This window comes from Antechinus flavipes, chromosome 1 (genome assembly GCF_016432865.1).
Source record: "Antechinus flavipes isolate AdamAnt ecotype Samford, QLD, Australia chromosome 1, AdamAnt_v2, whole genome shotgun sequence".
NCBI lineage: Eukaryota > Metazoa > Chordata > Mammalia > Dasyuromorphia > Dasyuridae > Antechinus > Antechinus flavipes.
In genome coordinates this window covers 252094494-252216389 of record NC_067398.1, presented here as the reverse complement: position 1 = coordinate 252216389, position 121896 = coordinate 252094494, and the positions used below count along the sequence as shown (strand labels likewise).

General features: G+C 35.6%; 2 protein-coding genes across 3 annotated transcripts; both read left to right on the top strand.

Annotated features, from left to right (window-relative positions):
* Positions 1-5577: 5577 nt before the first annotated feature.
* Positions 5578-46699, top strand: LOC127563871 (kinesin-like protein KIF19). The gene is made up of 8 exons (XM_052000095.1): positions 5578-5962; positions 12333-12454; positions 21030-21166; positions 23632-23740; positions 28257-28679; positions 40872-41025; positions 44865-44972; positions 45414-46699. Exons 1-8 carry the CDS (start codon positions 5653-5655, stop codon positions 45512-45514), a joined length of 1464 nt encoding a protein of 487 aa, XP_051856055.1. The 5' UTR covers positions 5578-5652; the 3' UTR covers positions 45515-46699.
* Positions 46700-67555: 20856 nt separating this feature from the next.
* On the top strand, positions 67556-91383 carry CHST12 (carbohydrate sulfotransferase 12). Of its 2 annotated transcripts, none has more exons than XM_052000092.1 (3): positions 67556-67797; positions 68508-68626; positions 88591-91383. In XM_052000092.1, the coding sequence occupies exon 3, from the start codon at positions 88683-88685 to the stop codon at positions 89940-89942; it is 1260 nt and encodes a 419-aa protein (XP_051856052.1). In that variant the 5' UTR covers positions 67556-67797; positions 68508-68626; positions 88591-88682; the 3' UTR covers positions 89943-91383. The 2 variants fall into 2 exon arrangements, with proteins under 2 accessions (XP_051856052.1, XP_051856053.1); XM_052000093.1 differs by having other exon boundaries at positions 67792-67890.
* Positions 91384-121896: the final 30513 nt, after the last annotated feature.

The window sequence follows — 121896 nt, the reverse complement described above, 5'->3', positions numbered from 1 at the left end:
AGAAATATTATAAGGACTGTAGTGGCCTGGATGGAACAGGATCCTCACAGATATTCCTGTCATCAAATGCATTGTCTTTATGATCCTGAGAGATATATAGACTGTGTCATCTCAAGACCTATATTTTAGACTCCTGTCGGAGTCATTTTTAGCCATAAGGTGATCAGAGAGGGAGACCAGAAAAAGGCTTGGGGTGATGTGGAATGGCAATGATGTGGAGTCTTTTACTATAGCTAAAACATGTTTTATAGCATAGCAAGAGTCCAAATCTCTGGAAGTTAGTGGTCAAAGTGAGACCTCTTTTATAGGAGAAATATGATCACTGTTCTTCAAGTAAAGAAGCAGGAGCAGTATATGGGAACAGACAGAGAAAGGGTTAGTTTCTCTTAGCTCAGGTCTCTATTTGCTTCCTAGATCTCTGTTTCCTTTTAAAGACCACATTTAAAGATTCTGCTCAGATCTACACTTGCCATGACTTCATCATATTTTTCCGAATAACATGACTCAAACAGCCATCTTCAATGTGTATTAATGATGGATCAAATCTCCAAGGTGAGGGCACTTTAATGCTCATCAAAGATATCTCAGAACCTCAAAATGTGGTATCAATAGTGATATTTGTACCTTTTATGGGAAGATACTTTCAAAAAGCCATATTCTTTAACTTTGTTAGATTGACCATTCCTTTGATGGTTCAAACCCAATCCATTTCATCCCTTCCTATCACTTTCTTCATTTGTTCTTCATCCTCATTTTTTCTCACTAATCCCTGCACTTTCCATCATACTGTGAATGAAAGGAAATAAGAGCAGGTCTCTACAAGTATGGGCTATTTAGTATAGCTTTCCAGAGAGCACTTTAGGGGAAGTATTAGTGTTCTAATGAAGCATCCAATTGAGCCTTTTCTGGTCTCCAAGGCAAAGAGAAGGTCCCTTTTTGAATGGTTTTAAAGGAGGATTCAGAAATAAATGAGAGGGTTATTGGTTATAAGGGATGGATCTCGGAGAAGGGGATAAGGAGGCAAACATTGAGATACACAAGTGGTGTAGCAGCAAAAGATAACACTTTTTTAAAAATAAATTTTTCAAAAGAAAGCTGATGCTGTCTTCCTTCCCTTCTTTGTAGAGGTGGAGAACTATGGTATGGAACACTTCATTTACTCTAAGATTCAGTTGGTGTGTTGATGAGTTTCACTAAACTGCTTAATTTTCTTTTTTTATTCTTTCTTCTCTTTCCTTCTTTCACTTTCTCATTCACAGTAATATGAGATCTGCTTCTCTTCCCTCCTGTTACTGTCTGTTATCTTATCCCCATCTACCTATACTATATTCCCAGTCTTCCTTTCCCCATTCTCCAAACTCATTAAAATCTTTGCTCCTTCTACCATGTCTTTTGAAAATCCTCTTCTGATCTTACACCTCTTCCTTTCATGCTTTTTCCGTATTTTGGCAGTCATGCTAAGACCTGGCCCCATCTTGGATGGCACTGCATCCCTGAGCATCTTTTCCAGCACTGGGTGCATTTTTTTATCCTCTCAGATTTACTGGCTCCAGAGAGGGGGTTAGAATATTCCTTGTTCCTCATCGTCACTTCCAAACTCTTATTTTATCACCACCACTCAGCAAACTCCCTTTTGAGATTTACTCTTTCCAAATTTATTATGCAGTCCTTCTTTTCTCACTAAGTCCAGTGACTAATTTACATTCTTCCTCTTCTCAACTCTTGCCTTCATATTCAGGAACATACATGCTGATGTTCCTTAAAATACTCTAACGTCTACTATCTACTCAATTTTGTTTGCAACCTACTCAATCTACTCAATTTCCATGACTTATTCTTTTTCTCTACTACAGGTATTTTTATCAGATACTATCAGATAGTGTTCTATATCCATAGTGAAAAACTTTGAAATTCCTTTATTAGATCTTAATCTATCATCTCAGGTCTTTCCTGCCAATCTTCTAAGTTGTCTTGGTCTGGAAAATTATTTCACTCTGTCTTTTTGTGGGTTCTGCCATTCTAAAAATTGTTTAGAGTCATTATTTTAAAGTATTTATTAAGAAGGGTTTCAAGGAGAGCTTAAGTGAGTGCCTGTCTTTATTCTACCTTCTTGGCTCTGCCTTTTCCATAATCTATTATTTCATCTCTGCCCATTTTTTACTTCTAAATTTGTTTTTTATTTTTACCCTACCTAGTTCTCACCATGTTCCCAGGCCGTCATCACCTCTGTTTCTCATCCCTGACAATACACTCCTTCTTTCCCAGTCTTGATCCCATAGTGAATCAATTCAGTTCTACACTATCCTCTAATAATCTTAGCATCTTTGTCACATGGCTGCTCACATTTTGCCAAAATCCAACACTGATTATTTCAACCATCTGCCACCTCTACTCCTGCTCATTTGCTAGTCCTAGAACTACTCTTTCCAAGAAGTTTGGTCCAGAAACTCCTTTACAAGAATTGATTTCTCCTCCAGGAACTCCTTAGTCACTATGTCACTACCACTATGCATCTATTATCCATGGAGCCAAGAGGTTCTTTTTGGGAACATTTTGAGAATAGTTAAATCAAAGTGGGCTGGTTTCTCAACAAATGATCTTAACTGCAGCGCTCACTACAGCAAGGCAAAATTTTTACTTTTCTGAAATTAGTCATTCTATTTAGTGACTGTTTTGAGCCTTTTTTCTTTTTCTCAAGTTTTTCATAGTACGTCCTTTTCCTACCTTCTCAACTAATGACCTCAAATTATGTTTTTCCAAGAAAATCAAGACCATTCTCAGTAGCTTCCTTTTCTCCCCTTCTTTTCATCTCATAACCCTTTGACATCATCTTGCATGATTTCCTTTTTTATTCCAGTCTCTGATAAGGCTGCTCATCTTTTCAACAAAGTCGACCCCTCTCTCTATATTCATGATCCCATCTTTTCCACTCTTTTCTAGAAGATTGCCTCATTCCCCCTTGGCTAATCTTCAATCTTTATTCTTTCCCTATCAGATCCTTTTTTTGGGTACATGTAAGTCTCCTTCATAAAAAATGAAAAATTATATTTACATTGGTTATCTCCCTTATCTGAAATGTCCTTTCTCATCTCTTGGAATCTCTGACTTTTTTAAAGACTCAAATCAAATGTTATTTTCTAAGGAAGCCTTTACTAGTTCCATATACATGCTGGGACCTTTCCATGCAAGGTTATATTGAGTCTGCTTTGTATTGGCCTTGTATACATATGTGTTTTATTTCCTCAAATAAAATGTAAGCTTCTTGAAGGCAGGAACTATTTTATTTTTGTTTTCTCAGTAATTAGCATTGTTCCTGGCACAAAGTAGATGTTCAAGTAATGTTTGTTGATTGATTGGTGAGGAAGGGAAAAGAGTAGGGATATATTCAGAAATAAAAGTAATATAAAATAAAAATGTATAAATAAAAACTACAAATAAAAAGAAGGACTTGGTGTTATGCTGAAAAAATATTTTTAGGAGAATTTAGTAAGAATTTTTGCACCTGTTGCTGAATATTGAGCTGTTTTTAGATTATTCAGAAGGATATGATATATTTGTAAATTTCAGTTAAGCCTGGCAGTTACAACAAACCATAGCTTTTAATAATCTCTATATGACCCCCTTTGTAAAGAATATGATCCTCTTCCACTTAATTCCTTGGGAAGATGAGCCATTTCTCTGATAGCTGTTCTCCATTTAACTATTGGAACTTAAAGACAAAAAAAAGTAAAGGTGAAGCAAGATGAGACACTTCAGTCTGCTATTTAAAGTGCTTACTTCCTGTTGTTAAAATGATCAGCTTTTATCTCACATAGCCGTTATATGTATAAATAAAAAAAATGCCTTGAAATTTATTGTATTCAATTTCAAAGATTTGCAAGTCACAGATTTGTTTTTGCCACAAAAGCTCTCCCAATATCTTAGTTTCATTTAATGATAATGATAAAATACCATTTATATAATGCTTTAAGGTTTGCAAAGCATTTTACAAATATTTATCTCATTTTAAATTCATAACAACAAGGTGGGCAGAGATGTTATTATACCCACTTTATAGATAAGGAAACCAAGGCAAACAGAAATTAAGTGACTGGCTCAGAGTCATGTAACTAGTGAGTATCTGAGGGTGGATTTGAATTCAGGGCTTCCTGACTCCAGGTCCAGCAGTCTATCCATTAGTAACTCCCAATCTTTAGGTAATGACTCTATTATAGGTGTGTAGGAGAAAGGGAAAATGTATCTGGGAGTTATTTCAAGGAGTATTTCTGTACGTTTATATGTGAAGCCATACATAAACAAATAGATCTTTTCTATACAGAACAAATAAGGTGTCTCATATATATGACTATTTTTCAAATTTAGGTTAATGTTTTGAGAGTCATAAAATATTAATTTATTTAAAAGCATTACTGAAGTCATGACAACTTTTTTTCCCAATTTGTTTTTTTTTCAGTCACAGGACCATGACATCATAGATTTATTTTATTTTTAATTAATTTTTTAAATGAATGAAATCCATCCTTTCTCCCTACCACTCCACCCCATGGGGGGAAAAGAAAAGAAAAACAAAACTCTTGCCACAAATATGCAGTTAAGCAACACAAATTCCCTCACTAGCCTTGTCATAATATATATATATACATATATATATATGTCTCAATCTGCTGAGTCCAAGCAGTTGGTAATTTTTGTGGCTAACTTTAAATATATAGGCTAATCTAAATAGATTTAGAGATGGAAACAGACTTAAAGACCACCAAATCCAGTCTTTTTATTTTTTGCAGATGAAGAAATTAATGGATAGACAGGTTAAATTACTTGCTCAGGGTCACATAGGTAGCAAGTGTCTGAATCCTGTTTCCTAGCCATTATACCAATCATCCTGCCTTTCAAAATAATATTAACTTCTTTGAAAGCTCATTTCTAACAATAAAACTATTATTGGGGGAGGGAGAGAGAGGGATAATTTGTGAAATATTATTTGACATACCTGAAGAGGTTGGCAACTACTGTTGTAGTCATTATGTCAAACAAAATTGAGGTTCTCTAATTCTTAAGCAGCCCAGATAACAAAGTTGTATTATATTGTAACAATTGCTGTTTGTTTGTTTTTTTTTTTTTTGCTAGACTTTTGGTTTCATCAGTATGAAGAACTCCAGATCTTTCTTCTCTAGCAATGCTAATCAGCACTTGTTCTGCAATTTCTTAACTTTTTATTGTGTCATGGACTGCATTGGCAATGTGGTAAAGACTACTGATACCTTCTCAGAAAAATATTTAATGAAAATAATGATTTTTTCCCCCTCATCCAAGTTCATGAACTTTTGAAATCCATCTATTGTCCCAACCTAAGAACCTTGTCTCTCCTAGAGTTGCTTAGGGTTCAGAGATTAATAATCTGCCAAGAGTCACATGGCTAGTGTATACCAGAGGTGGGACGGCTCAGGTCTCCCTGAGTCTGAAGTCATCTCTCTACTCATTCTTCCCTCACCACCCTATCTCTCATTGAGAAAATAGCATAACATATTAAATACCCCAAAATGCCATGATAGACAGATGATACATCTAAGCGTCCCAGCCAGATATATAAATCAGTTAAAGTTGTAGATGTAAATTACTGCCATTTACCCAAACTCTTCCCTCAGAGTTGCTATGATTCATCTCCCTCCAAACTTTTGCTTTCTTCCACAGGCTGGGCTGGAGCAACGCTTAGCCAATACCAAGAAGAAAGCCTCCCAGATGGAGAAATTGTTACCCAAACAAATCATTAACAAGGACCAGAGGGAGGTGCTGAGGCTTCTCTGTAAAGCTCATGAGCTGGAGGTGGAGAACACAGAACTTCAAGCAAACAACTTGTACCAGAAGAACCTCTTGTGCCAGAAGGATTTTGTGATTCAGCGCTACCATCAGCACAGGCTTCTCTGTGAGGAAATCATCCAGCAGCAGAGAGCGCTGATAAAGGGTAAAGCTCAGATTGTTTGCTCAATAGCCATTTTTTAATACCAATTAAACACTCTGGCTTTCATTGTGCACAGCGCAGGCAGCCTGTATGCAAGTCACATTCTGAGTATTTCCCTTTCTTCATGTTTTAGTCTTCACTTGCTTGGGCTGGGCATTTTTTCTGTGTCTTAATCCTTCCATTAGTGACCTAACATTGGTAGTCATGACAACCATTTGGAAAAGATGCAGCAAACCAAGGTTAATGACTTCATTCTGAGAAAATGAATACTTTGGGGAAAACAAGAGGTGGTGCTATATGGGAGGATGAAGGGCAAGGAAGGAAAACTTCCACTGTCTTTCCCCTTAAAATCATAATAAGCTTTGCAAAAGTACATTTTCAAACTTTTCAAAGAATGTAAATAGATTACTTAAGAACTCTTAAGTCCTTTCCTTTTTTGTGCATGCTCAATTCAATCCAATAATCCAATGAAAATTTACTAAACACTTACAAGATGAACGCTGTATTAGAGTTCTTAGATGCAAAGACAGAATGAAAAAATAGACTGCCCTTGAGGTGCTTACATTTGATTTGTCCTATGTTTTAGTAAAAAGTTGTTTTTATTGAATGGCAGGGTCAACTCTAGGCAAACTTGTTTTTAAAATATTATTATTGTACCACTTTCATTCCTGAATATATTCTTCCATTCCTTGTCCATTGAACTATCCCTTTTAACACAAAATTAAAAAAGAAAAAGGGGTAGAGTAAATCTAACCTACATATCAACATGACACCCTCAGTTCCACACCTCTTCAAAAAAGGGAGAGAGATGCATTTTCTCATATCTTCCTCATACGTATTTCTAAACCATACAAAGTTGTTCTTTAGTAGCACTGGTTACAACTTTCTGCAGCTCATTTCTAACTTTGTTAATGTTTTTTTTTTATCCCTGCCTACTCCCCACAAACCCAGTGCTTGTTCCTTCTTCTGCCACTATTATAGAACTATAAAATCTTAGAGTTGATAGAGACCTAAGAGAGCATTTGGAAATGGCTTCTGCAGTACCTCTGATGGAGGGTGATCCATGTGTTTGAACATTTCCTGAAATGAGTTAATTACAGTTTTGCTAAAAAAACCTATTCTATTTTCAGGTAGTTATTTTTTTGACATTTTTTAAAATTTTAATTTTATTTATTTCAGTCATGAAAATCTATTTTCTCTCCTTCCCACATTCTCCCCACCTCAAATTGAGAAAGAAAAACAAAATTCTTGTTGCAAACATATATCATCAAGGAAAACAATTTCTTGAGTTGACCTTGTTTTTAAAAATAAATAAATGTCACAGTATTCCATCACCTTTCTGTCACAAAATGGGTAGAATATTTCATCATAGTTTTCTGGAATTGTGGTTGATCATTGTATTGATCAGAATTCCTAAATCTTTCAAAGTTTTTCTTTACACTGTTATAATTTTATAGTTTTCCTGGTTCTGCTCACTTATCTCCTCTTCAGTTCATACAAGTTTCCCCACATTTTTCTGAAACCATCCCCTTATCCTTCAGCAAAATAATATTCTATCACATTCATATACCATAACTTTTTCAGTCATTTCCAAATTGATGGGTACCACTCTCCCTTCAGTTTTCAGTCTTTGCCACTTCAAAAGAAGCTATAAGTATTTTTTGTACATTTGAGTACTTTTCTTCTTTCTTTGATCTCTTTAATATATAGATCTAGGAGTGGTATTGCTGAGTATATGCACAGTTTAATAACTTTGGGAGAAATAGTTCAAAATTGCTTTTCAGAATTGCTGGACAGGGCCCATAGTTCCTCTAACAGAACATTTTCCCACAGTCTCTCCAGTATTTGTCACTCTCCTTTTTTTGTCAACATTGACAACTATCACTGTTAGAAAGTTCATAGGATAATAGATCTAGAATTGGAAAGAAACTCGAAGACCATCTAGATCCTCTTCCTCATTTTACAAGCAATTTTAAATAACTTGTCTAAGATCACACCAGAAGTAAGCACTAGAGGAGGGGAACTAAAGCTGGGTCCTCCAACCTTAGAGCCAGTATTTTCTCTATTATACTAATACTATTGAGGCAAAATCTGCTTCCCTCTCATTTGTGCTTGTTTCCAATTTTTTTCATGTGGAGAAAATCAGAATGAGTATATTCCTCTTCCAAATGACAGTTTTTCAAATATTTAAAGATAAATATGATATTTTCCTTAATTTTTTTTCATGTTAAATCTTGCCAGTTTCTTCAAATACTGGTCCTATAATTCTAGATTATCACTAGGTCCCTGCCACCCCAATCATTCTTATTACCCTCCTCTGAGTATACTTTAGCTGGTAAACCTGCTAAAAATGTCTCATTTAAGTTTGGTGTATGTTGGCACTGCCAATGGGGACTGAAGCTAGTGGATCATTTGAATTCAGGAGTTCTGAGCTACAGCAGAGCTGTCAAGTGTCTGCACTAATTCTGACACTAATACAAAACTCCTGGGGGAACTCCCAGGATCACGTTGAGGGACTTCCTAAGGGGGAGTGAACTAGCTTGTTGGAAACAGTGAACATTTCTATGATTTTCAGGAGTGGGATTATACGGGTGGGTGACTGATGCCTGGTTGAGATAATATATCTTTTGAGGTAATATATATTTGAGATACTCAGCCTCAAAAACAAACAGAAAGGTATGAAACTGAACATGACTATTCCATTTGTTGTTTGACCAATGTAGAGAATAGTTGTATGATTCCTTTATCTGTACATAATACTTCCTCTTAAGAGCAGTCCAAGAAAAAACATAAAACAAACCTGAAAAAAATAAAACAAACCTATGTAATTATAATGAGATGATAATATAATCAGATATAAATTCTCTTTTTAGTATTTTCTTTTCCAACTGAAATTTCCCTGGTTTCTTCAAATATTGCTTCTACAATCAATCAAGAAAGTTTATTAAGCATCTACTATGTGTCAGGCATTAGCCAAGCATAGATAATATAAAGAAAGGCAAAGGATACTCACTACTCTCAGAGAGCTTTCATTTTAACAGAGGAGAAAATGTGCAAGCAACAATATATAAATGATATATAGGTTAAATTGGAAATAACTAACAGAAGACATAATTAACTGAATAATAAAGGAGATAAATTGGAGAAAATTACAAGACATTAAAAAGAATCAGGAAAGGCTTCTTGTCTTCAATTACCTTTAGTTTCTAGATTATTCTCTACTCCTTCTCCCTAGATATCCCACTGCCTTCTTCTAGATCAGGGCTTCTTAAACTTTTTCCACTTGCAAACCCTTTTTGCCCAAGAAATTTTTGCATAATCCCAGGTGTTTAAGTATATGATTTACTGATAATACATTTACTGATAATAAATCATAATTTTGTGATCCCTCCATATTCAGTTATGAGATCCCATATGGATTACAACCCATAGTTTTAGTAGCTGGACTCCAGCTGTACTTTAGTTTGTCAGTGTTTCTCTTAAAACATGTCTAGGATTGAATCCAGTTTTCCTGTTGTTTGACAAATGCAAAGTATGGCACCTACTCCTAAAAGAAAACAAAATAAAACCATTATAATGACTGAGTCTTGGTCCTGAAAAAGAAAAGAGAAAACATACCTCCTTTCTTCTTTGCAATAATAGGGTATTAGAAGTGTGTACTGCTCCTTATATTCTCGGTCTTGATGGGTGTGTAGGATAAGATTTGCCAGACCACTTAGTTTTTCTTTCATTTTTAATTCTTTGTCATAAGAGGTAGGTCACTGGGTAGGGAAAAGGGAGGGGAAGGACACATTTAGAAAGGAAGTTGATATAAAAATGAAAATTATCAATAGAAACAAAAAATTAAAAATTAAAACACAATATATGAAGTTGTCCAAGATCGCATTAGCTTTTTTAGTAGCCATATCACACTTCTGGTTTATTAAGCTTGTGGTCAGTTAATATAATGGATGTGTTAATTGTGGGGAATAATCTAGAAATTAAAGAAGCAAAAGTTGAAGAAATTGGAGAAGTTTAATAAAAAATTAGTATAATATTATTGATACAATTTATCCTTAGTAAATACTACTAAATGTAGTGTTAGTAATACTACTACTATTAATTACAAAGGATATGTTTTATCTGACTATCTGTCATAATTGCATGAACTTTTTTCCCTGTTGTTAATATGGTGAGGGAGCATATTATATAAAATAGAACTTTAAATTAGTAGGAGCCTGAAGAACAGTTTCATGTGACCTTAGTCAAGTCATATAATTTCTCTATGAATTAAGTTTTCTAGGGCCTACTTTGAGGATAAGGAAGAATGTCATAACAGCTAGAGAGAGAGCATTGGAGTCAGAAGATCTGAATTCGAACCTTGCCTCAGATATATACAGATTGTATTATTCTGGGCAAATCATTTACTTTCATAGTGTCCTAAAAGTTGCTAATCTGCATTGGAAGAGGGATTTTTTATATGTATTGCTTCCTACACCGATGAAATCAGAGATCTGCTTCTTCTCCAAAAAAGGAGGATAAGAACATTTCTCTTACAACACAGGATTGTTGAGAGATTTGATAACCAATATGAAATAACTTTGTAAACTGTAAGGTGCTACATAAAATACAAAATATTATTATTGGATGATTTTTAAATGAAGCTACATGAAGGACTTTATCATTATCTCAGTTAAATTTAATTTTTTAGATAACAATGGTTACTTGATCACATCTGTAAGCTCTTTCAAATCAGGAAGATGTGACTTCACTTCTAACCTCAGACACTTTGTGATCCTGGAAAAATCACTTTTAATTTTTGTCTGCATCAGTTTCTTCATCTGTAAAATGGAGATAATAATAGTTCTTACCTCCCAGCATTGTGAGAATAAAATGAGATAATATTAGAAAGGGCTCTGCAGAATATACAGCACAATATAAATTTATTATGATTATAAATCATTTTAGTACTCTGGGGTACATTTTTTCCTGAACTATATAATTTTAAAGCAATTAGATACTTCCCTATTATCTGCTTAATTTTCTTAGAATTCAATTTCCTCTTTCTAACATTTGTTCTTTGTTCTCACTAAAGAAGAGTTTGATTTAATTTAAAAAAAATAGGAATTGAGTTTGTTGTTGTTATTATTCATCTGTCAACACAGCATCTTCTCCTAGTGGTAGTCTCATTCCTTTTTTGTCCTTTTTGTTTTCAATATGACGTTTTGAAAGCTTATTTTTAGAGAAGAATATGGTAAAGATACAAATACATGATACTCAAAAATCTTAGTGCAATAAATACTCTGTATAATTGTCTCACTCCCTCCTAACTTCGTTCCAGGCATTGTGCTAAGCACTAGTGGTTCAGATACAGACTAAAACAATTCCTACTCTCAATGAGCTTCCGTTTTATTTGAATATCCTGTCTTTCAATTGAACTTTGTTTTCATTTTTTTAAAAGATGGATGCATTCATTTGGAGTTATACTCAACACTTATTCAATGATATTGGTCAATGTTTCCTGCTCCCTTTATCTCCATCCCAGAATCTCATTGCCTTTCAGGCAGGGGATATCCTATACTATGGAAAACTCTGATTTAATGAGAAAACAACTACATGTAAGCATTGTGCCTAAAGGATGTGCTTATCCTACAAGTCATAGGATAGTTTCATGGGCATAATGTTTGTGAAATAAACATGTAATGGTGGCCAAGTTCAGTTTTATTTAAAGCTACAGGATGATTAGCTTTTAGCAAGAGGTTTATGGGCATAGAAATTGGGCAGTAACTCACAGTCCTTTATCCTGTTTGTCTGTATGTTGTTGTTACTTAGCAAAGTCCTATTTTACAAAAATTGGTTGAATTTTTTGAAGTCCTATAATGGTGCAGATGTGGAATCTCTATAATAGATTTTTTCCCTTAAATAGTGTTTTATTTTCCTAATTACATGTAAAGATAATATTCAGCATTCATTTTTATAATATTTGAGTTTCAATTTTTTTTCTTCTTCCTTTACTCCCTCCCAAGATAGCAAGCAATCTGATATAGGTTATACATATACAATTATCTTAAACCCATTTCCATATTAGTCTTGTCATGAAAGAAAAATCAGAACAAAAGAGAAAAGCCACAAGAGACAAAAAGCAACCCCTCCCAAAAAGTGAAAATAATATGTTTCAATCTGCATTCGGTCTCCATTGTTCTCTCTCTGGATATGCATATAATTTTCTATCCCAAGTCTCAGTAGACTTTTAAACAAGTTCCATGTAAGGACATGTCCTCTATCCTCAAATAGCTTATAATCTCATTAGAGAGACACCAATATAGGATGGATACCTCACTTGGTTTTTAAATTTTTATTTCATCTCTCTTTGCTTTTCTGGGATGTGATGAAGGTAACTGGATTCCTGTAGCAGAACCACTGGAAAAGAGATATCGACTTTACTCACAAGAATTAGAGGAGGGGACCTTAAATCGTCTACTTTTGCTCCACTCTGTGATGTTTAACTCCCTTAGGGTAAGACTGGATTATTTTCTTGTCTATCTCGCTCACTCTTATTTTAGAAATTTCTAGGGCTACAGATGCTTATGGTTCTAGTGGCTTAAAGGAGGGAGAATTCAATATGAGCCAGAGAGCTTGGAGAAGACTTTGCAGAGGAAGAACTTGAGAGAGGGGTCCTGCTCAGGTAAGAGTTGTTATATCCTTCCAAGATGAGGTGAGCTCCTTGAGAAGAGACTGCCAAAACCTAGTACTAGCACTCTCTTCTACAAGATCATTCAGAGTTCCAGCAGAAGATTGGATTGAAACTTAGAATATAATGATAACAGACACACATGTATGAAACACTGTAATAAAGGAGTAACACAACTCTGAGTGCTGAAAATCCTTTTCCTCCTTCATAGAATGCTATTGGAAGTTCTTCTAAAGTACAGCTCTTTTCTGGACTCTGAGAATTGATGCCTTTCTAGAGTCTACAACCAATCCTTCTCTCTGTTGTAAGGAAGTCATACTTGTTAAAATGGCTTCTTCTCTAGAGCAGCTATGTTTCTGTGTTCATGTTTGTTCTAGATGAATTGGTAGCTTAATGATCCAGTCTCTCTATTAATATGGTTACTGGATGGGGTAAAGAGAGGAGAAACAGAGAGAGAGAGAAAGAGAGACAGAGACACACACACACATACACATACACACACACACACACACAGAGAGAGAGAGAGAAAGAGAAGGAAAGAAAGACAGAAGAAGGGAGGGAGAGGGAGAGAAGGAGGGAGAGAGAGAAAGAGAGAGAGAGAGAGAGAGAGAGAGAGAGAGAGAGAGAGAGAGAGAGAGAGACAGGGAGACAGAGAGACAGGGAGACAGAGACAGACACAGACACAGACACACACACACACACACACACACCCAGAGAGAGAGACAGACAGACAGACAGACAGAGAGGAAGAGAAGAAGGGAGAAAGAGAGAGGGGAAGGGAAGGAGGGAGGGAGGGAGGGAGAAAGAAAGGGAGAGAGAAAGAGAAGGAAAGAAAGACAGAAGAAGGGAGGGAGAGGGAGAGAAGGAGGGAGAGAGAGAAAGAGAGCCAGCAACAGACAGAGACAGGGATAGAAACAGAGACACAGAGAGACATACCCAGAGAGAGAGACACACACACACACAGAGACAAACAGAGACAGAGAGAGACAAAGAGACATATACAGAGAGACAGAGAGACAGAAACAGAGAATAACAGAGACAGAGAGAGAAAAAGAGATAGAGACAACGAGAAAGAGACAGAGAAGGAGAGACAGAAAGAAGAGAGACATAGAAAAGAGAGAGAGAGGGAGAGAGAAGAAAGAGAGGAGACAGAAAAGAGAGAAAGAGAAAGAAAAGAGAAAGAGGAGATTTAAGAGAGAGAGGCAGAGAGAGACAGAGGGAAAGAAAGAGACAAACAAAGAGAGAGAGAAGAGAAAGAGGAGAGAGAAGAGAGAAAGAGAGAAAAAAGAGAAGAGAGAAAGAGGCAGAGACAGAAGAGAAAAAGAGAGAGAGAGACAGAGATAGAGAAAGAGAGGGAGACAGAGAGACACAGAGACAGAGACAGAGACAGAGAAAGACAGAGATCTAGCTTTCTTTTCCCCAAGTTAAGCAATTTCCTCCCAGAGACTTGACTGTAATTCTACCATTAGACTAGCCTGCTACTTCACCATTGGACAAAGTGCTCCTTCTGCCCAAAGTCTTACAAGCCTTTTAATTTGATTAAGAGTGTGTCTTTGCATTGTAATGAGATTATAGGAAAATTCTTTTATACCTAATTTATTCTCCTTATTAACTGATATCAATTAAGGTTCTATGCTTTCTGTGATTTCATTAATTGAGATATCTCTAGGAACATCCACTCTTACAAATATACACAGAATAAATACAAAATAAATATGAGAGGTAGATAAGAGGTACCTAAGGGAAGAAAGATACTAGCCATTAGAGAATCAGAAAAATTTTCATATAGAGAAAATAATGATTGAGCTTTGTTTTTTTTCCAATTTCAAAAATATTTTATTTTTTCAAATACATGTAAAGATAGTTTTCAATATTCTTTTTTGTAAAACTTTGTGTTCCAAAATTTTCTTCCTTATTTCCTCCCTCCTCATGACAGCAAGTAATCTGATATAGGTTGAATATGTGCAATTCTTTTAAACATACTTTTATATTTATCATGCTGTGCAAGAAAAATCAGACCAAGAGAAAGAAAACCACGAGAAAGGAAAAAAGCAAACAAACAAAAGGTGAAAAATATTATGCTTTCATCCTCATGCAGTCTTCACAGTTCTCTTTCTGGATGTAAATGGCATTTTCCATACCAACTCTATTGAAATTGCCTTAATAACATTGTTGAGAAGAATCAAGTCTATCACAGTTAATCTTCACATAATCCTGTTGTTACTGTGTACAATGCTCTCTTGGTTCTGTTTACTTCACTCAGCATCAGTTCATATAGATTTCCTAGACTTTTTTTGAAATTAGCCTACTCATCATTTCTTATAGAATAATATTCAATTACATTCATATACCATAACTCATTCAGCCATTCCCCAATTGATGGGTATTCATTCAATTTGCAGTTCCTTACCACTACAAAAAGGTGGAGGATTCTAAAAAAAAGGAGATATCAGGCATGGAAAATGGCTAATGAAAAGGCAAAGAGACAGAAGATGGAATTATAAGTGTAAGAAAAAAAAAAGGCCAGTTTGATTAATCCATAGAGTATAGGAAGTAGTGTAAAACAAGTTTAAAAGATAGTTTGGGGCCAGGTTGTGAAAGTAATATAGATATCTACCTCCTCTCAATTTGTAGTTCTTCTACACTCACTTTATAATGAATTATTTATATGTTGTTAAGTAGCATAATATGTTATTATTTAACCCTTATACCATTATTAATTTTAAAAAGTATTTCTATTGATTTCCACCTGGGTCCTCAATTAACACCTTGCAGCCAAGGGTTGTGTTGTATGTCTTAAATTTTTTTGTTTCACTCGCAGAATCTAGTCTATTGGTAAGTTTGGATAGAATTGCTTATTCTATCCAATTTTAATGATTGGAAGGAGTCTTGTGGATCAGGTAGCCCAATCTTATAATTTTAACTTATAGGGAAATTAAGTCTCAGAGAAATTAAGTAATTTGCCCAAAATGGCACAATTAATAGTGATAGAGCTGTCAATAGAACCCAAGTTTTCTGATTCCTAGATGATTTTCCATTGCACCAAGATAAAGATAGTAGATAAAAATATGAAGATTCTTGAATTCCTGGAGTATTATAACAAAGAAGGGTACTTATAAAGTTGGATGACAAAGTCATATTCCAAAAAAATCTCAACAGAGCAAATATAATGTAATTTAATAGAGATAAACTTAAGTCCTAATAAATCAAATTTATAAATTCAAGATTAGATAAACACAGCTAGATAACCATTAAAAAAAATCAGAACTGGGAATTTTGGTGAACTATTTATTGACAAAATCAATTCATCATAGCAACTAAAAAAGCTGATGAAGTTTTAGTACTGTTTAAGAGAGGCATCTAAAACATAGGGGATGATGGTTTTGCTCTGCAGTGCCTTGTCCACATCTAGAACACCGTGTTCAGTTCCAGATAGATACTGACAAGTTGACAAAAATTTGAAGGGTTATCTAGTAGGAGAAGAGTGTGATTTTGCCTGATTTTAGGGAGCAAAAGGAAGAGTGGAGGGAAGATGCAGATAGAATCTATCTACAGAAAAGCTTCTTTCTAATTAATGCTGTTCCTAAGTGGATTAGAAGGGGACAAATTAAAAGGTGCAATGGATGGAGCACTAGCTCTGCAGTCAGGAGGGCTTGAGTTCAAATCCATTGCCAGAGATTTACTAGCTGTGTGACCCTGGACAACCCAGACAATCTTCAACAACAAAAAATGGATTAGGCAATTTCAGGAGAAAATGGGTTCCTTTTCATTGGAGTTTTTAAGGGAAAACTTGGTTACCACTTATTGGAGATATATTAGAGGGGATTCGTGTTCTATGCTGAATAGTAATTTTTTTTATGGAGAGTGGTTTATCTGATCACTGTGGTTTTTTATAAATGACAGTAGAATTTAGTTGTCCAAGTAAATTGTCTAGTAGTGAATTACTTCTAAATCTTGACAAAATAGGTAACTCTTGAATTTTCTGAGATTGTTTTCTTTCTCCCTAAGCCTTAGGTTTACGAGGACTTTATGTTCTAATGTTATTGAGGGATTCATGAATTTCTCTGAAAAGTTTGCTTTTGGAAAAAAACACAGTAATAGACTTATTTTTGGTCTTTGCTGGTACAGAAGACTAATAGTTTCTGCTGAAGAAAAAATATCAATGCTTTATTATTCATTTTAGACATGAGCCTACTAGAAATATTTTAAATTAACATTTATCTAATATTCATTAATTTTCTAGCTTAGAAAAAGATGTACAAATTGACATAGCTCTCATCAAGCTTACAGATATGGTCCTCTAACCAAGAAGGTCTGAGTAATATTTGTAGGAATCTTGAACAAGGAAAACATCATAATATAAATAAAATAAAATTTGGAGTCAATATTTCAGAGTAATACTCATTATTCAGGTCTTCTCTTGACTATACCCTTTAAATATTCTCTAGGAACAATGGCTGAGAAAGAAGAAATTACTTTTAGATATGTCAATGACCCATTTACTTCATAACATAGGGAAGGCAATGATTTTAACTAAACTGGAGATATTCTATATTAATTTCCCCCCTTTGGGAATATAAATAGTTTATAGAAAATTTTTATTTCACTTATAGAACAATGAATATTTTCCTAAAAAAAAACCCTTTTGTTCTTCATCTATTACCTATATATTTTTTCATATTTTCTTTTTTTAACCATTAAATATTTTATTTTTCCCTAGTTACCTGTGTAAATAACTTTTAACCTTTATTTTTAAAACTTTAAGTTCCAGATTTTCTCCCTTCTCCCCTTCCTTTCCCCCTTATTGAGAAGGCACATGTGAAGTCATGCAAAATATTTCCATAAAAGTCATGTTGTGAAAGAAAACATAGATCCCTCTGCCCCTCCAAAAAAAAGCAACCTCAAGAAAAATAAAGTTTAAAAAAGTATGTTTCAATCTGTATACAGACACAATCAGTTCCTTCTTTGGAATGGATAGCATTTTTCCTCCTAAGTCCTTCAGAATTATCTTGGATCATTGCACTGTTGAGAATACCCAAGTCATTCACAGTGGACCATTTCATAATATTGCTGTTATTTAGAACTTAGTACATTTCACTTTGTATGAACTCATGGAAGTCTTTCCAGGTTTTTCTGAGAGTATTCTGCTCATCATTTCTTAAAGCCTAATAGTATTCCATTCTTAAAGCATAATGGTATAATCACATACCATAGTTTGTTTAGTCATGCCTCAATTTTCTTTCTTTGTTTTCTTCTTCTTTTTTTTTTCACTTAATAGTATTTCCTGTTCAATTACATGTAAAGATAGTTTTCAATATTCACTGTTGAAAGATTTTGAATTCCAATTTTTTCCCCTCCTTTCCTTTCCTCTCCCCTCCTCAAGAAAACAAACACTCTGATATAGATTATATATGTACAATCTTTTCAAACATATTTCCATATTAATCGTTATAAAAGAAAAATCAAAACAAAAAGGAAAAAAGAGAAACAAAGAACAAAAAAAGGTGAACATAGTATGCTTCAATCCATCTTCAGACTCCATAGTTCTTTCTCAGCATGTGGATGGCATTTTCCAATCCAAGTCTATTGGAATTGTCTTGGATCACTCTATTGTTGAGAAGCGCTAAGTCTGTCATAGTTGATCATCATATATCTTGCTATTACTGTATTCAATGTTCTCCTGATTCTGTTCACTTCACTTAGTATTGATTCATGTTAGTCTTTCTAAGGTTTTTCTGAAAACAGCCTATTATCATTTCTTATAGAACACTAATATTCCCTTACATTCATATACCATAACTTATTTAGCCATTTGCTAACTGATGGGTATTTACTCAATTTCCAGTTCCTTGCCATTCCAAAAAGAACTGCTACAAACATATTTGCATATGTGTGTCCTTTTCCCTTTTTTTAATGATCTCTTTGAGATAAAGACGCAGTATTGAAACTGTTGGATCAAAAAGTATACACAGTTTTATAGCCCTTTGCTCATAGTTCCAAATTGCTCTCCAGAATGGCTAGAACATTTTACAACTCCACAAAAAAATATACCAGTGTTCTAGTTTTCCCACATCCCCTACAACATTTATCATTATCTTTTCCTGTCATCTTAGCCAACCTGAGAGCTGTGAAGTGGTAGTATAGAGTTGTCTTAATTTTCATTTCTCTAATAAATCTACTCATAATTTCTTATAGAACAATAATATTCCATTACATTCAAATACCACAACTTATTCAGTCATTCTCCATTTGATGGGCATCATCTCAATTTCTAGTTCCTTGCCACCACAAAAAGAGCTGCTACAAACATTTTTGCACATGTGGGTTCTTTCCCCTCTTTTATGATTTCCTTTTTTTCCAATAGTATTTTATTTTCTAAATACATGCAAAGATAGTTTACCTATACTTTTAAGGGAAAATCTGGCAAGGAGTTTTAGGCTAAAGAAATAATTAAATTTTAGTATTTCTACTTGAACTAAAGAAGTTTTGAATATAATTCTATACTTAAATGTCTTTTAATAATAGCTTAGAATCCCTAGTGAAAGTAGCTGTTACTTTCTGTGATAAGTGTCTACTAAAATTGAAACAAAATGGATTTCAAGTATTAATATTATATTTTTGGGTCATCCTTAACACAAATGGAGCCTAGATTTATTACAATCATTCACTTATTTTTCATTTTTAACTTGTAGTATAGTGGAAAGATCCCTGAATTTGGTGTGAGAAAAGGTGGGGGAAGGAGAAGGAAGGAAACAAGCATTTATATTCCTCACAAAAACCGTGGGCGATAGGTCCTATTATTATCCCCATTTTACAGTGAAGAAAACTGATGAAAATAAAAACTAAATGACTTGCCCACGGTCACACAGATAGTAAGTGTCTGCAGCAAAATCTCAATTTAGAACTTCCAGATTTCATGTCCAGCACTCTTTGTACTGCATCTTAGATATGTCAATACTCACTTCAGAAAGTAGGATAGGCAATTATTTTAACCAAATTGAAATGTTTTTTATCACCCTTCATATATTTTCCTAAGAAAGGCATTCTCTCTAGTTATTATCTAACCTTCTAACTGGATTTAATCTGCTTTCTACATATGTGCCTGGCAAATCACTTCTGCTCTCTGGGTTTAATTTTCTTTATCTGTAAAATGAGGGAGTTGAATCATTTGCCTTCTCAGGGTCCTTCCAGCTTTAAAAACCTTTACACTATGGAATTTCCATGATATTATATGACATTTAAAAGTCTTTTCATCTCTTAATCTTATAATCCTGTGATGCTGATAGAGGCAAATAGAAAATTTCTATCTCAATTAAGAACATATCAGTCACTTCGATGAATAGTGACTTCTACTAAGTGATGAATTCATGAGTTTATCTTTATGTAGACTTAGGAAGATTCAGGTAGGTGCCAGAGGGGATAGAGTGCCAGATTTGGAGTCAGGAATTTGAGTTTAAAATAGGACTTCAAATACTTATTAGGTGACCCTAGCCTAGTCACTCACCCCTGTTTGCCTCAATTTACTCATTTGTAAAAGGAATTGGAGAAAAAATGTCAAAACACCATAATACCTTTGCTAAAAAACTTCAAAGGAGGTCACAAAAAGTTGGACACAACTGAAAAACAACTGGTTCAGCATACTAAAGGCCTGCAGCAGGAAGTTGGAATATAATAAAAGAACACCAAACAATAAGATAGTGAAGCAAGTCAGTTTTATTGAAAGGACATCATTCCAATATGAAGGGCAGTTAGAGAGGAAGGTGGAAACAGGCCAGTTACATGTGGAATTGCAAACACTCTGGATCTCTAAAGGGAATGAGTGGGCCACCCAATGGGTTTTTATAAGGTTCTTATCTGAGTCAAGCAGGACCAGGCATTGAGGGAAAAGAACAACTGACTCTTGACTAGGGTATTGGGGCTGATTCTTGCTAGTGGAGGAGGGAAGACTCTTGGGGAACTGTTAGCTAGTTGACATTCAAACTCTCCATTTGTGACTTTTGGGCTATTTTTGCTGGTGATCCCAAGGACATACTTTATGAAAAGCTCCACATCTAGGCAAGACTTAAAAAGCCTCTTTCAACAAAGAGCACTCAATAAGCAAGTGCTGCCTTATGTGACAGGCAGAATGGAGAAGCTGGGGAAATGGATAATCTGTGTAAATCCCTGCTGATTTAGCCCCTTCTGCTGAGCTTCTCTTCTTTCCCTCAGTGGCCAGACAAAGCTCAACTGAAAACAAGCTGTAAACCTTAATGAGGGAGCTGTTCAGTGGGTTGATTTCCAAAGGTGCTTCATTAGGATTATAGGACTTCCCCTAAAGGTCGCTAGGGAGTTATTTGAACTAAATAGTCCATGCTGTGTCCGTACCTGATCTTACTCATCTTTCTTTCTTTGTGGTCCCAGGATGGTTCTGTTCTGAATATAGCTCAGCAGATGGAGCTGCATAAGGAGGATACCAGCAGAGACCAGCTTGACAATAGGAAAGACCTTCCTTGGGGAGCAAAATTTGAACTTCCACCTATCGTCATAGAACCGGACAGGTAATGGAGAAATTTCTATCATTGCCCCAGAAGACGAGACTAAGATTAATTCCTTTCTTGGGTTCTCTTTTTAATATTAAGGGATTTCTCTTAAACCTAGATTTTTTTTCTTTTAAATGTGAATTGTACTCACAGATGCCAATCTTGAGTTACTTTTACTAGTCTTAAAGATATTCAGTTTCTGAGTCCTTTATCTAGGGCAGGAGTTCACAACCTGGGGTCCATGAACTCGCTTAAAAATTGTTTTTTTGTAATCTTATGTTAATATAATTGATTTCCTTTGTAATTCTATATATTTTATGGCTTTAAAAATACTATTCTGAGGAAGTTTCAGTAGACTGATAAAGGAACTCATGATATCAAAAAAAAAAAAAATTAGGAATTCCTGATTTAGATGGCCAGCAAAACATCTATTTTAGTTTCACTTTTTAAAAGGTTAGCTGCAAGTTATTTTGACCAGTGGCTAAATCATAGATTCACCCATAGATTAGACTGTCAGTAAACGATAGCCAAAATACTGATTATCATGTTTGAAGCATTAAGGATGTGATTCTCACTTATAACCAGAACTGTAACTAGGAAGCAGAGATTCTAAGACAAACTGAGGCCAGTGAGCACTATTTTTCTTGCTGATCCAAGAAATACTTCATGGTGTTGGTTCCCAGATCAGACAGTACAAAAGCAGTACAAAATCTGACGTGACCAGATCTAAGCTTTCCTGGATAGATCCATTAACATTCTTTAGGAGGACATTATGTTACCATTATTTACTCCAAGAGAGTCAATTACCAGGAAAAGATGAAGGAATCATTACTTTATTCTGTTTGTTAGGTTTCTATAATTTTTGTTAGTTCAAATTGAGTTGAGTGGGAACAGAGGCAGCTAGGTGGATAGAATGTCCAGCTTGAAGTCAGAAAGCCTAATCTTCCTGAGTTAAAATCCAGTCTCTGTACTTTGTAGCTGAATGACCCTAAGTAGTCACATAATCTTGGTTGTCTTAGTTTCTTCATCTGTAAAATGAACTGGAGAAGGAAACAGCTATCTACTCTAGTATCTTTGCCAAGAAAATTCCAAATGAGGTCATGAAGAGTTGGACATGACTAAACAACAACAAGAATGGGAACAGATAATGTAGAGGAAAATGTTGTCAGGAGCTACAGCAGAATTAAGAATAATGATAGATTGTATTTGTGAATAGCTATTGCATTTTGTATGTATTTTTTTTTCATTTTATATTACTCATGAGTTTATACTCTAAGACTAATGTGAACAATTATATCATTGACTGTCAGGAGTGATCTTCAGTTACCATCTTTAAATTCTTTCTATAGTTGAGTTTGTTATTCTAGGTGAATGGGTCTGCCTAGACAATTGTAGTGGTTTCCTAATTGTCGTGCAACTCTCTCATCTCTGATTCATTTTTTTACGATGATGCTAAGTAATTTTCCTAAATCACAAATCTGAACAAGTCAATCCCCCTACCAGAAAAACATCTTGTTACTTCTAAGAGCTAATCTTAATACAAAATGCTCTGTTTCACATTTAAAGTTTTTTTTTTACAACGTGGCTTTAACTTATTTTTCATCTTTGTTTTTACAGTATTCCCTTTCCCACATTCTACATTTCAGCCAAACTAGCCTTTTTGATACTCATATTCATATATTATATCTATTGCTTGTCTCTATTATGTTGAACCAACTTTCTCTCTGTCTCTTTGTCTGTCTTTCTCTCTCTCCCTCATTCGGTCTCCCACATTCTCTCTCTTTCTCTCTCTTCTATTCTTTCTCTCATTCTCTCTCTCACACATTCTCTCTTTCTTTCTCATTCTTTCTCATTTTTTTTCTCTCTCATATTCTCTTTCTTTCCCATTCTTTTTCTCATCCTTTCTCCCTCTTTCCTTTTCATTCTCTCTTTTTCACTTTCCCTCTTTCTCTCACATTCTTTCTTTCTCATTCTCCCTCTTTCTTTCCCTCTATTTCCTTCCATCCTTTCATTCCTTACTCCTTTTCTCTCTGTCTCTGTCTTTGTCTTTCTGTCTCTGTCTCTCTCTCTCTCCTCTCTCTCTCTGTCTGTCTCTTTCTCTGTCTTCCCCCCCTTTCTGAGAAGGCACTTTTTTTTTAAATCACCTTTGTATGAATGCTTATTTTCCTTCAAAATTTAGCTCAAGCTAAACTTTTTACATAAAGCCTTCCCTGATCCAATGTCCCTCACTTGCTTATCTCTCTCCCCATTACTTTGTATATATTTTGTAAATATGTGATATATCCTTTGATAGAATGTAAATTCTTTGAAGGCAGGTGCTATTTCTTTTCTATTTTTGTATTCCATGGCTAGCATAGTGCCCAGTACTAGTAAGTGCTTAATAAATGCCTATTGATTGATATCTATTTCTTCCCTCCCTTTTCCTTTGACAATGTGTCATATGTAGTGTGACTTCTGTTTAATGTAGGTTTTTGTATTTCCAGTGAAGGGTACAAGTCATCAAAAGCTACTCCATCTAAAAAACCAGGAAAGCGAGATTCTCTTCTCACTCCAACTTCCTTTCGCCTCCTGATAACTCCACCAGTACATGAGGTTGGTATATCTACCACAGCCTCTTTATGTGTCTCTATATAGTATAGAAGTATACTTCCAAATCCTTGGAAGTATAGGCAGGGTTATATTTAGAACAAGTAAAATAGATAGTAGACAAAGAATTTTTTGAAGGGAGATTCTCACTACCCTTTGATAAATAGCAGCCAGAAATGCATGGAAGAGGTATATTGGTGGTTTGGTGCTATCCTGCTCCCAGAAAAAAATGAAGCAATATTTTAATATTTAATAATTCACTTAATCATATAGTAATAGTTTCCTATAAAATAGAATAGGATCAAACTACCAAATCTGTATCTCAGAGATCATAAAAAGGGAAAAGGACCTATAAGTGCAAAAAATGTGTGTTGCAGCCTTTTTGTAGTGGCAAGGAACTGAAAACTGAATGGATGCCATCAGTTGGGAAATAGTTGAATAAGTTATGGCCAAATAGAATAGTATGGTGTCATAGACAAAGGGAGAATAGAAAGCTGTTATGACATCAGTGGCTGTAGGAAGATGCTGATCTTTCAAATGATTTTTTCCCAATGACAAAACCCTTTTTATTTTTTATTTTTATTTATTATAATAATACCTTTTTGTTTTTCAAAATATATGCAAAGATAGTTTTCAACATTCACCCTTCCAAAATCTTGTGTTCCAAATTTTTCTCCCTCCCTTCCCCACTCTCCTGCCCTGGACAGCAAGCAATCCAACATGGGTTAAACATGTGCAATTCTTCTAATCATATTTCTACATTTATCATGCTGCATAGGAAAAATCAAATCAAAAGGGAAAAAATGAGAAAGGAAAAAACAAGCAAACATTAAGAAAAAAGGTGAAAATACTATGCTTTGATGCACATTCAATCTTCATAGATGCAAATGACTTTCTCTAGATGCAGATGGCTCTTTCCATCACAAGTCTATTGAAATCGCCTTGTATCATTTCATTATTGAAAAGAACCAAATATATCACAGTTGATCATCACATAATCTTGTTACTTTGTGCAATGTTCTCTTGGTTCTGCTTACTTCACTTAGCATCATTTCATGTAAGTCTTTCCAGGTTTTTCTGAAATCAACCTGCTTATCATTTCATATAGAACAATAATATTCCATCACATTCATATACCACAACTTATTCAGCCATTTCCCAACTGATGGCATCCATTCAGTTTCCAGTTTCTTGCCACTACAAAAAGGCTGCAGCACACATTTTTTGCACTTGTGGTTCTTTTCCCTTTTTTATGATCTCTTTGAGATAAAGATGTAATAGAGATACTGTTGGATCAAAGGGTATGCACAATTTAATAGGAGTTTGGGCATAGTTCCAAATTGCTCTCCAGAATGGTTGGATCTATTCAAAACTCCACCAACAATGTATTAGAGTCCCATTTTTCCCAAATCTCCTCCAACATTTATCATTATCTTTTTCTGTCATCTTGACACATATGAAGTGGTACCTCAGAGTTGTCTTAATTTGCATTTTTCTAATCAATAGTGATTTAGAGCACTTTTTCATATGACTAAAAATGGCTTTAATTTCTTCATCTGAAAATTGTCTGTTTATATCCTTTGACCATTTATTAATTAGAGAATGGTGTTTTTTTAAAAAAATTGAATCAGTTCTCTATATATTTTAGAAATGAGGGGGCAGCTAGGTGGTGCAGTGGATAAAGGACCAGCCCTGAAGTCAGGAGGACCTGAGTTCAAATCTGGCCTCAGACATTTAACATTTCCTAGCTGTGTGACCCCAATTGCCTTAGCAACCCTTACCCCCAAACCCAAAAAACAAAAACAAACAAAAAGAAATGAGGCCTTTCTCAGAAAGATTAGATGTAAAAGAGTTTTTCCCCATTTTCTGCTTCTCTTCTAATTTTGACTGCATTTGTTTTATTTATACATTGCTTTAATTTAATAAAATTGAAATTATCTACTTTGCATTTCATAATGTCCTCTAGTTCTTCTTTGGCCACAAACTCCTTCCTTTTTAGACTATTCCTTGTTCTCCTAATTTGTCCAAAATAAGGTCAAAATGGGTATCATCTAAATGGTCAAAGGATATGAACAGACAATTTTCAGAGGATGAAATTGAAACTATTACCACTCATATGAAAGAGTGTTCCAAATCATTATTGATCAGAGAAATGCAAATTAAGACAACTCTGAGATACCACTACACACCTGTCAGATTGGCTAAGATGAAAGGAAAAAATAATGATGAATGTTGGAGGGGATGCGGGAAAACTGGGACACTAATGCATTGTTGGTGGAGTTGTGAACGAATCCAACCATTCTGGAGAGCAATCTGGAATTATGCCCAAAAAGTTATCAAATTGCGCATACCCTTTGATCCAGCAGTGTTTCTATTGGGCTTATATCCCAAAGAAATACTAAAGAAGGGAAAGGGACTTGTATGTGCCAAAATGTTTGTAGCAGCCCTGTTTGTAGTGGCTAGAAACTGGAAAATGAATGGATGCCCATCAATTGGAGAATGGCTGGATAAATTGTGGTATATGAATATTATGGAATATTATTGTTCTTTAAGAAATGACCAGCAGGATGAATACAGAGAGGACTGGCGAGATTTACATGAACTGATGCTAAGTGAAATGAGCAGAACCAGGAGATCATTATACACTTCGACAACGATATTATATGAGGACATATTTTGATGGAAGTGGATTTCTTTGACAAAGAGACCTAATTGAGTTTCAATTGATAAATGACGGACAGAAGCAGCTATACACAAAGAAAGAACACTGGGAAACAAATGTGAACTATCTGCATTTTTGTTTTTCTTCCCGGGTTATTTTTACCTTCTGAATCCAATTCTCCCTATGCAACAAGAGAACTGTTCGGTTCTGCAAACATATATTGTATCTAGGATATACTGCAACATATCCAACATGTTAGGACTGCTTGCCATCTAGGGGAGGGGGTGGAGGGAGGGAGGGGAAAAAATCGGAACAGAAACGAGTGCAAGGGATAATGTTGTAAAAAAATTACCCTGGCATGGATTCTGTCAATATAAAGTAATTATTAAAAAAAATTAAATAAATAAATAAATACAGAGGGAAAAAAAATTGGGTATCATCCTTTATGTTTAAATCATGAACCCATTTTGACCATATTTTGGTATAAGGTATTATGGCTAATTTCTGCCACACTATTTTCCAGTTTTCCCATCAATTTTTGTCAGATAGTGAGTTCTTATTTCAGAAGCTGGAGTCTTTGGGTTTATCAAACACTAAATTACTATGGTCATTGACTATTGTGTCTTGTGAACCTAGCCTATTCCACTGATTCACTGCTCTGTTTCTTAACCAGTACCAAATGGTTTTGAGAACTGCTGGACAAAGCTCTTTTTATAGGATCATAGATTCAGAGTTGGGAAGGCCTCATTTCTAAAATATATGAAGAACTGAGTCATATTTATAAGAATCCAAGTCATTCCCCAATTGATAAATGGTCAAAGCATATGAACAGACCATTTTTAGATGAAGAAATTAAAGTCATTTATGGATATATAAAAATGTTCTAAATCACTATTAATTAAAGAAATGCAAATTAAAATAACTCTGAGATACCACTTCTCATCTCTCAGATTGATTAAGATGATAGGAAAAAAATTATAATAAATGTTAGAGGGGATGTGAGAAAATTGGGACACTAGTACATTATTGGTGGAGTTGTGAACTGATGCAACCATTCTGGAGAGCAGTTTGGAACTATGCCCAAATTGCTGTCAAACTGTGCATACCCTTTGATCTAGCAGCATCTTTCCTATGTACATTGTATCCCAAAGAGATCATAAAAAAAGGGAAAAGGACACACATATACAAAAATGTAGCAGCTTTTTTTTATAGTATCAAGGAGCTAAAAAATGAGTGGATGCCCATCAATTGGGGAATGGCTGAATAAGTTATGGTATATGAGAGTAATGGAATATTGTTCTATAAGAAGTGGTAAACAGATTGATTTCAGAAAAGCCTGGAAAGACTTACATGAATTGATGCTGAGTGAAATGGGCAAAACCTGGAAAACATTGTACATAGCAACAGCAAAATTGCCAGTGATCCAAGGCAATTCCAATCAACTTTGGATGGAAAATGCCAATTACATCCAAAGAAAGAGCTATGCAAACTGAATTTGGATCTAAACGTATTGTTTTACCTTTTTAAAAATTTCTCATGATTTTCCCCTTTAGTTCTTATTTTTCTCTTCCAACATGACTAATATGGAAATATATAAAAAATGAATGTACATGTATCACCTAAAAGAAATCTTTAAAAAATATTATTTAGTGGAAAAAATTGAAAAAAATCCCGGTTTCAGAATCACAGACTTGTAATACATTAGAGCTAGAACCTTAGACATCATGTAGTCCAACTACATCATGCTACAATGAGGAAATCGGGGCCTCTTCAGGGGTGGGAAATGACTTGTCCAAAGTTACTTATTAGTCCAAACAATGCAGAATTGTTTGGTAATTCTCCTGTGGTGATTTTTTCCAGAAATCCAATTCTCTCAGCATGAAAAAGATGGTCTCCAAGTTGTGTTCTCCCACCAGTTTGGATTTAAACATGAAAAAATTGGGTGAGGATGTGCCTGCTACCTCACTGAGTGCAGAGGCCTTGAAGGAGATAGCAGTGAGTACCAAGAGCATCTCTCTCATCGCGGCCAGCAGGCGCTCCAAGACCCATGATCAAGAAAGTGGAAGCAGCCTTTCTGTGATGCAGTCCCTTGATGAGGGGGCATCAGAACCAAAGTACTGGAAGCCCAATCTCACTCCTGACCTGACAGAGTCACAGAGGAAAGCTCAGGCTGACAGGAAGCAATTGCACTCTAGTCCTAGGAGGGGAAGACAGAGAAACAGCTCGCTGGAACGGAGAGCCAGGAGGAAAAGATCTCCCTCTGGTATTAGAAATGCTCAAATGGTAAGTAAGCATTGAATGAATGGATTTTTAGGACCTAAGTGAATCATAGTTATAAGTCCTTATTCAGAGGGAGAAACTGAGGTCTAAAGAGTGAGGAGATAGAGTGGGCCCAGAATTTAGGCTCTTTACTCCCATACCAGTGATCTAGAAAATCTGGATTCAAGAGGATTATCTTCTTGAACTCAATCTGGCTCAGACACTTACTAGCTCTGTGATCTTGGGCAAGTCACTTCATCCTGTTTACCTCAGTTTCCTCACTTGTGAAATGAGCTGGAGAAAGAATTGGCAAATCATCCCAGGATCTTTGCCAAAAGAATCCTAAATAGGTCATGAAGAGAATAACATGTATGTACATATATAAACATGTAACAACAATAACAACAATATAGCTATAAAAGAGAGCTAGATGACTCACTGGATAGAGCAGATTCCCATTTCTATAGCACTTTAAAGTTTATAATATTTGCAAATTCATCACAATAAACCTAGTAGTAGGCCATGATAGAGTGGGAAGTAGCTATAAGAACAGTGAAGATAGTGCTGAATGTGGGGTCCAAGAACCCGAGTTCAAATTCTGACTCTTCCACTGACCATATGTCAGCCTGGACATATCACTTAAACTCTTCTTTCTCTATGAAGGATGAACAATAAATAAAATTGCCCTAAATTTTTTGGGACATTCTGTTGTTCAGTCATTCAATTGTGTCTGACTCTTTGTGACCCTATATGGGATTTTTTTGGAAAATATATTGAAGTGGTTTGCCCTTTCCTTCTCCAGTAGATTAACACAAATTGCAGGTAAGTGACTTGTCGAGATAACATAGCTAGTAAATGTCTGAGATTAATTTGAACTCAGGTCATCTTGAGATCCAGACCAGTGACCTACCTAGTAGTCTCAAAAAAGCAGGGATTAGATAACTAGCCTAAAGTCAATTAGTAACTGTCTGAGGCTAGATTTAAACTCAGATCATAATATTTTCAGGTCCAGAACTCTATCCACTGAGTTATCTAACTACCTTTAATAGTTACCTTGTTTTTTGTTCTTTTCATGACCCCATTTGGGGTTTTCTTGGCAAAGATACTGGAGTAATTTGCCATTTACTTTTCCAGCTCATTTTACAGATGAGGAAACTGAGGCAAAAAGGGTAAAGTGAGTTGCCTAGGGTCACACAGTTGATAAATATCTGAGGCTAGATTTGGCTTGGGAAAGATGAGTCTTCCTGACTCTAGTACCAGTGCGCTAACCAGTGTCACCTAGCTTGCACATAGACTCATGATTTAGGATGCGAATTTTATAATTACATTGCTTTGTTTTTCAAGAGTCACTTTTTTTTTTAAACCAGAAAGTAAACCTTTGTAATGAAAGGATTTCCTATTAATACAGATTTTGTAAACAGGACATGATTCAATTGTATATATCCTGCCATGTGTTCTGATTTGTGACCAAGAAGCATGAGAAAAGAGGTGGTACTTAGTACAACCCATTGAAATTTGAATGTTTCTCTTTTAAAGAACATTTCTAAAACTTCAGTCATCACTCATCATCATCTTTTAACCCAATGCACTTCAATTTTGCATTCCTTGAACTATAATACTTACAGGTCACAAAATGGTCCTTCAGAATGCTTTTGGAGAATAATACCATGGCCTGGGACAGCTGGGTGTCACAGTGGATAGAATATCCATCTTGGAGTCAGGATGACTCATATTCTGAGTTCAGTACTTACTTTCTGTGTAACCTTGGATAATTTACTTAATCCTATTTGCCTCAGTTTCTTCATCTGTAAAAATAAACTGGAGAAGTAAGTGGCAAAACATTCCAGTATTTTTGCCAGGAAAACCCTGAATGGGATCATGAAGAGTTAGAAATGACTGAAAAATGACTGAACAACCATAGACTTATTATTTAGAATAAAATGTTAAGTGTTAAAAACACGGAATTGGGGCAAAATATTAAATTTCTTTAAACTCGAAAAAAAAGTTATGGATACTACAATCTCTTTGAGTGTTTTCACTTGAGTTTCTTCATTGAAAAGATAGAGCTGATTCATGCTGACTAACATTTAGTAAATCTTGGTATGAGATCATTTGAAAGCCTTTTGTCTTCTTAAAGAACATTGGATTTTGGAGCCATTAATCTTGATTGAAATCTGGATCTGCCACTAAGTAGCTTTATGAATTCATGGGCAAGTCACTTAATCTGAGTATCAGTTTTCTTTTCTGCAGGTAAGTCGGTAGAATGTGAAGTTGTGTAAATACAGATATGGCTTGTAGTTGATATGGTTAGATATGGATAGATATGACTTATGATCCAGTCTGGATCTCTGTTTTTCTAAGGAGGCATTATATATAAGATGAAATACATGACCTTTAAGGTTCCTTTCAGCTTTAAATATTGTAAATCTTGTGCTGGCATTATGATCCCTCGTTAGAGATAAGAAAACTGAATCTCAGTGACTTGTCTACGGTCACACATATTTTGTCTTTAGTTCTTGAACAGAACCATGACATCAGGGAGGTGACGCCATGACATGCAAGTGAATTGGATTTAAGTGAGGGAGACAGGGCAAGATCACCTGCCTCATCCACCTTCTTTTCTAGAGCCATCTGATCCAGTGGCAACACATAGATCAGGATGACTGGAGATGCCCCTGGAGGCAGTGGGAGATCTCCGCCTTTTTAGGCTAAGGTCTTCAACAGATCTCAGTTTGACTGAAATGACAAACATTCAGAGATTAGGCTGGATAAGAAATGAGGTAAAGAATGGCCTCTTTCACCTAGTCAAAAACAAACAAGTAGACAGACAAACAAACAAACCCAAAAGACATTTTTTGGAGAAAGACCCTTAGGATTTCTCAACAAAATGGAAACAATTACTATTTACCTTCACTCTGAGCCAATTGGGGCCCAGCCAATGATCAAATGGGGTTTGGCCCATAATCTATTGTGAGCCAATCAATGAGATCCAGAATAATTTGGATTTAAGGCATAGAATTTAAGGAAGAAATCTAGTCCAAAAACTCCAACATACCTTGTGAAGTTTCAGTGATCAAAATTCACATTCCTTTGGGTAGGTTACCTCAGATATGGGTATGATATCTTACGTGGACAGAGGAAAGGGAAGGGAAAGAAGAAAGAAAAAAAGGGAAGTGCTTCTGCTTCTGCAAGTACTTCTGCACATGCAAGCAAATATTAAAGATGGGAATGAATTTGGGTTTCCAGACCCCAAGTCTAGTTTACACCAAGCTGCTCATAGATCTATCATTGATAAACATCTTGGATATATTGCAGGAAAGTCACTTTACCCCAATGTATAAAACAGAAAAAAAACCATAAACTATTAGACATATAAGCTGATATGGTTGGTAAGGATCTTACAAAGGACCAAAGATCTTTATAGATAGGGAAACTGAGTCACTGCATTTTAAAAATTTAATTTTATTCATTATGAACTTAAATATAAAATGACAAAAAATAATTTCCACTCAGTGCAACATAAAAAGATTTAATATAAAACTATGAATTTCCATTTCATAATGTTCACTGTTTTTTGAAAAATTACAGAATAACCAATACATTTTTTAAATGTTATATATCATTAAGTATATCATAACATATTTGCACAAAAGGCATAAAATCACTTAACAACAATATATAACCAGGCAGATGATATATCTGCAAAACATCTAATTTTGCAAAATGCCCCCTTCCCATTTCAATTTTGCCAAATGTTAGCTTTAACTTAAAAAGACAAACAGGACATTCTTTTATAAATTTCAGCAATTGGTTTCCATTGTTATTGTAGGAAGGAAGAAAATAAGCATTTATTCAATAGCTACCATATGTCAAGCACTTTACAAATATTAATTCATTTGATCCTCATAACAATCCTGGGGCATAGGTGCTATTATTATCTCCCATTTTACAGTTAAGGAAAAAGGCAAAAGATATATGATTTGCCAATGATCATCATTAGTAAGTGTCTGAGTCTGGATTTGAACTCAGCTCTTTCTGACTTCAAGGCTTGTGCTCTAGCTTCCATGCTATAATTACGACCCTATTTGAATTGTGGGAGTCAAAAGTAGGTTTAAAAAGCTTGAATTAAGGAGAAAAGTCTTGGCCATATATATTATAATGAACTTGGATGTGATATAGTGATTCTAGTAGTCCCATAAAAACTTCTTAAATGGAATCCATTTGTACTGTAAGAGTCAGGAAAAGACTTTAAAATGCTAATATTTTCATGCTGATAAAGGTAGCCTCCTTTGCGCAGGGATGGTTTCATTTTTGTTTATATAACCCCAGCACTCACACCAGTACTGGACATGTAATAACAATTTAATACATTCTTATGTATTAGAGAGACCAGACTAAGTAGGGAGGAAATAGAAATACTTAGTATTTCTTCATAAAATACTTCAGAAATATTCAGAAAATACTTTTTCATTGTTATGGGCCAGAACTTGAAATAAGGTGTTGATTCACTGGAATTGATGGAAGCAATGCTTGTGTGCTTGGGTTTGCACCTTTAAGAGTTTACACATTAGAGCTCACACATTGGAGTTCACAAGTTGGGAGATTCACAAGTCAGAAACCTACAATCCCACTCCCTCAGAGGAGGAGGTTCACACCTTTAAGAGATCATATATCAGAAACTCTTAGAGCTTCAGTTAGTCAGTCAGTCAGTTCAGGAGTTTGACAAGCTGAGACTGCAGTCTGGGAGAATGAAGGATTTGGAGGAGAAGAACCAAGATTCAGAGAGAACTGGAGGCTGAAGCTGGCAGACAAGCTGCAAGAGCTGTTGGAACTAAGGAAGGAGATAGGCCTCTAAGAAAACTAACTAACCAGGCTATTTTGGAAGAGACAATAAAAGATTGGATTTTAACTTCTGGCTGTATTTGAGATGATTATTACTCTGAACCAAAACTAAGGCTGCCTCCAAAAAACCTGCACCCAGAGAACCATTATATTTTAGAAAAAGAAGAGAATACCACACTTCATTATTTCAGAAATACTGAAAGAAAAAAATGATGGTGGCCCAGAAGTTAACCAGGAAGAAAAGCTGAGGAAATTGAATAGATGGACAAGAGAGATTATTTAGTAGTAACTGACATGGTACATGCATGATTTTTCCCCTCCCTCCTTCCACCCCCTCCCCCAGATAGCAAGCAGTCCTTTACATGTTAAATAGGTTACAGTATATCCTAGATACAATATATGTGTGCAGAACCGAACAGTTCTCTTGTTGCACAGGGAGAATTGGATTCAGAAAGTATAAATAACCTGGGAAGAAAAACAAAAACACAAGCAGTTTATATTTATTTCCCAGTGTTCTTTCTCTGGGTGTAGCTGCTTCTGTCCATCCTTGATCAATTGAAACTGAATTAGCTCTCTTTATTGAAGAGATCCACTTCCATCAGAATACATCCTCATATAGTATCGTTGTTGAGGTATATAATGATCTCCTGGTTCTGCTCATTTCACTTAGCATAGCTTAGTGATTTTTGTATTTGAAAGATTAGACATTTTTGTATTTGTCCTAACTGATATTCTGAGTTTTTTTTAAATTTATTTTTACCAAACTCACCTCACAACCAGTTGCTGTTCAGTTATTTCAGCATGTCTAACTCTTCATGACCCCATTTGGGGTTTTCTAGAATGGTTTATTATCTCCTTCTCATTTTACAGATGAGAAAACTGAGGCACACAGGATTTAAATGACTTGTGCAGGGTCTGAGTCCAAATATGAATGCAGTTCTTCCTGACTTCAGCCCAGTGCTCTATCCACTGTACCACCTAGCTCCCCCCAAATAGAAATAAGTAAATTCTTTTCTCCCTAACATAGTAGATAAAATCCAGTCTCCTTTGCTATCTCTCTTATTTTTCTATCCCCAAAAGATGAGCTTTCCTTAAGGTTCTATTCTCTTCTGTCTGCTCTTATCTATCTTATATTCTTTTTTTCAGAGAGTTGATATTCTTTTTTTAAAATTTTGTAATAATTTTTTATTGGCAGAATCCATGCCAGGGTAATTTTTTTTACAACATTATCCCTTGTACTCACTTCTGTTCTGATTTTTTCCTTCCCTCCCTCCACCCTCTCCCCTAGATGGCAAGCAGTCCTATATATGTTAGATATGTTGCAGTATATCCTAGATACAATATATGTTTGCAGAACTGAACAGTTCTCTGTTGCACAGGGAGAATTGGATTCAGAAGATATAAATAACCCGGGAAGAAAAACAAAAATGCAAATAGTTCACATTCATTTCTCAGTGTTCTTTCTTTGGATGTAGCTGCTTCTGTCCATCATTTATCTTTTTTTTTTAAATTTATTTAATAATTACTTTATATTGACAGAATCCACGCCAGGGTAATTTTTTTTACAACATTATCCCTTGTACTCACTTCTGTTCTGATTTTTCCCTTCCCTCCCTCCACCCCCTCCCCTAGATGGCAAGCAGTCCTTTATATGTTGGATATGTTGCAGTATATCCTAGATACAATATATGTTTGCAGAACCGAACAGTTCTCTTGTTGCACAGGGAGAATTGGATTCAGAAGGTAAAAATAACCCGGGAAGAAAAACAAAAATGCAGATAGTTCACATTCGTTTCCCAGTGTTCTTTCTTTGGGTGTAGCTGCTTCTGTCCATCATTTATCAATTGAAACTCAGTTAGGTCTCTTTGTCAAGGAAATCCACTTCCATCAAAATACATCCTCATACAATACTGTTGTTGAAGTGTATAATGATCTCCTGGTTCTGCTCATTTCACTTAGCATCAGTTCATGTAAGTCTCTCCAAGCCTCTCTGTATTCATCCTGCTGGTCATTTCTTACAGAACAATAATATTCCATAACATTCATATACCACAATTTACCCAGCCATTCTCCAATTGATGGGCATCCATTCATTTTCCAGTTTCTAGCCACTACAAACAGGGCTGCTACAAACATTTTGGCACATACAGGTCCCTTTCCCTTCTTTAGTATTTCTTTGGGATATAAGCCCAATAGAAACACTGCTGGATCAAAGGGTATGCGCAGTTTGATAACTTTTTGGGCATAATTCCAGATTGCTCTCCAGAATGGTTGGATTCGTTCACAACTCCACCAACAATGCATCAGTGTCCCCGTTTTCCCACATCCCCTCCAACATTCATCATTATTTTTTCCTGTCATCTTAGGCAATCTGACAGGTATTTTAGGTATTTTCCACTTCCCTCTCCAACTTCTCAACTCTAAATCCTTCAGGTTTTTTCTTCACAACCATTCTTGTAGCCATTCTAATTAGTTCATGTGTAACAAGTCTGTCCCCCAACATGCAGCACAGATTTACCGTATGTGGGAGGCCAGAGATATTAGAGAGAGGCTAGAATAGATATCATTTGGACTGAACTGGCCTCTAGACTGTGGATGACTGGAGCCTAACAGAGCAGACTGGAGACAAAAGAACCAGGAATCAAACAGAAGTTTAATTTCAAAGTGAAGGAAAAAGTTTGCAAGCAAGAAGGAAATCTAGACACATATGCCAGGGCCCCACCTTTTATAAAAGGATCTGAGGCTGTGTGGGGAGATCTCAATACTTATACAGTGAGCTGTAGCCCAACAATAAGGAGTAGCAACAATGATGAGACAAGCTTGATTCATAGCAGGGCTTCGTGACTAGAACATGAACTTGTCCGGTGCTTGGCCAAGCTCAGGGAACAACTAGTGCTGGTCAAAGCAAAAGGATAATTACGTGATTTTGCCAAAGGGTAAAATCATCCAGAATGAGTGCACAGGACTGTTGTTATGCCAAGTTTAGGAAATAGCTTGCTTGTTGGGTCTTAGCTCTGGAAAACAGGGTGTCTCCTAATATCTTGACAGGTTCATATCCTCTTCCTACCCTTCTTCAAAGGAGACTTTTATTCCTGCCAGGAAGGGACGCACGAGATTGGGAGCCAGAGGGCAGCAACTCAGCTTTCTTCAGAAAGGAGTACTGGGCTAGAATTTCAGCTGTTCCCAACACATGTCAAATTGCTCATCTTCTTAGGGAGGGCGAAGGTGAGAGGGAGAAAGAACATTTGGAACCCAAAATTTAAAATTTATCTTTACATGTAATTGGAAAAATAAAATACTATTAAAATATGTATGTAAATGTATTGTTAGTTTAGGGGAAGTAACTTTTAGGTTCAAGCTAAATAAATTGCAGTTTCATAATGGGGATAGGAAGTTTGACTGTCTTTCTATCAATATTAACACTCAACACACATAGCAAATAGCAAAGAAACAAGTTTATTAAAGTTAATAGCACACAAAAAAAAAACAGGGAAAGCATACATAGGAGAATATAAACAGATAATATAGAGTAAACAAGCACTCTCATTTGGAACAAGGTAATGCAACCAAAAAAGAGAGTCCTAAATCTCACCCAAGAAAAAGTACTTGGCTCTTTTCAACAATGAGGTGATTCGGGCCAATTCCAATAGACTTGTGATGGAGAGAGACATCTATACATCCAGAGAGAGGACTATGGGGACTGAATGTCAATCACAACATAGTATTTTCACCTTTTTTTGTTGTTGCTGTTTGCTTGCTTTTTTTTTCTATTTCATTTTTTCCCCTTTTTGATCTGATGTTTCTTATGCACCATGATAATTGTAGATATATATTTAGAAGAATTGCATGTGTTTAACCTATATTAGATTGCTTATTATTTGGGGGGGAGAGGAAGGAGAAGGAGAGAGAAAAATCTGGAATACAAAGTTTTGCAAGGGTGAATGTATTTTGAAAATAAAAATTTGCTATTATTAAAAACTTTTTTAAAAAAGAAAGTCCCCAAAGTCTCTAAAGGTGCAAGCTGGGAATGGGGACACTATTATATTACTACATGTTGGCTTTTTCCCGGAGTATTTTTTTTCTCTTTATTGACCTGAAGGGAGTTGTCACTGTCCATCCTCTCTCTTTAAGGTAGTAGCTGGAAAAAGAGCTCAAAGAAACTCAAAAGCTCCCAGAGACCAAAGGGATTCTGTTTTTTCCCCTGATCATACCAATTCTGTCCTGTTGTTTCTCATGAAGCTTCTGGGTATGGATCTCCACCAATGAGGAAAGAGTCTAATACCATTGGCCTTTTGAGCCAGAATTACATATATAATAAAAAACAATCTGATATGGTGAATGTGTTGGACTTGAGTCAGAAAAATCCGGATTCAGATCCTCCTTCTGACATTTACTAGTTGTTTATCCTTGAATAAATTACTTAATCAATTAAAATAGCCAAAAGCAATTCTTTAAAAAAAAATTATTAAAGCTTTTTATTTACAAAACATATGCATGAGTAATTTTTCAATAATGAGCCTTGCAAAACTTTCTGTTCCAAATTCAAAAGTAATTTTTGAAAAAAATTAATGTTTTTTTATTTTCAAAATATATACGAAGATAGTTTTCAACATTCATCCTTGCAAAACTTTGTGTTTCAAGTTTTTCTCCTTCTCTTCCCACCTTTCTTTTCCTCAGACTGTAAGTAATCCAATACAGATTAAACATGTGCAATTCTTCTAAACATATTTCCACAGTTATCATGCTGCACAAGAAAAATCAGATCAAAAAAGAAAAAAAAGAGAAAGAAAACAAAAAGTAAACAAACAGCAATAACAAAAAAGGTGAAAATACTGTGTTGTGATTCACATTTAGTCCCCTTTATGGAGGCAGATGGCTCTCTATATCACAAATCTATTGAAATTGATTTGAATCACCTCATTGTTGAAAAGAGCCATGTCCATCAGAGGTTAACATCACATGATCTTGTTATTGTTTGTACATTGTTCTCTTAGTTCTGCTCACTTCACTTAGCATCAGTTCATATAAGTCTCTCCAGGCCTCTCTGAAATCATTCTGCTAATTGTTTATTATAGAATAATACTATTCCATTACATCCATGTACCATAACTTATTCAGCCATTCCTAAACTGATGGGCATCCACTCAGTTTCCAGTTCCTTGTTACTACAAAAAGGGCTGCTACAAACATTATTGCACATGTGGGTTCAAAGGCAATTCCTTAAGACCAAAATTTATAGACAGGTTGAAAGGTTGTAATCTGCATTTGTGGAGAGAGTTCCTACACCAACAAAATCAAAAGTACTTGACACATAAGTATAGATTATACATGAAGAAAACAAAAATGTAATACTTAAATATAGGTAATTTGGGAAGGAGTTAGGAGGTTTAGGAAAGGCTTTGTATAAGAGTGGGTCCTTGAACTGTATATTTAAGAAAGAGAGAGTTCTATGAGTGGAGTTAGGATAGAGTCCATTGCATGTAGGGATGACAGACTTGTGCAAAGTCTTAGACAGAGACAGGACACATATTTTTTTTTGTGAGGAATAGAGAGACCATTTTGGCCACTATGGTCACACACCATGATAGGGGAATAATGTCAAATGAGGCTGGAAAGATATATTGGGGTCAAGTTCTAAAGGACTCTAAAACTCATCAGAAGAGTGTTTAAGGTTTTTTGTTTGTTTTTAATCTTAAAGGCAATAGGAATCTACTGGAGTTAGTTGAATAGGAGAATGAAGGGTCAAATCAGTATGTAAGGAAAATCACTTTCAGTATGACTCAATGATCTTGTGAAATGCCATCTTTTCTGTGAAGCTCCATAATTATCTTAGTTGGAAATGATCTGTCCATTTTAGGAATTCTCATAGTGGTTATGTACTCTTTATACACTTTATAGTGATGCAGCAAAGGAAAAGTACTTTCATAGTACTCATTCATTGTCTGAATAGCTTTTATGGTATTTTTATGGTTTTATGGTGATTTGTTTATCTTCTTTCCCTATTAGATTGTAAAGCTCTCCAAATCATGGACCAGGTCTTATTAATCTTGGTATCTCTAACAGGGCCAATGACAGTGCCTTATATGTGTAGGAACTGAATATACTTTTTGCATCAATAGATGGCCTACATTGTGGAGAGCTCCATTTCCAGCCTTGTCCATCACTAAGCCAAATTGCTGAGTGTAGACAGCTGAGTATAAATAATAGCAGATTTAAAAATACTCACTGTATAAAGAGATTAGTGGGTTGGTTGTTTTCCAGATTTCAAGAGCCATTTTGTAGGACTGATGCCAAAGATAAGGACCATAGTTAGCTTCGAGGATCAAATATGAAATCCTCTGTTTGGCTTTCAAAGTCTTTCACTGCCAGGTCCCTTCCTACCTTTCTAATCTTATTTCTGTCAACATACTACGAAATCTAGTAACACTGGCCTCCTTGCTGCTCCTCAAACAAGATATTCCATCTCCTGACTATTTTCACTAACTGTCCCTCATGTGTGGGATTTTCTCCTTCCCTATCTTCTCCTCCTGGCTTCCATGACTTTCTTTAAATTTTAGCTAGAAATACCTTCTTTAAGAAGTTTTTCCCATACCCCTTAATGTTCATAGCTTCCCCCTATGACCTCTGATTTATCTTGCATATATCTTGTTTGTACCTACTTTTTGTATGTTGCCCCCTCCATTCAGTTGTGTGCTCCCAGAAGACAGAACCATGTGTTTATCTTTTTCAGAGGTAATGCCTGGCAAATGCTATGTGTTTAATAAATTTTTGCTGTCACTATTTATTCACTTGAAAAATGTGTCTTTATATAGACTAAGTTGAAGAGTAAATGAGACAAAATTCTCTGGGAAAGCAGAAAATTGTCTTTCAATGTGATTTGATCTTGAGACAATTTAACTATCGAAGAATTTCAACAAAGGATCAGAGAACAGATCTAGAAGGGATCTTAGAAATCATTTAAGCCAAACTTTCCAACCTCCCACCACCCACCATTAACTTTTTTTTTTCTTCACAACCCAGAAAAAATTATTACATCCTTATGTCACAATTTGTTGGTTAATCTTCTAATTTATATTTAATTCATTGCTTTTACAAAAAAATTCTCATAAATTTTGCTGCACATGGAGATTTTTTGTCATTAATCTTATCGGGATAAATGTCTAACAGGGTAATTTTTCCACCATTAACTTTTTCAGGAGAAAGTTGAGATTGACAGAGGGGAATTATTTGCCTAAAGTTAAAATGGCAGTAAATAACCTTGAATTTAGTTCTTTTGATTCCAGATGTAGTCTTCTTTCTACTGTATTGTGCTGCATTTTTATGAGATGTTCAGATTCTTCATTGTATTTTCTTTCTTTTTTTCATTTCATTTAGGGAAATGGGAAGTTCTCAATTCCCATGATAGACCACCCTTCTGAAAATCAGTCACCACAAAGTCACTCCATGCAACATTCTAAGGCCACTAAGACCCTGTTTCCTGCAGTTCCTGTGGCCACCAAGACCAAATTCCCCACCAATCACCACACAGGTATAGTATTAAAAAGATAGTTCTTAATTCTATGGTGAATATTGCCTACAAATTGAAGGCTTCTTCATAACATCTAAGGAGAATAAAGGTCCCTGCAGGATTATTATTCATGGAATAATATTAACTGGGACTTTGGGTGTCATAGGACTCTGGGAGAATTATTACCTAAAATAGACATTTCTGAGTACAGGCATTACTTTTTTTCAGAACAAGCCTGAGGGTGCATATTTCTGTCTATTTAAAAATGATAAGTTTATATTTTATTGTAGGAATGCAATAACAAACTGGGACTAGCAGACAGTAATGGGTGTCTCTTTTCTCAGAACTAAGATTGTATCACTTGATGCTGAAAACAATCCCTTCCTAGGAACCATAGTGTCATGAACTAATGTTTCTTGAGGATTGACATCCTCAGGAGATTGGTCATGGGATCTAAAATCTTTCACATTGGGATTGCTAGCTATAAAGTATTGGAGTAACAATGTGAATGCCGTTTCATAACTTGAACAAAATTAATTGCTCTTAATTCATTCCCTGGTGTATATTTCTTTGGGAAGTTACTTCTCCTTGATTTGCTCCTATTTACACAGATAGTTGGCCCCTCCAGAAATCAGGACAAAAATGAATATAGTTGCAATCATCTTAATTCTCTTCATCATCTTTGCTAACTTTCTAGTTGCTGTTAAAGGAAAGCTTATTCTGTTGAATTAATTGGCCTCCATAAAATAATAGACACTTCCCTTCGATCTGAGTAGGGGGAAATGGGACTAGGGGAAAGAAATACTCTTTTCTATTATGAGTTACAGAAAAGTGAAAAACAACTTAGAATCAAATAATTTTTGAGCAATATGGGACCTTAGAGAAGATTGAGTCCATTCTCCTTTTATAGTTGAGAAAACTGAGAATAGAAAAGTAATACAACTTATAGAAGTGGTTTAGTAGCGGAACTGAGAATAATTCCTAAGAGTCTTGATTCCATGGTTTTTGGAATGGTATTGTAGAATAAGGGAAAAAAGACTGGATTTCAAATCTTAAGATTGGAGTTTGAGTTTCTGCTCTGAAGCTTAGTAGTATGGGTTCTAAGGCAAGTCATTGAATCTGTTTTACACTCAGTTTTCTTATTTGTAAAATAGGTATAGTATTAGTTGCACTGCTTACCTCACAAGTTTGTAGTAAGTTGTGTTGTAAACTAAAATACTGCATGAGTGTAAGGCATTATTAACAATATACAATGTTCTTTTTCACTTAATTTACTATTTTTTCTTGTAAGGAAAACACATAAAGACTAAACTCACCTTATTTTTAATTTTTTTTCCTTAGGCAATTGGGGTTACGTGACTTGCTAGGAAGCATTAAGTACCTGAGGTCACAGTTGAACTCAGGTCCTCCTGACTTCAAGGCTGGTACTCTATCCACTGCATCATCTAACTGTCCCTTATTTTTTTTTTAAACAATAGCTTTTTATTTTTAAAACACATGCAAAATTTCTCTTCTTCCCTTCCCTCCCCTAGACAGCAAGCAATGCAATATGTTATATATATGCAATTCTTCTTTCCACAATTATAATGCTGCCCAAGAAAAATCAGATCAAAAAGGGAAAAAATGAGGAAGAAAAAAACCTAGCAAAACAACAACATAAAAAAAGATGAAAATACTATGTTGTGAGCCACATTTAGTTCCCATAGTCGTCTCTCTCCATCACAAGTCTATTGAAATTGGTCTGAATCACTTCATTGTTGAAAAGAGTCAAGTCTTCTTGTTGCTATGTACAATGCTCTTTTGATTCTACTCACTTCACTTAGCATCAGTTCATCCAGATCTTTTCCAAAATCACTGGGCTGATTGTTTCTTATAGAACAATACTATTCCATTATATTCATATACCTAAGTTATTCAGTCCTTCAACTATGGGCATCCACTCATTTTCCAGTTCCTTGCCACTACAAAAAGGGCTGCTACAAACATTTTTGTATATGGTGGGTCCTTTTCCTTTTTTTAGGATCTCTTTAGGTACAGATTCAGGAGAGTCACTGCTGGATAAAAAGGTGTGCACAGTTTTACAGTAGTTTAGGCATGGTTCTAAATTGCTCTCCAGAATGGTTGGATCAGCCGCCAACAATGTATTAGTGTCCCAGTTTCCCCCCATCTCCTCCAACATTTATCATTATCTTTTCCTGTCATCTTAGCCAATTTGAGAGGTGTGAAGTGGTACCTCAGAGTTGTCTTAATTTGCATTTCTTTTCAATGATGATTTAGAGCATTTTTTCATGTGACTAGAAATGGCTTTAATTTCTTGGCCTGAAAATTGTCTGTTCATATCCTATGACCATTTATCAATTGAGGAATAATTTGTATTCTTAAAAATTAAATCAATTCTCTATATATTTTAGAAACGAGACCTTTATCAGAACATTTGGATATAAAAGTTTTCCCCCAATTTTCTTTTTCCCTTCTGATTTTCACTGCATTGATTTTGTTGGTACAAAAACATTTTAATTTAATATAATCAAAAACTATCCATTTTGCATTACATAATTTTCTTTAGTTCTTCTTTGGCCATAAATTCCTTTCTTCTCCATCTGAGAAGCAAACTATTCCTTGTTCTCCTAGTTGGCTTATAGTATCTCCTTTTCTTTCTAAATCATAAAGCCATTTCAACCTTATCTGATATAGGCTCTTATGTGTTGGACAGTGCCTACTTTTTGCCACACTCTTTTCAAATTTTCTCAGCAATTTTTGTCAGGTAGTGAGTTCTTATCCCAGAAACTGGTGTCTTTGGGTTTATCACACAATAGATTACAATAGTCATTGGACTATTGTGTCTTGAACTAATTTTATTTTAAAATTCAACTTTATTCAATGAATTTTTTATGTCGATATATTTTAAGATTTCTTTAATTTAATATGAAGAGTAAAAGAAGGGACAGGTAGGTGGCACAGTGGATAGAGCACAGGCCCTGGAGTCAGGAGAACCTGAGTTCAAATCTGGCCTCATGTACTTGACGCTTACTAGTTGTGTGACATTTAGCCCCAAGTATTTTACCCTGCCACCTCTCCCTCCCCACCAAAAAAAGTGAAAGAAGAAAGAGAAACAAGATAAATTCATGTTGGGAGTAAGCAGCTTGGAGTAGTAGATAGAATGCTGGACTTGGAGTCAGAAAGACTCAGATTCAAATCCTGCCTCAGAATCTTATAAACTGTGTAATCCTAGTGAAGTCATTTAACCTCTATGTCTCAGTTTTCTTATCTGTTAAATGATGACCCTGGACTTCATGGCCTCTAAATGTCCCTTCCAGTTCTAAATCTAAAGTTGTATGAAGATTACATAATGAGGTAGTGGGGTGTGGTGGTCAAGGCCTATAATCTCTGCTGATGCTGAGGGGGGAGGGCTAAAGCTGATAAAGGTGTCTGAACTCAGTACTACAGCAGTATGATAAACCCTCAGGTAGGGAAGTATACTTAAGATGGATTAAACTAGCTAAAGTAGGAAACCGAGCAAGTCAGAGTTCTTGAGCTGATCAGTAATTGAATGGCACCAATGAGTGGCCCTGAATAAGACAGGGAAAATATTCTCAAGAAATAAAAGAAAAAAGAGGGGAAATAAGAAGAGAGAGGTTAAGACACAGAGAAAAATAGACAAACTAAAAAGGGAAAAAAGAAAAATAAAGAACCAGAGATTGGGGCAGGGTTTGGAGGAGTTGAGAACCAAATCAAGGGAAAGCTTTCAAAGAGGAATAGGACTTTTGCCTTGACTCATCCTTTATTCAATACTATCTCTTCTATTGACTTGTTTGATAAATGTAAAATATAAAACCTCTTGTTTACTTTTTAATGTTAAGATGAAAACACACTGCAGGTACCTGAAATCAGCTTCACTTTTCCCAGTGCCATCTGGCAATCCAATCCAGGACAGAACCGAGGATCAGTTCTCCCCAGAGAAGTCAAAGGTCAGTGCTTCCCCTCCCCCCCACCCTCTTTCTCTCCTATTATAGTTTTGGGCTGTCCACTTTAATGAGAGAAGGGTAGGGAAATGCGTGATTGATTTTTCAAAAGTTTCATCTCACAGAATATTTTCTTGCCAGTCATAGAAATATCTTATGTTTGTAGAGATGAATTTTGTCTGGCACATAATATAACAGAAGAAAGGCAACAGGGTTTGGAGATGGGAATTTGGCTGATATGAGTGTGGTTACTGGGCACAGCTGTAGCAAGGCTTGTTGATTGCCTTAGTGCTTTGATCTTGGGCCTCAATAGTCAGCATTTAATTTAACAAGCATTTAACAAGGTCCTACTATGTGCCAGCTGCAGGGAGAATGGTATAGAGAAGAATGGGAAGACAGAATGAAATTGTCTTTGAGAAAGAATAAAACTTCTTCTCCTGAAACCAGGGTCTGCAGAGAGTAGCAGCAGCCATCATAACTCCTTGCATCCTGGAATCACTCGAAAGCAACTGGGAGGCAGTGCAAAGAAACAGGGGAGACCAAAATAAAATGCCCATTCTGAAGAAGGACAGCAGCTCCAAGGAGAAACTAGTATAAACAAAGCTTCTCTTTTTTTTGCTTAAATGGATTTGGGGAAAAGAGGGAGGAGACAGTGAAACTTGGAAGGCCCATCAAATTTTCATTTCTGTCAATCCTCTCCATAAAAGAAAAAACAAAAAACAAAAACCACTTTTTTTTTTGCCTTTTAAAGACCAAGTTAGTGATTGTCCATTGACAAGTTTTTAAAGAAAGATGTAATCTTTGATACCTTTCCTCTCCTCCTCCCCTCCCCCCAGGCTTCCAAGCAGCAATATTCAGAGTTTTGTTTAGGGTCTGGTCAATTGACCCCATAAGCTAAAACATTCCTGTCAGCAGGTAGGAAGAAGAGGCCAAGGTACTTGTATTTTCTAGGTGCTTGAGTGAGAATAGCTGTTTACTTAGTCACAATACTTTTCTTCTTCTTCCTTGTCCCACATATGCCCCTCCTTCATTTTTATTTAATATCGTAGATAGAGAGTTGGACTTAAAATCTGCCTCAAAAATTTACTAGCTATGAAACTCTGGGCAGGTCACTTAATGTCTTCTGTGTCTTTGTTTTTTTAATCTATAAAATGAAGGAGCTGGACATGATGAGCTCTAAGATTCTTTCGAACTCTCAAGCTATGATTCTGTTCTCTTATAATGTCTGTTTCCCTTCCCTTTTTCCCCTTTACACAAAAACTCTCCAAGATTTGGGGAGAAGAAATCAAGAGGAGTCCTCCCACAGGAATTTTCTCCAATCCTTGAATAATTGTACCCCTACCCTTCCTTCCATATATTACCCTAACTCCCAAAGACCTTTTCTTCTAGGAAAAAGAAGGCAGTGAAGTTCTCCATTTTAGGGATATGGAAGCCTTCTCTCTTTTCTGTGTAGGAAATTAGCTTTTCTCATGGGAAATGTAAGTAAAAATGACTTGGGCAGAGATCTGGTACTTTTACATGAAAAAGTATATCAGAGCTCTGGATGAAACTTCAGAAAACAATTTATACCATGTCTGTCTGATAAATTATACATTTTTCTTTTTAAGGGTAAGATTTCCAATCATATAGAGGGAGACATATTTTGTAAATCAATATGGGGGAGGGAGATGACTACAGGCTTTTGTGTTTTATAACACCAAATGTAAATAAAATATCAGTTGTTTTCACTGAAAGTCACCTCTCTCATTTTCTCATTGTCATTTTCCTCTCCCCTTTTATCTTTTGTCAATGAAATAGAGATCTTTGGACACAGATTCTGATCCTAGTTATACTACTCACTTTATGACCTTGGTTAAAACATTTTACAACTTGGTACTTCAGTTTCCTTCATAAGAAAATCAACAAAGAAATTGGGCTCCAGGTTCTATGAAGAATCTTATTTTGCCTTGGGAATTGACTAAATTGACAAACTTCTGTGGAAAGACTTGTGTCCCTTTTCAAGTTAGGTTAGTATTTCCTTAAAAGGTATCAATATTCCTGGAGACTTGGTTGGCTCAGAGGACTAAAAGCTGAGGCTCAGGCTGTAAACAACACATTTAGATAGACCCAGGTGGACACACAAAGCATACATGGGCAAAACACAACAGCCAGAGCACATAACACTTCCCCTCCCATTACACATGTCTCCTTTGATCTTGAAAACAATCCTGGGAGCGAAGTGCTATTATTATCCCCCTTTTCCATATGTAGAAACTGAAGCTGAGAGGTTAAGTGACTCTCCTAGTCATACAACTAGTAAATGTCTCAAGAAAGATGAGAACTCAAATTTTCTTGACTCTATCCTCTATTTACAACCTAGCAAGACCAGCTTCCCCAAAGCAGCTTCTGACTATTGAGCTCTAGCCTCTTGGCATTTGAGGAAAGCTAAAGATCAACGGTTTGCTGCAAATTTCTCAAATACATCACCACTATATTTTCAGGGACAAGGTTCTCCTAACCTTAAGTTCTTCAGCAGTACCATTTTCTTAAATCAACAAATGGGCATGAACTCAGCACTGAGAGAGTGCTGAAGTATTTCATGGATCATGGATTTAAAATCAGAAGGTTTCTCAGAAGTCATCTACTCTAGCCTCCTTTATTTTACACACGAAAGAGCTTAGGTGCAGAAAAGTAGATATGTGCCCCAGCTCAGGCCAGTAATAAGTCTAGGGCTGGGATAGAGCCCTTATCTAAGTGGTACAATGGAATGCCATTTGGAATGGTTTGGAATACCAAACCTGGGGTCAGGGAGACTCAACTTTTCCTGAGTTCAAATATGGCTTCAGACACTTATTAGCTGTGTGACCCTGGACAAGTCTCTTTACCCTGTTTTCCTCAGACATGACTGAAATGACCAAACAATCTTTGTATGGCAAAAATAAAAGGCATTGACCGGATCTGGAGTTAGGAGACCCTGAATTTAAATCCTCCTTCAGACTTCTACTAGTTGAGTGACTCTAGGCAGACTGGATCATTTTCTGTTGTAAAATGAGAAGGTTAAACTTAATAGCTTCTAACTTCTTTCTTCCCCTAGATCTATGACCTGATGATGTCAAGTAGCACTCTTTCCATTGTATTTCACTGTCTCTTTTATCAGCAGTGGATAGGGAGATAGTATGCTGTATGATCCCTTTGAAATTACATGAGGATTAATTTACATCTGCGCCCCCCCCTTTTGAACTTCTAAAAGCAATTTACTTTCTTGCTTTTCTGTGTGACCTGTCTTTCCCCTTTTCCTAAGCAGTCACACTGCTGTCCTCTTGACACCTCAAAAATGATCATATCTTTGATTTCCTGATTACTCAGCTAGTTTTTATTTAGGGGCTGTATTTGGTAGCTTAGATCTTCTAAGACATGATGAATGACTGATGGGAATTGCGCTTCAAACCATATAAAGAGTTTTTGTCTGACCAGGATAAAACATGTTAGGCATATGTATGGGGTGTCTTACTGACTTTCATTTCCTGACACCTGAAGGGAAGACACAGAAATCTAAACAGAAATGTCTGAAGCTTTTGTTGAACACACAGATACTGTCTTTTTCTCTTTCTTCCTCTCTTGTCTGTTTCCATCTCTATCCCTATTTCTCTATCTCTGTGTCTCTCTTTCTCTCATTTGAACTTACCAGTTCAGACGTAAAAAATGAATGTGAGCGAGTGAAACATATCTGAAAAATGAGAAATGAATAGATGGAATACTGCTGTGCTGTAAGAAATGAGCTAGTTAATTTTTAGAAAAACATGGAAAGACTTACATGAAATAATGAAAAATGAAAAGAGCAAAACCAAGTGAATGTTGCATACAGTAAGGTAATATTAGAAGAATAATTGTGAATGACTAAGCTCTTTTGAATATTATAAATTTGCAAATCAACTATAAAAAGCTTAAGGAAGATACCATCCACCTCCAGAAAAGAATTAAATGCATGTGTAGTATGGTTATACATTCACACATACATACATACTTCTCTCTCTCTCTCTCTCTCTCTCTTAAATGGTGGCCTTTTCTAGTTGGAAGGGGGGAGAGACAAGTTGAAACTCAAAATGTAACAAAAAAAATTAATTTTTTAAAAAAGAACTAAATCAATAGGAATTAAGAGAGAAAATAGCAGAAAATAAAAGTCCCTTAATTACATGGGGAATTTAGACTTAAATAGCTGTTGTTTGTAAGACTGTCCAGCAAAAAAGAGAACAAATGATTCCCAGTCTTTGAGCTAATGTATCTAGGATTCTATTTAAGGATTTTGTCTAGGAGGAACAAAAAGGTCCTTAATAAAGTCCTTGGGATTATTTTTGTTACATAAAAATCTATCTCATATATAATCCTTATATATATATATATAATCCTTATTAGTAACTTATTTATTATTTAGGAAATCATGTATACTCTCTGGTAGTCTATAGTCATTGTCACATTAAACAACAGCTGTTAGAGTAGAAATAAAATAGATTTAATGTCAGAGAATCTGAGTTCAAGTCACTTGTAACTGCTGTGACCTTGTCTATTTAATGAATTTCTCTGGGCTTCAATTTCTTCAACTTTAAAACAGAGGGGTAGGACTAGATGAACTTTATGGTTCCTTTCAGCCCTATTCATGAGATAAATATTGATTGAGGCTCTAAGATGTGATTGTCATAAAAAAAAAAAAAAGATGTGATTGTCATGTGTTAAGAGCTATTGAAATCTGAAAAAAAAGTCCCTTCTTGTCTAGGAGTTTAATTTAATTAATGTTACAAAATTAACACATGCAAAATGATCAAAGAACAATTAAGTACTGGACAAAATAAGTGCAATGGCAATGCAGAAAGATCACTCTGGATCTGAATCTGGTATTCACATTGGTAGTAGGATTTGACCTGGGGCTTCAAGGATGAGGAGGATTTAGATAAACGAAAGGGAGTAATAATTCAAGGTAGGGGAGGGAGGAGACAATGTGGATATTATCCCACTCAACTCTGGAATCATACCATTATTTGGCTTCAATATTGGTAAAGTATTCATCTTGATCCATCATTTAGCACATTATCTGCCTCCAGACCAGGCAGGCATTATAAAGCAGATAGTGAACTATTTAGTTAGGATAAAACAGCAAATTAAGTAAAAAGGGATCACAAGATTATAGATGCAGATAGAACATTAGTGTCTATCTGCACTAATGGTTTTCAAAGTATAATCCAGAGACTTCTGGAGGGCCAGAAGATCAGAACTAGTTTCATAATAATACTAAGATGTTTTAAATTCTAATATAGTAAATACTACTAAATATATAACTCACATGAACAAAAGCTTTTGGGGGTCCTCAGTAATTTCTAAGACGTAAAAAGGTCCTGAGACCAAAAAGTTTGAGAGCTGCTCATTTTAAACCAAGCTCTTTATTTAACAAAGTTAAACAATCAAAATAATTCAATTATTCTGACCCTTTTCTTCATAGATAAATAGGTATTTATTCCTACAGAATTATTATTATTATTATTCCTACAGATTAACACTGCAATAGATACAGTAAAGAATTTAAAAGTTGGATTTGATTTACTAGGTGCTTTTGGAACTATTATAACTTCTTAAGTAGGGAAATGGAATAATAGAATCCATATTTTAGAAACATTTTTTCCCTCCTAAATAGTTACCGAACTATTTCTGTTAGTCTTCCCTACCTAAGAGAGATTTATCACAAATAGGCCTGTCTCTAGGTGATGAACTATTTTGCTATAATGAAACCCATGAAACCAAGAAAAAAAAATACAAAGTATCCCTCAGGTGTTTAATGATACTTTCCTTTCTTTCACCCTCAGTCTAAAGTCAACTCCTCCTATGACAGGGGAACAAAAGCATTAAGAATCACACAAATTATATATTATGTGTAAATATTAATTTATTGATACTTTAAACATACTCTTTATCTGTTGACCAAGGAGTTGAGATAATGTTAGAAGAATATCAATTTTGTGTAACTTGTTTTCAATCATTCCAAACTTCACTCTGTAATCTTATCTCTATGGAAGCAATTTCCTACCCTCTCCCCCATAGGGATGTTATCTAATTGTAAATCATGGAATACCACAAACTCCGTAGAATCAAAAAACAATTTTGAGGGAATACACATTGGTAATAATAATTCACAAAGAAGATATGGTATAAAAATATAACCCCGAACATGTAGGATTGGGGTCTGCCATACAGTCTTTTCCTGGATTGAATGATAGATGTAGTGGATAGAGAGAGACCAAGACCTAGTTAAGGCCCAAAGAGTGCATTTAGGAAAACATCAGGAGAAAAGGCTAGAAAATAGGTCAAAGCCATATATTGTAGAGGGATTTGAATACCAGTCTGAGGAGTTAGGACTTTTTTTGGTATCAGTAGGAATCCATTGAAAATCTTTGAGTAGGGGAGTGACATAATTGAAACTGTGTTTTGAGGTGCTAGAAAGATTAATTAGCAGGAGAACATATGTCAAACCTTGCAAGATAGGTGCTATTATACTCATTTTAGAGTTGTGGAAACTGAGGCAGACACCAAGTAAGTGAGTTGCTCAGGATCATACAACCAATAAATATCTGGGGCTGTGATTTGAACTCAGGTCTTTCTGACTTCAGGCCAAGCACTCTTTCCACTGCTCCACTTGACCTATCTCTAATTGGTATTCAATATTTACTGAATTGAGGGAATAGATGCAAAACAAATTTGGGAAGTAGAATCTAATGAGATCTGAATGTAGCAGTTCTCAAAATATTAGAAGACACCCTGTTTTCCAGAGCCCAACAAACAAGCTGTGTCCTGAGTTGAATCCTTTGTACTAACTCCCTCGATGATCTCACCCTTTGGCAAAATCACATAATTACTGTACTGCTTTGAGCAGCACTAGGTGTTCCCTGAGTTCGGACCAGTTCTGATCATGAAGGCTTGCTATGAATCAAAATTGTCTCATTACTGCTATTATCCCTCACTGTCAGGGTTACAGCTTATTGTGCAGCCATTGTCTGAGTATTGGGATCTCCCCACACTGACTGAGTCTCCTCCACCAGGGTTAGGACTCTACCACACATTTCCTTGCTTGCAAATCATTTCTGTCACTTTGAAATTAAACTTCTGTTTGATTCCTGACTCTTCTTTCTCTAGTCTGCTCTGCTCTGCCATGCAAGGTTAGAGGCTAGTTCCTTTGTGGTTGACACAACTAAATGGTTTTGGGAGGACTCTGAAAGAGGTAAAGGTGAATCTGAGATTTTGAATCTGAGGGACTAGGGATACTTTTTATCAGAAACACAGAAATTAGGGGCGAAATGTGGGTAAAAAATTGTGAGTTTGGTTTTGGACATATGAGAGGTCTTATAAACCTTGAAATAACCCAGGCAATAGAATTCAAGATGGCCATAGTAATTCATAATTTAGAAATGATTTATTTGTAAGTGGCCTAGATGGTGTGCATGGCCAGGACGGATCTCCAGTAAGATTCTGGCATGGTTCTGTCCCCAACTGAAGTAGGGCCAGCCTTATAAGCATTCTTTTTCATCCTTGTCACATTTTGACATAAAACAGTGACTCGAGTTTTACAACAGGAGAATGGGGGTTTTACAGGAATGAAAGGAGAATCCACTGGGGCAAATGTTTTAACATAGATAGGGATCAGGGTTACACGACCACCCTCAGGGAACATACCCTTAGGAGCATTGTTGATCTGGCCCTTTGAAGTGCAAAAGAAGTCCCCTAATCTAGCTGAGCCGACCCTTCTCTGGGCCCTTTGCTAAGACTGAGGGAGGGGAGGAGAGGCCAGTACTTTGTCCATTTCACTTCCCCCTTTTTAGGCTCATAGTTGTGACTCATCTGAGGCCAACCAGGAATAAGCCACCTTAAGAGTGAAAAAGTTCCAGGGTCTGTATGCGATCCTGAACATAAGAGATGAGGCATTTTCTTATGCCAGGAGCTATGAGGAGGAGGAAAAGGAACAAGAGGACTGGGACTGTACCTCCTGAGAAGGGTGGTCAGCCAGTCATAGAGTGACTGATTGAAGCCTCACGGCTGGCCTCCCGATCATCTAACTACTTACACAGGATAGCAAGAGATTCCCTAATGACACCCAACAATTTGCATAGAAGCAGCAAGATGCTCCCAGTGCCACGCACAGACCCCTTGCTTCATGATAGCGGATCTAACCCACCGTGGGTCTGTAACACAACTTCTGCCAGGGAGCCCACTGACCTTCCCAGATGAGTAAGGAGACCCTCTAGGGTCCTAATGTCTGCATCGACCTGAGATCTAACAAGGCAAATGTAAGGCCAGAGAGACTGAGGCAAGACAGAGACCAGAGAGCTCCCAACATTCTATCAATGGGAGAGTCTGATTGACTGGACAGGACTCTATTCTCAAAGTATCCAATGGTTAATATGAGTTCTCAATGACACATATACACACATTGCACAACCACAGGGGTAAACCAAGGCAGGGACAGGGTCAGAACACAGAGAGTGGGAACAGACTATGGATCTGGTTCTGACAGGTGGTGGGAGACACTGGACATCCTGATAGGAGCCAGGAAGTCTGGACTCCCCCTTGAGTCTCACATTAACATTTTATAACCTTAGAGCAAGTGGCCCTCAGTCCTTAATGAACCAGAAGCAGGTTTGCAACTAAGGGGATCAGTTACAGATCAGTTAAGATCAGTTAAGATCAGTTAAGCAAAACAGTTAAGGAAACTTGAGACAGAACAATTTAGGGAAACTGAGGCAGAACCAATTAGGGAAACTGAGTCAGGACAATTAAAGAGAACTGTGGCCCAGCATTAAATAAAACTAGAAAAATGCAAGGACAAGTCTCTTCCTGATAACCCCAGAGTTAACAGCAGTACAAAGGCTCCCTGTTGCAACATGTCAGGTCCTCTATAGTTCTGGGGCACCATCTCAGCCAGAGAATCCAGTTTGAGATGGACAGTTCACTGTGAGTTAGCTCTGTGGTCATTTGTGCACTTAACTCAATCGCTGCTTACAGAGCAGCAGGGCCAAGGGTTCAAACCCATTCAGAGTGGCAGATCTCTCCAGGGGAGAAGGGCAAGGTTTGGAGTAGCTTCACCTGTCCCTGCCCAGAGAAACAGACAGGACTTGCAGAAAGGATCAGATTGCAGAGCAGATTATGCACAGTTAGACCATCACGGCAGGCAAATCCCAAACTTTCAGATGCCTGATATCAAACAAGGTCCTTTGAAATGCTGAAGTTCTAATTAATGAACTGGGGTTACAGGACTGAAGAAAAACAGATCAGAGAGACTGCCAGTCCCAGAACAGGTGTCTGATTTCTAAAACTTTTCTAACCAAAATAATCCCCAAAACTGAGTCTGCCAGGGCAATTTTTAACAAAATAAGGGATTCTAAAGCTAAAGCATCCAAATTCAATCTGAACCAATGAGATAGGGTGTGGGGCAGAAATGCCTAAGGCAAAGTGAATAGGAGCTAGGGGTTCCCATTCTTTCAAGTATTTTGAAAAAAATATACCAGTTTCCCCAATGTTCTATCTCTTGCTACCCTTTTTTTCTCACAGAAGGAAATTATCAAATGACCATTCCCCATATAAATCCCAAGAGTGAATCAAAATCCCTATACATAACAGACTAGTACAGTAGCATTTCCTAAAAAGCCCTCAAACATAACAGCAATAATTACATAGTTTTAACAAATCCCATCCCACATCTTAAACACACAGTAATAGATGATCCAGGCAAGGTTTAACAGTCAGTCATCAACATTCCCCAAGTCCCTTATATCAATCCAAAGTACACTAGATGCAGGATCCAGTCCGTTGTCTCATTTAAGAAAACTGCTGCTCCAGGCTGTGAAATGATAGGAGGCTCTCATTCCATGCAGGGTGGGTGTATCATGATGACAATCAAAGCTGATCCAGATTCCAGAAGTAAGCCAATATCTGTAATTTGACCAAAATCTAGAACATAAACACAGATCTAGCAAAGAAAGATTAGATCAGTCTCAGATAGAAAGACTCAGTTCACCAGACTGCTGCAAAATATGAGGAGGCCAAAATAAATTGGCCAGCAGTTTCCATGTGAAGAGATGAGTTTGCTTTACAGGCCAAGCAAGCGGGTGCAGTCCCAAGTTGCAACATCAGTGAGGTCTCACAGACCCCTGTTAATTGTCCTCTTATCATGTAGAAACCTTAAAGAAACAAAACACAAATATCCAGTAACAGACAGATGACTAGGCGAAATACTCAGTTGCCCAATCATTTAGGATACAATGATTACATATAGCCAGACTGAAAATAGCAAGGCATGACATAATTGAATTGCATTAAAAAGTCTATTGATCATTGCTCTGATCAGAGAGATCAGTTACAGAAGGAAAAAATGCAAGAACATAACTATAACATAACATAAGCAGTTGAGTTTTAACTACTTATCAATTGTCCCAGTAACTGTCAGAGGGTGGAGCTTTAAAACTCCCAAATAGCATTAACTAATTAACTCTAAGCCCAAGAAATTTTACCTCCAATAACATGCCATTAATCAAATTTCCGATAACTCTTAAACAAAGATTTATCATAACTTTACAGTAATAACAGAAAGATATTTTGCCTCAATAAGTTCACAACTTAGAACAATCATCATATCTAGGTAGATGTTACATGAGTGAACATTATACATACAAATCATTTTGCTTTTAAAATACCCAATACATAGAAAAACACCCCAAATTGCATATTGTCCATAACAGAAACATTTTCAAAAGGACAAAGAAAACTATTATGTTCAGAGGACCTTTAAATAACCTCAGGATGATCCAATACAATCAATTTAAACTTATACAAAAGACCCAATTCCATATAAAGAATTCAAGAAGGTTTTCAACATAGCAATTAAACTTTTAGAAATATTCCTACCAAAGTATGGATCACATTTATGACCATTTTCTTTAACCAAGAAAACCTTTATGTATCAAAGAAACAAATATTCAATCAATTAACCTAAAAGTAAGCATGTCCTTAAAAATCACAGTTTGCTGCACTGGCTGTAATCAGATAAGAAAAAAGCGGCAGGAACACACTTAGAGAGGAGAGAGAAGGAGAGGATTCCACGTGGCCACCTTTCTCCCACTCCTGCTCCCTAAAAAAAAAAAAAGCAAAAAAAAAAAAAAAAAAAAAAAAAAACAAAACAAAACTTCCCTCAGGTTCCCCACTCAATTTCCTACATGGGGATCCTTTTCAAGATTTAGCCCATCAGTTTCCCAACGTCAGGTTTCTTCCCAAATCCACCCATTTCCAACTTTCTCTTTCTCCTTAGCTACATACTTGAACAATCTCCTTAAAGAACTTTCCTACCAGATGCTCCTTTGGTAAAGTAGCAGAAGACAGTGGGGGTGGGTGGCCTACTCCCAAAAGTCTTTCTTTTACCTTCCTAAAACCTATGCAAACCTTTAATTTCCCCTACAAATCAATTCTTCCTAAATCACCTGCATTCCTCTTTCCTTTTCCCTTCAAAAATCTGTAAGATTCACACTATAGTGAATAGCTCAAACCTCCACAAAACCCACACATGCCCAGCAGAGCTGGATTTAAAGTATAACTTATGTTAACAAATAACTCAATATATTTCAGAAGGTAACAAACTCTGAACCAAACTAATACAGGGCTCTTACGAATGCTTTTTTCTTATTCTAGCTATTGTGTGACAGTAATTAGCATCACTAGGCAGAGCTTCCATGACTGAGCCCAGGCTAAACTGGAATTCTATTCTCTTCTCTCTCTTTTTTTTTCTTTCTTCCTTTTTAGTAAGGAAGTTATCAATATTCAAACAAATTCCAAGATCTTATACTCAGAATAAACAAATTTAGCATGCAAAGACTATAGCATAATCATTTCTCATAATCTTTTTCCTTTTCAGAACCATCCCAAACTTCTTAATCAAATTCCTTCCAGGAAAGACTTAGCCAATTCCATTCACTTACAAATTTAAAAATTTAACCAATTCCCAAATTTCTAAATCATTGTTCTTAAAACTTAACAAAACTCTTAAATCAGCAAACAGACTAGGGGCTTTTTCCAGGACCTCCGCCCCCAGAGAGAAGTTTTTTTCACCTTGAATTCCCTTTTTCCCTTCCAGAATCCAAAGGGGCTTCTGTGAACTTGCAAGCCCATTTAGTGCTGTTCTCTGCCTTCACAAAGAATACCTAGATATTCCATTCAAACTTCTTTTCTTTAAATGTTAGCACACTGCTCTTTTATATATATATATATATTTAACTTCCCAAACTTTCAAATCCTTTTCAATCTATTTTTTTTTCTTTCTTTTTTTATTTCTTCCTTTCTCTCCCTTTTCTCTCTTTTTCTCATAGGCTGCTGCAGTCAGCCAGAGACAGAGAGAGAGAGAGAGAGAGAGAGAGAGAGAGAAAGATTTTTCAAACTTCTTGATATTTTCTAAGTCTGCAACACAGAGGCTGAATTCTTATCTCTTACAAGCTTGCTAACTTTTAACACAGAACACAAAATACAAAGCAAACAAACACACACATAGACACATGCAGATCTCTATTTTCACCTTTTACATTTTTTTTAATCCTGTTGCTGCTTTTTGCTTACGAATTAGTGCACAGATTAAAAATTAGAAATCACAATTTTAAACAAAACACCATTGCAACGTTGTTAACAAAACTTTTAGACAGACAAATCACACAGAACACACAGAACATAGACCACAACCAATAGCAACCAACAAAACAGACAGACAAATCACACAGAATATACAGAACATACAGACTAGTCTTCCAGAACCAGGTCAGGACTCTTACGATGGCATCCCATGAAGAGCCAGCAAGGGTCACCTTCAAACACTGCGTTCAGCTTGGCCCACTTGCACAGATACAGGAGTACTCAACAGACCAGACAGGTGGCTGCAGGATAGTTAGGCAGCTGCAGCTGCAGGGGCCCCTCAAAATATCCAGAACTGGCTTTTAGAATGTTTTATGCCAATTTTGGACCGAATTCAAAATTTGGGTCTCACTCTCCTGGTCCACAGAAAAGAGATTACTGAATACTAGAAGCCGAGGAAGGTCTCTCGGTGGCCATCCCCTAGGATCCATAATTTCTTTCGCCCTCCAGGGAGAGGGACTGGCCCTCAGACTGAGCCAAAGGCTTGTCTCGGTGGGACCTCCAAGTGAAATAGCCCAGGCAATAGAATTCAAGATGGCCATAGTAATTCATAATTTAGAAATAATTTATTTGTAACTGGCTTAGATGGTGTGCATGGCCAGGACGGACCTTCAGTAGGATTCTGGCATGGTTCTGTCCCCAACTGAAGTAGGGACAGACTTATAAGCATTCTTGTTCACCCTTGTCACATTTTAACATTAAACAGTGACTCAACTTTTACAACAGGAGAATGGGGGTTTTACAGGAATGAAAGGAGAATCCACTGGGGCAGATGTTTTAACATAGATAGGGATCAGGGTTAGGCGACCACCCTCAGGGAACAGATACCCTTAGGAGCATTGTTGATCTGGCCCTTTGAAGTGCAAAAGAAGTCCCCTAATCTAGCTGAGCAGACCCTTCTTTGGGCCCTTTAAGCTAAGACTGAAGGAAGGGAGGAGAGGCCAGTATTTTCTCCATTTCAACCTGTTTAAACTTTGTAAACTTCTGTCCTAGACTTATGAGGGCTATGAATGCTGGAGTAAGCAGGAACATTGCTCTCCTCTAATCTCAGTTCTTTATTTTTAAATTTTATTTTAATAGTATATTATTTTTTCCATTTCTATGTAAAGATTGTTTTTAACTTTCATTTTTGTAAGATTTTGAATTCCAATTTTTTTTTCTCCTTCCTTGTCTTACCCTCCTCCCTACTAGCAAGCAATCTGATATATAGCCTCAGTTCTTATAAAAGTCATGCACTGAGGGGAGGAGGAATACTCCCACAAACCAGCTTTAAATACAAATCTCCTTCAGCCTCATAAGTAGCCAATTATAAGTAATTCGACCACCTAGTGTTTTCATACAAGTAGTCTGATACAGTTTGCTTGGCATTAACTCCCAAATTGTGAGTTAGATAGTGCAATGAATAGAATAGTGGATCTAAAGTAAGGAAGAGTTGAATTCAAATCCAGCCTAAAATTCTTGCTAGTTATATAACTCTGGGTAAAGCATTTAACCCCTATTTACTTCAATTGCAAAATAGGGATAATAATAGCATCAAATGAACATTAATTATTTAAATGTTGTGTTCCAGTTTCTCTCCCTCTATCTAGCCCCTCCTCCATCCATTGAGATGGCAAGCCATATTGTATTTGTTACTTATATGAAGTCATGGGAGACATTTTCATATGAGTTGTTACTCCCCCAAATAACAAGAAAAATAAAATGGAAAAAGTATGCTTCAATCTGTACTTAGAATTCATCAGTTCTCTCTCTGGAGCCAGATAACATTTTAAATCTTAGATTCTTTGGAATTGTCTTAGATCATCGTGTTGATCAGAATAGCTAAGTCTTTCACAGTTGTTGTTACAATATTGCTATTTCTGTGTAAGATGTTCTTGTTCTGTTCACTTCACTTTGCCACCAATTCATATGTCTTCCCAAGTTTTTCTGAGGAAATAATTGAGAGCAAATGAAACATTTGTCACATTCTTAGCATAATACCGAGCAAATATTAGGCATTGTAAAAATGCTTATTGCCTTTTTTTCCCCCTCCTCAAGTTGTAAAAACCTCAAATCACCTTGGTCTCTATAACCCAACTTCTTAAATTATGGTTTGAAACTCCATATGAAGCTCATAACTGAATGTGGGATTTACAAAATTTTGATTTATTATCAGTAAATGTTTGATTTGTATACTTATTTTATGTATCTTTATATTGGGATCATGTAAAAATTTCTCAGGTGAAAAGGGGTAGTGAGAAGAAAAAGTTTAAAAAGTTCTGCTCTAGAAGGCTACTCTAGTTTCTAGAATAGACTACAAACATTTTGATCACATACCCCTTAGTAAAAAATTTTGAGCAAGCTCTCCACTCTTTATTGAATTTATTAGTATTTTATTAATATGTAATAGTTTATTAATGAATTCCTTCTCTCTATATATCTATATATCTAATGAATCAATCAATTTATTTATGTACTTATTTATTTATAGTCATTATAAACTATGAGCTCATTTTCCCAACTTAAAAATGCAAAAGGAATTCACAGAATCAGGGTACTAGTGATATGTTCACATCAAGGTTCTAAGGATACCTGTGAAAAGCAATGGGGTTCTAATTCCCTAATGCTGGAGTTCTCATTTTAGAGTGGTCTCCCCAGTGTGAATATCCAGTGATCATTGCTTCAATATCATCTAATCAATTAGCATGAAAAAGTTTTTACAAGAGAGGATTTTTTTTGTTTCTTTTTTAAACTAAATTTTATTGATTTTTTTGTTTTTGTGTTTCATAATTTTCTCCTTTTTCTCTCTATCACCCCATCCACTTATCCCATATAATAATTTTTTATTATTTTTAAGGCTTTTTATTTTCAAAACATATGCATGGATAATTTTACAATATTGACCCTTGCATAGCCTTGGGTTTCAGATTTTCCCCTCCTTCCCCCCACCTCTTCCTCTATATGGCAAGCAATCCAATATATGTTATACATGTTAAAATATATGTTAGCTCCAATATGTGTAAACATTTTCAGACAATTCTCTTGCTGCACAAGAAAAATCATATCAAAAAGGAAAGTTAATGAGTAAGAAAATAAAATGCAAACAACAACAAAAAGAGTGAGAATGTTATGTTTTGTCCACATTCAGTTCCTGTAGGTCTCTCTCTGGGTATAGATGGCTCTCTTCATCACAAGATCATTGGAACTGGTGTCAATCATCTCATTGTTAGAAAGAGTCAGGTTCATCAGAATTGATCATCATATGATATTGATGTTGCCATGTACAATGATCAGGATCCTGGTCCTGCTCATTTCACTTAGCATCAGTTCATGTAAGTCTAAGAGAGGATATTTATTGAAAAGATATAACAATCAAAGTACATCCTTCCAAACTGGACATATCCTTCCCTTTAGAAGAGTAGTGTCAGATTTAACGCCATATCAGAAAGCATTTGTTTTATCAAGTTCACTTCCAATTGTTGCATTACTATTACATGAGTTCTTCAGTTGCTGTTACACATGAAATCTTTACTTTTGGCTTGACTCATGGTTAAGTTGGGCCAAACAGTCACTTCTCAGGACTGGTTCCTTCCTGTATTTTGTCAAGGAGCAGCTGGTAGTTTTTCCTGCCTTTCATAACTGCACAAAGTCCTGTACTAGAGGAAACAGGAGGTGGACTTATCTCAAATATGGGCTTGCTTAGGAAGTCGTGTGCTCATGGGCCATGTTGGTTAAGGAAAAAGGCACATATCCTCCTTCTCCCTACCTTTTTGGATCTTTAGAACTCAGCAAATCATTATTATATTTTGCAGCCAGCAGGAAGAAAAGAGATTTGGCAGGTTGATTTTTTTTTGTATATGCCACCAATTAAAAGGTATTCTAGAATCACATAGGTAACAAACTGGAAATAATCACAGAATACCTGCACATGTTCTAATGTGGAAGACAGGAGCCACCATTCAACTTTTAAAGGAACAGACTCCTCAAGCATTCACTCTATCTGTTACTAGGCAGGGCAGATTGTGCATGCTCTGATATGAAGAGCTTGGACTTTCCTTTTTAAGTCATTATAGCCTTTCAGAAGCAGGTTCTCCAACTTGAATTAGCACTAAGTAGAGCTGCTTATGTTTTTCCCCAGAATTAGGCATTAATTGGCCATCTCTCGTCACACACCCCCATTTATAATATACTATATTATATTATATATGTAATACTGTGATTCACTCTTATACAAAATGAAAGGGTGTGTGTGAATATCTTTGCCCCAGAGTGTAGAGGGGAACTTGCCACAGCCAATAGGTAAATCAAAAGACAGGGATTGATGGTGCCCGGGTAGGGGTAATTTTCCCAATGGCTCTTGTTCAGCTGCTACTGTGGATGAATGGTTATAACTGCCCTAAGGAGGTGATAGCTATTCCAAAAACTTAGTGGAATGGGAGATTGTATAGCAGTGGCTGGGGGACAGAATGGGGGAATGTTGGACTATAATGGGTAAAAGGTAGATTTAGTTATTTTGGAGACGAGACCCATGTTACACAGCCCTAATTATGATTCCAAGATATATTATATGACTTGATTTTTTTGGAAATTAAACTCTACCCAAGCAAACAACTGTGTAAGATCATTTTGTAATTTCTTAAACCAGAATCTGGCACCATGTCTCTCTGCTATTTAGTAAGTTCCCCTAGGATCAAATATAAACTATTTGGCAATTTAAAGCCTTGGCTCCAGCCTACCTTTCCAGGATTTTTGCACATTAGCCTTCAATCTATTTTCAATCTATTTTCCAGTCGGACTGGCTTATTTTCTATTTTCCATATATGGCATTCATTTTCCATCTTTTGTAAGTTATTCTGCCATGCTCAGACCACACTCTTCCCTCATCTACATCTCATTCTTGAATCTCTAGCTTCCTTCAATAGTCACTTCTATAAGTGACCTTTCCTGATTCCTCTCAATGATTGTGCCCTCCTGCACATAGCAATCATGTTGTATATTTAGGATCTCCCAAAGGTCTTAGCACAGTTTTAGCTATACTATTTTAAACTATTAAATGTGAAAACTGCATTCAGACTTTTGGGGGACTTTATATTATGTACTTACTTATCTGTGTACTGTGTACTCTTAAGGGTAGATAAGCTTTCCTTATTTGTTTCAATATCCCCAGCACCTCCCACAGTGATTGGTTTATGGTAAACATTGAATAAATTCGACTAGATTGGATGAATGAATAGCTCTGTGTGAAAGATGATCAATGGTGGTGCAAACTAATTAAAAACACAATTAAAAGACAAGTTTTATATAAAGAAAAAATATGAGCTTTGTATGATCTCTACTGAGAGAAGTCAATTGGTAACATTTTTCAGTACTTCCTATTTTTCTTAGGAATAGTAAATAAAGAAAACCAACACTTTTTTTTTTTTTTACCTTGCTCCAAGGAGAGATATTATTTGTAAGAGTGAATTAGAAATATTATATAGTAATCCACACAGACACAGATAAATTGACAATAGAAATTATGCCATGGAGTTTATTCCACCTTTTTTCCCCTGGACTTTGTAGGACCAAGTAATTTATATAATATGCTTTGGGATCAGTTAGCCCTTTCAAGGAAAGATCAAGCAGAATTACTGCCAAGGGAGCTTTGGTTGAGGTTTTTAACAAATGCAGGACACTGTGTCTGTTTCAACCCAATCCTTGAAATTGGGTTTTAAAAGTTCGAAATAGTGTCTGGCACTTTCAGAGAGATTTTTTTTTTCATGGCCCACAGAGATCAGTGAACACTACAAGAACAACATCAACACAGAACTATTTTTGAAAGGTGTATTGGTATCACCAAAAAAAAAAAAAAAAAAAAAGGCAAATAAAAGGTATCATCACTCAGGATTAAGTAAGAATGTGAGATGTCATACATTGGAATAAATGTAGTATATAATAGTTGCCAGAAAATTATTGATTTTATATCTCACAAAAGTTAAAATGATTAATCCTTGGCTTTCCCTCGGGCTCAGCTAATTTAGAGCAATGAAGTGGAGGCCTGTTTCTGTTGGCACCTGGGATGCAAGCAGCTGATCACAGTTGTGGAAACAGCTCTTTCTCATCAGATTCCAACTATAATTTGGGTTTGCTAGCTGGTTTGCAAGAGAGAGCAGAGGGAAGGGGAGGGGTAAGGCTAAACAACTCACTAGCTGTCCGATGGACAGGCTTCCATTTTAGAAAATGTTCACACCCTTCTCCCCTACCTGAAGCCCCATTATGATAATTTAGAAGACTGTTTGCTCTTGGGGTGCAAATGAACTGTGAAGGAGAAAACCACAGAGGAGAAAACAACTCTGCTCAGTGAGGAAATATTTCCACCCTGAAACAGATGTAGAAAGATCTCAGAAGAGACAAAAGTTCTCCCTAACAGGCAAAGGCCAGGAGAGAACCCAGATGGAGGAATATGTCTGGCTCCATAGAGCTTAGCACATGGAACCACAAAGCAGCCCCTTGGGCTTGGATGGGTGACTGTTGTGTACTTGGATAGGAGACAAATTTATTTACCACCAATGGAAATTAAGTTTTCAAGAGATGCAGCAGCTGTTGTAATCATGATCCAGCTGGGGTCCAAACAGCTGTGAATCTAGGGATGCTAACTGCCATCTGGTGAAAGCTGGCCATGAATCCAGACAGTCAGTAGGCACATCTGTTCCTTCAGTAAGAGGAAGGCACTACCATCGCATGCTTTTTTAAGCCAGTTGCCTCCAGAGAGACCATGAACACCAGTGGAGTCAAGAGCACAGAAGCAAATGGTCACAAACAGAAAATGGTGTAATGTCAACATTCTAAAATCTTTCTCTATGGATTCAAAAATAATGCCACTGAGGTTCTCAAAGTAAACCATTTGTTTCCCAATTTTTTTGTTTATTCTAGACTGTGGAGACTTGAATTCCAGTTTAGTACTGGTTATCAAGGTTATAAATCATAACTTATTCAGCCTTTCCTCAACTGATGCCCATCCATTCAATTTCCAGTTGAACGATTATTCTTGATGAGCTGTGTATGAAACTCCTTTTTAAGTAAAGAGAGAGAAAGTGACAGAGTAAAGAGAGAGAGAGGACTATATGTCTTCAAAATAATCAGTCAATGCAGAAATTAATTTGGATGTTTATAGATGAAGAAATTAAAGCTTCAAAAAGTTACATGCCTTCTGAAATCTTCTTCAACTGAAACTACCATTTCTATTCCTCGGTTTAAATTTTTTTCCTTTCTTTCATTAAATATTGAATTTTCCCCAATTACATGTAAAAGCAATTTTGACTTTTTTTTAAACAATTTTGAATTCCAATTTCTCTCTTATCCTTTCTACTCTTCTCCTTCGAGAAGCCAAGCAATTTGATAACGATTATACATGTGCAGTCATGCAAAATTATCTAGTGTCATATTAGTATTACATAGTGTCATATCAATCATGTTGTTAAAGAAAACATGGGCAAAAAATACCAAGACAAATTTTTAAAAATTAAAAACAAAACAAAACAAAACACCCGGTATGTTTCAGCCTACATTCAGATTCTATCAGTTCTTTCTCTGGAAGTAGAGAGCATTTTTCATCATAGGTCTTTTAGACTCTTCAGAATTATCTTGGATCTTCATATTGCTTCACAATTGATCATTATATATAATATTGCTGTTACTGTGAACAATATTCTCCTAGTTGTACTAACTTCACTTTGCATCAGTTCATTTAAGTCTTCCCAAGTTTTTCTGAAAGCTCATCATTTTTCACAGCAAAATAGTATTCCATCACAATCATACATCACAACTTTTCAGCTATTCTCCAGTTGATGGGAATCTCCTTAATTTCCAATTCTTTGCCACTGCAAAAAGAGCTTCTATAATTATTCTTGAACATATAAATCCTTTTCCTTTTATCTCTTTGGGATACAGTCCTAGTAGTGGTATCTCTGGGTCAAAGTATATATACAGTTTTATAGTCCTCTTAGCATAGCATTGCTCTCCAGAATGGTTGGATGAATTCATAAATCTCCCAACAGTGCATTAGTGTCTCAATTTCCTCAAATAAAATATTTCCTCAAACTGTATAGATATCGTCAAACTCACATCAACAATGTCTCTATTTTCCAACATACTAGAAGAATGTTATTTGTTCTTCTATCTCTCTTTCTGCTTCTGATTGGGCTTGACTTTTTCCAACAGAAGCTTTTTCGTAAAAGATCATAGAGAAACTGGTTATCTTCAAGGACTAAAAGAACTTTTTGTAGATGGGAAAAAAGGCAACCTTTGGGGATATTACACAACCTGTAATTTTTTTTTCGCCAGATTCTGGCCTGAGGAATTATAACATAATCTTGCGTAGTATTCAAACCCTCCTCCTCCCCACCTCTCGCAGTGTCTTTTCTCCAAATGATAAATTCAATCAGCATATTTCAGAACCAAGTAGGTCTAGGCAACTGGGGCAGTCACAATACAGTATAGAAACAAGTTTAGTACTTCCTTAAAAGGATTATTTAAAATAGAAAACTATAAGGTTTTAGGCTTTCCCCTTTCTACCAGTTACACCCCCAATGAGCTCCTCTCAATGCAGCACTATTCAGCTCTTTTCTTTCCCCTTCTCTTCATGAAAGCTTCCCTAGATGTGGCTTTAAGGTTGTCTAGGCCTTCTTTCCCCTTTTCGCACCTCTCACGAGGTTTGGATCCTAGAATCCATCTCTTGCTCTGAATAGTGTGACACCCTAAAATTCCGAAGTAGATAGGCTGGGAAGAGGGTCTTTAACTCTTGAGGGGGACTGACCTAGGCTTTAATTTTTCGTTACTGATCTGATGAGTCCTCATTCTAACCGGTCTAATGCACTTGTATTCAAACTAATGGGTGCGCTTTCCAAGCGAGAGAAATACTAGGGTCCTTAGAGAAGCTCTGACAGACAGAACAGAACTATGAGAGATCAGCTGTAAGAAGTCAGATTGCTTGTGAATGACAAAGTGAGAGGAAAAAAAGTTAAGGCAATGAGTTCAGACTACTTTTCCTAGTTTTGGTGTCTAAGGGAGGAGAGATAAAGAACAATAGCTGTAGGGGACTAGTAGAGTCAAGTTTTGTTTGTTTGTTTTTAATGATTATTATAGGTCTCCTAGCATGCTTGGTAGCTGCAGGGAAGAAGTCAATAGATAATAGGAAGGAGATAGTTGAAGCTATGATTTTCTGAGGAAGAGACCATAAAGAAAAGAGCACTGTCCAAAAATTACATTTTAAGGAATAAACATAATTAGATAGGAAAAGAAGAAAGAAGAATCACTGAATTAAACAAGAGCTAGAAAATAGAAGTTAAGGAGAGTGTAGTGTGGACACTAGAGAAAAAGCATTTCAAGGATGAGGGGATAATCAGTGGTGTCAAATTCTGCGGAAAGGTTGAAGAAAAGGTCATTGGATTTAGTGCTCATTATTGAAAGGGACGATTTAATCCTGGGTTTTAGTGATCATAGGATATCTGCATCTCTTCAGCTAAAGCTGATATTTCTCATTAGTCTTGTCCCATTCGAATTCATTTTCATTTCTCCAGTTGCAATGGATGTTTCTAAATCAGCAAAGATTGCAACTGAGAGCTGATGTTACAATAAACGGAAAATAAACTGATTACCGATTTGAGCGGGTCTTTTTCTGGGTTGAGGAAGTTAGTGAAGGGTTTATCTTATGAACTGGCAGACAGCTGTCGGCCTACGTTAGTTCCTCAACCCCACCCCCTTCTCTTTCCGAGCTCTAAGACTGTGGAAGACAGGCACGCGGCTTAAGGCGGAGTTGAAAGGGGCGGGGACTTAAAAACCCTAGAGGATTGGTTGAAGAGAGAGGGGGCGGAGCTTGTTAAACCAGGTGGACGGAGCTCATCTCAAATCATAAATAAGGCGCCACATGGCAGGGGAAGGGAAGAACAGGAGGAGGGGAATAAAGACGCAAGGGATTTTAAGGGGAAAAAAAGCGAAAGAGAGAGCTGGAGCTATCAGCGCAGGCGCAATGTTGCATCCCTCGGACCCAATTCCTTCTAACTCTGCCTTTTTCTCGCGAGAGTACGGAGTCGGAGGAGGTGCCCCTCGGCGGCCGGGAGGGCGGGACCCGGGAAATGGGGCGGCCTCTTTATGATCCGCTACTCGCGGGGCGGCGGCGCGATTGACTGACGAGGTGAGGCGAGGCTGGTGGCGCGAGGCAGGCGGCTGGCAACGGCCGACAGAGCGGCGAGAGTGGGACAGGACGGGAGGGGAGAGGAGAAGCGAGGTTCGGGGCAGTGAGACGGGCAGAGGAGGGATGGGGAGCCGGGAGGGAGGAGGGGCGGCACGGGGCGGCACGGGGCGGCCGGACGGGGACCTCAGCCGGGACTGAAGAGCTTTTGCCTAACGGTTCGCTTGGTGCCTGGCGGGTCTCGGCGTTTGTCAGGTCCTCCCGGGGGGCGCTGGAGCTCGGGGCTCGCCTGGTCCCAGCGGCTGCGGGGGGCTGCCGTGACCTCTTGCAGCTGCAGGTCTGTCCCCCTCGCTCACGCATCCTTGCATTCACCCTTATCCTTGCACTCCCGGTACACTCGCACGCACGCACGCACATTTGCACACACACACACACACAAACACACACTCAATACACACTCACACACTAGACGCACCCCCAGCCCTCCCGCCCTGCCTGCACCGAGAACATTCTTGGGACCTTCCCAGCCTAAAAATCGCGGAGCTCGGGGCGGCCCCGACACCTTTCCGGCTGCCCTATCTCCATCCTTAAATCGTTTAACATTTATTCCTTGCGAGCGTGTATGGCACGGGGCCAGGTGCTCCGTCCAACCCACCTTTCTCGTTTTCTTCAGGTCTAATCCTCTTCCCTCCCTCCTTCTTTCCCTCTCTAAGGTGTTAAGAAATCGGCACGTAGGAGGGCGTGGAAAGGGAAAGTGCTAACACCGGGTCTGGGCTTCCCCTAAGAAGAAAGGGGAAATGGAGGAGGTGTTAGGAACCATCCTTTTGTATCGGTAAGAACCTTGGATTCAAAGTTATGTAGAGAGAAAGATGTCTCCCCCACCCCCAATCTCTTCTGCTTCTCGGGCTTGAGTGTATCCTAGTTTCCTATTCGGACGAATGACGAACTCTAGGCTCCATTTGTCCCATCAGGATTGTGTGTATGTGTGTGTATGTACAGTTTTAACATCTGTGGAAACCTTTTGTAATTTGCATTCAAATTAATGTATCACCCAGCTGTTACTTAGACAAGTGCCTTTAAAAACTGATATTGGGAAACTGTTGCATTTATATAAATGCACACTCATAGATGTATAAGTATGCACGCATATGTGTATATATACCTATACATATATACGTGTATAAATGGTATAACATGTTATATAAAATATACACATATACAATGTTTTATATGACACATGTATATGCATATATCTATAGACCTGTGTATGTTTATGTATGTATGTTTGCATGTGCACAATAGCAAACATATAACACACACAACACCACATGCATGTTATAGGCAACACACGAACGTACATGTACATGTTTGTATATGTATACACACATGCACACACACATATACCATACATTGTGTATATGCATTATGAGGCATCAAGGTGGTGCAATGGATAGAGTGCTGAGTCAGGAAGACATCCAGCTTGGGACACTTACTAGCTGTGTGATATCCTGGGCAAGTCACATTACCTTGTTTGCCTCAGTTTACTCATCTAAAAAGTGAGCTGGAGAAGGAAATGGCAAATCACTTCAGTATCTTTGCCAAAAAAAAGTCACAAAGACTTGAACATAACTAAACAACACAGCATATATATGTGTGTAGATATCCACCCATACATGTGCATATATGTGTAAACTGATAGAATTTCTACTCAGGAAACTATTTAACTTATTAATTTTAAACCCTATCTCTTTGAGCTATTAACCTTAACCATGCTTTTATGTTTTATTTCTTCTTCCTCAATTACCAGCCTGATTTTAAAGAATTTATTAAGTACTAACAGAATTGTGTTGTTCTTTGCATTGAAAAAAGTCGAATCTCTTTGGGAGTGAGGATTGGAGATTGGAAAGCTAATATTCTGTGGAGTTTTTATTTGTACATTTATTAATTCATTTGCTGCTTTTGAGCTGGAAACGGGGAAAAGTATTTATTCAATAGCACAAAGATGCTTCAGTATTATAGATGCTTTCATTAGTTGTTATTTTTTTTTTCCTCCTCCCTCTGGTTTAGTTAACTTTTAATTTCAGCAGAGAAAGGACTCTGTTCTCCGTCATGGAATATTTTTTTTTGTACTACTAATCTTATTACTATTACTTAAATTGACTAAATCTACTTGGTTCTGTTAAGGTACTTTCAAATGATAATGTTTCTTCTTTCTTACTTTAGTAAAGTAGCTACTGTGTAGATTCTAGCATGATGTATTTAGGTTGTGGAATAGTGTTTCATAAGTGACCTTTTACTACAGAAACAGTTTTACCTCTTCAGTTAAAGGAAACCATGTATTAGTTGCTAATAGTAGAATTTATATCTTCCATTTGGGCTTTCAGCCATTAAGACATCACTGGCAGACTGTTGGCAATTGTGGAGATTCTGTCTGGCACCAAACACAACAAACCATAGTGTTTTTGTAATTATTAAATTATTTATTTTATATTCAACAACATAGAAGACTCAGTATGAATAGGAATGTGAGTGGCAAGCAAAGTGGTTGCATTTAGTGGCTTTATGAGTTACTCTTGCCTAAATTGTGTCTATGCTAGAGATGATAGAATCTGGGTTTTAGATAGCATTAATTAATCTCCTTAATCTTTCCTTTGGTTTGATGAGAGATCAGGGTAGGCATCATATATAACTATCATGTACCTTGAATTATTTCTTCTCTTTCAAGAAGGATGGTAGAATAATGGTTGGATTTGTTGTTTGCCTTCCAAGGATAAAACTAGAAGCAAGTTGTAGAAAAGCAGATTTGGTGTCAATATAAGGAAAAAACTTTGAGTTGTGAGTTGGCTTAGGAATTTGTAGGCTCTCTTTTCTGGTAGTTTTCCAAACAAAGGATTGGTATATTATAGATAGGATTCCTGTTCTGGGATTACTTGGACTAGATGACTTTGAGGAGAGGGGGTTTCTTCCAACTCTGTGCTGTGTTTTCCTACTTTGTGCTGCCTCTGCAATCTGATTTTGGGAATAGGTCAGTGCTAATATCTAGGTGGAAAGGAAGAATATAGATATTATTAAATCATAATTTAAAAGTAGGAATACTTATATCCAGAAAATTGCCTGAAAATCTTTTTGCTTATGTTATTACCATAACACCTGTGAAGACTTTTGAAATTTACATACAAATTGTTGTGTTACCCAGCTATTAGATATGTCACTGAAAATTATTATTGGGAGCCTATTACTTTAAAAAGCCTTATTGTAATCCCACCTTAGGTTGATTTGACAAATAGGACATCTAAAATTTTATCATTATTGCTTTTAAGAATAAGACTTTGAGGGAGCAAGAATACTGCTTGAGATGACTAGGATAGTTACCTTCTGTTCTATCCTGAACTATTTGAGACTGCTGATTAATCCTCTTCTTTCCTTGAAATCTTAATGCTGTACTTGTTATTAGCAGAAAGGAGATTTACATGCTAAACAATATTAAAGCTGATAGTGCTAGGTAATTATTTTTTATGTTACATTATTTATTCCAGATGTTTTATGAATTATTTGGGAGTATATTTACTCTCTGGCATTTTGGAAAATAGAAGGTGGTTGTTTATTTCATACACAATTTGTACAGGTTTATGATGTGTCTAGATTGGTCAGGAAGTTTCCATTTACTTGTGTTAGTAGTTGTCTTTTCTGGCTTATCTTGAAACTGAAAGTATTTCCTGCTTGTATCCATAGTAATTGCTATCCATAGATTATTAGAAGGTCTGAAAGACAGGCTTTCTATTCTTATTGTCAGGTGGTGCCAATTTTGGCTCTGTTGCTTCCCACATCCAGACAGATCAATCAGCTTGCCCCATTTGTCAGCGGGTTGAGAATTTAATTGCTTTCTAGTTTTATCTTCATTGTATTCATTGTTGTGTTACATTCTATCATCTAGTCTATATGTCATTGACTTGTTTCCTTATTTACTACTGGATTATTAATCATTCTGGTCTGAGTAATCTATTATTACTTTATCCTTTTGAGATGAGTTTAATTGTTTTTGTGATTTTTATAGAAGCTATTTTATTTTCCCTTAAAACTTGCAAGTCAAATATCAATAAAATATTTAGCAGTCACACTCGTGATAGGTTCTACCAAGAGTATAGAAATCTAGATCCTAACCTTCAAGGAGATTACAGTCTAGTTGAAACAATTCTCATTAATTATTTAATTTTAATTGTTTCAAAAATTTTATATCATCTTTGTTGTGAATATATCCCCCCCCCATTCTCATTATTTAATAAGTCCCCCTTTGTATCAAAGAATGATAAGGCAAATTGGGGGAAGGAGGGGAAAAATTGGAACAAAAGGTTTCACAATTATCAATGTTATAAAATACTCATGCACATAACTTGTAAATAAAAAATTATCAAAATTAAAAAAAAGAATGATAAGGCAAAAAAAATTGAGCAAAACTAATCAAACTGTCAACCAACTCTTGACAGAATATGCAAAGGTACACACTTATAGTGCTTCATCTTTGCTTCTTAGAAGAGAAGGTTTTACAATTATTTCAGTCACTAAATTATGAGGTACTTAATGAAAATGCTCTAGGTATTCAGAGGAGAATCTCTAGATACTGTGGACTTTTGTTCTATCCCTGATTTTGCTGTTTGACCTTGGATGAATCAGTTATCTTCATTGTATTCTTTTTCATTTGGAAAATGAATATGATGGATGAGATCTCAGAGTTTCTTCTATCTATAACTTTCTGTGCTTACAAAAGCATATTAATAAAGCCACCTTCAATATGAAAGTGGAGTTTTGAATTGGACCTTGGACCTTGAAGAGTAGGTTGGATTTGAAAAGATTCACAGAGTAGTATTCTAGGAAGAAGAAGAATTAGCACGGGCTAGAGGTTGGAAATTAGCCTGGTTTAGGTTGGGGATACTGAGCCTAGTTAACCTGGCTTGTCTATAAGATTAAATAAAGGTGGGAAATTAAATAGGTGAGGACCAAATTCTGGAGGGTCTTGAAAATCAGGTGAAAGAATTTGGTTTTGATGTGGTAGAGATTGGGAGCCTTTGCAAATGGTAGCATAGAAGCAAAAGTCAGTTTGTCAACTCAGAGATAATTGAAAGGGAAAGGCTAGGTATAGGCAGTTTAGGAAGTTAATGCAAGTAATCCAAACATAAGATAAGGAAGATCAAATTAGGTTGGTGCAGCAGATACAGGAGTATAGGGGAAAGCCAAGAGAAGTTTCAGAAAAAGAAATAGCAGAATTTGGTAACATTGGTAGATTCATTTCTAGTATTAAGTTCTTGGGGAGCAATCTAATCAAACTGTCAAAAAAAACAGCTCTACTTAATGTTCATATTGTCCAGTGTACTATGTAACTATGTAAGAAGCTGTATGTTCAGTGTCCACATGCTGGTAAACCAGGTTGAGGATAACCCAACAGGTCTCAGACCTCTTAGAGTTAAAGGGGTATCATAAGCATATGGTGGAGTGGATGGGTGGACAGCAGTTTGTTCCAACAGCCATCAAGGTAACTGAAGCAGGTATAGAGTTTGAACAGACATCAAAGGATGCCAGGGTCATCCACTGGATTCCAGGCCATTGCCAGTGACTTTGAATTTTGTTGTACTTCTGGACTTTGATAACTCAGGAAGAGAGAAAGTAAGGCTACAACTTTGTGCAAGTGCCTTAGGTAATCCATTTCACATACAAGTCAAGACATCACCATGAAGTCATTGGTTCTCTTTCAAAAAGAATTATATAAGGCATTGTTCTAGGCCCTAGTGATACAAAGACAAAAAGGAATTAGTTCATTCCCTTAGGAAGCTTATATTCTGTTGGATCCAGGGGAAGAAAGAAATCAAAGATAATTTCTAACTTAGAAGATTGGAAGGCTGAAGACACTAATGAATTAGAAAATATGGGAAGGAAAGCCAGTTTCTAGGGAAGAATCACAGGTTATAAATTTGATTATATTCCAATTAAAGAAATAGTGATAATAATATTCAAGTGGAAATGGAGTGAAATTCGAGTTTGGAGGACTAGTGAGAATTTGATTGAAGATGTCTTTTTATCATTTGCAAAAAAAGTATTAGCTGAAACTATGAAAATAAATGAAATTTCCTAGGAAATAAGTGTAAAAAAGAGAAAACTAGGCTAAATATATATATATGTATGTATTACATTATATATTAGATATTATATACATATTATTATATATACATAATTAGTATATTATTACATACATTATTATTATATACATATAATATACACACATATTATATATATTACATATATATCACAATATATAAATATAGATACAATCACACATATAAGGGACATACATATGTGCATGTGTGTATGTGTGTATGAATATGTAGAGGGCTGAGACTCCAAAAAGGTATGCTTAAATCAGACAACCGAACACTTAAGGCTAATTACCTATTCAATGTGAGACAATGACTCTATTAGCATACATTTGGATATATGGCTCTTCTCACCTTTGGTACTTGCTGAATGTTTGGTGTTAAGATAATCATAGGCAAGGATTGGAGGGCTGAGGGAGGAAGGGAAGCCAGAGACACTTGGCTGCAGGATGAGGAGAAGAGAGGCTGGCTTCTCTGGACTCCAGAATCCAGGATTTTGCTTGTCTGCCTCCTTCACTTCTCCCTTTAAAGACCAAGGACTTTAATTTATTCTGACTCTGGCTGACCCCAAGGCACTCCAGGGAGCGAGCCCATAGTCTACATGTATGTACACATATATGACTTTCATTTAGTTTTTGCAGGAATCAATGAACAAGTATTAAGTGCTTACTGTGTTCTAGGTTCTGAGGATACAAAGACAAAAGTGAAAAAGTCCTTGTTCTCAATGAGCTTACATTTTAATGGAGATAACACTTAAGTATACCTAGCATATGGACAAAATGAACACAAAGTGTTTTTGAAAAGGGATGCTCTAGCTGCTGGGGATGGGGATGGGGCAGGAAAAAGGGTGGTTTGAATTGATAATATTGCAGGAGGAAGTTAAGTGTTTAGTTCTTTAGTTGCTGACTACTTATTCTTCTTATAAATCTAGTGATAAAATGTTTCCAGGATCAATTTAAATACGAAGTAAGCAACTTTATATGGAAATTGCAGTTCTGGATCAGGAAAAAAAAAAGGGAAATAATCTCCAGATACAATTCTGCTATAACTCAATGAAAGTCAGCTTTAATTATTCTGTTTTAATAGAACCATAATGTAAATGACAGATAAGACATAGTGGATACAAGAGCAAATATTGACAGCAGTAACAGAAACTATAGATTATTCTTGGCCCAAGCTATGTGATATTTATGAAACTTGCAAACAAGTGTGTATTTTCATGTTTTGTTGCCAATTTAATAAATAAATAAAATGCCATGCAGTTTTCAAGATTGGCAATGATTTTTTTTTAGAATTGCTTTGAGGAGGCAGCTAAATGGTGCAATGGATAGAGCATTGCCCTGAAGTCAGGAGGACCTGAGTTTCAAATCCAGCCTCAGAGATCTAACACTTCCTAACTGTGTGACCCTAGGCCAGCACTTAACTTCAACTGCCTCTCTCCCCCAACCCTCTCTTTCCCCTACCCCAAATCTAAAATTGCTTTTGTTAGAAAAAATCCAGTGCTTTCAGAAATTGAGATGACCAAGGTCTGTTTCTTAGTAGAACAAGCAGTTCTGGTACTATAGAATCAATGCACATGCACTTATTAAGCACCTACCATGGACTAGTCACTGGGAATACAAAGAAAAATAATGATAACAACACTGATCCCACAAAGGTTGCATGTTATCAGGGAAGACACATATATACTTATATCATCAGAGTAAATAGAAGAGTGTTTTTGTTTGGCTTTTGGTGGGGAAGGCACTATCAGCCTTTCACTATCAGGAAAGACTTTATATAGAAGGTGGCATTTGGTTATAGTTTTGAAAAAATGATTTTAAAGTGGTAGGTGTGAGAAGGAAGTACATTCTAGGCATGTGATAACCAATGAAAAGATTTGAAGATGGGAAATGCATTGGCTTGAGAGTGTGCCAAGAATAAGAAGGTCAAGTTAGCTAAAATGATTTTAGGCTGATAGTAGCTGGCTATTAGTTGAAAATTTGCATATAGGATCTGAGTAGTTACATTGGAATCGTTGAATTTATTAAAAAGGAGAAAAATTGAATCTTGGAGATTCTTTGTAAATCTGTTAGTCTTTTGCTAATATGAATTGTTAATTAGTACAATAGCATTTTTAACAGTTTGGTAAATCTTCAAACAAAAAGAGGGGCAGTGGAAGAGAATAAGCTTTTATATAGTCCCTGCCATGTGCTGGACACTACGTGGGGCACTCTTACAAATATTTCCATTTGATCCTCCAACATTCTTGCAAGGTAGTTGCAATTATTACTCTAATTTTACATTTGGAGAAACTGAGGCAAATGGGTTAAATGATTTGCCAGGATCACATAGCTAGTAAGTGTTAGAGGTTGAAATAGAACTCAAGTCTTGCTGAGTCTTAGCTAAGCTTAGTTTCATCTAAGAAGTATTGTGTCTTCATATAATAGTCACTTTGATACATCTCAAACCCTTCAGTACATGTAGCTGGAAAAATTTGTCTATCTTCTTATGCAATATTTCCTCACTTTAAAAGAATCTCAACTTGACAACCTATGTTTTAGAAGCTCTCCAGTTATATTGATATGCTCCTAAGTGAAGAATGCCCATCAGCTTGCAGTAATTATTCTCTTGCCCTAGAATTTCAGTGAAATTCCTTTCATTTGAAACTTTGCTTCTCTTTGGCAAACATAATACTTTTTCTCTTAAAATTCAGTTCTCTATTATTTGGCTGATTACAGAAAACTATGCATTTAATGAATCTGTAATCTTGCTGATAGAGGTTGGCCATTTAACCATATAATGGTCACCCATTCTGCCTTCTTGTCCTCTGTAATTCTCATCCATGTCATCATGGTAGGGAGGATCTTATATATACCATGTAATGAGAGGTCTTTCTGTAGATCTTGACATTTTTTGTGGGTATTTGTTAAACATCCAACCTCTTTGTCACTGTGTTTATTAATTTATCTTTTCATGCATTTCCTGCCTTAAGTTTTTATTTTTATTTTTTGCTGAGGCAATTGGGATTAAGTGACTTGCTCAGGGTCACACAACTAGGAAGTATTAAGTGTCTGAGACTAGATTTGAACTCAGGTCCTCTTTGGGCTAGTGCTTTATTCACTGTGCCATCTGGCTGCTCCCTGCCTTATGTTTTTTAAGCTATTTCAAAATGTTCACAGGATGAACTAAATATACCTCAAGCAATTTTTCACAGAAATCATCAAGTAGACTATTGATGTGATGTGAAAATCAGTTTTTAAATAAGGATTTTAATATAGAATCAGAGTAAATGACAAGACTTTGGAGAGGTTTTTTTTTTTTTTTTTTTTAAATCTATCAGTTAGGGGACATCTTTTTCAGGCAAGATTTACTGAACACAATTATCTTTTTATTTAGTTCTGTGTTTAACAATACAGAGTTCTTCAGTGCACCAAAGCAGTGCTTATAGTCCTTTACTTACCAGAGATAAACACATTTCTTCAATAGTTCCTCCACCCCTTATTGGTCTGAACAGTCATTTGACAAGCACGAGGCCTTGTATGGCAGCACAGAATGCTTCTATGGACTGCCAAGCCAGCCTTTGGCTTGCAATCCTGTAATGTTGCCTGCCCCTCCCTGTGAGTCTTAATAAGCAGTCCCACCCCATATTCAAAAACAACCTTAACTTTACAACTATGGCATTTTAGTTTTGATCTTAAATTTTTTCTGTATTTTACTCTTGTAAAAGGGATTGCATAAATTCTTAGTTCCAAATTCTGATATTTGTTTATTATTATAAGTTCTTGTAGTAAAATATCAAAAAAGATGATAGGCTTTTCCCTGTAAATCTTTCAAATGATCATATTTGAAATACAAAAGGTTGACTGCTCTTCATTTGTAAAGTTAGCTAAAGTTCTTATTCTCTCTGTATCGGTCTTTCTCTGTCTCCCTCCAACCCTCACTCCCTCCCCTTAGATTTTTGGTTGGAAATAACTCTGTGGACTGATTTGGATGACAAAAATAATTTTTTTTTGAGGCAGGATCTTAGTTATGCTTTTTTTTTTTTTTTGAAACCCACAAGTTCATTAATTTAAATCTCAACTTGTCCTTTCTGTTGTACCTTTTTTTCTTGATCCTATGGTAGATCTCCTGCCTTATAAGGTGTTAAATACAGTGTGGCAGTTTTATGCCATTTAAGCTCCAATGTCAGTAATTTAAGATGCTTAAGTAGTGTGGTTTTTTTTTTTTTTTTAATGAAGTTGATAGTTGATGAAATTCTTTAACCCACACTCTCTTTCTTGCTTTCTACATCTGTTGCCAATTCTGTGAGCTATTTTCAAACTGACCACAAGCTAATTTATATTTTATATAAGTATTTTGGAAGGAAAGCAACCAGACTACTTTAAAAAAAGGTTCCTTTCACAGGTATGTTTCATACATTCAGTAGTTTTGTTTTTATAAATGCTATTTATGTGACTTATTTTGAAATTAGAAATTACTACAGAAATCTGAATGTAAAATATTGCCTTTTTAACTTAATTTTTAAAAATTGAATTAACAAAATTTTTTTGATACAGAACAATGCTTTCAAATACTTATCATCTAGCTTTGAAAAGTCAGGAATCATAAATGTTAGCTAGATCTCCTTTTCCTCCTTCTCCTCCCTCCCTCCCCACCCCCCCCTTTTTAGTTAAAACTGGAAAGAGCAGAAGGAAAACTGGTTCAGCTGCTGAGCTTCAGGTTTTAAAGTTGATTAGCTAGACAAGGCTTTTGCAATTGTATTAGTAAGGTCCTTTTATTTAAAAACCATAAGACCTTTTGTCTTTCCTTTTCTTCATGCCTCTTTTTTATGTGTTATTTATTATTATGTATGTTTTTTATGTATGTAGTTATGTATGGACCAAGCAGGGTGTACGTATGTGTGTGTATGTGCATGTGCAGATATACAGCATACATTTATATATACACACATATGAAGAAAATGAGACAAAATAATATTTTTAGTAATTTCCTTTGTTCTTGGCATGAAGATGAGCTGTGATTCCAAGAAAAGCCTCTTAATTTTAGGATTCTGATTACACATAGCTTCACTGTTACATAAACCTTATATTTAGGTTATTTTGTAAATACTTTTAATAGAGTTATCAATATTTCAGGAGGAAAATTAAGATATTGTAATGCTATATGGAATTTTAGAACTGAAAGGAACTTGTAGATATAGTTCAACTTTTTTCATCTTAAAAATGAAGAAATTGATGTCTGGAAGATATTTAATATCACACAGTGGCAGAAATAAGTTGAAGAACTAGGACTAAAAACTGAGTCATTTTGATTCTTTATTCAAATTTCTTTCCAGCACACTTAGAATGGTCTGTGGGTTAAAAGATTTAAAATAGCTTATAAAGCAAATGTAAAGGCGAAAAAGTTTTAATAACTTCAAGAAATCACAATAAGCATCATCCTTTTAAACAAAAGAAAACACATAGCTTTGAACTGTATTCTCACTTTGAATAAACAATGAAATGCCAAATGACTCAACTGTGGCATAGTCCATTTTCAGAAATGAATATTGAGTTGAATACAGGAAGGGAAAATTTATTATTAAAGTTGCAGCTAGATTTAAATTCTAAGAATGTAACTGAACTTATTGTGAGGAAAGTATCAAAATAGAGTTGTAATTGTGCAATTTTGTGTCTTCTTTGTTACTGAAAGATCAGAGACCTGGCATCTGGTGAATGTGAAACTGCCAGGAAGTGAAACAACTTGATTTTCATATAACAAAGAAGCACAATTCAGCTGATCTTATAAGTAAACTTGTCTTCCTTCCTTGTTTTTGACCAAATTCAGCTCTGAAAAAATAAGAATATTGCCACCTATGAATAAGATCCCTGAGAATAGCTAGAAAAACATGGACCATGAATTTCTGTTAAAATAGATTGCTTCTGTTGGAATGGGATAGCTGTTATTACCAAAAAAGTTGTGGACCTGTCAATGAAGTTTTTATTATATTATTTAGTAATTTATCTACAAGAATAGGACCAGATTGTTTCTTACATTTAAATTAAAAGTAAAATTTTAATAATTTTCTACAAAATTTTGCAAATAGTTCAAACTAATGATTACTTTGTAAGTCACAATCAGCAAATATTTATTAAGCTCCTGCTATGTTCTAGGAACTGAACTAGGTACCAAGGATACAAAGAGAAAAGTAAAACTGCCCCTGCCTTCAAAAGGCTCAGGTCCTAATGGGGGAGACAATATTTACCTAAATGGGGGGAAAGGGGAGGGAATAAGTAGTTATATTGCACTTACTGTGTTTTAGGCACTTTGTTAACCACTTTTTCCTGCCTTCCTCCCCTCCCTTTCTTATTTTCCCTTCTCCTCTCCCCTTCCTCTCCCCCCCACCTCCTTTAGATTCTTTTTATGGATTCCCCTCTCTCCCTCCTCCCAATTTGATCCTTACAAAAACTTTGTGAGATAGGTGATATGATTATCCCTGGGGAATAACAGGGATATGTTATCCCTGTTTGACTGTTGAGGAAATTGGAAGACTTTTAAGTGACTTGTCCACATCACAGCTAGTATGCATCTGAAGTTGGGTTGGAACTCAGATCTTCCTGATTCTAGTCCTGCTGCTGTAACCACTGCCTTATCAGTTGTCTCCAGATTATACAACATATAAATTGGATAAAAGGTAAGAGTAGTGGAAGGCACCAATAAAAAAGTCTCATGTAGAAAGTAGTGTGTGAGAAAGTTCCTTCTTTAAAGAAGGAAACTAGATATTCCAGAAAGGAAAGAAGGAAATCAGAAGTGAGGAGGAATCAAGGAATTCTTGAATTATTTAAGGAATGAGGGGCAGCCAGTGAAAAGACTGATAGAATATCATTTGTGGGGATGAGCAAGGAGAGTGAGTAGGGCTAGATGAGAGAATATGTGAAAGGAATTCAACTGTATTAAAATTAGAGTTAGGATAGAGCCAGGTTGTAAGAAACTTTAAATATGCAAAGTATAATTTATATCTGGTAATAGGGAGTCAGAAATATTTATTTATCATAGATCATAAATCTAGAGTTGGAAGGGTTCTCAAAGGCCATCTAGTTAAAAACCTTTAATTTATAGAGGAAAAAACTGAGGCCCTGAGAAGGAAGGTATTGTCAAAAGTTGGATGGGTAATAAATGTTACAAGTAGGATTTTAACCCATTTCCTTTGACTCTGGAGCCTCCATTCTTTTGAGAAATGACTTGATCAGGTAAATTGAAATTGGGAATGACTTGAGACTGGTAGGCCAATTGGAAGGCTGTTGCAGTAGTTTAGATGAGAAGTGGTGAGAGCCTGAATTAGTGTGGTGGTTGTATGATTAGAAAGAAGAAAATGATAGATGCAGGGGATATTGTGGAAATAGAAATGTGAGATATCTGGGTTGAAAGTGGAGAGAAAAGAATGAGTTATGAACCTTGGTAACTGGAAGGATGGTGATGTTTTCCATAGAAATAGGGAAGTTTGGAGGAGAAGTAGATTTTTTTGGGAAAGATGATGAATTCTGTTTTGGACATCTGAATTTGAGATGTCTGTGGAGCATCTAATCCAGTAGGCAGTTGGTGGATGGTGAGCAGAAATTCAGGAGACATTTCAGGACTGAATTTATAAATTGGAGTATTCTTCATAGAGGTGATAATTGAACCCAGGGTTACCAAGTGGGAATATAGTATAGAGAGAAAAGAAAAGAGGGTTCAGTACAGAATCTTGGGGGGTGGGTATATCCATAGTTGAAGGCATATTGATTTTCTAGAAAAGGTGTTCAATACATATAGTATTTTCTGTATGATTAAATATGTATAGCTCCCTCTTCATCTCACACTTCTTAATTGCCTTTAGCCATTGTCTTTTCTGTGTCATTGAAAGAGGTAGCTCGTCACAAGGCAAATCTATCCATAATTGACCTTTCCAACAGATTATCCCCTCTGCTCTCACTGATCTTTGGTCTCTTCTAGTCACTTCCCAACTGACTACTGATTGTATTATGTGCTCATGTCTCCCCCATTTTCAAAAAACCTCCACTTGATCTGAACATCCCTGATAGCTGTTGTCTCATATCTTCCCTTTCTTTTGAGGCTAAACTCCTTAAGCAGACTGTCTACAATAGAAGTCTCTATTTGCCTCTTATTCTCCACTTGTCTACAGTTATTCCATTCAATAGAAACTCTGCTTTCTTGAAAGTTACCAGTGGTCTCTTGACAAAAGTTCTAATGGTCTTTTCTCATTCTTCATCCTTACAACCTCTCTACAACCTTTGACATTATTGATCACCCTCTTTTACTTGATAATGTATTTCTCTAGTTTTTTAGGCTACTGTTCTTTCCTAATTCTCCTCTCATCTATCTGAAGGCTTTTTCTTTTCTGCAGCTTCATCCAGGTCACAACTTTGAGGATGTCCCTTAGGGCTCTTTCTGTCTTGGTCCCTCTTTTCTTCTTCTATATTAGTGGTGTCCAAGTGAAATAGAAACAAGATTCTCTAGGTGTCACATATTGACTTAGAAAACCACAAATTGGCATTATGTTGTGTTATATTTTTTATTTTGTCAAACATTTTCTCAGAGGACATTTGATTTGGTGCCTTTGTTCTATACTATTTTACTTAGTGATCTCATCAGCTTCTATGGATTCAAACAATCTCTACAATGATTCTTAGATCTATTTATTCATCCCTAACTTCTGTAGACTTCCAGTGTCTCACCTCCAACTGCTTTTTCAAGATTTTAAACTTTATACAACTCTAATAACAGAACTCTCCCTTCCTAACTTTTCTATTACTATTAAAGAGTATTACTATCCTCCTACTCACCCAGGCTTGAAACGTAGGCACCATCCTCAAGTTTTTATTCTTTCCACCCTCCCACCCCCTGTAGCCAATTTGTTGCCAAAACTGGTAGATTTATAAGATCTCTCATAAATGTCCCCTCCGATACTGCCACCACCTTGGTGCAGGTCCTCATTGCATTACTTCTAGACTATTGCAGTGGTCTGCTAGTGGACCCCCTGCCTCAAGTCTTTCTATTTAATGCTCTCTATTCAGCTCTCAAAATGATTTTCTAAAGTGCAAGTCTGACTGGGTCACTCCCCTATTCAGTAAACTCCAGTAGTTGCCTATCACTTCCAGGATCAAATAGAAATCCTTTGACTTTTAAAGTTCTTCATAACCTGGCTCCTTGATACCTTTCCAGCTTTTTTACATCTTACTTTTTCTCACAGGGGCAGCTAGGTAGTGCAGTGGATAAAGTAAGGACCTGGAGTCAGGAAGAGACTCACCTTTCTGAATTCTGAATTCAGGTTCTTATGAGCTATGTGAACCCTAGGCAAGTCACTTTACCCACCTTTTTTGCCTCAGTTTCCTTATCTGTAAAATGAACTAGAGAAGGAAATGGCAAACCACTCCAGTATCTCTGCTGAGAAAACTCCAAATGGGGTCACAAAGAGTAGGACACGATTGAAAAATGACTCAACAACTCAGATACCCAATGATATTGGCCTCCTTGCTGTTTCTTAGCACATGACAAGCCATCCTCTCATTCCATGCATTTTCACTGACTGTTCCCATGGCTGAGTTTCTCTCCTTTTCATCTTTACATCTTAGTTTCCCTGGCTTCCTTAAGTCTCACTTAAAATCTTACAACTACAAGGGGCCTTTTCTGATCCTATTTAATACTAATATTCTAGAAGTTGAGGAAAAGAAACAGAGAAAAGAAGGGGAGAGGAAGGAAGGGAGAAGAAAACCAGTCATATTATTTCTCATAAAGGTATCTCATTGCATGTTCAAATTAAAGAATATAACATTTTATAGGATTTTCAGACTTATCAGTTTCAGTAATCAGTATTTTAAGATAACTCTGGGTCTCGTATTGATTTTAATATTAAGTCCATTAATTATCTGTACAAGCTTGGTTTGTCAGTTCATCTCTCCTAAGTCTGAGTTTTCTCATCTGTAAAGTGAGTGACTAGATGATCCCTTAAACTCTTGTTTTTCTTATATTTCTTAACTGAACACTATACATAGTTTTGAAGTTTAAGTAGTTTGGATTACATAACACAAAACAATAATACTACTTCAACATTGTAAATAAATAAGAACAGAAAATATAGATATTGAAGAAAAAATAAAAACTGTCAACTAAAAAGAATACTAATATCTTTCCTCTGTAGTAGTTGTTTGAATACTGTCTCCCTCATTAGCCTGTGAGCTCTTTGAGAACTGGGACTGTCCTTTGCCTGTGCTTAGCAGTATAGGCACATGGTAGATGGTGATTAAATGCTTTTGACCGACTTTTTGATTGATTTATATAACAACAACAAAAATCCTGAAGTTGTTGAATTGTTTTACTTCTTAAAATAAAGCATAATAAAGCTAAAGGAATTGTGACATATTGGAAATCTGATTAGATTTAAGATCAAGAGATTTTAGTTTGATGTTCAGCTCTGCTCCTTACTAGTTTGTGTGATCTTTAGTAAGTTTGAGACTCAGTTTTCCCCTCTGTAAAATGAAGATGAGATTTTGTTGCCTATCTCATAATACTATGGTGAGGATGAAATGAGATTGTTTAAAGTACCTTTTACTTTCTTTTAGTGTCTCTCTCTATACTTTTATGTGTTTTCTTCCTTAATTAGAATGTGAACTCTTTGAGATCAGGGGCTTTTATTTGTATCCCCAGTGCTTAGTTCAGGGCATGTCTTAGAGGAAGTGCTTTAATAAATGATTTTCCATTCTATGACCACCCAGTCTAAGCTTAGAAACCCCTTCAGTAAGGGAAAACTCTATTCTCTCTCAAGGCAACACATTTTCTGTTTTGGATAGTTCTTTTTGTAAGGAAATTTTTCCTTATGGGATCCTTAAATTTACCTAAAATTACTTCTTTGCAAAGTATATTAATTGACCAACACAAAGTGGAACAGATCTAATCTTTCTATAGGACAGTCTTTTAAATACTTGAAGACAACTATCATATTATCTTTTTAAAAAAAATTTAATAGCTTTTTATTTACAAGTTATATGTATGGGTAATTTTACAGCATTGACAGTTGCCGAATCTTTTGTCCCAGTTTTTCCCCTCCTTCCCCCCACCCTATCCCCTAGATGGCAGGATGACCAGTAGATGTTAAATATATTAAATAAATATAAAATATATAAAAAAACCAAACATCTCTAGTTTTTTCATTTTATCCTTATGGTCCAAGATATCCCACTATCTTAATTGAGCTCATCTGAATACTCTCCAGCTTATCCCAAATGTAGTCTGATTGGGGTAAGACAGACTTCTTTGTTCCTGGAAGCTATTTCTTTCCTTTCAAAGATTACTTATTAGCTTTCTTGGCTGCCATATCATGCCATTGACTTACATTAGTATGCTAAAATTGCCAAATTTTTTTCAGATAAATTGCTGTCTAGCCTTAACTCCCCATTTTGTGTTTCTTTTTATTTTTTAAACTCCAGCATATATTTACATTTATCCCCATTAAATAATATCTTATTAGATTTCATTTAATGTTATAGTTTTCAGGATCTTTTTGAATCATTACTTTGTCATCTACTATAATGTTATGTTTCCTTTTCATCATCTGTAAATTTAATAATCATGCCATCCATACTTATGTCCAAGTCTTATATAAAAATGTTAAACAGCATAGGGCCAAGCACAGATCCCTGGGACATTCTACTTAAAAATCTAAGTAGACATGAACCATTAATGAATAATAATAATAATTTGGGAAAATAGTGAATGAAACTCATCTTTTTCTTTTTGGGACTGTGAAAGAAGAATGTTTATACATTGTCAGATGCAGTGACTGCATGGATTCTCTTTGCATATCTGTTTTTCTTTATTACAAGGAAAGGTTCAGATTTCCTGAAGAGAAAGGAACTTGTTCAGTCATTTAACCATTTCCAAATCTCCCCAGTTGTAATTGCTATCTATTCCACAATTTTCCCTATTTTTCATAAGAATAGTATGACAGTGTTTGTCAAATGTTTTGCTAAAATCTAGATAAACTTTGCAATATTCCTTAATAACCTTCTTAAAAATAAAGTAAAAGTAGTTCCTGAGTTCATTTGACTTGTTGGCTTCATTTTCCCTAATAGCAGTGATATTATAGATGTATACTATCATTACTAGCCACTTTTCTAACAAAGTAAACAAAACAAACTGACCGTTTCTGACCAATCTATGTTTCATTCTTCAATTATAGAACACTCCCACTTCTCTGTTAAAAAGAATATGTCTGATCATCAGTCTTCTGGAGTTGTTTGGTCATTTCATTAAAGTGTAATTCTCAGAACTGAAAGGGACCTTCAAAAGGCGGTATGAATCTAGATACTGTTCTTCTCTGAATATAGAAGTAGGCCATCTTGGCTGTTTATTATCAAAACATCTAAGTTTTTATTTTTCCCATATCCCATCTCCTGCCTTTGCACAGGCTGAGTGCTACTTTTGGAATGCTTTTTTCCTCAGTTCTGCCTCTTGGACCCCAAGCTCCTTTCAAATTTTAGCTTGTGTCACCATCTGTAGCAAGTCTTTCTTTACTCCTGTAATTTGTAGTGTTTCCCCTCTGAAATTATTTTATATTTATATATATTACATTATATTGTATGGGTTCCAGTTACTTTCTTCTCTTCCTCCCCTGCCGTACCCCAGAGGGCAGGGACTTTTTTTTGTCTTGATGTTCACAATTTCTGACAGAGAATAGGCACTTAAGAAATGCTTGTTAGATTTGTTTGAATAGAATTTTTCTTACTAATAATAAGTCAGGACTCTCCTGTACTTGTGTAATCATTTTTTCCCCAACCTAAATATACATCTTTATATTTGTTACTTTAACCATATATTTATTTATGGAGACATCATTGTGACTCTAGTTAGTATTTCAGACTTGGAATCAATCAGGAAGATCAGGGCTCAAATTTAGTCTTTGCTACTACTATATGTGATCCTTGGCAGTTCACTTAATCTTTATGTACCTCAGAAAGCTCCCAAACTTTTCAGTAAAAGACAATTGACATATGGGAGCTTCCTTGATAGGGAGTCCCTATCACTGACAAAAATCAGATACTTTGTTGTATATGCTGTGTATTGTATTGATTCTTTGTTAGATCATTTAAGATCTTTTTGAATCCTGTATCTGTTAATAACCCACATATAGGAAAGGTGACTTTCTCTCCCCTCTCTCTTTCTCTCCTCTCTTTTTTTCTGTATAATAAAGATATCCTTAAAAAGATTTGCGAGGCAGCTAGGTGGCTCAGTGAATAGAGCACCAATTCTGAAGTCAGCAGGACCTGAATTCAAATCTAGCCTCAGACACTTCCTAGCTTTGTGACCCTGGGCAGTCACTTAACTCCAATTGCTTCAGGGGGGAATAAGATTTGTTAACCCCTAATTTTATACAATCTGAAAATCTGATTAGCTTTCATTCTTAAGTATTTAGCCATATTTGATAAAAATGTTGATAGGACAGGGCCAAAGCTAGAACTTCATGTTGCTACTAAAAAATTCTTCTAGGTTGTTATCAAATCCTTAGCTTTCACTTTGTAGTTATAACTATGCAATCACATAATTCTATCATTCAAACCACATTTTTACCCCTCCCCTTGTTTGTTAGGTTTTTATGAAATATTTTGTTAAAATGGATTCATACCTAAGTGCTCAAATGTATTTAATAATCTATTCTGAAATTTTGTTCAGTATTAACATCAAGCTCAGTGGTCTTGGATATTGGAGGACCCACTTTTTTTTTTAAGTAACATTTGATTATCTCTAATCTTTGAGTTCTTTTATTTTTTCCATCTCCTTTAATTCCTTGAAGGTTATGTGATCAAAGAGCTATTGTCAGGATTTCTTCTATTTCTCTGTGATGGAGAAGTTCAACATTTATCCTGGGAATTTAAATTTACTTAAAACAGCTAACAGTTCTTATACTATCTCCTCACCTTTTTTGGAGTTCAGTTCCTTCTCAGTTGTGTATTCTTTTTTTTTTTTTTTCCTTCCAGCTTTGAAGTTTATTATTTTTGATTGAAGATAAATACTGAACCAAAACTTGAAAAGTTCTGATTTCTATATATCATTTGTTAAAATAGTGCCTTCCCCTCAGGACAGTATCTTATTCCTTCTTTATTCTCTTTTAAACCTCTAAATGGAGCTTTAAAAAAAAAGTTCCATTTTGTTCTTACCTTTTTTTTTTTTTTTTTGCCAGCTTCAGCTTATTTTGGTCTTTAACCTTTCTGCCACTATTTCTATAGGTTTGTTTCAGTTTTTATAATTATCATTATACTTTTCCTTCCTTTTTTTTATATCAAAAATTTCAACTTATGAGATGTAATTGATTCCTGCAATTTTTAGTGTTTGTAATTATATCAGCTCTTCACATGCCTTTTCTTTTTCTTCTTTAATGTTATGATAAAGGGATTTCAGAGTAGGCTTATTTTTCTCCTTATTCCCAAATATTAGGTACAAAATGTGGAACTAAATGCCTATCTGTTATCAGTTTCATCTTGAGTTTTGTTAAGAACCTAATTAATTTGTGACTGATATATAAAGTGTGAGAATCTATTAAAAGGAAGCTACTGTTTTTCAAGGTTCCAATTTGACTTAGAGAACCTAAGAGAGAATTTAATTTTTAAATTTTTAACCTTATTTTCTTATTATCTTTTAGGCTTCTCACTACAGAACAATGTCTGACTCTTGTGTAAAGTGGAAGTGAACCTGAGTGAAAGAGGAGAGGTTCCTCTTACCATCACAGACAGAATGACCAAGATGAGACTCTTGAGACTTTGGATTGTCCTGGGATCTGTCTTTATGATCCTTTTGATAATTGTTTACTGGGATAATGTGGGTACAGCACATTTCTACTTGCACACATCACTTTCCAGACCTCATCCTCCAGGGGCCTTTCCCACCACTGGAAAGGATGAAGAGAGAGAATTTGTATCAGATGTAGATGAATTTCTTGATAAATTGCTTAGTTCTAGTGGGAAACAGAATGACCCTTTGAAAAAAAAGACTGAGCAACCTCCTCTTCATGGCTCTAGCAAACCTATTCTTCGTAATATGGAAGAGAATGTTAGAGGTTATGACTGGTCTACCCATGATACTAAGCAGAACCCAAATCAGGAAAAACTTCAGGCAGAGAGGAGAAATATGTTGCGGGAATTTTGTGCCAACTCTAGCTTTGTTTTCCCTACCAAGAATCGTTCATTTGATGATATTCCCAATTATGAATTGAATCACCTAATTGTGGATGACCGCCATGGAATCATATATTGCTATGTGCCAAAGGTTGCCTGCACCAATTGGAAACGAGTGATGATTGTTTTAAGTGAAAGCCTCCTGGATCAGGGAATCCCATATAAAGACCCCCTAGACATTCCCAGGGAACATGTTCACAATACTAGTACTCATCTCACTTTCAATAAATTCTGGCGTCGATATGGGAAATTTTCACGTCACCTTATGAAGATCAAGCTGAAGAAGTATACTAAATTTTTGTTTGTTCGTGACCCCTTTGTACGTCTCATCTCCGCTTTTCGGAGCAAGTTTGAGTTGGAGAATGATGAGTTCTACAGGAGATTTGCAGTTCCCATGCTGAAACTGTATTCTAACCACACTAGCCTCCCCACCTCTGTCAGTGAGGCCTTCAGTGCTGGACTGAAGGTCTCATTTCCTGACTTCATTCAGTACTTAATTGATCCACGGACAGAAAAGCTGGCACCCTTTAATGAGCATTGGAGACAGGTGTACCGTCTATGCCATCCTTGCCAGATTGACTATGACTTTGTGGGGAAGCTAGAGACCCTGGATGAAGATGCAGCTCAACTGCTACAACTTCTCAAAGTGGACAAACTCCTTCATTTCCCCCCTAGTTATCGGAACAGGACTGCTAGTAGTTGGGAGGAAGACTGGTTTGCCAAAATCCCTCTAGCCTGGAGACAACAGCTTTATAAACTTTATGAGGCTGACTTTGTTCTCTTTGGGTACCCCAAGCCTGAGAACTTACTTAAAGACTAAGCAACAGGGGAAAAGTTCCCCAAAACACTTGTATTTTTATTTTAAAATAAAATAACGATCTGTCATATCGTGATTTTTTTCCTACTGGAGACAGAACAATTAAGTATCATGAATATATATATGTGTGTGTGTGTGTGTATGTATATATTATACATGCATATATAATATATACACACACATATATATTTTCTCCCTATTGCTTTTCCCTCCCCATTTGCACATTTCTAGGATGTTCCTACCAATAGAGCCACAGGAAAGTCTGGAATTCACTGCAAACAATCTACTTTTTATTCTTTAGTAACCTAAGACTTTGTAATCTAGACCCATTCTTTACTCCATTACCTGTGTTCCTTGAATTCCTTTGTTAATATTGTTTTTAAATTAATATATTTCAGATATTTAATATGAAATATGGAAAAGGAAATGATGGAGTAAAATATTGTCTGTTTTTTGTTGCCTTTTGTGGTCATTCTTCCAGCTAAATAGTAAATGCATATGTAAGTTAAGAATTTTTATTACTGAAATGCCCTTAGGAAACCTAAGGTTAAAGTTTAATTAGTTTTTTTTAAGATTTCTAGAAAGGAAAGGGAGCTAAAGTCAAGTCTGTCATATCTATCTTGTCAAGATATATCTATATTTATAAAACAAAAAAGCCTGCTCCTTAAAAAGTGAACATTTAATTTAAAGTTTAACAAGAAGAAACTATTGAACTATGAAATTTGACCATAGTGGTATAAAAGTTAATAACAGGATTTTTGTCTTTTGACCTATTTTCCATTGCAAAGCTTTAGTATATGTTGCCCTTTTCTGAGGAATATTTTTCCCCCAATTATATGCAAAAACAATTTTTAACATTTGTTTTTAAAAATTTTTGAGTTCCAAATTTGTTCCCTTTTTTCTCTTTTCTCTATTCCTGAGGTGGCAAGCAATATGATAGAAGGTTGTATATGTATATCATGCAAAACATTTGCATATTAGGGAAAAAAAACAGACCCAAAAGGAAAACTCCACAAAAAATGTTACTGTTTTTGACACAAAACAGTAGGAATACATGCTAAAATAAAAAATAAATTTCACAAATGGGCATTCTCAGTTGGTAACAGTGGCAAAACTTACATGTTTAATTGACTCTAGGGATTTTTTTTTCTATTTATTGATTGGTTTCAAGCATTAAGTTTGTTCCTATCAATAATATTGTTCCTATACTGAAAATAATGTTGATTAAATTTTAAAAGAAGGTTCTTTTTTTTTTTTAAACAGAAGACTAAAAATTTCTTGATTGCTTTAAAATTTTAAATCATTGACTGACTGGACTTTTGCATATGATGAAATGTAATATCATAGTCACCCCTATGTTGGTTGATAATGTTGCTGAATTTCTGCTGAATTTCAAAGCCAGCTAATAGTTGGGATGTCAAAGTAAATCATCACCATGTCTTGCTCTGTGTCTTTCTTTGTCTTAAGTATGAAAATGAATCTGTAGCCTTCAGAGTGCTAATTTTGTTAAATTGCAGCCAAGAAAGTGACAACCAATGGCACACTTACCTTACACCATATTTCACTTCTTTGTCCTTGTCAGAGTAGTCTAATGGACGAAGCACTAAAGTGAATTAAGAAAACCTAAAGTAGGTTTTCATCTGAGCCACTTAAAAGCCTCAGATTCTGAAGTGATAAAATGGGATGATGATGATCCATCTATATCATAGGGTTGTTGTGAGGATTACATGGATAATATTTTAAAGCAGTTTACGGACTTTAAAATGCTATGTAATTGTATATTAAAACTATTTTTCAAAGGAATCGGACTTTCATCTTCAAACGGAATCTTCATTAAACTTGTATTCTACTGGATAAATTTACCCCCATACATAAATGCAATGTAATTTGAGGAGAGAGGTAGAAGGAGAATAAGGAAATAGCCATGATTTGAAAATTAAAAAAGGAGAATATCCAGGAGGCTGGATAGTGGGCATCAGTATCAAACTGCACAAAGGTCAAATGAGAACTGAAAAGAAGCCCCTAGATTAACAATAACAGAGATTGCCAGTAACCGTAGAGTGAACAGTTTCAATTAATTAGATCAGAAACTAGTTGAGAAAGTGAGAGTTGAGGATGGCTTTTTCTAGAAGTTTATAATTATGAAAGAGAGGAAAGAGAAACTAATGATTTGAGGGATGTCATCAAATGAAGGGTTTTTTTTTTTTTAAGATGGGATATGTTTATAGACAACAAAGAGGATTTAATAGGTAAGGAGAAATTGAAGATGAGAAATGGTGATTTGAAGGGGCAAGTTCCTTGAAAAGATTGGAGAGAACTAGGGCCCAGATAGGTATCAAAATAATTGAGCTTGTCCTAATCTGGAAAAGGACCATGTTTTCGTCCTCAAATCAGAGAATGAGAGATGGTACAGAGGGACTTTAATGTGGAGAAGATGAGCTCAGGATAAATGATGTCAGTTTTCTCAGTAAAGTGAGATTCTAGTTTGCTAAAAGTGAGGGAATAGTCACCATAGGGTATTATGATATAGTTGATCAGAGAAAGATAAAAGGATTTGTTGAGTACCTTACGATGAAGACAATGTGCTAGATATAGTGGGAGTGAGGTAGTAGAAGATACATAGCTATTTTCAAAGAAAATATAATCTATAGTTAGAGGGAGATGTGGCAAAAAATAAAATGCATACTTTTAAATGCCATTCTATAATAAAAGGAAAAATATATAAGTACAAAGTGCTTTGGGGGACTGTTCATATCTATTTCCATGAATAATTTGCATGGAATTTTATGATTTAAACATTGTTTTCTTTATCATAAGTAATGCCAATACTTTGATATATCTACAGTGTTTTACACATGATGAGGCACTGAGAAAAGAAATTATTTGTCCATAGTCACAACTACAAAGTGTGAGAACTTGTATTACAACTCAAGAGTTTGAGTTTGAGTCTTATTCTTTAATGTGTTACACTTCGAATAGGTGGAATTTTTATGGAGATGAAAAGAGGTTCCAGAAGAAAGGGATAGCATAAGCAAAAGTCTAGAACAGAAAGGGGCAAAGTATGGGACACGGTTTTTTGAGAATGAGGAATAATTTAGATTTGATGTGATAAATATTTGTGGAGGAAGGGGATAATGGTAAAGCAATCATCACAAAAAGTTTACATTTTGGATTCTTTAAAGAGAACATTTTATACAATTTTAATTTTATTAGGACTTTATTATTCTTGAGAAGCAATAGTGTCATAATTTGTAATATAGAACTTTTTGTGTTTTACTTGAATCTTAATGTAATCCTCTTAACCCTGTGAAAAGAGGTAGTTGTAGAGTATCATCTTTACAATAGCTAAATGATTTGCTTAAGGCTATACAACTAGTAGGGGGAAAGGGAAGGGAATATAGCATTATATTTACTAATTATGTGATACTGTGCAAGTCAATCTCTGTTTGACTCAATTTCTTCACTTATAAAATGGGGATGATAATAGCATCCACCTCCAGGACTGTTTGAGGATCAAATGAAATGATATTTTTAAAAGTGCTTAGTACAGTGCCTGGTTCATATGTAAGTCTTAAGTAAATATTATTATTGTTATAATATTTACTATGTTCTAGGCATTATACTAAGTGTTTTTTTTACAACTATTTCATTTGATCCTCAACAGCTCTATGAGGTAGATGCTGTTACTTTTTTTTAAAAATTATTTTCTGGTTATACCTGTAGAATTTTTAAAAATACATTTCCATGTGAACTTTGTTGGGAAAGAAAAATCAGAACAAAAATGAAAAACCATGAGAGAGAAAAAAAAAGTAGAAAAAAAAGTGAACATAGCATGTGTTGAGATTTATATTTGTTCTCCATAGTTCTCTCTCTGGATGCAGATGACATTTTCCATCCAAAATTTATTGGGATTGCCTTGAATCACCCAACTGCTGAGAAAAACCAAGCTTTTATATTGATCAACACAAAATCTTATGTGTATGTGTTCTTGGTTCTATTTGTTTTGCTTATGCATACATGCTGTTATCCCAATTTTATAGTTGAGGAAATTGAGGCAGACAAAGATTAGGTAACCCACCCAAGGTCACACAACTAATCAATATCAAAGACAATTTTGACCTCAGATTTTCCTGACTCTAGGCCCAGATATAGAGTTGAAGTTGGAATCTAGTTTTTATAAATTCTGATCAGTACTCTTTCTACTATATTAAATTACCTCTCAATAATGTAATTTGGATTACACTATTGCTAAGATGAAATATATTGATACCCCAAATTATATTGATAAGATAAAATGATTATTATTGTACTACTTGCCTGTCATATGAATTATCTTCCACAAAATATCCACTATAAATAATTTATCTATTTTATACTTGCTCTTTTATGTTCATCCTCATTCCTGCTAAGATTTTTCTAACTTTCTCTTTTAAGGGTTGTATTTCTTTTGTGTTACAAATTTATTTTCAATTCACAGAACAAAACAAGCATTTCTGTAACACAGTAAAATAAATAGAATTGTACATAAAACTGCAAACCTACCATATACAACTTGCTATTCCCTCCAAAAATACAACAAAATTATCATGAAAATTTCTTTATTTTTCCTCTTCCAAAACTAGAGTACAATAAAACTATTTAGTAGTTCTTTTTCTGGAAGCAGATAATATCTTTCTTCATATGTTCCTTGTTTTTAATTTGTATAATAGTCAAACTGATTTAGTTGCTCAAAGAGAGACTAAGGAAAAAAATAGTAAAAATAAGATAGAAGGATATTCACAAATAGAAATGATAACAATGATAATTATAATTTTGAATGTGAATGGAATGTTTATATCAGCTCTCTTGTGGTGGCAAAGCACTGAAAATTGCCAGGATCCTTATCAGTGGGGGAATGGCTGAACAAGTTGTATATGATTATGATGAAATGCTCTGTGCTATAGCACTATATATAGCACTGTGCTATAGAAAATAATGAGCTCACTGATCTTAGAAGGGCATTGAGGGTTGTATTTTAAAGGTTACTTATGGAAGATTGGATGGTAGTAGCTGCTAGTAATGAATTAATAACAGATTTTAGCCATCTGCAGGTGCTGGTATGTTCCATTGAAAGGCATCTATACAAAGGCCTTGAGTAGTTGCTGCCTTGAGTTTTTGGGGCTCTTACACCACTATGTAGTGGAGCAGAAGAGGGTTAGCATTTTGTTCTGAGGAAGGATCTTTGTATACGAAAGTAAGAAAGGTTTAGGGAATAAAACTATTTTTTGAGTTCACAATGCATTTTTTTGGGGAATAAAACTATTTTTTGAATTGGTTCACAAAGCATTTTTTTCCCTTTAGAAATATAGTTTATTGAGTTCCTTATGATTCTTTCATATTTACCTTTTTATGCTTTTCTTGAGTTTTCTGTTTAAATGTTAAATTTTCTATTCAGCTCTGATTTTTTCAACAGGTATGTTTCATCAAAAACCTATTTATTCCACTTCAGTTTTGCCGGGTAGGTTATTCTTGGTTGTAATCCTAGCTCCTTTGGCTTTTGAAATGTCATATTCCAAGCCCTCTGCTTCTTTAATGTGGAAGCAACTAAATTTTGTGTGATTCTGACTGTGGGTCAATATTTGAATGCTCTCTTTTTAGCTGTTTACAACATTTTCTCAAGACTTAGGAGCTCTGAAATTTGATTATAATATTCCTGGGATTTTTCAGTTTGGAATCTCAGGAGATCAGTGAATTCTTTCAATTTCTATTAAAACAATTATCCTTTATAATTAATTGAAATATGGTATCTGGGTTCTTTTATTGATCATGGCTTTCAGATAGTTTAATAATCCTTAAATTATATCTCCTCTGTTTTCCAGGTCAGTTGATTTTCTGGTAAGATATTTCACATTTTCTTCTACTTTTAATTCTCTTTACTTAATTTTATTGTTTTGTGAAGTTTCATGGAGTCATTAGCTTCTATTTGTTCAATTTTAATTTTTAAGGAGTTATTAATCTTCAGGAAGTTTTTTTATACTTTTCCCATTTGGTCATTTCTTTTTAAAGAGTTCTTTTTTTCAGTAAATTTGTATACCTTCTTTTCCATTTGCCTATTCTGCCAAATTCTGCCTTTAAAGAAATTGTTTTCTTCAGAGAATTTTTGTGCCTCTTTACCATTAGGCCAATTCTGTTTTTAAGATGTTATTTTCCTCAATATTTTTGTACCAAGCTGTTAATTCCCTTTTAATAATTTTCTTGTATCACTCTATTTTTTTTCCTCAATTTTTCCTTTACCACTCATTACTTCAGGAATTCTTGCTGGCATTGAAACCAATTAGCATTTCTCTTTGAGGCTTTCCTTGTAGCTGTTTTCCACATTGTCTTTTTCTAAGTTTATGTCTTGGTCTTTCCTGTCACCATAATAGCTTTTTTATGGTCAAGTTCTTTTTTGTTGTTGTTGTTTTTCTTTCTTTATTTCTTTACTTTGACCTTTATATTAAGGTTAAACTTTGCTCACCTGGAGTTGGGGAGGCCCAGTGCTAAACTTTTTCATGCTGCTTTTTTTCAGAGCTAATTCTGGAGGTCTGCAAATTTTTGTTGCTCCTAAGGTGGAGTTATCCAGAAAGAAGTGTGGGCACAACTCTCCTGGTAAATGCTCTGGTTTTGACTCAGCTAGAGCCACAATTTCCCTGTAGCCATGAGCACTAGCTCTTCTCTTGAAATTATGATTGAAACCCCTACTTTCCTGGGTTTTTAAAATTTTATTTTGTATTTTATTTTTCTCCAATTACTGGTAAAAGCATGTTTTAACATTCTTTTTTTTTTTTTTTTAACTTTGTGCTTCAAATTCTCTTTCTCTTTCCCCCACCCCGCATTGAGAAGGCAGGCAGTTCAATATAGAGTATACATATGTAGTCATGCAAACATTTCCATGTGAGTCATGTTATAGAAGAAAACACAGATTAAAAAAACCCTCAAAAAATATAAAGAAAAACAAGTAACAAAAAATATAAAGTAAAAAAAGTATGCTTCAATCTGTCCTCAGATACCATCAGTTCTTTCTCTGGGGATGGACAGCATTTTTCTTTATAAGTCCTTCAAAATTGTCTTGCATCATTGTATTGCTATGAAGAGCTAAGTCATTTACAGCTGATCATTTTACAATATTGCTCTTTATACACAATACAGTTCACTTTGTATCAGTTCATGTAAGTCTTTCCAGATTTTTTTCTGAGAGCCTCCTTCTCATCACTTACTATAGCATTCCATTCCATCATAATCACATACCACAACTTGTTCAGCCATTCCTCAATTGATAAGCATCCTCTCAATCTCCAATTCTTTGCTACCAGAAAAGAGCTACAATAAATATTTTTGTACATATAGGTCCTTTTTCTTTACTTTTCTTACACTTCTTTTGGGATACAGGTATTGCTAGGTCAAATGATATGATGCATGTTTTTATATCTCTTTGGGCATGGTTCCAAATTGCTCTACAGCAAGGTGGAATCAGTTCACAATTCCACCAACAGGCATTAATGTCTAATTTTCTCCATATCCTTTTCAACATTTTCATTTTTTCTTGTCCTATTAGTGAATCTAAGACTTATGAGATAGTACTTCAGAATTGTTTTATTTGCATTTCTCCAATTAATAATGAATTAGAGCATTTTTATGTGGCTATAGATAGCTTTGATTACCTTATTTGAAAACTTTGTATCTTTTGATCATTTATTAATTGGGTAATGGCTTTTATTTATTTATTTTTTATAAATTTGGTTTGAGAAATGAGGCCTTTATCAGAAAAATTTGTTTCAAAATTTTTTTCACAGTTATGATTCCAACTGTATTTTCCTCCATTTTATCCCCCTCCTCTGTTTATTCCACTCTCTCTCTACTTTCACTGTGTCCCTTCCTCAAAAGTGTTTTGCTTCTGACTCCCTCCCCCAATTTATTTCTCTTCTATCATTCCCCTCTCTCTCTTTCCCATCTACTTTCCTGTAGGGTAGGATAGATTTTTATATCCAATTGAGTATGTATGTTATACCCTTTTTAAGCCAATTCTGATGAGAGTAAGGCTCACTCATTCTCCCTAACTGCCCTCCCACCCCCCATTTTTAAAGGTTTTTCTTATCTTTTTTATGTGAGATAATTTACCCAATTTTATTATTCCCTTTCCATTTATCCTCACTCTCAACACTTAGTTTTATTTTTTATATATCTCTTCATATTTAACTCATACCTGTGCCCTCTGTTTATATATATTCCATCTACCTTAAAAACGAGAAAGTTATTATGAGCTACAAGAATCATCTTCCCATGTAAGGATTAGGATAGTAGGAATTATTGTGATTTTTTTTCTTTCTTGTTTACCTTTTTATGCTTTGCTTGAGTCTTGTATTTGAAAATCAAATTTTTTATTCAGCTTGATGAAATTTTATTTCATCAAGAATGCTTGAAAATCCTCTATTTCATTGAAGGTAGCCCTGTTCCATTATGACCAATCACAAGTGCTTCTTTTTGCTCTGGAAACTGCAACTCAGAACTGTTTATGGCCAAGAGAGTTGCTGATCAGCTCCAGCTGCACCCAGTGCTAGTACAGGGTACTTTGTAATCTCTGACCAGTTGTCCAACCCCCTTACCATTTCTGGGTTGAGTGCTTCTGACGCTGCTGCTGTTGCTGTCATCATAAATGCCTCCAAGGCCCATCACTGATACTTTTGCCATGCTTGAAGTCTCTGCCCACCCTTCTTGCAGATTCCTTCTCCAGACCTCTCATAGTGTCTTTGGCTGGGAAAATGTCTTCCAGTGGCCTTTGGTTGCTTCTGCTGCTCCAAAATTTTATTTGAGGTATTATTTTAAAGTTGTTTGCAGGGGAATGTTGGGAGAGTTCAGATGGGCCTTAGGCTGTATGCTGTCCTCTTGACTCCCTATAAAAGTTTTCTCAAAGGGTTGTCATTCTTTATTTTCCATCAGTTGACACAATGTATTCTTGTGTGTGTGTAAGACAGTTGAGGTTGTCATTTGTCCATTATCACACAGCTAGTAAATGTCAAGTGTTTGAGGTTGGATTTGAACTCCGATTCTCTTGATTCCAGTGTTGGTGCTCTATCTATTGTGCCACTTGGCTGCCTCTGACACAATGTATTCCTAAAATAGTGGAGCAATTTGCTCTTGTGCCTTTTGTAACTTTTGTGATGATGCCAGATCTTAAAGAGTCCTCAAAGTCTTTATCTCCTCACCATGTATAAGTAGCCTATGAATCTTGTTATCCACTGCAAGTGAAGTGAAAGTTGTTCAGATTGACACCCTCATTTGTGGAAGGAAAAGTTATCTGGCATTTTGAATTTCAGGCTGTGGTGCTGGTTAAGCAGTGGATGAAGTACTGAATTTCAGATCTGATTTATAGTTTTGCTTCCTTTGTGACTCTCCAGTCCTCAGTTCTTAATCTAAATAACATGAAAATGAAAGAAATGATCATTAAAGTCCCATTCTAATCTCATGGCCAGTGGGCAATTGGAAATGTGGGGGCTAGAATTCTGGGGGAGAGAGGTTGGATGTAAAGATTTGGATTGATGTCATCTGCATAAAGATGACAATTTAAATGGAAACTATGACAGTTAATGAAGAGAGAAGATGAATAAAGAAGATTCCTGGGTGAAACCTATGTTTAAGAAAAAGTTGTGGTTTTGCATTTTGTTTATTTTTAAGGTTGGTAATATAGTTCACTCAGTGAGTGGGGTTTTGTGATTTTCTCTCAAAATGTGCTAGACACATTTGTGCCTATTTTTATTGTCAGTGAGGAAGAAGATAGTAGAGAGGAAGAAGATGACAATGCATGAAAAAGAGGGAATATTTGCTATAAGTTTCTAGATGAGAGAGTATGGGATAAAAAACCATGGACAGTGGGGTTAACTATGTCAAAGAGAAGAACTACATTCTTCTGACTCAGCTGTTGAGAATAAGAAGGAGATGTGAGAGTGTTGTAGTCTTGAGAGGGGAAACTTTGCAACTAATTACTCCAGGGATTGGTGGCAATTGAATGTAATAGTAAGAGAAAAATGCAGTAATGAAGGCTCAGTTGAAGTTAGTGTAGCATTGTGGTGTATCCAATCAATGGGATGTTAATAATTTTCCTCTAGCAACTTATTATTTAGGGAACCTGGGAGCTTTTGAGTATGATTTTTTAAAAAATGATTTTAATTACAACACAGAATGGTGACTACACTGAAAAAGCAAGAGGAAAAGGCAGATTATTTGTAAGAAATATAAGCATACTTATGGCACTTATAGTCTTCATTTCACTTTATCAGAATCACCACCATATTTGTATCTCCAGTGATCATCTCTGAAAAATTTTTACCCTGGAGGGCTAGCAGCAAGATCAGTGAGTGGATGACAAGTTTGAAAGAGATAAGAAAACTACTAGGAAACTCAGGATAGAGGAAGAAAAATAAAGATAAAATGAGAAATAGCAACAGGGAAGGTAAAGAATTTAAGGAATATGAAGATTCAAATTTGGAAGGATATAAGAGGGCAAGCCCAAATCTTTTCTTTTATAGGAGAAGCAGCTGATGTTCTTAAGAGGGAATCAATTTTCCCAGTATTCCACAATGAGTATCAAAACTAGGATCAGAAGTTTTTTTTCCTTTGATAAGTCATAGATCTCCCCATTATGTCATTAGTGACATAATGAATTTGATATGATATGGGAAATGAAATTGATAGACAATATCATGAAAGGATGCTGCTTTTAAAGGTTGGAATATAATTTATTATTAATAAGTATAAATATCCTTTTTTTGATTACAGAAACTGATATTGAAGAGGGGACCCCGAAACTCTGAAAATCCTTAAAGAAGAAAATCGGGACCCCGCCCAGATAACAAGGATGAAACTGTCCCTCTGGGCAAGGTCCCTCACTGAGGCAGAGTTGAAGGAGTTTTTCTCCTCTTCAATATTAGTTTTCATTATTGGTATAATGAACTGAAATTATATCCTTATTTACTGGTCATCTCTTATATAGTACTTTATAATTTTATAAGATATGTTCACATCCTCTGTCTAATTTGATTACTCATAACAACTCTGGTAGATTAGATAGATGTGCATATTCTCATAGGGGGAGAAAATAAGTTTCAAGAGACTTTGAGCTCCGACTAGTAAGTGGAGAACTGGAACTTTAACCCAGATAACATTTCAGTATTCTCTGATTATTATTTTTCTCTTCTTTTGGGATTTTTAGAGGATACTTCCAATTTCTGCCATCCTCCAAAAGACTGATGAAATTAGGAATTGTTACTTACTAAATTTGACTTTATATTCCCTGTATAATTTTTGAATCATTCAATTCAATAATTCAGGTCCATCTAATGAAGATATGTATCTCTTTGATTGTTTTCAGTGCTGAATTATGATGCTGAGCAGTGTAGGCGACTTAAGAGTTGCAATATAACTGAAGGATTAGTGAAAACAAAATATTTTCTTTGTTCTAAATTAGATTACTTTGCTTTAAAGGAACCAAGTTATAAATTGTAAAGGGAGAAGGATTAGTCATTTGGATCAGAGAAAGATGAAGGGGAAGGAATGTTTTGGTAGTTTGATCTGGGTTTTAGTCCTGGTTACTAGGTTGTTAGTGATATTGGGGACATAACTTATTTATACTTTATTTTCTTTCTCTGTGAAATGAGAGGTTTGAACTAGATGATCTCTGAAATCTATGTATTAAATTAATTATGGAAGATTTTTCTCTTCTGATATCAGTGATGAAATAGATGAAAATTTAAACTACTGTGAGCATAGATGTTTGCATGCGTGCCATGGTCTTCTGATTGGCCCTATTTCTTACCAGAAGGCAACTTTGGAAGCTGCTTAGTACATGTATCTTTCTGGTCCCTAAAGGGAAGGTTGTATTACATCAGCTGCTTTTGTTACAACATTTGTTATGGTGACCTATTGTAGAACAATTGTGTAACCCTTTCTCATTAATTTTCTTTGTTTAATGTATTCACCATGGAAACTCTTCAGGCACTAGGGGCAAACTACTAGTATTAGTAGTGTTCTCTGAATTCCCATCTTCAAAGGAAAATGAGGAGGTTTTACTGGTATAGTTTGAGCTTCTTAGAATGCTCCCCCACTCCACTAGGAGTTGCATTGCCTCCCTGGGAATGAAATGCAGAGGCTGCTCCTAGGAACCACATCATACTTTTGGCAGAGTTTAGTAGGATTTGTACTGTAAAGGGAGATATTTGGTGTATTACCCCACCCTTAAAACCAACACAGAAGTTCATGCTACCAGCTAAATTGTGGAATTCTGATTACTTTCAGAATGGGCTATAGGGTCACCTGTGTAGTTTTGTTCTCAAGTCAGAATAGAGACAGTCATTGAATATTTTGTCTGTAAACAATTCCATTATTCCATCCCCAGAATAATTCTTTAAACTTAATATAAGATTCGAACAGAAGTATAATTGCACTAAGATAGTGTGATTACTTTGGTACTTAACATTGTCATTTTGGTAATCTTAGAGATGAACAAACACTAGATAAACTTAACTCCCAGCTTAATCACCTAGTAGTTGTATAATTAGAGAGTGACAGAAAATTGTGGATATAATTATTTTTTAAAATGAGAGAAAATTATTCATACCAAATGTTACTTGTATGACTCCCTTAATGATCCTAATGATTATGTTAGAATTTCAGTAATGTCTTATGTTTCTATTCTTAAAATATTGTAAACTCTGGAAATTAATAACCAAAGAGTCATAGAGGTTTTGTAACTGCTGTTAACTCCAAAATATCAAAGAACTAACATAGGTTATAAGCAAAAAGCTTTCTTTATTCCACTGGGGGAAGGAAATCGGATATGTGTCAGTACCTCCTCTAGTAGGAGATCCAAGGCAGTAAGACTAACACTTGATTTATACATTTGTGGTTAGACAAAGTATCAAACAATGTAGTATAGCAACAGTGGTAAGTCATAACGGCAATAATGAGACAAGGATATCTAGTGACAAAAAGTCCATGCATGGCAGGGTTTCATATCTGGGCCTGTTGGTACTTGCCTGAACTCAGTGACCATCAGTTCTGTGATTTAGTTGTAGCACTGCAACTAAATTCAGAGGGTGAGTGCAAAAGATTGTTGTTATACCAAACACAGCTTGCTTGCTGAGCCTTAACTCTGAAAAACAAGGTGTCTCCTAATAGTAAAAAAAGAGGGATGGTCTTGGATTCTGACAATTTTTACTGTTAATTAGATTAAGCTGAACTAAACCTGACACACCCCCCCCCCATACCAGAGAACCTTATTGTTGTTCTTTGTCCTTCCTTCTCAAAGAGGACTGATGATATCAGGAGAATGACGTCTTGATTTATAAGTGAGTTGGATGTAAATGAGGATGTCTTGATTTATAAGTGAGCTGGATGTAAATGAGGTAGAACTGTGCAAAACCATCAGTCCCATTCTTTCCTCCCAAATCATCCAAGTTAAGTGGCAAGACAACTGGACAGGGTTTAGGAGACTTTGGCTTTTTGAAACTACAGTCTTTCCAACATCTCTATCTGAAGGCAAGGCACATCCAATAGTTAAAGGATAGGCAAGAACTGAGGTAAAAATGACTGACTTTGCCTTCATGAAAGAAGTAATTTGGAAGAGCAAGACCTTCCAGAATTTCTGTTCAGAACAGAAACATTGCTATCTATGTTCACCTTGAGCCATCTTGTTTTTATTTGTCCTTTGTTCTCAAAAAGGATCATAACATCAGGGAGGAGATGCTGTGACATGTGAGTGAATTGGATTTAAGTGAGGGAAAGCTGTACAAGAGAGGGCTGCCTCACTTTCTCCTCCAGAGCCATCTGGATCTAGTGGCCAAATATAGATCAGGATGACTAGAGATGGCTTTGGATTAAATGGAAGACCTTGGCCTTTTTAAGCTAAGGTCTTCAACAGACTTTACTCTGAATCTTGGGCTGGGGTTCACCATTAATCAGAGTGAATAGGATTTAAAGGAATAGTCAAGGAGTTCTATTTGAATCCCAATGGGCTTTATCAAAGCCTTGTTTTCCAAAGCTACAACTCAGGAATCATAAATGAATACTATATGAGACAAAAGAGTAATTCTTCCAGTTTAAAAAAGAATAAGTAGGGAGGAAAATCTAGCTCTCAAATCCCAAGAGGCCTTGTTGAGATATAAGTAATTAAATTTATATTCCTTAGGATAGAGCACCTACATGTAAGGGTATGACTTACCACATGGACAGAGGAAGAGGAGGAGGAAAAAGGGGAAGAGAGCTAAAGGAACCTCCCTTAAACTAGATCTCAGCTTTTAATGTCCTTGCCCCTTTCTGTTGGGATTCATGGCAGGAAGGGCAGAACAGTCAGAACAAATGGTTTTCCTTGTCAAAGACCATTGGGGTCTAATGACCAGGCCTTGCTACCTCATACTGCCTCTTCCTCCCCTTGGAATTGGAAAATACATTGTGCTCTCTGTACTCATGGAATATTCCCCAGTTGGCAGGTTTTCTACCTGTCATCTCAATTAAAGATACTTTTATTCCTCAACTCATGGCTTTGATTTATTTCAGGATTTGATAAGGGATAAGTCATGTAACATTTCTGAACCTCAGTTTCTTCATCTTTAAAATAATGATAATATTTACATAGCTTCCCTCACAGGGTGATAGTGAAACAAGCACTTGGTAAACTGAAAAGCATTATATAAATGGTAATAAGCAAATATTAAAAGAACATTTATTAATGAAGAGGATAAGAATTTAAAAGGGATCTCAGAGGTCATCTAGACCAACCTATACATGAAAAAGAAGACTTTCTATAGCATATAGGATCAATACTCTTCTAGCCTTGAAAAATGACAGTGAGGGAGAACCATTCTTTACCAAAGCTACCTTTTTTGGGTCTCTCTAATCATTGAAAGGTTTTTACTTACTCAGAAATCTATCTCATTGAAATTTTCACCTAATGCTTCTACTTTTGTCCTATAAACATGAACAGGAAAGCTGTAATCCCCTTTATTCATGGCAACCCTTCAAATACTTTGAAGGCAAGCCATCATGTCACTCCTAAGTCTTCATTCAGCTGCATGATGTTGAGCATGATTGTTGCTCTTTCACTATCCTTCTATTTTATCAATGTCTTTATTAAGAAAGATGAATCCAGAATAGATCATGGTACTCCAGATGCCATGTATACAGGATAGCATAATATGAGAATATAATCTTTCTCCTGGACATTATACCTCTTAATGTAGCTCAAACATTTCATGAATTAACTTTTGGGGTTACTGTGTATGATAATATTAATGGAGGAGTGCTCATACAATGCTTTGAGTGCAAGTGCTACATTCTCAGTTAATTCTTACAACAACCCTATAAGGAGGTGCTATCGTTTCTATTTTACATATAAAGAAATGAATATTCAGAGACTAACCTCTGACTTGTTTGATATACAGGATTATATAAATAGATATTTCAGTAAAAAATCCTATGTGCCCATTGTGTATGATTATATATATAGACAATTACTTAGTATTATGAAATGTCATAAACATTTCCTTCCTTTGACTAGAGCAAAGGTAGACTAAGCACTGTTCCAAAGACCAACCACTCAAGTGATTCATCGGAGCAGATAAATGGATTAAATAGTAGATCATTCTTTCCTTGGGATGCTGTACTTTTTATTTGCTTGTTTGGCTCACAAATTTCAAATGATGAGAGTTGTCATGAGACCCAAGTAATGGGGGAAAGATGACACTTGGTTTGTATTCAATTATGGTTTTTTTTACCTTGTTTGTTTCTGCAAGGCATTATCCATCTTTTTAAGGAAAGAGAATGATTTTTCTTGTGCATCTTGGTTTAAGTTACTTTACTTGATTGCCTTAGTTTACCATATGGGCTATATTTATTCACTTTAACAGTACTATCAGACTTTTTGCATTAATATTTGTTAAATGAATTTTGAAAATGATGTATGAACAGAATTCATTTCTTGTTTATATACTGCTTATTTTTAGAATGGAGACTTGAAGCACTGGGCAACAGCTGCGGATTAAAGAGTCTGTGTGTTGGCAATGGGAGGGGAACTTGAATTTCTTTTTAAAAACATAGCCCAAGTACAACTGACCAATTTAGTCACTAAGGCATAATAGACTTGAAATATTAAATTTTGTGCCTCCTCCTGTGTTTGGAGGAAAGTTACTTATTTTTTCTTTGTGATTCCATTTCCTCTTTTGATAAAGTAAGTGATACTTCACAAGTATACTGTAAGAGATAAAGTTATTCTCCCTTTAAAAGAGCCTTGAGTGAAAAGAGTCAACATCATCTAGAAATCAGGATTGCAAAGCAGAGATATTTATCTAAGACTGCTACTTAACATTTCTTTTTTTTCTTTTTTTTTTCCCCCCCAATTCATTTCTAGTTGGCAGGATAGTACTATTGCCTGCTACTGAGCTTAGCGGTGAATAATAGATGTCAATTAGCCTGGCTTATATGTCCCAAAAGTGAATGTCTAGGCTCTAATTATCAAGAGCTCATGTTAGGAGGGTGTGTTAACCTTGGTCATCAAAAGAAAGCCCAGCCCACTGAGGTCTCAGGAATTCCCACAGTCCCCAGAGAACAAGCCAAACCAGGAAGGAAAGAATGTTTGTATGTGTGTCAGAGCTTTATTTAGCATTTGATGTCTGGGCCAACATCCAGACTCTCCCAGATGTTAAAAACAAAACAGCTGCAGCTTTTCTATGTTCTCACCCAGTGGTGAGTGATCTTTCTTCCCTGTTTTATGAGAGTAACAGGAAGCTTTTGGTTTATCTGTTACCTCCAGTTAACAGAGCAACGGGAAATTAGTCTTTCATTTTCCAATTCTTCTATTACAATGCTAAAGTTTCATATTTAAAGCAAGTTTACAGAGATTTTAAATGCTCGATGAAAGCCAAATAATTAAAAATTTCATCTTCTTTTGTAGGAATAATAATAAAAAAACATTCCATATATCCCTTTAAAGTTTGTAAAATGCTTTATATAGATTATCTTCTTTGAACCTTACAACTTCCCTATGGGGGAGATGCTAAAAATATTCTTCTTACTTGACGGGTGGGTAAACCAAGGCTCAGAGAGGTTAAAATGATGTATTCTTGATCTTATGAGTAACAAATACCAGAAGCAGGATTTGGATGTGAGTCTCTTGGTCATAAATTCAAAGTTCTTTCTGTTTTACCAAGCTGCTTCTCATGTACAAAATTCTAGTACCCAAGATAAGAAAGGTTATGCAAATCTGCTTTCCCCCCCTTCCTTTTAGAAGTGTTTCTAAAACTTTTGTTCTCAGTATCTTTATGCTATTAAAAACTATTGAGGATCTGCATAAAGAGTTTTATGTTTATAGGTATTTACCATAGAAATAAAAACTAATTTTGAATTTGTAGACTCCCTGAAAGACCTTCAGAGAACCCCTAGATTCTCTGGACTACACTTTTTGAGAAACACTGTTTTAAAACATGCATAATATGATGTCATTTATCTTTTTTTCATTTAAGATTTCAATATAATTTCTTCACTTGAGGGGCTTATGGTGTTGAAAAACTTTGACTTGAATACCTGAAAAATGAAACTATGATTACTTTGAATTTGATAAAGATGGTCTTAAATAATTAGGGAATTATTAATTGCTCATTGGTAGTATAATAAAAATGACAATACTTTGTTTCTTCAGTGCCAATTCATCTAGAGGAACAAAAGATCAAGAATTTCAGGGGAAATAATGAAAAAGGTGAGAAGGAAAAAGGCTTAGCAATGTCACATCTTTAACTATGTCACAGAGTAATGATCATCGGAACTATTTGATATTTGATTAAAACAAAACTTACCAGTGGAATAGATTAGCTACACAATACACAGAAGCAAATGAATGGTTAGCTTCACTTTACTGTTTCTATTTCCTCATCTGCAAAGTGAGAATGATAGCCCCTACCTTCCAAGATTGTGAATATAAAATGAGATATTTGTAATATTTTGCAAACCACAAGATGTTATATAAGGGCTAGCTATTGTTATTGCTACTTCTAATAAAAATAATAAAAATCCAAAGATCTCAGATTCTGTTTGACAAAAAATATCTGGGAAATGAAGTTGGTACTGTACCACCATCTTATACTATATACCAAGATAAGTTCCAAATGGATACTTAACTATGAAATGTCATTATAAATTAAGTAGCAACTATGAATTAGAGAAGAATTCATGACCAAATAAGAGAATCCCAGAAAACAAAACAGACAATTTTGATTACATAAAGATGAATTTTTTGGTAAAAAATGCAGCTAAAATTAAAAGGGAAGCAGTTAACTAGGAAAAAAAAAATTTGCAGCAAATTTCTCAGCTAAAGTCTGATATCCAAGATAAATAATCAATTCAAATACATAAGAATAAGAGCCGTTCTCCAGTGATGAATGGTCAGTGGACATGAACAGGTAGAACTTCAAGTTGTCAAGGTCTCTGAAAAAAATGCTCCAACTCAATAATTAAATAAATGTAAACTAATTCTAAGGTTTCATGTCTTGTCCATCAGATTGACAAAGATAAGAAAGAAGATAATTGTTGGAAGGATTGTGGGATTGCAGGTATACTAATGCATTGTTTTTGAACCTGAATTGGTTCTGCCTCTCTTGAAAACAATTTGGAACTTTGCCCACACCCATAAAATTACCAATTTTTGCATATATTTTGACCCAACAATACCTTTGAGATCATTACTCCAATGAGATGCAATTATCAACCATGATTTCAGAGGGCAAATGATGAATCACAATGGTGATGAATCACAGTGATTGAAGGCATAGAATGAGACATACCTGTTCAATTTCAGGATGTTGGGGTGTTTTGTCTGAGTATACCTCTTTGTGCCAACTTTAGTACAAGAATTTTGGGTTTTCTTTCTCCTTCCCCCACCTCCAGTTTGGAGAGAAGGTTAACAATAGAGTTTCAAAAGAAAATAAAAGAAAGAATTTTTACCATTTTAAAATACACAAAAATGAACAAAAAGTTCAGAAATAGAAAATTGAAAATTACATATTGAATTTATTAAGTATTTAAAAAGAAAAGCAAGCTATATATAATAATTGTTTTATGTTAAGTCCCTATAATCTGCTCTGTTTTGAATATGGAAATGCTCATTTTGTTTTGTGTTAAGATCAGAATAAATTTTTTTCCAGAATGATGTTTTCATTTATAGAACTTGATAAATCAAGAGGAAATGATTTGCAGTGTTAGAGAAGAAAGAGAATAAGGTTTGTTTTAGATATTTGTCATTGGGATATATAGGTGGAAATGCCAAGTTGGAAATATGAAATTTGAGAAAGAAGTCAGGGTTGTAGAAATGGATTTTGGAACCATTTACACAGATATAATAGTTATTATCATAGTTATCATAAAGGAGTGAATAAGATAGAGGGAGCATATGTAGAGAAGTATAACTGGAACTTTAAGGATATTGATTTTTTAAAATATTACTTAAATTTCTTAATGTCAACTCTCCCAACCTTTTGGTAAAAAGAAGCACAACTAAGTAAAATAGGCCAGCATTTGCCCATATCTAATAGTATATACTTTATTCCATATCTATAGTCTTATCCTTCTCTGTGGAGAAAAGGGAGATATATTTCACCATCAGTCCTTTGGAGTCAGTATGGTCATTGTATTGTATTGATTTGAGTTCAGAGTTTTTTAAAAGATGTACCCATCCAGAGTTATCTCTCATATTTCAGCTCCTCAGAAAGCTTCTCTTTGGGTTATAATGCTCTCAAAACTATAGCTCACATGCTTCCATCAATGTGTTTACTTTTATTTACCAGAGAACATAGATTAAACAAAAAGACATTTGATCAAACAGCATAACAATAATAAAGTGACAAGAAAACATCCTTTCACCTCTACATAGTGCAGGGCTTCTTAATTTTTTCCATTTAAAACGACTTTTTGTCCAAGAAATTTTTACATGACGCTGGGTAAAAAAATGTATAAAATAGGTACACAAATCAAACATTTACTGATAATTTTGTAACCTCCACATTTAGTTACAAGACCCCATATGGAATCACAAACCACATTTTAAGAAGCTGAAACACAAGAGAATATTCTCTCCCATTGGTTACTATTTTCCCCAACAGCAGAGACTGGAGATGAGTAACTAAAAACATGTACACAGGGAATACAGATGACCATCATACAAATAGGAGACATGTGTGGCCAGGGCCTGTACCTTGCCAGGGTGGCTCATACCTCTGATTCTGAAGTGTTGCTGGTGTCTTTTGGTAGTATTATCATAGTGCTTTCTGCTGTGTTATAGGCTTTTCTAAGTCCATTTTTCCTTCTAGTTTTGTGGTCTCCATGCTTTTCTTTCTGCTACCATTTTCTGGGCTTCCTGTTTTCAGGGCCACCTGTGAGGATTTCCATTTGCAGAGAAATAAGACAACCTTTCCCAGAAAAGAGCCATAATAGCCATAACTGTTATGACCACCTGGCTAGTAAAAAGCCAGTTGAAGTATCCTAGACTGAGATTGTCAATTCTTCTTGATTGCCTATACCTGATGCTGATTCAAAAGTCTGATTTTAGATGGCTCCTTGGCTTGAAGTTGAAAAATTCCTGGAACTCCCATATAAACTTTTAGGGATATCATGTGCACCCCAAATCATTTTTGGGATTTCAGTATGGCATCCTTCTCTTTGTTTTTTGGTCAACTAGAAGAAAACATTTCTTCCATAATATTCCTCCCTGGGATATCAGAACAGCTGTTAGAAACAGAATACTGGATTGGACAGGTCACTGGTCTGACTCATCAGATTAGTTATTACGTATAATCCAGATATTTGTCCCCAAGCAATCCAAGTGCTGTAATGAAATTTTAGTTTGAAAGCAGTTTTAAAAACATTTTGGTTTTTAAAAATAGTTTACATTAAAGAGATTTTGTTTCAAATTGGTCTTTTCCCAAAATATTTAGACTACAATGAAGTTTCCAGAATGTTTTTGCTTGAAAAAAATTTGAAGCTACAAAGTTAATTTTTAAAATGTTTAGGTTTCAAACTGTCTTGAATTTAGAATGGTTTGGATTTCTAAAAGGTTTGGTTGAAAAATGTTTTGGTTGAAAAATGTTTTGACTCCAAAATGTTTTTTTAAACATATTCTTTTGGATATGCTTTGGGAGTTGGGTAATGATAGGATACTGAAATGAAGAAAATGATGGCAGACTATTCCCAGGATGAAGACTTATTCTGAGTAAGTTTTCATTGTTTTTCTTGCAGGCTTATAAGAATGGGATTTAAGAACTGAAAAAATGTAGTGTAGTGAAAAGAGCAATGAATTTGAATCAGAGGTATGATGTTCAAATCCTGGTTCTGCCGCAAAGTTATTTCTGTGATTATAGAGAAATCAATGCACCTTTCTGTACCTGAGTTTCCTTGTAAAATGAAGGGATTAGAATAGATGATCTTTGAGATCATTTCATCTCCAAATTTATGAATTTCTTATTTGGAAATGGTCTTGGGCCAGGAATTTTAAAACCATTTTAAGGTTTGGAAAAATACATGAGGATGGCTTTAGGATGAATCATTTGAGGTGTCTTTAATTATAAGAGCATAATCTTAAGATCATAAAATTTCAGAATATTAGAGTTGGAAGGGATTTTTAAAAAAATAATTATAACTTTTTATTGACAAAACCCATGCCTGGGTAATTTTTTACATTATCCCTTGCACTCACTTCTATTCCAACTTTTCCCCTCCCTCCCTCCACCCCCTCCCCCAGATGGCAAGCAGTCCTATACATATTAAATATGTCACAGTATATCCTAGATATGTGTGCAGAACTGAACAGTTCTCTTGTTGTACAGGAAGAATTGGATTCAGAAGGTAAAAATAACCCGGGAAGAAAAACAAAAATGCAAACAGTTTACATTCATTTCCCAGTGTTCTTTCTTTGGGTGTAGCTGCTTCTGTCCATCATTGATCCATTGAAACTGAGTTAGATCTTCTCTTTGTCGAAGAAATCCACTTTCATTAGAATACATCCTCTGTATTCTGATGGAAGTGGATTTCTATGACAAAGAGACCTGAGTTTCAATGGATAAATGATGGACAGAAACAGCTACACCCAAAGAAGGAACACTGGGAAACGAATGTGAACTATTTGCATTTTTGATTTTCTTCCCGAGTTATTTTTACCTTCTGAATCCAATTCTCCCTGTACAACAGGAGAACTGTTTGGTTCTGCAAATATGTATTATATCTAGGATATACTGCAACATATTTAACATATATAGGACTGCTTGCCATCTTGGGGGGGGTGGAGGGAGGGAGGGAAAAAACGAAACATAAGCAAGTGCAAGGGATAATGTTGTAAAAAAATTACCCTGGCATGGATTCTGTCAATACAAAGTTATTATTAAATAAAATAAAATTAAAAAAAAATACATCCTCATACAGTATTGTTGTTGAAGTATATAATGATCTCCTGGTTCTGCTCATTTCACTTAGCATCAGTTCATGTAAGTCTCTCTGTATTCATCCTGCTGGTCATTTCTTACAGAACAATAATATTCCATAACATTCATATGCCACAATTTACCCAACCATTCTCCAATTGATAGGCATCCATTCATTTTCCAGTGTCTAGCAACCACAAACATTCTTGCACATACAGGTCCCTTTCCCTTCTTTAGTATCTCTTTGGGATATAAGCTCAGTAGTAGCACTGCTGGATCAAAGGTTATGCACAATTTGATAACTTTTTGGGCATAATTCCAGATTGCTCTCCAGAATGGTTGGATTCGTTCACAACTCTACCAACAATGCATCAGTGTCCCAGTTTTCCCACATCCCCTGAGTTAGAAGGGATTTGAGAGTATTTTGTCCAATCCTCTCATTTTGTAGGAAAGGGAAGAGAGGCCTGAAAGGAGGAAATAATTTATTCATTTTTAGTTTTGTGACTCCCAATCCAAGGTTTTTCTGACCCTTCCTTCTTTCCCCCTTCACTCTTGTTTTTGATAGTGTCATCTAGGTTTTTCTAGCCTCACTCTCTAAAGGGTTTACTTAAAGGTATACCTCAAGCCCCCTGAAAATACTTATTTTGTAACTGAAACACTGAATCATTATCCTGAGGACTTTATATCAACCTCTGAAATACCTAGAGACAAGGTCATATACATTCTTTTAGTGGTCTTGGGATTTTAAAGTCCTTGAGATCAGCCTAGTATGATTTTCCATGGAAGATCCTTAGAAGGACTAGAGGATAAACCTAACAAAGAAACCTATACCTGAACTTGTTCTCAGATATTTTTTCTTTTTCAGTAAAATATTATTAATATCTTTTTATACTACTAATATTTTCCCTAGTATTCCTATTCCTTCTTCCTCCCAGAGAACCAGTCAACACAATAATATTTGCAAATTTTAAATAAAAGGGGGAAAATCAGCAAAACTGACCAATATATTGAAAAGATCTAAAAATATGCTTAATGCACTATACCTGTGGAGTTCTTACTTCTGCAAAGAGTTCAATGGGACTGTCTTCTTATATTTCTTCTTTGTAGCCATGCTTGGTTTGTGATTTGTTAGTTTTTTGTAATTTTGTGTCATTGATTTGTTTTTGTTTTGTGATTATTATTTCCTTTTACATTGTTGTAGTCCTTGTATATATTGTTTTCTTGGTTCTATTTACTTTACTACATTTCAGTTCTCTTTGATTACTCTCTGTATTCTTTATATTTGTTGTTTCTTATAGCAGAGTAAGAATGTAATTCCATTATATTCATGTACTCAGTTCAGTCATTCCCCAATTGATGGTCATCTACTTTGTTTCCAATTCTTTGTTATTAAAAAAGTACTGTTATAAATATACATTACTGGTGTGTATGGAGAATTATTCTTATTCATCTGATTGGGATCCTAGAGTGGAATCTCTGGGTCAAAACATATGGATATTTTAGTCACTTTATTTATATAATTTCAAATTAGTTATATTGCACAGCTCTACCAATAATGCACTAATATAGGAATATCATTTTTACCCTAGAGACCTTTTAATCTTATTTAAGACAAGGTATTTGTGTAGGAAAGATTTCAAAATTATATCCCTTTGTCACTTTCACTTCCATTTGAAAATTGATCCCTTTTTTGTGTAAGTCTCCAATGTGGTCCTTAAACTTTCACCATAAAATGTGTGACTTAACCCAAGGCAGATATCTATCCTATCTCAAAGATAGAATTTTCTAGCTTAAAAATATGTACATTTATAAATATATAATATAAAAAGGTATTTCTTGATTGCATCTATTTTATTTTTTGAAGATGGGAGACTATGGATGTAAAGTATATATTGCTCATACTGTCAGACTTGGTTGATATGTTTGGTTGGTTTTGTTGACTTTTCTTCCCCTTCCCCCCCCCCCCCCCCCGCCCGTCCCCCCCTCTCATTTCACCTTCCTCTTCCTTTTCATTTTCATACAAACACTGGGTCTTTAAGGAATAGAAGGAAAAGGAAAAAATTGGAAGTAGAGATGTGGTAAAAACAAACTATATCAATACACATTTTAGAAAAATAAAGGTATCTCTTCATATATATACTTTACATGTCTCCTTCTCCAACCCTCCAGGCATGTTTTTTTCTAAGCTACTGCCTTACTTAGCTATCCCTAGATCTGGCTCTTCTCTCAGCTGTTTGTAAGAGACTTAGAGCAGCAGTGTGAAAAAGTCTGAAGAGAGACAACAGCACTGAGATTGGTGTTTGGCTTGGATGCTGGACAGTTCACTGTGGAAAAGTGAGAGGTTGACTGGAAAGTGCAAACAGCCAACATTGAGCCCTGAGCCAGCAGTGGGCTCTGGTTAGAGGTACGGAGCACTGTGGGCATGGGCGATTGACAGCATGTTTTCCAGTGAGGAAAAGTCCAAACAAGAGGGGAGGAGAAAGGAAAAATCCAGCAATTTATTAAAAACAGTTCTAGCCAAAGAATGAATATAGTGGAACAGCCAAGGTGTTGACTCCCTTACATCCCTTTCATACCATTGCTCCTACGGATTGAGTACAGGAAAATATGTCCAAAGTCTTGAAAAGTACAATTTAAGACTGGATAGCTGATCTGTAAGCAAATTGTGATTAAGCACTTCATTACTTCATCTTCCCTCCTATCTTCCTTCCCATCCTTAACATCATTCCCTCTGACTATTAGGACTCATCCCCTGCCTGTGGCTCTGGACTCCTATATCTACCTACTCCAAGCTTAGTGGTGTTTAGAAAGGACATTATGATAAGCTAATTCACACAAAAGTATAATGTCAGCTAAAGCTCTTTGTTCTTCCAGTAATATTTAGGTTAATGGAATTTAGTCAGAGTTGGAAGAGCCTAAATTTTAGGTAACAGTCTCAAGAGCAATAATCATTTACCTTCCCCTTACTTTTCTCTTCCCCAAGACAGCAAACAGTCTGATATAGATTAAACATGTATAATCTTTTAAAGCATATTTCTATATTTGTCATGTTGTGCAAGAAAAATCAGACCAAAAGGGGAAAAAGCCATGAGAAAGAAAAAGCAAATAAGCAAACAAAGGTAGAAATACTAAGCTTTGCATCCACATTCAGTTTCCATAGTTCTCTCTCAAACTGTGGATGGCATCTCAGATGGAAGTATTTAACAAAACAAATAAAAATACTATTTGTTGTTCAGTCATTTCATGTCTGATTCTTTGTAATCCCATCTGTGTTTTGTTTTTTTTTTAACCAAAGATATTGGAGTGGTTTGTCATTTCTTGCTCCAGCTCATTTTGCAGATGAGGAAACTGAGGCAAACCAGTTTAAGTGGTTTGCCCAGGGTCACATAGCTAGTAAGTGTCTGGATCAGATTTGAACACAGGAAAATGAGTCTTCCTGACTATAGACCCAGTACTCTATCCATCAATTGTGAATTAAATTTTTGTATGGCCTGACTTTATACTTGTTTGACTTCTAGCCCCACGGTCTGTAAATCAGCGTAGGCAATTTATCCATGGTCTTTCCAAAGGAGACAGAGATAAAAAGATGAGTATTTATTAAGCAGTTATTATATGCCAGACACTGTGCTAAACATAGATTACAAAGCACTTATGTTGTAACAGACAATGAAACAAGTAGAGTAGGGAAAGAGGTCCACATATGATATGGTTGGAAATGGTATCAGGAAAGTAGTATGGAGAACCTGGTTCTGAGCAAGATAAGACAAAAATTCACTATCAGAATCTAGCATCCAAAGAGTAGAGATAAACTGAAAAATTTTTTTATGGAAGACATTAAGTAGTAAGGAATTTAACTTAACAATTAATCAAGGTCCTTAATCATAGCTTTTCCCTCTTGAGTACTGATGAGACCCATTCTTAATGATACTAGAGAACAAGATTTTCTGGTTTATTACTTTTGGTTGTGTTAACAGTTTATAAATGAAATGTGGTTATAGTGAATATTCAAAAATAGTTGTGGAGGAGATAACCAGGTGTCTCTTTTGCAATGTGAAGGAGAAGATGGCCTGTAGTGAGAATTAGAAAACAAATATGTAGTGAGAAAATATAAACAGGAGAAACAGGGAGAAGTAATAGAGAATAGGGTTGTTTTATTTCCTTATATTTGTTAAATATATTCTCTCTTCTTCAGAATCTAACCACTATGCAGCTGGTAACCCAATGTAGTGTTAGGGAATGACTTTGGTCCTAAGTATCCACTAATAGAAGCTGTTTTCATGGGCCAGCTGCAGAACTGAATTCAGAATTAGAAATGCTAGGATTTGGGTCTAGATGGTTAGAAAGTAGTTTTCATGACCAATGTTTTGGTTTCTCTATTTTTAAAAGTCCTTTGTACTTGACTACTTCCTTGAGCTTTTCTTCCCTAGGATAAACTAGATATAGAAGGGTACTTACAAAATTCTTGAAGTTTCTTGGAGAAAGATTGTGATACTCAGGAGATGTAATCTTTGTAGCTATCTGATGGTTTTACACATTGTACTAGTTTTATGGATAGAACATATATTAGTTTTTGGAGTGCTGTGCTTCACAGGGTTTGGGGTAGAGCAAATTATAAAGGACATAAAGTGGTCTTCACCATACACATCCTGCTTATACATGTCAAATCTTTACTATGCCAACACACTCATTTATCACTTTGCACTTTTTTTTAATGGAAAGGTAGAAGAAATTATAAAATCTTAGAATGGGAAAGAATTTCAGTGGTCACATAATCCAACATTTCATATAATACTCAATAAAGGCTGAAGTTTGAAACAAAGTATTGAGATAGATAACAGTGGCTTTACCATAGATGTACTTTTTTTTTTTAACTTTCCCCCTTTGATTTGTGAAAGACTAAAAGAATCTTCTGATGAAAGAAAGGCTTAAGTGTCTCAGACCACATTTTTTCATGTCTCCCTCCCAAAATAGTTTCTTGGTATTGCCTCTTTATAAGGAAATTAGGCAGGAGTTACAAAGAATTTTTAACTTTAAATTAGATAGTTGTCAGGGATAATAAATGTGATTTAGTCCCAGACATAGTAGGTTCAGACAGAATAAAAGCCTGTGGACTCAGATGACTGATTGGCTATTCTCTGTTTCAAAGAAACTTGGTTGCTAGAGGCAAAAATTATGAGAATCAACAGATCTCCTTCTTATGGAGAGAAAAGCAGTTGATTTTTCTCTAATCTGGTAATGTGTGTATGAAAGACCTGCTTCTCTAAAAAACTGAAATTTAAATATTTGGAATTTAAGCTAAAAGAAATTTCAGACAAGATTCCAACTGAAGTCACAAGTTGGAAAAAAAGAAACAGTCCATGGCTACAATCACAATACCATAGGATCTGTACAGAGGTTCATGAAACAGGCAGATGGCAACATTCAGAAGAAATTACATGAAACATATGGCCACTATCATAATGATAGCACCAGAAGTGCAAGTTGCCCTTCTATGCCATGTCAACCATACTCAACATACAAGTGTTCCTTACACATATCTATTCTTTTCACTGAGGGTGTGTCTATTTGTTGGAGGACACGTCCAACATTTTATGCTTTATCATTAAATACCTTTTCTCTGAACAAATTGTATTCTCTGGATGACTTTTTATTGGAGGCTTATAAATTGTGTTTTGTGAGTGGAAATGTATCAATAAAATATCTCAAACCTTGTGTAGCTTATCTTTTGCTGTTGCTGGAGTGCATGTATGTGTGCATTATTAGAGTGCCCAGGTACTACCCAAAACAAAACAGTCCTTGCCTTCAAGGAGTTTATATTATTGGTAAGTGGGTCTTCCATTTTCAGAGATAACCTAATTTCTTTTTCTCAGGAAAACAATCAGCTTTCTTATGGAAGGATGATGGATTATCTTTTGTATACAATAATTTCAGAAGGTATTCTTTGTTCAGAAGATCCCATCTCAGTTTTATTGAGAAAATAATACCTGTGATAATTGAATGTGAACTTAGAGCAGAGCTGAGGTTAATCTATGCCTATTATGTCCCTTTTACAATGACTGAATTTGTGGAGTCTAGCTGGCTAGTAATATCTTTAACAGAAATATGCCTTGGTTTTTATAGACATCTCATGCATTATATATAAAAAAGCACACACAGAAAGCTTTCATGTTTTCTAACCTTTGCCTGAACACTATGATTACAGTGGACATGAGAGTTTGTCAGTATGAAAGTGTTTATGAGTGGGTACTATTAATAGGTATTTCTCTAGCCACAGTAGGCTACATGTGATTTTGTATATGTGTTTTTTTCAATTGAAATAAACTCGGGGGACACAGCAGACAGACAATCATCCAAAAACATCCATAAGTGGCTGTAAAAATATCTGAGATGTATGTTTTAATAGGGGGGAAGGGACAGATTAAATATCTAATTTGTAATTGACCCAGTATATAGCCCTGTATGTGTTTATGATAGTTTAATGCAAAATCCAAGCTTCACAAATATTTTTCATTAACCTTTTTTTTTCTTCTCACTCAATTTCTGGATTGGAGATATAAATATACAAATTAGAGCTTTATCCCTTGTTCTGCATATTTTTCTATAAGGGATAGCTTCTTGGGTAGGTAGGGAAGAGGAAGGGGCATATTCAGAAATGATGGTTATGTGAAAACAAAAGATTTTTTACTTGTGGACTTATGATTTTAATAGTAAAGAACTCCCAAGTAACGAAACCTTTTCTAACCAATTCAAGTCAGAAATAGGCAATATATGTCAGAAGTGGGAATCCACTTCCTCTTGGCCTGCTCTTTATATATTATGACATATCAACAAACATTATTTTATTCAAAAAGATTTATTTATATATGCTCTCCCTCATTAGAACATAATTAGAATTAAAAAGAGCTTCAGTGAACATTTCATCCATCTCTTCACCTCATGCCTCTCTTGATCTTTGTTGAAAAGAAGCCTGTAATTATCCCATTCTAGAGCAAGAACAAGATTCTATTTCCAGGTTTGATTTAGTTTCTTACTTGCTCATGGTCTAGCGACCAAAACTTTTTCAAGGGTTAATTTAGGGGTGGAGTGGAGAGAGATAAAAGGATGAGCAAAATAGTGAGAGGTAGTATATTGTGTTAGAAAGAGCAATAGAGTCTGAAGACTTGTTTTCAAATCTCAGCTATGCCACTTAATGAGTTACTTCAGGCAAATCATTTAACTTCTCTGATCATCAATTTTCTCATATGAAAAATGAGAGAGATTGGAATAAAATATTTCCAAGGGATTTTCCTGCTCTAAATCTTGAACCCTATCAACTTGAGTTTTTAAAGGTTTCTTCCTCCCCAAAATGAGTTTTGTTCTATATCTCTGGGAAAATGAAATAAATGACACATTTGGTTATTAATATTGTGCATCTGAATCTGATTGGTAGTCATTGCCTTAGCCAGATCTTTTTCTTGTCTGATGAGGAGGGATCAGAACAAACTAACCTTAGTTTCCTTCAAGGTTTCTGGATGACCTAAGGGCACAAGGAAGGTGAAAAGCCATCTTTCTGTGTCCCAAAGACCCTAATACTGCCCAATTCATAGCAGTCAGGCAAATCAGGTGTTTGAGTCCTATTCTGGCACAAAATATTGAATAGCAACTTTTCTAATCACCCATCTTCATCAGCAGATCTTCATGTTATTCTTTCTAGATTCATACTTTCACCTCTTTCCCTTACTGTGCCTTTGATACTGACCTATTAAGCTGCCTAAGAATAAACCTTCCTCCCCAGCCTCATCTGTCTGTTACCTCATTCTCATTCTCTTTAACTTTTTCTCAACAGTATTTTATTTTTCCAAATATGTGTAAAGATACTTTTCAATATTCATTTTTGTAAGATTTTGTGTTCCAAATTTTTACTCTCTCCATCCCTTTCCTCCCCATTCTCCAAGACAACAAATAATCTGATATTCTTTTTAACTATACCTCACTAACATCCTACTCCAGCTCTGCCAGCTACTTTACTGTTCACCCTAAAATGTTTGCCCCATAATTATATCCCATCAATCTCCTGCTCCAGCTTTGCCAGCTCCTTTATTGTTCACTCTGGGATGCTTGCCTTATAATTAACATGCTTTTCCTCCCCTTAAACCTCTTCTTTTCTCATTTTTTCCCATCTTCTGATACTCATTAAGGCCTAGTTCCCTTCTGATGACACTGCATCCCTGACCACCTTTTCCTGGGCTGGTTACTCTAGAACTAGGGGCAATCAGATATTACTTGATCTCCATGGCCACCATGGAGTCTTCTTCTAATGACATGACTCTGCAGCTGGTGACTTTCCAAATTTGTCAATCAGCTTAGATTCTTATATCTAAATGTCCTTTTACTGACCAACCAGGACATTGTCACTATTCTTTCAATGAATTCAGTGCTTGGCTTATAGTCTTCCTCTCCATCTCAACTTTCTCTTTAAAGGGAACTTCAACCTAACATGAACATGTATGTTCCCTCCCTTTCCAGTTTCTAGATACCAGTTGGCTAAGTCTACTCAACTTCCATGAACTACTGTCTTATTTATTTATTTTTACTTAAAATTTTTTTAATAATAGCTTTTTTATTTTCAAAATATGTGCAAAGATAGTTTTCAACAATCACCCTTGCAAAACCTTGTTATCCAAATTGTTCTTTCTCCCTTCCTTCTACACTTCTTCCCTAGATAGCAAATAATCCAATATTGGTTAAACATACACTTCTAAATATATTTCCACATTTATCAGGCTGTACTAGAAAAATCAGATCAAAAAGGAAAAAAATAAGAAAGAAAAAAGCAAGCAAACAACCATAAAAAAAGGTCATGATCTACTCTCTTATTTTACCTCAGCTATGCACAAAAAAACAAATCTTACTACCATATATTAGCAAAACAGATTTTTGTATTTTAACTTAAAACTATTGGTATCATCTGCTGAGAGACTGATACTTAAATCTATCAGGATCATAAAGAAAAACTTCTAATTAGGCATTAAAAAAAACTTCATCTGGACATTACATTGTAGAATCATCAGGTTCTTGGTAATGTGGACATCTACCTTTGCTGCATCAGCTCCAATCACCTATGAGATATCCAGTGGGTCCTTTGTACCTTTTGACCTCACTAAGTCTTTGAGATATTTATTTGCTTAAAATCAAGAGAAAAAGAAAATTCTAAAGAGGCAAAGGTGCCCAGGGAGCTGGTCCCAAGCTTCCCTGGTTGACTCCATATTCTGTGTGGGAAATGGCAATGGGACCACCATAATATTGGGTAGATAATCTGTCCTTTCTCTCCACTTACTGGTCACATGGTATTACCTCTAGAGTTGCAGATATATGAGCTTCAATATCTCTTTTCAATGCTCCACTGAATTATAAACTCAGCAGTTAATAAAGTGACTGTCACTTTAGAATGCAGTTCCTTTATCCCCTAGTCATTTATGCCTAGAAGTTTCCCCTAGGAGGTCAAATGTATACCT

Excerpts from the sequence above, each read along its gene's own strand:
- LOC127563871 (XM_052000095.1), top strand. The coding sequence starts at position 5,653 with ATGATTCATCTCCCTCCAAACTTTTGCTTTCTTCCACAGGCTGGGCTG. Across the intron at positions 12,455-21,029 it reads TGATGTTTAACTCCCTTAGG|GATGGTTCTGTTCTGAATAT; the intron begins GTAAGACTGGAT and ends TTGTGGTCCCAG. Across the intron at positions 21,167-23,631 it reads ATCGTCATAGAACCGGACAG|TGAAGGGTACAAGTCATCAA; the intron begins GTAATGGAGAAA and ends TTGTATTTCCAG.
- CHST12 (XM_052000092.1), top strand. The coding sequence starts at position 88,683 with ATGACCAAGATGAGACTCTTGAGACTTTGGATTGTCCTGGGATCTGTC.